The sequence below is a fragment of the Ceratosolen solmsi genome, unplaced genomic scaffold, assembly GCF_000503995.2.
Source record: "Ceratosolen solmsi marchali unplaced genomic scaffold, CerSol_1.0 scaffold27, whole genome shotgun sequence".
Classification (NCBI taxonomy): Eukaryota; Metazoa; Arthropoda; class Insecta; order Hymenoptera; family Agaonidae; genus Ceratosolen; species Ceratosolen solmsi.
The window spans coordinates 865720-1001312 of record NW_011948426.1 but is presented as its reverse complement, the minus strand read 5'-3'; the positions used below and the strand labels follow the sequence as shown (position 1 = coordinate 1001312).

At 23.3% G+C, this 135593-nt stretch overlaps 1 protein-coding gene across 6 annotated transcripts; it reads left to right on the top strand.

Moving 5' to 3' along the window:
- Window positions 1-46177: 46177 nt before the first annotated feature.
- Window positions 46178-125007, top strand: Syt7 (Synaptotagmin 7). Of its 6 annotated transcripts, XM_011500656.1 has the most exons (13): window positions 46178-46459; window positions 47616-48123; window positions 48225-48604; window positions 62999-63028; window positions 67195-67227; window positions 106935-106946; window positions 109629-109818; window positions 113165-113305; window positions 115040-115187; window positions 117589-117698; window positions 119501-119669; window positions 120503-120715; window positions 124618-125007. In XM_011500656.1, exons 3-13 carry the CDS (start codon window positions 48516-48518, stop codon window positions 124716-124718), a joined length of 1236 nt encoding a protein of 411 aa, XP_011498958.1. In that variant the 5' UTR covers window positions 46178-46459; window positions 47616-48123; window positions 48225-48515; the 3' UTR covers window positions 124719-125007. The 6 variants fall into 6 exon arrangements, with proteins under 6 accessions (XP_011498958.1, XP_011498957.1, XP_011498956.1 ...); XM_011500655.1 differs by having other exon boundaries at window positions 46178-46287; window positions 47616-48604; XM_011500654.1 differs by having other exon boundaries at window positions 47616-48604.
- Window positions 125008-135593: the final 10586 nt, after the last annotated feature.

Here is a 135593-nt window from a genome sequence, read left to right as displayed (position 1 = left end):
CAGTTAATTTTATAGTTACTTCCTTTTATTAAACTCCTTGCTCTTTGTTTTTTAATTTTCACTTATATTGTTCAATGGGAATTTTATTGGAGTTATTGAATCTTATTAAGCTACTATAATTTGAGACTGACTGGTCTAGTATGATTTAGAAAGTAAAAAAATTTTCTTTTTTATGCGAGAATAAATATACATTGCATATTATAACGAATTTATTTTCAGTTACAAATCAAAGGTACAATATTTTATATAATGTTTAGGATTTTATTATTTGTATTTTCTAAGAAATAATAAAATATTTCTTTAATAGTTTTTAATATAACGAATAATTCTTACAAAAATATTCTTGATATTATAGAATAATTTAACAATTTTTATAGAAAAGTCTTTTATTCTTTTCTTTATTTAAAAATATCACAGGATAATTAAAAATTTTTTTAATTAAAATATACAGTTACTTTATGTAATATATTAATAACATATACGGTCTATAAATATATAATATTATATAATATGTAATTATCTAATTGTATATAATGTATAATTTTTATGAACAAATTTGATATCTATTGACAACTTTTATATTGTATATTTAAAATTAATAAATATTAATGAAATGAATATTTTTTATTGAAAATAATAGTCCTGAATTATGTTATTTTTAGAATATTGAATTGATTTTAGAATATTATTAGTAAATTATGTAAAATATATTCCGTAAAAGTCCATGTAAATTTAAAATTGTTTTAAAATAACATGTTATTATAAAACTAATATAGTCGAAAAAAAATTATTATGTTAACAAAAGTGAATTTTAGAAAAGGTATGTACGAAACGATGGTATAAAAAAATTGTCGTTTCCCAGCCACTGTTTTAGTAATTATTGTGTCGACTGACGTAGACAAAAGTAAAAGAATGTAATTCAATTTATTTTTATATCTCAAAACATTTCTATTTTCATTAAAATTTTGTAATATAACCTTTTTATGATGCTCATAAAATTTTTTTATTATTTATATTTTGAATATAAAGTATATTAGTAAACATGTTAGGTGCAATTGCATTATGACGATGTAAAAAAATTCAATTTGAAAGTATTTCTGAAATTAAAATAAAAAAAGCAATTCGAATATAATAGAAATATTAAATGATCAAAATTTGTTTTCTATTTATGTAGTTATTATTATACGTAAGTAAATAGTAAAAAGTTTTAAAATGACGTATAGGATTAATACCGTTGCTTCGTTTTTGAAGTTTTAATAAATGGTTTAAAGAATATTTACTTAAATAATCATACAATTCTGCTGTTATTTTATTGGAATTTAGACTCAAATACATCGATAAAAAAAGTTTTTAAAAACCAAATTTATTTTTATAACGATTGAAACTATGGATGTTATCGATACTAAACCAATTACGTAGTACTGTTACATATATTTATTTAAATCAATTAATTAATCGTACAGAATGTTATTTTTTTTTCTCCAAATTTGTTTCTTTTAATATTACTTATAAAACAAAATGTAATATAAATGTTTTATTTTCATTCATTTTAATTTTATGGTTACTTTAAATGATTCCATTTATATTTCTCCAGCAATTGACTTGAATACTATATATCACTTCTTTTCAGCTTTAGAATAAAATAAAAAAAGTCCTTTCTAAGCAAAAAATATAAGCATCAGCATCGTTTGGTCCTTTCGTGTCCCTTCGGTGATTTAAGTCCAACATTTCCTGTACCTCTGTTGACGGATACTCGAAGGGAATACTCGAACAAAAGCCAGATTTATTTATATATTAAGTGTCTAGGAAATGAGAAGTATAGACGTTTACGTAGAGAAATTATCTGCTTTTGTAAGCAGTCAATAATTGTTGAAGAGAGTTGTTGCCGCAAGGTATACATAAATTGTTTTAATTCAAATTTTTGAATCCTTAATTTTGCATTAGTGGCATTAACATGAAGTTATTTCTTATTGTTCTTAGAATGTATAATTTTTTTTACATTCGAAAGTTCACTACCCTTTATATTTATTACAGCTTTATGAAAGTTAAATATATGGTTGGTAAAATTGATATATTTTAAATTACCAAATACTTTATTTTATAATAACATGCAATTAAATATTAATTGCGTATAAGATTACAAAATTCTGTAAATTATTATATAATTTTTTAATCGTATACTCGATCTATTAGTTATGTGGTAGATGCGTGTTTATTCATTATTCACATATTTAATTATTTAAAACGTCTTGGTATTTATCCGCATACTAGATATAATTTGTTACTATAAATCAAATAATAGTAATATTGAATACATTTTAAGAAGATTACTTTTAACCAAATCTACAATTATATTCGTGTTAACAATAAAATATGGGATGGATTATGAGTTTGTTGTATAAAGAAAAATGAATACAAATTTAATTGAAATTATTTTTTAGAATTTTTAGTTTGACATACTTGGTATATTTACTCCTATTTTTAGCCTTAGTTTTAAGCTATATAATTCATTGTTTTTTTTTTTTACTAGTTTTTCATGTATGCAACAATACACAAGAAGACGATGGACGACTGAATGGCCAAATTATATAGGCTAAGCTGTATATGTACTTGTTTCCTCTCATTTCTCAACTTTTTCAGCTTCACTCTCTTGCTAATTCATGTATTGTTCTCTCTCTCTCTCTCTCTCTCTCTCTCTCTCTCTCTCTCTATCTCTCTATTTCTCTCCCTACTTCCTCTATTTCTCGTTACGATTTTTATCCTTTTATATGACGTCGATTTAACATGTAATTGCCTCAGCTAGTTCTACTAACTACTTTCTCTTCATTGTTACGACTGCTTTTTTCAATTAAGTATTTAATTTTCATCTTTTCATTTTGATTGGCTAATTAATAATTACGATTCTTTATGTATCAGACATTGAAAAACGTAAGCACTCATAAAATGTAAAATGACAAAATTTTAATGAAATATAAGTAGATCAAATCTATTATATGTCAGACGCGTGGGAAACAAAGAGCTGATAAAGTTGAAGAAAACAGGGTAAAATGATTCATGTATACGTAGAGTTTATTAAAACTTGTTGTTTTTCTTTCGGATTGCTGATTATCTCAAAAACCTCAGTTAATATTTGAATTTTTGTTCGTTTATCCCGAAAGTAACGGTTAGTTTTTAGCGAAAGCGAAAGAGCCTGAAGAAAGTTCAAGAAACTATATTTTGAGAAATAGCCATGTAAGGATGTAACTTGTCTTCAGAATGAGGAAGGAAGGTACATACTAGTTGCTAGTGGCAGCAATCATAATGGGTTTGTGAGACGATGCTCTTGCCAAGTCGACGTAGAAGGTCATTGTTCTAGAGTTTTACCAATATATAATCAACAAACCCTTTATATATCAGCAGTTTCGTCAAGTAATTGCCAAGAACTCTTCCGTCTTATCGGTAATTTTACAGAATTCAGATAAGAGCCGTCATTTTTGGTCCTGTTATATTTTTCAATTTGTTTCATTTATAAAAACAAAGTTTCTTTTCTCGCCTTTTGGCTCGGGTTTTTTAATTTATACATATTTTTTTCAGCATTTCTATTTTCTGAGTATTGATAAAATGATGTAAAATTTCAAAATAAATTAAAAATGAAACGGATATCACGGAAAAAAGTCTTAGTATCTTTTATATTTAATCTTAAATTAATTTTAAGATAATTTTATATTTATTTCATATATATATATATAATTATTTTTTTAGATTTTCTGACTTTCAATTAAAGTTTATATTTATTTGAAGGTATAACGTTCATGTTAATTTAAACTTACATATCTATATTTTTATAAATTTACTTAAGAAACAATATATTTTGCTAGAATTAATAATTATATATCTTACATAAATAAATATTATTTTCAGTAAATATAGATGGTTCAGTAATAGTGCACGCAATTCTTAATTCAATATTATTTTAGCAATCTAGTATTAGATTATTTTTTAACGAAGTGAAGTTTATTGTTTTATTTCGTAAGCTTAATCCCTTAATAAAATAACATTAAATTTGTATCGTAATAATTTTTAATATTTATATAAAAATTCGAACTAAAGTTTGTAATGATTTTAAGTTTAAGAAGCTATAATTAGGTTATTAAAATTTTTCTAAGTTAACTTTATGTATTTATATATAATATCAAATTAGACATATAAGAACAACACCAATTTTCGTATTAAAATTTAAAATATCTACACTAGATTAAAAAAAAAAAATGAAAATCTTATTATCGATTTATCAGAGCGGCATGAAAATTCATCCTCATCATTTCTTAGTATTTAAAGTATTACAAGTGATTTTCGAGCAGAAGGCTAATTTGTTCTAATACAATGTAAATAATAGCAAGTGCAGATTAATTTTCCTCTCTGTTCCGATGATCTAGTAGCCACTCTTTATAAGAAGACGTATCGCAACTTATATAAGTACAAGATAAGTCGGAGTATAACCTTTCAGCTTAAGATGAGACTTGGCATTATAATGGAAATAGCATTTATTCCGTTTCACTACAATGAATTAACAAATTTGATTTTATTTTTAAAGTAATAACAAATTTTAAAATAGTTTCGAAAAATTAAATAGAAAAAGTATAAAAATATATCGAATTTATTACGTAATTTTTGTACGTAAAAAAATTAATGATAATATTGGTAGTAATATTATAGATAAGTATTACAGTATAGTTACTACTACTTTTCCTAGAATGTTTTAGATTAGATGAAAGCATTTTTAATTCACTTGGTGAACATAATTGATGATATAATTAATGTACTGTTATGCAATAGAAAATGTATAAAATTAAAGACAAAAATTAGAATATATTATTTTTAAATCCAATTTTGCTAACACCTATGGGTTTAAATTAACAAAGATATATTTATTTTGATTGTCAGAAAAATTTGGAAATAATATTGTTCGGAGTCTGATTAATAATTTTTTAATTCTAATTGATACGAGGAGAAGAATGAAGTAACAATAGTGTTAGTATTATAAATATGTGAATATAGAAGGTTCCGAACCATTATCGAAGCTGTTACATATTTCTTTTACTCTAAATTAATAAAATAGCTAATCTGCTTGTTATTTTCCAGCATGATGAGAGTCAATATCCTAATTTTGACTAATAATTGCAATATATTGAGCTCGTACTCGAATAATTTCCCAAGGAAAGTAATTATAAGTTAATCAGTCAATTCAATATGCAATATGGTACGTGTTTCCTCTTTTAACCCTCAGCCATTTACCACCCACTATGCGATAGCAGCGAGGCTAATACAAGCGAGAAAGTTATATGTATATATATATATATATATATGCATACATAAGGGACGATCAAGGCACAGGCTCTCGATAATTGCGAGGAGGTCATTTCGTAGAAACGCGTTATTACTGCTAATATTGAAGTAATTAACTACCTGCTGTTTTATTTTCCCATTTTTCTTCCCTTTAAGTTTCTATATTTGCTTGTCATTTATCGTTAGACCTCCTTATTTGTTTGCACTTAACCGTGGCTATTTCTTTGTCATAGATTGATTTCGTGTTATTAAGATATACATAAGATATATACATATAGACTGTTATAACCAAATTAATGAAGTTATAAAATAAATTAGAATAGTCTAATTATTTTTTAAATAAAGTTTTATCTCAAATAATTTTTCAAGGTATCTATAACAGTTGTATTATATCGAATGATTGAAATATCAGTAAACATGCCGAGTGGAATTATATTTAATAAAATAATTTTATAAGAGTGATTATTATAATATCAGTGATGATTTAATTTTATATTAATTGCATTAAATTGAATTAAAAAAACACTACAGTTTTCTGAAGATGTTAAAAATAAGAATTGTTTATAGTTTATATTTCAGAATAATATTAAATCTATAACAAAATTCAATTTTTGTCACAATTAATTATTCATAATTAAAAATAAATATCTTTAATATCAATTGAATTCAACTTGTTTTAAAAAATCCTACAGTTAATTAAAATGAATTCTAAAGAAGTATTAATTATTTAATAATTATATAAAGAAATTTATAATATATTATAATGGAATAAAACGTAAGAGAATTATTAAATAAGAGTTTGTAAATAAAATTAAATTTATATGCAATAACTTATATGTAACTATATTTATGTACGGCTAATTAGTGGATAATCACTAATTCTCAAATTTAAACACATATTCATTAATCAAAGGTGAAAAATCTAAAATTGCACGCAAGAAAATTGAGAAACAAGTGAAATAAAGATTTTCATTTTTTTTCTTATTTTGAAATCCTTATGAGGTCTCTCGCTTCATTTCTTTTTGTCTCGAATTTACTTTGTTTCTCAGGAAACTATTCACTATAAATGCTAGTGTACTATAAGTGTTTCGGGCACTTTTCCGCTCATAAAACTTTTTCAGAAACAGAGAAATGTTTGGACGTAGCACAGTTGCACCAATGCCCACTCCTGTCAATGTAATTGTGAAAATATCTGTGAGGTATACGCGAGCATAGGCTACAGGCGGCCTGTAGATTGACGTGTAACTTTTGTCTGCTCGACTTCCACAAAGTGCAATTTTCTTTGTTGTTGTGCTTTGGCTGTAGCTATTGTACTCCTCGGGTCAATGGGCTAGTGGAAAATCACTTGCCGAAACGCAGACGTCAGGTCGCACATATCACAGTTATTGCGACTTTGGAATTTCAGTGCTTGAGGGTGAATATGTAAATTTTAGTTGTTACACTGATGGACTTTTTCATTTAATGCAAAATCAATTCTTTCATTATAATATAAAGTAGAGTGGAAGATAGTTTTACAATTGTAAAATTTATGTATTTTATTAGTTTGTGATTGGATCTAGCATGATAGCTATTTTATATTTAAACATAAATTATCATAATGTAATGGTAAAATAGCGCTAAAAATTTATTTAATTTAGAATGAATAAGTAATGATTTTTCTTGAAATATTTGATTAATAATGATTGATTTTGAATCTTTTTGTCTAATCTATTATATATTTATTCATTACAAATAAATAAATAAATAAGTATATATATATATATATATATATATATATATATATATACATATAATATCTGAATATAATTATATTTAAATTTTTTTTTTTACTAATATTTTTCATAAAAAATTGTATATTTGAATTAATAATCAATATTATAAAGTCAAGTTGTATCATATTCTATTAATCTACTCCATTTCGGTTGAAGTAAAATAATATTTTCTTCCTTTTCTTTTAGAAATCATTATAGTACCTCATGGCAATATTTTTATGTACGATTCTGTGAATTAATCTTAATTTTCTACCTGAAATATCTTATATATATTATATTTAACATTTCATGTGAAATTTTTACACGAAAGTAGATGAAATTAAAATTTTATTAAACAAAGGTTTAGAAATCTAGTCTATTCGCTGAATTTTTCTTCGAAATTGTACATAATAGAAAAGCTGGTAAATTCCTTTTATTAATATTTCGAATTCCAAATCAGTTTCATTATAGTATTGTATTTTTTATTATGTATTGTATGAAATATTATTTTAAAAAGAAATAGAACAACGTAGGATAAATATGGCTCGCAGTGAAGAGGATATAGCAAGGAAAATAAAGTAAGCGATTCCAGACTTTGTGTATATGCAACACAATAATAACTTACAAAGTCGAACTCGTTAATCGCTTGGTCTATTGTATCAAATGATAACAAAGGTTTTAACATTCTTTTTACGTCAAATAAAAATTTAAAAGACGTTTTAAATGCTCATAATTGTATTTAGATCTTATGATTATGATTTCATTATTTTACTTAAATCTTAATATTATGATTCTATTAGTTCGTTTCAATCACAAGAGTTCGTGATTCTATGATTTTATACCAATATTTTTTCAATTATTTGATATAGTTTATTATTAATATGATATAATAATGAAAATTAATTTCCTATGGAAAATTAAAATGTTATTTTTAATAGAACAGTGTATTTTTTTATATTTTTAAATATTAATAATAGATTGTATGGTACAAAGTTTTCTTTGAAGAAAAAGAAGTTAGAATTTTCTAGCAATATCTTGAATAAATTTCAAATGTACAATAAATTTTGTAATCAATATCCCTTTCGAAACATAGACTTTAGATTAAAATCGAGTGGAATTGTTGAATTTCTCAATTTTCAAAATTTACATTTTGAATTTCAAAAATTCTTATTAAAACTGTTTTCCATGAAAGGTAATGTTTCACATTTGAATCGGGTTTCATTTTGAATTTTGAATTTTGAATTTTGAATTTTGAATTTTGAATTTTGAATTTTGAATTTTGAATTTCAATTGTTTGAACGTTAATTATGCCTTAAGAAAACTGAATTTTTTTATATTGAATGTGAAAATATGAATTGAAATTTCAATAAAATTCCGTTTCAAAATCAAATCAATTTATCTACGCAATTTAACGTATCACTTAGTATTTCAAGTATGCATTCCAAGTTTTATATACAAAGAAACTATAAAAATATAGTTTCTCGTAAATAAAAATTATAATTTCATGTTTCATTACTTTTTAAAATAATTATTATTTTATTAAAAAAGTAAATACAACTATAATATTTATCATTTATTTAATCATTCGAATTTTTAAAATAATTTCTTTTTTTGCATTAACTTTTAAAGCTACAAATATTTACATTAATTATTTTATAAAACAGTTTCTTTCAATTGAACTAATTGGCAAAAATGTTTTTTTCAATTTTAATGTTTCATTAAAAAAGTTTTATATTTTGTGGAATATTATATCCATATTTATTTATTAATTTATTTTGAATTAATTTATTTTAATTTTATAATTTATCAGCAAAATACAACAATATAGTTTCTTAGATTAAACTAAGTTTTTTTTATAATGTTTATGTATTAATCTCTTTGATTCAATTTGTTAATTTATGCAATAATTGGTCTCATAATAATAATAGTTATGAGCTAAAAATATTACCATAAATGAAATTCATCCTATATGCGTGTACATATATAGTTTAATATTTTCTATACTCAATCCAGGAAATAGATGGATAGTATTTAAAAATCTAAGAAACTCTTATTCCTTGGCCTTTCCTTTTAAATAAGTCGTGCAAGGTCAGAAAACTATTCTTTCAAAAATGCTTGCTTCATAGATTTTATAAGCTCCGATAAACTCCTTATTATCTCTCTACTTTCACATAATTCATTTAATAAGTTTATTTCGTTTGAAAAATATAATTTAATATACAATAAATTTCGATTTCCATGATTTCTATGTATTAAGGCGATTTAATGACAAGATGGAATACTACGTTAGTTTATATTACTTTGGGTTCAGAAGATACTTTCATAAAGATTTTTCTGTATCATCAAATTGGATGAAGATTCCTTACTCCCATGGTATTTTTTTTTTGTTTGCAAACGTATTATGAACTAAAACTTGACAATGCTGTGAATAATATTGTTTCAGTAACTAATAAATAATGAACTTGAATTATTTTTAATCCTACTTATTATTATGAAAGAATTTTTAATGATAAAACTTTATAAAATAAGATTTACGAACAATAATAATTCATTTTCTATTTCAACATCAGATATTACAGTCTTAATTAATTAATTATACTCAAATTTTAAATAAAACGATGAATATTAACTATTTATAATTCATATATTATACATATTAACAATGATGGAGATAAAAATTCCAAAATGTATGATTATTCAAATTAATAATTTATTTATTTATAAAATAAATATTCAATCCAATCTTGTTTGTATAAAGGAGAATAAGATATTAAAAAAAAGTTTTAATGTATTTTAATACCCGTTCCACAGAAGGCAATAATTCTAAATAAATTAATTTTAATGATGATTTCTATAATTTGAAAGATACGACTTCTTTTTATTATAAATTACAAAACAAATACAATTTTATATTATAAATATATTTAGCGATTATTATACGTACATCATTGCATAAATCATTGAATCTAGCATTTCAATTCGATTCAGTCAACTAAATCCAAGTTCATTTAAAGTTTAGTAATTTATTGCTTGCATATTGTAAATGAAAGGTCAACTATAACACAATATTTTTCAATCAATAATACGTATATATAAGCAATGTCTTAACATCTCAAATTAAAATTTATATATTAATGGCTTTTAAATTATAAAGGATTACATTTGAAGTGATTTTATAATAATCCTGGAATACTAATAAACATAAAAAAGTTAAAATAAATTAAATTAAAATAAAATAAATAAATTTAAATTAAAGATTGTAACTGAACATTTCTAAATAATTGATTTATGAATTGATTATGAATAGAATTTTTTAATTTTAATGTTATAAAAATGCAAATAATGTATATATTTAAACATAAGTAATATGTAAATAATAAGTAATAAGTAATAAGTAATATATAAAAATTTTATTCAGTATATATAATGTATTAATAAAGTAGTTGTAACGATTATAAGAAATTTACTAGAATATAGTACATACTTTTTATTATCTTAAAATCGATATTCGGTTTAAGTTATTTTTACTATCTAAAGTTCGGATCTGAATTTACAGATTATTTTTATCTAAATCTGGATAAAATTGTAGAAACTTCTTTACAAAGTTATAATTTCAGATCAACCTTCTTGAAATTTTCAGTAAAATCTAATCAAGGGGGATTAGCAAAGAATAATTTGAATTTGTGATATTTCATGTTATTTTTCAATTTATAATTTTATATTTTGAAATAAAGCTGTCAAGAACATATATATTATCGTTAAATCATTATTTTTTATATTTTACAATAGAAAATTATTACCTTTTCAATATTTTTATCTATCACGTTAACTCATCATCATATTTTAATTTAAAAATTCATCAAATAAAATGAGTAACTGATTAATCGATCCCTCTTTCTCTCTTAATTTGGTTCTACTACATACTTCACATTTTGCTTTCTCGTCTACTTTCCCTCATCATCGGGTCTCCTTCAACTTCCATTCTTTGCCCTCAGCGCAGTTGAACTTCACATTTTAGAGTATCCACTTTGGGTGAGTGAGCAAGCTCTAACTCTTGTAGGAACTTCGTGGACACCACGAAGTGTACATTCATCCAAAAGACAATTTTATACTTAACTTCTTTTTTCTTCTACAGTACCAGCGATATCATCAATCTCCATAACTTAACGATGATTTTTTCTCATTTTGGTTTATTAAATTTCAAGGTCTATTTCTCATATGAGTCTAGGAGTGAATGCGAATAATTTTGGATGTTATATTACATAAAAATTAATAGGCATTGGTCGAAATAATATGATTTCTTATTTTTTTTTTTACATTCTTCGGGAAGTGATTAGATTTTACATTTTTTATTCAGATATTACAATATAGATGGAATTTTGTATATTTGTACGTATGAATATGTAATATTAATATTTTATTTTATGATATAAGTTTTTAAAAGATTTAATTGGATATATATATGTTATGATAATATTTTAATTGAATATATAGGTTGATACATTTTTTATTATGTGCCATTTATCTGCTTTATACAATTATATATGAATAATTGCATAGTTATATACCATTTACTGACTATTTCCAAAAGTCAAGTTAAAATTTTCTATTTTTATCGAAATATGAAGTTTCAAATAAAGATAAAAATGCTGCGAATCTTATGAATGGAGATTTAAGCCAAGTAAGCTACATTTTCCACATATGTGTAAGTCTTATATTTAACTTGGAATTGAGTAATGTAAATGACATTTCTAAGATGCTTTTGCGTTAACCGTCAAAATGAAGTACTTGCTTTGTATGCATGAGCACACGAGACGTTGAAAATAATATGCAGGTTACTTTTTCAGTAGTCATAATTATATTTCGTTGCAGATTTTTAATGTTACCTAAAGAAAAAAAAAAAAAAAAAATACACTAGAGAGCAGTTTAATTTATTCTAGTCACAATGTTAATTTAAAAATTTTCAATTGACTTTTCCTCACTATGAAATATTTAGACTTTAAATATTAATGATAATTGAGGAAATTGCATTATACATTCAGATATTTTGCGATAATTAAACATAAAGTGAAGCTTTTGAATATCAAGAAATTTGGGAAATAAATTTTTTACAATTAAAATATATAAATAAATTTTTCGTGTTAATTTCAATTTGAAGTAATATTGAGTATTGTTGTAAGGATTTATTCTATATATGTGGGTTTATATATATATATTTAATATTTTTAAATAAAACATTTATATACATAATTCAGACGTAGTTTAGTATAATTATAATATGTCTAAATGCATGAGGGTAATATAGATCAACAAGAGTATTTTTATGTTAACTTTTTTTTCATGTCTATCTTTTTCTAATATTTTTTTCAACTTAATTTTTTGTTATTTTAAATATTATCTTGAATGTTATACGACATATGTTTGTGTTAACCATTTATATTTATATCTACTTTTCATTGGATGGTACATGCTATTCATTTTAAAATAAATAATTAATTAATCTATGTATAAGTATAAATTTTTGACCTATTAAATTTTATTCAAATATATATTTTTCTAAGCGTTTGATTTTTTCATAGAATTATAAGTACTGTATTTTTTATTGCAGTAATATAGAAAAATAAAAAACGAATTAAATAATTAAATAACGCCACAACATTTTTATGATGATAAATGACGATTATGTCAGTATCATATAATTAATGAGACATTTCTCGAATATAGTTGAGTTTTTATTTTAAATTTCGTTATATAAATAAGAAACCCGAAAAATCAGTTTATCACATTATAATTTTGTAATAATATAATAATGGATATAGGAGAGATAAAGGCGATGCACAAAAAACTGATAAACAATACTTAGGTCCTCGGGCACTTTAACAACTGATGCTGAAAATTTATTTAAGCGGCAATATTGAATATATGTATTGTTATCTACATTAGCTTTTATTGCATTCATACATGCAGCCAATAATATCTCGAGATAAGAGTAATAAAAATATAACTCTGCAGAGAGCTGAGTATACAAATGTGCATATAATACTGATAGCCAAGTAACATACGAGTAATTCGAGAGAACTTGGATGATTTTCAAAACTTATTATTATTTCCAATTTTTCATGAATTAATATTGGAAGAATTGCTCATTGAATTATTAATATGCATTTTTTGTAATTGAATTGGAATATACGAGTCAAACGCATTAAATTAATAGAATTTTATCATTACATTTGAAATTTCAATATATAAATGAGATAATATTCGATGATTTAGAAAAAGCATTTCACTACTTGAACTGAATTTATGATTTAGAATATTGTTTCATTTCATTAAGTGAATGATATTTTCGATGATGATTCACAGATGTAGCATTATATTTAAAAAGCGGAAAAGTAATTTTTAACTTCTTACATCCGAATTAGATACATGACAATCATTTGAATTGCAATTATTGTCCATATTTCTCTTTCAAAGATTTAATAATCTTTAGTTACTTTTCAGCCTTTATAAGAGCTACTTGAATATTTGATATTATTGAGCTACATTTTCATTATTAAATTTAAAGAAATTTTAAATTCATTCTAAAAAATTTTTTATTTTGGTTAAGTACTTTGTTTAGGTTATAATCTTATGCATTTCAATTATAATTACTAAGATTATTTGCTTTATAATGTTTGAGTAAGTTATTGGAGGCTTACCATCGAATATTATTCTCTCTTTTTATTCTATACAAATTATTTATTTTAATCATAGGAAGAATCATATAATAATAATAATAATAATAATAATAATTTCAACAATATAACCAACAGTCAGTTGTAATGCACACGACTATTACATATTGTTTAGTATGTTAAGAGCTTTTAAATAATTTCTAAAAAGTAATGATCTAACGGATGCAATATTTTACTTGAAATGAGGAATATTTTTTTGCAGATAATAGAATACTTAATTTTATTTATCAAAGTATTCAAATTTTAGAATTTTTATTAGATTTTCGAGTTTTCTAAAATTTAATGAAGATTGAATAAATATACATTGTTTGTATTTTCATTGTAATTTATTTATCATTAATGATAAGCAATTTGATTTAAATGTTTTAAATGCAAAGTAACCAACACTGAATCTCTAGAATTCATAAATTTGTGCTTTATTTGAACTTATTAGAGGATGATCAAATTAATGGTAAATTTAATTTCCCAACTGTAATAATTTTATATGTGTAATAATGTAAAAAATTTCAAATATTTGTGGAGCATTAATACAAAAGTCCAATGGACTAATAATTTCTTAACAACTATTTAGAGTTTCATATTATTATTAGGATATTATGTGCTTACAACACGTATTATTACTTATTAGTACTGACAGACCATTTGACAATATTTAAAATCTCACTGGTCTATATTTTAAAAAGATGTTTTATATAACTACAGTTCAAAATGAGGTTAGACATATAAATAACGAAGTTTAGACTTATAACGTGATTATTCGATGTTGACATGGAATGATTGAAAACAAATTTTGACATTCCTGAATCTCATGGTGTTGATATATCAATCATTTTATATCTTTATAAAATCGTTTGAAAATTCTGCTATGGAAGTTGGTAATTATATTATGTAAGATATAGTGAAGAAGAAAAATGCCGTGTCTATCGGGAAAAAAAAAACAAAAAAAAAAAAAAAAAAAAAATTAATGATAGAATTTTTATTTTGTCGGAAAATAGTAAGTGAAGTTTGAATATGAAAGTCTAGAATACAATATCTTAGAGTTGGTAAAGCAGCGATATTGATGAGACTATACTGAACTTATGAATATCATTATTGAATTTAAATATTAAAATTATTATGCAAAGACGAAGGATGGGTTGCGAGTGAAGCAAACGAAGCGTTCGGTCATAAATGCTGCAAAAGTGTCACGCTCGATCTCTAGATCATCTTAAAAAGAACAAGAGATTGATGATAACATCACAAAAATATATCAATATAGTTTCAAGGTGCTGGAGTAATGGTAGAAAATTTTAGTAAATTTAAAAATTTTACTTTCTCATATAAGAAAATCTTTTCTCCAAATCATCATAAACTCTAAAAAAATATTTCTGTATTTATTAATACATTATGATCTTATAATAATTAATGAGATTCGCTATTGGATTATTTCAAATGTAATTTTCAATATTATTCAATATAATTTTCAAATGCAAATTATATTTTCTATTTTTATATTTTATATTTTATATTTTATATTTTATATTTTATATTTTCTATATTTTAAATTTTGTAATTTCATTTTAATTTAATATATGCTGTATATATTATATAGTAAAATAAAATTCTTTGTTGTCTTATAGAAACAATTTATGTAATTTTGAAGAGATTAATTTACATTATTAAGTTTATTATTGTAATTTATAGGATAAAAGCAATTAAATTTTCATTATATAATATTCATGAGTAGACATTAATAATACTTTGGAAGTTCAAAATATTTCCAACTTAAATAATTTGGTTTAACATCATTTTGTAAATATCATTTTTTGTAAAGCTAATACAGTATAAACATCAAAGTAAGGCATGTAGTTCGATTTGACAGCATATAGGAATAAAATGTAGCGCCGTGGAAAATGAATTTACCGCTAGTATGTTTAGTTTCATTGTCATATATTCTTTCATACAATAATTTGATGACATTATCGAAAATTATGTAGAATAGTTGATTTAATGATCTTGCGTTCTTTATAAACGTAACAAGTGTCATCTGTTGCGTTTGTCGATCGAAGTATGTATTCTTTATCTTTAGCCTGGCTTAATGCCAATTGGCAGTTCGTCAGATTTAACAGGATTCATCGTTCCCGCTCGATTTTCATATTTCTTTTGATATTAATGATTTCATTTCTTCTCCGTATATATAAAAAAAAGGTTATACAATAGTCAAATTATCTGTTTCCTATTGAGAGAAATTAATCGCATACACAAATTGAACTTGGTTCGTTCATTTCAGTTTTAATCTTGAGATCGCCTAATTTAAAGTTTAATTATATCAAATAATAAGTGTATAGAAAGAGTTTACTTTAAAGGAAAGTGGAATTAAATTTAATAGAAGTTCTGAGCTATAAGAAATGAGGTATGAAACATTTAATATTTAAATATACGCGACAATTCGTACATTATCACAATAATAAAAATAGTTATAAATTTTTGACAATATTAATACAATATATTATATATTATTATATTTATTGTAACGACGAAATAATTATATCAGGTAATAATATACAGGTAAAACATTGAAATAGCATAACATGAAATTTTTTAAACTAGGTTTTACAACTTGGATAACGAAATTCACGGCTCGTAAAGTTGCGTCGATTGTCGTATTTTATATCTGACATTCAAAGCGGTCACAATCATAATTCACATCGCCAAATCATTAAATAAATCCAATGATCTAAACTATTTTTAATAAAAAGCTTCAAAAGTAACGTCGTGAATTTTATATTTTTGTTATTGTACGTTTATTAAGCGATGAACAAGTAAGTGCGACTTGATTTTTTCCCGAAGTGTATCATATTTATCTGTTTCTTATCGGAGTTTCATTAATTTTATATTAAAAAAGAATCAGCTCATTAGATTTTCTATCGTTCAGTTTCTTATAGCATTATTACGACATTGAAATTTTTTTTTTTACTGTAAATAAATATTGTAAATAGTTAAATAATTAGAAGTTAGGTAATATAATACTAAACTAATATAAATATATTATATTTAGCTTCTTTTGTTGTATTATTGACCTTTTAGTTCATAATAGATTTCATAGTATCAGTGATTTTTCCTTTATATATTTTTGGTTCTCTTGGTACTTCCATCGAATTTGATCTATCAAATTCACGTTATTATTTCTGTAGGCTTTTATTTTATGTTTTTATACGATAAACTAGTTTCAATGAATTGCCTTAAAATTCTTACAACCTTATACTTTATTTACCACTGATTTTATTTTCCTCCATAACTATTGATTTTAGTTGATTTATAAACTTGGGTTTAAATAGTTAGTTTAGTGTTTTAGTAGTTAATTATGGTTCAGCATTCGTTTCTTCTCCCTTTTGCTCCTGCGTTAGTTGCTGATATTCCACTAAAGCAAAATTTAACATTTCAAATTTGAAGATGAGTTATAAAACGTGACGTATGCATAATAATGTATTGGTATGTGTCTCGCAATTATTTTATATTTAATCAGTTCATTTCATGTAGTGTCTAATAATTTACATATTGATAATAATTTTTTAAATTCTACAGATTTTGGTATATCCATATGACAAATAAAAATAAAATCTGACAAATTTTAACTAAAGCATTTATTTCAGAATATTGAAAAATAAATGTGTATAATATAATTAGTATACAATAATTGAAGTTTCAATATTTGTATATTCTGGAGTGTTAAATAAGTATTTATTTTTGTGTATTGAATGCAAATTTTTTTACCAGCTTAAAAATTATTTTATTGTAAAAATAACGTTGTAACTAATAATAATAATTGAATGCACTACTAATACAATAGAAGTTTTTTCTATTACTAAAACATATTTAACCAAATCATTTAATTTTTTTTATGTATAAATTGGGAAATGTATGCAATAATATAATAGAAGTAATAGAAAGTGATAGACTCGAAACAGATAAACAGGAAGTTTAAAAGTTGCAACTAAAAGACGAAACGACTCTTGCATGAAATCGAATAGTTAAACGCTTGTTCGGATAATATCGGATGACAAATTTTCTTTAGAAATAGATTTATACCTATATAGTTATATATAGATATATCTGTATATCTGTATATGTATTTGTATGGAGACCGAATGAGTGAGTGAGCGAGAGAGAGAGAGAGAGAGAGAGAGAGAGAGAGAGAGAGAAGTAAATAGGAATCAATATAAGTGAGCGAGTAGTAGAGAAAAAATTTTTCAGTAATTTTTTGGTTGAGAAAAGTTTACTTTTAGTTCTACAATTTAGTTTTGTATATGAATTTATTTTATATATATAAATATACCTTATAATGAATTTGAAAAATTTTATATTTTAATATATATTATTTAAACACATTTAATATTTTAATTATATATAAACAAAATTTAGATTTTAATTTTAAAGTTCCATAAAAATTTTATGGATGCTCGGGTATACAATGATTTATTTATGTAATAAACTTTACATTTATTAATTTTAATGAAAAATTGCTAAGTAATATAATAAAAGTTATTATATAAAACTGTTGTGCTAATTCATTTACAGAGGAATATAATTTTATTATTGTTTATTAATCCAGTGCAGTTATGTGCTATTATTATTATTATATATATATATATATATATATATATATATATATATATATATATATATATATATTATATATTATATATATCAAGAACAATAGATTAAAAAAAATATACATGGTTAAGCTGGAGGAGAAAGAAGCAACTTTTTGAATTTATTCTAATTTATTGCTACAAGTATGAATACATGCAGTTTAAAATAGGTTACTTGAGCATAATTTTATTTTATTTAATATGTCATATAAATTATTCTGAATAGAATTATTACAATTTATATATTTTAGCGAGCTTGTGAGTTTCTTGAATATAGTACGTTTATTTTAATAAATATTAGTATATTGGTTACTGTTATATACAAATTAATTTCAAAGAATTTAACCATTACTTTTCTATTTTTAAATTTAAAAGTACTAATATACGAGTGACAATTATAATACATAAATCAAATATTAAATGTTCAAGAGACTTAAAGAAAATTAGTTATATACTTTTATAATTCATAAAAGTATTATTATTTATATATGCATCTGTATTTTGACAATTATTAATATACCTGTATTAAATAATGAGAAATAATAAATCATTGATTATATGTATTTAATGTTTGATTTGATACTTAGGTGAAAATGATAAAGAAAACGATATTTATTAGCAAGAGGAAATCAATTTTGAATACTGTAGATTAGAATTGACTTCCTATATCGAGTTACAGGCTTAATAATTCGGTTCACTACATGCTAATGACACTTTAGGTAGATTATTAATTTAAAACCAGACATCTTGCAGCAAGACCATATAATTTTCTCCTCCAAAACCTTCTAGAATAATGATTTTAAAATATTAAATTCCATATAATGAAAATTGATATGTTTGTAATTATAAGAATTTTAGAAATATTTCTTTTAAAGTATAAATTCCGGTAAAAGTTTCATTAAAAAGAGTAACATAAAACAAATATTAAGAATATTACATCAGAAAATGAAATTTAAAATATTGAAAATTTTAAATTACTGCCATTTAATAATAAGGTTTTTAAAGAATTTTCCATTAAATTTAATATAACTCAAAATTTATCTCCTCATGTTTAGTACAATTAACAAAAAATATTAAATAAAAAAGAGGCAATTTTTTAGTGATTAAATTTAGAAATTATTACTTGTTTATAATATTGATATGTATTTGAAAAACCCATTTCATTAATAATGGCATAATTCTGTAAATTTTAAACAAATTTTTATATTTACATATATTGTCCTAATTATAATTCAATAAACCGTATGGCCGATACATTATGTCAGTGTATCTTTAACACACACTTTCTGCATTCGATTAATAATCAGATTTAAACATGCGGTACGTCCATTAGTTTGAGTATTTGATCTTTTGAAAGTTTCGTGAACAATGCATCGCTATTGGAAGCAAATAATTTAATTAATACGCTACTTGGACATTTATAAAAGACATCTGCATATATCGAATAATATAAGTAAATACATTTAAGTAAATTCATTTATTAATTATAGACCGTTTTCATTGTAGATTCGCAAGAATTGTTTAAATGTAATAGAGTTAAAGATGCATTTATTACTTCGGATTAATAAATTGTTTTCAAAAAATTAAATCTTTAATTTAATTGTTATTCTTTTTAAATTCAATATTCTATATAATTTGAATCTATTTTAAACAAAATTTATTAACACTAAAAACTTAAATATACGATTTTAATTTTATTTTTTGTATTTGTCTATATGTTAACAATGTAATTTTTTTATATTTTTGTATTTTATAATTAAAATTTATTCCATACAATGTTTATTCTCGGATTATTATATTTTATATCATAGCGGTACAAAGAAATATTTTTAGTACACTGAATTGGAGAATAGTGCATTTAAACAATAGATAATGAAATCTTTTTGTCGCTTATTTTAATAGTAATAGTCAAATTGATTGAAAAAATTCAAAAGTTTGTTCATTTACTCGGTAGATGAATTTGTCCATTTCAAAGCTACGAAAAGTAAGTCATGTAATATTTCACGTATTTGACGCCATGTACGGTAAATTTAATTTCACAGAAACTTTTATGCATCTGTATCGCTTTGCAATTATATTTTCGTCATGGATAGATAGACATTTTTTATTTTTTCATTACGAACAATATTGCATGCAATGTATGATTAAATACGAATATAAATAATAATACGTAATTACATTGCTTCATTACAAAGTATTTTGTATTTATCTCTTACAATTTGTCTGTTACATATTTTGTACGTTGATATTCTTGATCATACTAATGTAGTACTTTAATAATTTGAAGATTTTATCTTTATGCCGTAGAGTAAATTATAGAATGAAACTCGTTTATTTATATATCATTAAAATAATAAAACTTAAATTTATATTAAAATCAACAGATAGTCGTTTCTTAGAAAGTAAATATAACTTGCTGCTTTGTTAATAATTTGAAAGTAGACAAAATCTCAGCATAAGAAAGGATTCTTTTAAGAAATAAGTGGATCAAATTCTATCTCATTAAAGCAAGGAAACTATTTTAAAATAATGATACGAGAATTTCTATAAGAATTTGTGCATGTAGATATAATTTCAATATAAATAAACAGTGTGCACTACAATACTTAATATATTTTTTAAGAATTATGGAAAATTATACCGAAGATAAAAATTAAAAAAAAAAAAAAAAAAAAAAAAAAAAATAAAATTTACGATATAATACGTAGTAAAAGTTCTTTTTTGTTAAATAGTTATATTAAGTATCTTTTCTTTACATGCTTATTTCATCAATTTTTATATCTTTTGTTTTTTATATCTTTTGAAGTAAATGTAGTTTCATATATTTTTTAAATTTTTCTATCAATTTTTAAAATATTACTCTATAAATTGGTATATTATAATGCAGTTTTATCAATCTTTAATATTCAATATTAAATTTACATATATAACAGAACAATAGTTTTACATGGAAGATCACAAGTGATCCCATGTTCTATTATTCTGAAGCATTCGTGCGAATATACCTTTCACGAGGTATAAGTATACTCTTAATTTGTATAATATTAGTAATCTTATTATGAATGAAATGTTTAACTCTACATAGAACAAGTTCCAATTAACAAATTAAAATTGTTGAAAAATGAAATCATTTATTCCTATTTATATACTCAATTTATATGAACTTTTCCTAAGTGCTGTAATATTCAAATATGTGATTCAAATTTATATTATTATTTGCCGTTTTAAAAACTCGATATATCAATGATATTAAAATAAATATTGACATTGTCGTAAAAAGTTTGCATATTTAAATTTTCGAGTTTTCGCAAATAAATTCATTGAAAATCGTTTAAAATGTTTATCGTAACAGTATATAACATTGGTACTTAAAGACATTATTATTTTTTTAATGGTCTGTAGTAACACAGTATAGTAGTATATGTGCATAAATTTATATATCTTGATTTTCAAACTATAAATTTTTGGTATAATATATAAATTATAAATATACTAGTTAATAAAATGATAGTAAACGAACATTATTATGGAATTGATTCATTTAGATTTTATTGTTTTTAAATATTTATAATATTCGGATATTGTAGAATTATCTACTGCTTCTTTAGTTTAAAGATTATAAAAAAAATTTATTTTAAGGAATCATAAAATTTTTCAAGAATTTGTAATAAAAAGTTACACTGCTCCTGATTACGTATATCATTTCTATTCGGTATTTCTCGAAGGAAGTAGAAAACTAGGGCGCGATTTTACAGGATCGGAATGACAAGAAAAGTATACCAGAGAAACTTATATCTTCTTTTCTGAAGCCTACGGCAATGGATCTCGAATAACAATGAACTTTTATATACATATATATCGAACACATGATATACTTGCAAAAATATTTATCATGTATATATATATATATATATATAACTTTTTTCCTATCAATTATCAATTATTATGATCTGTCCTTCTGAAGAAATTATCGTCTGAAAAATTTTAAGATGGAAATAAAAATAACTATAGTAGCAGTGATACGAGTTAACAATTTTTTAATTCTTTTCACTTTAACAACAACTGTTATATAAAATGTGTAATGTAATGTTGTGAGTATTTTTTATAACATATGATAAATTCGATGGTTATGTATAAATTTGTATTATTAATAAGAATAAAATTTTTATAAATTAAAATGAATAAATTTATTTTCCAAATATCATGTAAATATACATAATTATACATAATTATACATATATGTAAACAGAAAGAATGAATATAATGATTAGACTATTTGTATTGTCAAAATATTTGTCTTTTTAACAATATATTTATTCACAATACAGCAGATAGTTAAAAATAATTAATAACTAATTGAATATTTCATAGAAATCCTGTGTTTTTCTTGTTCTTTTTAAATTTCCAAAATTATAATTGAACAGTCGAATGATATGCTCGTGTTGATACGTTGCGATTTACCCTCACATGCGATGTCTTCCAATTATCCCATTTTAGCGTTTACCATTTATAACTGTTATAATTGATAATTTATTTAAAACTTTATTTGCATTTTCACCCTGTGTAAATTACGTACTACTCTCGTGCTGTTCGACCTACATAAAATGACCAACTTTTGGTTTTCGTAATCGTTTTTCAACACCTACCGATGCTCCAGGCTTTAACAATCGAACTCATCAAGACTTACTGAACGCGCCCGGGCGTATTCGCCATTTCACATATTTCTCCAATTATCTAAAATATTAAAGTAAATCACTCAGATCTATAACGAGTTAAATGCAATTTAAGTTATAAAGAATTTATAAAATTAGAAACTAAATATAATTATCATTAGATTTGTAAAAATGTTTCGAGTTCAAGTATCCTTACGTAAAAAATCTAAAATATTTTATAGATTAACGAAACACATTTAATAAATGTATGTAACATTTATGTTGGACATTTATGAACGGCAGTTTTCTAATTATGAAGCAAAATTTTTTTCAAGCACCAATAAGTTAGATAAGATAAGCATAGTAGATAAAACGATTTATCGATCAGAGAAAATTCTTTTCATAAAGTCAAGTTTATAAATCTATCTATTAATAATAGATATTAACATATATTAATAATAATAATATATAATGATAAAATTCGATTTAAAGTCAAGTTTATAAATCTATCTATTAATAATAGATATTAACATATATTAATAATAATAATATATAATGATAAAATTCGAACGAATGATTGAAAATTGCAAATCATTTTATTGATATATGGATATTCAATTTTCATGTTTTTTCTAATATTAATTGATCGCAAAATACATACATGAATATAAGTATACTAGTCTGTATTTTAAAAAGCTGCAATAGAAAAATTTTTTTTATGTATCAAAAAGAATTTATAAATGTAGCTTTTAAAGGTTTTTCTCAAATTACTTATTTAATAAATGAATAAATTCTGAAGTAAATATGATATTGTAGTTTTTTTTTTCCATTATAAAGTAGGCATAATAAATATTTTATTCGGTGTATTTTTCTAAGTATCATTTAAAAATATGATTCACAAAATAAATAATTCTTATACAAAAGTATTTTAACATTATGTAATATTAAACAATTGTATGTTATATGAAATTCGGTTCCAGATTTTGTGATTTACTTATACATTTATGAATAGATAAATTAAATGTTTTAAAAAATAAAATATTTTTTTCATAGCATTTGAAATCACATTTTACATTTTATATATATTTTCAGTTAAATTTTTTATATAGTTTTCATAGTTCACTTTCATTAAACACTAAAATAAGAAATTATATTTTCAATATTTTATCTATTATATATTTTCAAAAATTAAAAAATTAATTATGAAAATAATGAATAACATTATTCAACATTTAATTCAATATTTAATGTTATTTAATGTGTGGATATTGTAACAACTATATAAAAAAAAATAGTTTACATTAAAAACATCAATTCAATTGTTAGTAATAGATGTATTATTATTAGTGCCTTAAAAAAATCTTATTATTTAATAATCGATGGATAAAATACTAATTAAAGTTACAATAAATATTTTGCAAGTCTAATTATTTGGTTATAGTTTAATCAAGATATTTTTTTGTAATACAAGAAGCGGTGAACTCATCATTCGGCAACGTTTAACCAATATTATATATATTAATTTTTTAAATTTATTTATAGAAAAGAATATTTAGGTATGGATTTATTAACATATGTGGAAGAAAGAACTCCTTTTCACCGACAATATGAAAACAGTTGCTGGAAAATGAGGCAGGTTTATGAGAATACGAATCTTTTATTTTATTTTCTTTTTATCTTCTAACCTTTTTTTATCTCCACTCGTTTATATTTTATAACACAAAGATTCATGTACAAAGTACTGATGCTAACTGACGGAAGGTAAATGAGAATAAAATTTGGTATTTGCACTGAAGAACATATATTTACACTGTGAGATGAGTATTTTTTTAGAATTAGATGCAGTCATTTACATAATTATTATCAAAATAGTTGATATTTATGAAATAAGTATAAAAATTAAGAAATTAAATCTGTAAATACTTAAAATAAGCAGACCAATAGATAAAATTTTATAAATATATTTTTCGACGTTAATCAACACGAATATTATTATATTCTTCCTTTAATTTTGTTATATTATATTGAAATATAATCTATAAAATATTAAAATTTAAGTGCCATTTTTTATTTTATTTTATTTTATTTTACTGAAACTCATCCCATTCCATAATTAATATATTTTACTGCTTCATAACTTCACACACACACACACACACACACACACACACACACACACACACACACACACACACACACACACACACACACATATTTTTTATAAACAAGTAGTTTTTGTTTATTTAATTAAACAAAAACAAATCAAATTTTTATAGTTAATAAATATACTTTCATACATTTTCAATATGAATTTTCAAATTTATTATAAATTTAAAAAATTTTGTTTCTACAATATATTACTGAAACAAATATTTAATAAATTTAAAATACAATATTTTAAATATTCATTTTTATAAATAAAAATATCATATAATAAAGTATATAATTAAATTTCAGTGAGAATATCGTCTAACTAACAAAAATTAATTTAACTGTAAGAGATACTAGAAATTATTTCAAATTATTAAATATCTTAACTAAATTTAAATATTAAATCACTAACCAAATTATTAATGCATAGTCACACATACACACATGCATACGTATAAATGCACGCGCGCACACGCGCACGCGCTATCATACACGTGAATGTAGACAGTATCGAATGCAAAAAACGTAGTTTAAGTTGATTTCCAACTCGGCAATACTTTCTTTACAAGTAATTTTTTTTTTAAACTTTACAATGTTAGCGTGGACGAGAAAAAAGTTTGTGTACTGGAAAATTCTAATAAGAACTAGTTCAAGTTTTTAATTAAACAAGATAGTGAGAGAGTGAGAGAGAGAGAGAGAGAGAGAGACAGGGCAAAAGAGAAGAAGGAACGATGATGAGGAATACGACTAGCTGAGATTAGATATAATCATAGTAAAATGATAAATAATTGATAATAGAAGGAATAAAGGTTGTTTAATATATGATTATGCACATTATAATATTCAATAATTTAAAAAATATTTAGTTCTACATTTAAATTTATTATATATTTGAGGTTTATTTTAGTTTGTAATTATGTTATCAATTGCTATTGTTAATTTTTTTTACATAAATGTTTTGCCAATCTCTTTTTTTCACTTTCGCATATGTTGAAAATTTCAAGTTGTATACAATTTCTTGTATATATATAATTTTAGAAAAACTACAAGATTTTATTGTATTTAAGTATATCTATTTCTATAGATATGTTTTTCATCGAACATAGTACTTGAAATTTTAATGCATATAAAAATCGTTTAATTACAATATATATATATATATATATATATATATATATATATATATATATGTCTATAAATAATATAAAAATATGTGGAGTGAAAAATATATGTAATAAGATATATTAAAAAAAAAAATCTGTTACTTATGTAATAGAGAAAAAAATCCTCAACAATACTTCTTTTAGAACGAGAAAAATCCGATCAGCATTTTCCGTGAAATCATTATCTAGAGAGATTAAAATGGCTGAATTATTCACATCTACGAACATCTTAAAAATTATTTAATACAAGAGTTCAGAAATTTTTTCGTATATTTTTCTTAGGTAGCAAACATTGATCGAACAATATATATTGCGTAACAGCATAAAATACATAGAAGGTGAAAGGTGAAATTGAACATTAAGTACAAAAAAGCAATATGTTTCAGTATAATCCAGGAAGACATAGAAATAACATACCGAAATTCTGGCAATCACAAAAGGAATTTCTGTATTTATTATTTATCTTCATTTTTCGTTACGCAGGAAAATGAAAATAGTATGCACACGTGCGTAGAATATAAATAACATTGTATCGCTAACAATATTTCACTATTTGTTCATTAATAATGAACAAATTAGATTTAAAAGCAGTGTAAAATTTTCTTTGTGCAATATATTGTTGAATCGTGTTAGCATTATTAGAATGATTACGTTTACGTTTATAAAATTACTTTCTAGCTCATTCGAGTTAGAAATATATAAATTTCTGAATTAAATACATTTTGGCTTATGATGTGTAAGAATCGTCGCCTATTCATATATGTTGGAATTGTAGTATATTCATTTTTATTTCAAGGGAATATGATAAAATTGTCTAGGGGAAAGAATGAAAATTTAAAAATATTTTAATATGTGCTTTGGTATTTTTTGGTACTTTTTTTGAAAAGCATTTTTATAAAATTCTAAAATAAATATAATTTTGATTTATGAATAAGCGAGTAATAATAAATAATAATTTTACTTTATTTTGATAAAAATAATTATAATTTTATACGATATAAAATATATCGTAATGTAAGAGATTCACTTTAAACGGTGGATTATTCGTTATAATTTTAATTAATTCTGTTTAAAAGTTTTGTAAAGAATATATCAATATACAATTCAGTATAATTTTCCTTTTATTTATACAAGAGCAAGCTTTTAATTAAATGGAGATTTATCCAGGCATTAAAATTATTTTATAATAACTATATTCGTATCGAAAAAATATTTAGTTTTTTTGAATAATGAATCAACATCTTAAAATAATTATGTAACAGTAATTACCTTATAAAGAATATACTTATTTAATTAATAGTTGATAGAGAAGTGAAGAGGAGAAATACTTGAAACGAGAAATATATCGAACTATAAGCAATAGAATATAAAGAAATGAATAAGTAAGAGAAAAATCCATTAAATAAGTGAATGCAGTAAATAATATCTATAAGAAAGTTAGGCGGTTGAGATGTTTCTTCTTACATTTTAAACAGTTGCCTCAATCACAAGTAAGCACTTTTCGTTGATTCACGCTTTCAAAATCCAATGTCAACTCGGATTTCTCTCTCTCTCTCTCTTTTTTTCCCCATTTTTTCCCGCCTTTTGCTTCTAATTCCAATCGAGAATCCGCTCTCCCTTGACCCACAAACTCATTGACTCGAACGGGAAAGGCGACGACACAAAAAAAAAAAAAAAAAAAAAAAAATTGGAGAAAAAAAGAAATAAAAGGGAAAAAATAAGCGGCATTAGGACAAACAGTTGGGTAGATCTATATAAAGTAAACGATAAGTGAAAGAGGTATTGTGATGACAATAGAGAGGAAGCGTCTTGTCTAATGCAAAGATCATATCTCTATATCTCCGGATAAATGGCTTGATTACGTTGTGTGCCATTGCTCGGATTATATTGCTAATGGATGATACTGTTTGGAGTATCATCGCCTGTCTTAAATATTTGTCTTTAGTATTGTGGATATTAGTGAAAGTAAGAAATGGAGCAATAAATTATTCGAGCTACGACACGGATTAATTATTTATTCTTACTTGTATTTTCATAAATATAAATATGAATATGCATGCAAAATAATGTTATCGTAAAGTAGTATTTGTCGTTGATACGATTTAAAAATTTATATCAATTCTGTGAAGATAAATTATTAATGTATTTATTGAAAGAAGTAAATTATATTTTAAACTATTAAGTATTGAATTTCATTGTAAATCAATATACAAATTTTTTTTATAAATTCAGTTTAAAAAAATTATCTTCCAGACAATATCGATAATTTCAATTAGACATTGCATAAAAATAATGAAGATTAATATTATAACATAAGAAACTTTTAAAATGTACATTATTAGATTATTAGATTATTTTGTTTTGCGTCACTTATTTAATTAAAATTTTGTTATAACTCTTGGTTTTTATATTTTAATATAAACAAAAAAAAAGTAGTATACTATATTCGATTTTATATTTAATTTTTCATTAGAAAATATTTATTAATATGGAATTGTTACATTATTTTATTAATTATTCGTGTATTTTATAAATTTTATATGGGGATGATAAGATAGTATTTGTAAATGTAAGATTTTTGGAAGGAGTTACCGTTTAAAAGCAAATTTCTTTGATTCTCTTTGGATACAGTGAAATAAGACATTAGTTTGTAGCCAAAATTTATTCTGAATATTAAGAATTTTTCTTTCGGAATACACTTAAATAGATAAGAGAACAAAATTTCTGAATATAAATAAATTATCATGCAATTTATTTTCGCGAGATTGAATTTCTTTATTTTAAAATTTTTTTATTGTCTTTCCCAACTGTGCAAATTATGTTTTATTGGCTTTTCAAATTTTGTTTGTCTTATTCACGAAGTATATGTTTAAATATTACGGTGCTGGATAAAAAGTATCTACTGCTGAATTTTTTTTCCCTTGTTCGTTGCAGGTACTTGTACATAATTGCCTCTATTATGAGAAAGAAATGAAAAAGTCTACTGCAGAAATTGCCTATGTGATTCTATTTTTAGACTTTCTTAATCAGCTTGTATTATTTTGTATTTTAGAAGATTACATTGTTCATGAATAAAATAAAACTATTTGTTGATTTTTATTTCTATACTGATGTTCCAGATAATATTTCCATATCAAATTCGAAGATTTTATAGTATTCTTTTTATTATTTCTATAATCTCATCAGAATATTTTCATACTTTAATACTGATTGTAAATATAAAAATCTAGTCTAGACTATGCACATACGTGTGTAGACTTTTTTATTTTAGCTACGTAGCTCATACATTTTCTCTGTATAGATATTTATATAATATACATTTGTATTTGTTGGATTTTTATAAAAAGAATTAAAATATTGTTACTTTAATTGATAATTATTGATTAAGTCTGATTAGTTTTACATAGATTTAGTATTACAATATATATAACATTTTTATTCAATAATTCAAAACTTATTAATAGCAGGATAAGTAAACGTATGGAAAATATGTCAATATTTTGAATTATATATTTTAAAATTTTGTATTATTCTTTTTAATTTTTAAAAACAAAACTATTTATAAGGATTATATGTATTATAGATATATAAGGATATATCTATTCGGATTACTTATTTTATAAGCTACGTTTCCTGTAATTTTTTTATGCCAAGAATTTAGTATTTCACTTATAACTATTAGCATTAACTATTGCTTTACAATAAATATTTAACGCGAATATTCGATAATATTAATAGCACAGACTTAATTATAGTTTATTATTTTATTTACACGGAGGGTAATTTTAAGCTTTAAATTTTAATTTGATATCTAATAAAATATTTAAAAACTTATTATGAAGTTATTTTCTACTGTTTTATTTTATTTTGTATATACTTAAATAATTTCTTCACGAATAATGAATATTGATAAATGAATATTTGCAATAATTTATGCGTAGATTATTTTTATTTGGCTGTTTATTCTGTTATAGTTTATATTCTATATATTAAATTTTAAATGGCTGAAAAATAATATTTCAAATTATGTTTATAAAATTTTTTTTTAAATATAACGTTAGTAGTTTTAATGGAGAAATTTATTTAGCGAATGTTTTATATGTAACATACATCATTTAATCACAGTACTCTATAATTTTTTTCACTTTTATATAATAAAAATGTATAATAAATGATTACAATAAAAGTATTAAACTACCAAAATGAAAAATAACGGAAAAATTTTAATATTATAAAACTATCGTTTGTATACTATTATTTTATCATCTTTTGATGATCAATTGATTGATAACAAAAACATAAATGTGAATATAAAATATTAAGATTTAAGAAAAAATATTATTAATATTAAACGTTCAATATTATCAAACTGTATATTTAATAATAATTGCAATAAGAATAGTAATAATAATAAGAATATAATAATGACAATGAGAATAAAAATGACGATCACAATAATAATTTATCTCCTGTGATATTTTTGTGCATTAAAAGCCACACCCCCGATACACGGAGGTATTTGAACTACCCAGGGAATGTCATGAGACATTATTTCAAGCGGATGTCAGTAAATTCTGTCTATGGGGATTGTTCGTCTAGTCTACGATATTATTAAGCCTAATATCAACCAGCTTTCTCCCGAGCTTCTTCGTCAGATGTCCCATCTTCACAATTGCATGAATGTGCGAAAGGGTCTTTCGAGGGACTGTCACAGAGTCAGCGTAACCTGTCTCAGCTATTTTTCACATTTTATGAAAGTAGGCGCGGAACAGAATACCCTACGATACGAGCATTTTAGCTGAATGAGGTAATAATTAAGCCTACCCATCTACCACTAAATCCCAATGGCTCTCCGCATCGCGCGGGCGTCACTGCATTCCAATGACGCTGCCAAACATTAATCGTATCGATCCTGATGGCATCGCAACCGGCGACTGCCTTTCCCGGAGCAGATTTCTCATAAATGACCTGTCGCCTTGCTTCGGTAGATTAATTAATGCGCGTTATCCCATCGACCACCAATAGCGCGAGCTTTGAAACTGTACTGACCATATGGAATATGCGATCAATTGCTGCGCGGTTACGCGCTTATGGTACATTTCACCGTGACACATCGCATTGGACCAAGCTTCCGCTCCATACGGAATAATGGACTCGCCGTTGTTGTCACATGAGAAGTCGTTTCTTACTGTGTAAGTGCTCCGCTTGTATTCGCCCTGACTTTATTTAATAACATCTTGCCTCCTCATTGCCCGTCTCCCGATACTCGTTTGTTTCCCAAGGGTCAGCTTGTTCTCGAGCGGATGAACTTTCATCTGAGATGCTGATTCGATTCTATTTGCTTAAGATAGAAGCTATCGATACGCTCGATTATTAAACCGGGCACATAGCCTGCCTAAGTCGTATTACATCATTTTTCTCATCTTACAAATTTAAATAGCTTTTAGCTGTTTGCTATAATTTATATAGATCTACATCAAATAGCTGTTGTCAAAACGAATACGAAAACAATATATCAACTTGTGCAATATTGAATTAAAACGTTTATGTTATTTCAATAGAATTAAACAATATTATATTATATTTAATGAGACATTTACATTACAATATGTATTGTAAATTATGTTTTTAAGAAGATTGTATTAAGTTAAAAAAAAGTGCTGTTTATTAATATGTAAATGCATACATATTTTTGGATGTAAATTATGGGCAAACGATCTAGTGAATGACTAGTTCAAGTTCACTGGCTTTCAATTTATTTACGTATCTTGTTTTAAGATACTTTTTATTTATATAAGCACTAATTATTCAGAAAAATTATTACTTCATATTCAATTATCCATAATTTTGATCATTAAATATATTATGATTGGAAATTACGGCAGAATTTTTACATTAAATATATTCAAAATAATAAAACAAAACGGCATTACTTTAAGTAATTTAATTGAAAAAAAAAATCGAATCAAGCCAGATTATATTTTTAAAAAGTTAAAAGAAATTTTATTTTCATAATAAATCGTTTCCCACGATATTTTAAAAATTTATTTCTCAAATCTGATTGTGATTTAAAATAACAGTTTTAAATTCCATTAAATTTACGATAATACAATGTAGTTAATGTCATATTTTGTTTATCATTACGTATATTTGCATAATATCGCAGTTTTTGTGTTAATATAAGTACGGTACAATAATATTGTAACGTTTATATTATTTATTTATAAATATATTTAGTGCCACTTAATTATGTTAGTAAAAATTCCTTATTTATTCTAAATTTTATATTTCGATCTTGATTCTACAACATAATTTTCAGACAAAATTTTCTTTGTGAATTAACTAAATTGAAAAATTACCTAAATTAATATAAAATCGTAATAAATAATTTTCTATAAATTTATTATTGAGAGTGGAGTTTTAAGTTTGGTAAGTAAAAGTGTACAATATCAAAATAATTTTTTTTATATCACAAATGTATATTTGTTAAACGCAAGAGTTTTATGTTTCATGTACATAGATGAAAAATTAATCTTTATATATGATGTTATCGTATATTAATTTGGATAATATTTTAAATCTTATTCGTGTATACTTTTAAAATGATCGTTAATTTTAACTTGTAATTAAAGTAGATCATTAAAATTATATTACATTCATTTAATGTACTTAATATTAACTTTTAATGATGAAAAATCCAATAATACACACACACACACACACACACACACACACACACACACACACACATATATATATATATATATATATATACGCGCGCGCGCGCGCGTGTGTGTGTGTGTATCTAAGTGCCGTTAAAATCAGTTCTAAACTGAAGCCCTTTGACAAAAAACTAAATTAAGATGTTCTAATTTAGAAAAAAAGATTATATATATTTATACTATATCATAATTCCAAGTAATCAATAGTAATTATTAATTTTTATTCTCTTTTAAATACAAGAGTTCCTATATATATTTATAAAACGAACATCCAATAACGTAACGATATATCATATTTCACTTAATCACTAAAAATACGCGCTCGAGGCGTATTTAACGACCGTGAAAAAATGCAATAAGACGACATGTGTAATCATGCGATGATTTCTATCGAGGCATCTGACAAGTAAAATAAGATCATATATTAAATGAAATTTTAATGTAGGTAGAAACTGTCCAAAATAGAAACTAAAAAGCTTATGTGTAAATGGGGGGTGCAAGTACTGCTTATACTGAGAAAAAATTTGTCATTTCATAATAATAAAAATGAAGAGTCGTTGTTCAAACAATGAGATATTCGAATTATTGTACACTTGGTTGCACTATCGACAACCTAGATAAACATTATTTATAGTTTTTCTAATTTATTTGGTTTCTAATTTAACTTTTTAAATGATTTTTCAAAATACAACAATAAAATTTACAACATTTAAGATTAAATAAAATACTTTATTCAATACTTTCTAGACCAGATGACATTATTTTATAATGTATCATGTTCATAACAGCGAAATAAAATTATAAAACAATTTTAAAAATTTTAAAATTGAAAAGACATGGTAGAGAAACATAAAATAGATGAATTTTCAATATTAAAATATCTAAGAAAAGATCGAAGCAACTTGAGAGTACAAATATAAAAATTGAAAAAATCCAAGTGAAAATCAAATCTTTTATTATATGTACTTTAAAAATTGTATTGATTTACTTATTATTTATGTGTTATTTATATATTGATAAATTCTATATTGTATATATTCGTTATTTTCCATCATCGTGTATATTTTGTAAATATTTTTTTATTATATTCATTATAAAATTTCTTATGTGTATATAGAGTGATTTATGTTTTTACATAATATAATGTAAATATAATTTAACGATATTTATTATAGTTTTTTCAAAATATTATTCCATAATACTAAATATTTGAAATACTATTGTATATGTTAGCCAATTATTCGATTGCCTATGAAATTGTGAAAAGGAACAATTATTAATTATGCTTGCATTCAGTGGAATTTATGCAGCTTTCGTTGCGTCGTAGAGTTCTTATTATTAATTTCCACTTCGAATAAGAACAATAAAATGTCATTTATTATTCGAGAACAACACAAATACCATTGTATAGAATCAATACTATATTTTTCTCTTAATTAGGTACAATGCTAGATTTAATTAATAATTAACGAACTCAATTTATAATGATGATTATTCAAGCAAAAGATAAATGTGTTGATATCAAAGGCATAAACCTTTATATTAATCAATAATTATGTAGAAAAAATTGAATATTATAGAAATTATATATCTGTTAGATTTATGTGGCAATTTTTAGTAATAGTCGAATGAAATAATAAATACTAATGATTCAAAAATACCGAAAGTAATAATTATTCTGAAAAAATTATTAATTTGAACTTTTTAACATATTTTCATTTTATTTTGACATACATTTATTGTTAAAAATAATGATAATAATAACAATAAGCCACATTCATAAAATGAATTATGATTATGTATTTTATTTTTATTTATGATAAATATATTATCGATATCCATTTTTATAACAAATTTATGAAACAGAGACTTACATAAAAACAGTTATATTAAATGACAATTATCTAAATCCAGTTTTGTTAATACTATTTTCATTATAATATTCACTGTATGAAATGCATAATTCATTAGTATTATTGCAAATATTAATCTAACTAATATTAATCATTTTTATTGCTACATTATTGTTTTCTAATCTATTTATAAACTATTGTCCTTATGATAAATTATTTATTTAAAAAAAAATAATGAAAATAATATAGAAAAAGAGCTGGCTAATTGAATTTTTGTACTGCATTTTAATATATAAATAAATTTTATAGAGTTTGATATGAAATCTTATGGTTTAAGAAGAGTGAGTTTTGTATAACTGAAATTTTAAAAGAAACTTGAAATATAATAAATAAGACGGTAATGTAAACTAATATTATCTATTGCGTTTCAAATTTATTTTAAAGTAGAGAAGCAATACATAGGATTTCATTTTTTTCATGAAAATGGAACGAAATTCTTCCTTAGGCTATAAAAAGAGAAAACAAAAGAAAAAATTTGAATCGAAGATTTGTATCTTTTTCAAATTTTCGTTTCTCTGTCAACATAATACCTAAGGCATCTCAATATCATTGATTTATTTCATTCATGAAAACTGTTTTAAATAATTTTTTTTTAAAGGATCATACTCTTTTATAGAAACATTTTATATATTGTAAATATATATATATATGTAGATACATCTTTACATGTCAAATTTTCAATAATTGATGCAAATTATAATTATTTTAATTCAACGGTAATTTTTTTTAATTATTATTTATTTTCTCTAGTAGTATATTTATATATAGTATTATATAATATACAAAAATATATAAATTTTTATATTATGGTTAAAATTAAAGTTATATATTGTATTTAGAAATTTTTATTGGATTTAAGTGTTGATTAGTTTAAATGTATTTTTACAGTCAACTAAAAGTTCAATAAAATATATATGCATTAAAAAATTACGAATTATTTTTATTTTTTCATTTCAATGCAAAATTAATGTAAATTCGAATAATATTTTAAAATAAATAATTTCTTTTATCTATTTCATTTATAATAAGCGAAAATAGAGAAAAAAAATTTAACTACATTTAGTATAACAAATTTGTGAATATAAAATATATAAATAATATTAAGCTTTAAAGATTTAATAAAAACTATATAGAATCGAAAAAAGGACTTTAGAATCTACTATTTTACATTAGTTGTTACTATAGAATCATCAAAACTGTCATTTAAGTTTGTAATAAAGTGATTACTGTAATAAAGTGATTATTAAACTTAAAATACTTAATATAAAGTTTATTAAATTATCAATAACATTGTGTCATATTTTAAAATGTTAACGAAATATTCTTCATATTAGTATTGATATAATAATTAGTATCACCATGATTATATACTAAAACACTGAAATTTGCCTTGGAGATTTCTTTTTAATACTTTCCTCCTTATCCTTTAAAATAGAGAGGTAACCTCACATTATTTTCCTTTAACAGACTTTATATCTTTATATTTTTCTCTATTCCTTCATTCGCCTATTCCCTTGTCCTTATGAAACTGTACCTTTTTCGATCGATAACTAGTGCTACGAATTTTCAACAAAAATTGCAATATATTCAATAGAAAAATATATAACATAAGATAAAATTTTGAAAGTATATTTTGTATATATTAATCCACCTAGTAAATCTTGTTATATTCGTACTCGGTATTTGTAAAAACAGAGGCTTAGGAACAAATTTTCTCTATTATATTTCGAGATATATTTATATCAAGTTAAATTGGATAAATATAATTTATTATTTTTTTCATATAAAAGATTATTTTTACTTGCTAAAGTTTTATGAGGAATATTTTTTTTCATAAAAAATAAATATTTTGAGAATTAGCTTCTGAATTAATTAAAAAAAAGTATTGATGTTAATTGGTTAATTGCTATTATGTTTTTTCAATTTTATAGCGAATGAATGTAAGTAAAAAAAAAAAAACGAATTATTATAGTTATGACATAATTGAAGTTATAATATTGATAAATTATTTAAATTAGATGTTACTTAAATGAGGCGCGTATTGTTATACCGAAATTAAAATTGTATTATAATTTTCTAATAATACAGTTTCTATATTGATTAAATAACTTGTATAATAAATTAAAATGGTATTTAATCTTTTATAAATGATATTGTATACTTCATAATTTCATAAATATTATAAATTTTATACTAGATTATTTTTAATGGATAGTGTGAAATTTAGTTTTTTAAGCACATCAGGAAGTTGTCAAAAACTTCAATAGTTTTTTAAGCATAAGAGCAACTTGTGCAACTGAAATTTTATAGAACAGTATATTGGAAACATGCCAACCACAATATATGAATGTAGTATTAGACGGAAACTGAAAATATTTTTAAATTTAGAGAATTGTTATATATATATATATATATATATATATATACATACTTATTTATGTGAATAAAAATTCACATAGGAATTATTAAAATCGTATAATTTGGAAGCAGTATCAAATATAATATTATTTACTAATTATAAAAAATTAACAACCACAATATTTGTAATAGTAAATTCAATATGAGACAGCTAATCCATTTGAAATAAACAATTTACAGAGATGATGTTACAGTTGTAAGAAAACTAAAGTTACCCAGAAATAAATAAAGAGATTAAGAATAATTAAGTAATAGTTAATAATTTTACTAATTTAATTTATTATTTTATTTTTCTAATTCATATAATTCTAATTATTATAATGAAAATGAAGAATAACTGATAAAAATATCAAGAATAATAAGCTCAATTTAATGTAGAAATATGCTGAATTTATGATTTTAATTTTTTTGAGTTTCAATTATTAATTTGAAGACATTTTAATTATTAAAATAACTTTTTAATAATTTTGTTGCATTTGAATTTATTTGATGCTTTTATAAAAAACTCCATAGTTTCAAATTAAAAAAACACTTATATTACGGCAATTTTAGTTTTTTCATTTTCCGAGCAATGTTAAGCAATTATGTAATTTCATATTGAAAAATAATCATTAAAATTTACAATACTTTATAAAAATTATTTCTATTTTTTAAATACGTTTTTGTAATTATTATTTAAATGATTTGATACGATACTATTAAGGAAATTGAATTTTTAATGAATTTGATATAACACAGTATTCTAATTTATTTCGAAACCTTTATTGTCTTGATAATTAGACGGTAAATGCACAACAAGGAAAAATTTTTAATCATAGTTGTAAATTTTGGCATAAAAATAATTTTGAAATTAAAATGTTCTGCATATGACGGTGACAAGTTTTTTGTTACTACTGTTTAATAACTGAAATTACAATAATTACTTTAACGTACTTTATTATAAAAGACTATTATAAAGAAAATAACGTGTTAGATTTTTTTTAAAATAATTTTTTAGCATTATACCGCCAGTAATACATTATGTAACTTGACAAAAATCTTTTTTATTTTGAATTTGGAAATTTTGAAATTTTGTTTTAATTCCCTAGCAAATGATTGTATTTACAAATATATTTTGCTATTTCTATAGTAATTAATATTATTATTCTATCCATGATTTCTTTTAGATTAAAAATTATTTTCTGACATAGATTACTAATCACTTAACTTAAATTAGTTTTTATAGATATAATACTATAATGCTAATTAAGCACTTTGACATTAGCGTAATTACTTTTATTACATTGATTGATTTATGCTTCACTGATATTTAATATTTTCCCATTAAATTTAAAATTTTAGTTTTTTATTTTATATTGTATTAGATAATTAAAGATTTGATTTTTATTTTAAATTTATTATAATTTTTACCTTTTCAACGAATTATTATTTTTTTAGTATCGATGTAAAGTATTACTAGAAGTATTAAAAATTTATAAGTTGAAATATAATTAATTTATTTGAACTTATAAGCTATTATGCATTAACTATCGCTAATGTTTAAATATTAAAAATAGATAAAGCATATTTCAATCAATACCTACATGTTTTTATTTCAATAAATATTTAAATATTACAGTATCATTTTATTAATATGCATGTTTGAGCAAAAAATATTTTCAAATATATGATATTTATTTTAATTAAAAATTGTAATATAATTTCAGAGGTATACAAATAAGTTTAATTTTTATATTAAGGAGTTTGCGTATTAATTGAGATTTTTATTCGCTAAATATATATATGTGATGAATATATATGAAAATGGATATTGACGAAAATTTACATTCAATGTATAAATACAATGTTCTTTACCTTCAGTATGTTCGTTAATTTTTATATTATCTTATGGAACAATAGTAACATTACATTAAATATGAAAATTATAGGTGTTTAGCCTGTGCGAGATCATAATTGGAATTAGAATATTAAAATTCTTTATTAACGACATTGTTCTCAGAAAATCAATACCCTCTCCCTTGAGACACATGCATATGTACATAAACATACATAACCATACGCACGTACATAGCCACAAGTACGATTAGGGAAATTATATATACTTAATTATTTTCTGATTAATACTAGCCTGTAAAAGGTACAAGTATTAAAGAACAATATTAGAATATTTATATACACATGGAAAATGTAATATTATTTTTTTTTAATGATTTACATTTATAATGTACTAATTTATGTATATAAATTTACATAAAAAAATACACGTGTATGGTTGTTTCTCACATGCATGCACTTTCATTTTATGTAAATTTACGATTAAGCTTATAAGTGTCAGTCGATATTGTATTAATAATCCTATTATAAGCTGTGTACTATTTTTACAAATATATGGAAATGTGAAATTCCGACAATTTCCATTTTCAAAAAACTCCAGTTATAGACTAAGGTCCAGAAATTCATTGGATTCTGGCAATGAGACTCATAATTTCTACAATTGTTTGAAGTGTTAATGGATTTGTAAATTATTGATTATTACTTTCGCGCGATCGCTTTAATGAGTTGTTTAGTTGTTGATTCGATATAAAATTTTTGATTAATTAATTGAAAAATTTATGTGCAAAAACTAATGTGTAAATCCTAATGGGCGAACATGAGATACCGTGAAGAAAATTTTAAATTATCGGGGAAAGTAATGATTTTATTGGCTTTATTCCGTTTCTGACAATAACTTGGATTAACAATTATTGATTTAGTATGATAATAAAATAAAGAAATTAATTGAATATAAAACTATTTAAGAAAATGGAAAAATAAAGTAAAATAAATGGAATTGATTTCCGAATGTATATATATAAAATAAAAATGATAATTCATTATATGAACTAAGACTTTAGAGTTTCAAACGAGAAATTGTTTATTTATCTAAAAATAAATATATAACTTCTACTGCTTTATACAAATCGTAACATTATTTGATTAATTGTATGAATTAATATTGCCTTTTAAAAGGATAGTAGTGATAATATTTATTCTAAAAATTCTATTAGTTATTCGTTAAACGTATTTGAAAAATAGTTTGCTATTGCATTATGATATTATAGGTAAAATAGTTGCTAATATACAAAAAGTATATTATCGCGATTATGTAGATGTATGAGATTTGACATTGAAGAATTACTCTGAAGTCATTAATAATAATTCGATATCCGTAGATTATTTCCATCGAATACAAGCCTCTAAAGGATTTTAAGTAAATCTCCGAGATTTAACCAGCCGATAATAAGTCTAGATATTTTCGATGTTTTTTTCGATATTGTTTTAGACGGAGGACAGCTTTTATTTTTCGTTCTTTTTTCAATTTCGATGCTGACGAAAATCCTCGTACTGCTTTATACCGTCTAAATTCACATTATTTAATTTTTAAAGATGTCATGGTATTGTAGCAAATTTTACGAATTACATTTAAACAATATTTCGTAACATTCGATTCTTAATGTTAATTTGGTTTAATGTACTGATATATTATTCCAAAATTATTGTTAATAATATTTTCGAAATTAATTGTCGTTTATACTTTTCAAGTAAAAGTGAATTTTCAATTTTCAAATGTTCTTCTTAACGTTACATCTTCGTAATTTACAAATATATTACATTTTTTTGCAGAAGGCAAAATTTCAAAAATATTTTGCATTTTATACTAATTTACTGTTTTCATTCAACTTACGTTCTGTTTATTTGTAAACATAAATATATCCCATTGAAAGTTAAGCATTTAGAAATAATTTTATGTGTAGTTTTGAACTTGATGTTAAAGTTGGTGAATTTAATATGACAAACATTTCGGTTGACTAAAGAAAATATTGAAAATTGAAGCAAATTAAATCTTATTCGACAATATTTACTTTTATGCTAGAAAAAATAATCATTGCGAAATGTAGTTATTAATATATATTTTCTCTATTATTATTTTCTGTTATTACTTTAACAGTTTAAACTGTTTTAAATGATATAATAATAATAAATATTGGACGGAAATCTAAAATAATGTATTCATTAATTCATTTACAGCAATAAGTAATCATCTGATGCCGTTTCAGTATTTCAATTTTATCTGATTTTTCCAGACAATAATACATGTGCAGGAGTCGTAGATTCGCAGAAGTTGTTTTGGCCGACTACGGATAACTTTTTTTTTTGTCTTTCCGTCTCACTTTCATTTCGTTAAATCAAGGATTTTAGAGAAGTTTGAGTTGCCACGGCTTGTTTTCTACTTTTCGTCTATCTTTCACCGCAACGAATTCCAAGTGTAGGTGGACGAGGCCAGTTCGAATGGACGAGCACTCGACGAGCCGAGAATTCAGGAATAGAAAAGTCTCTCATATTCAAATGTAGATATCGTGTACACTTTAGGAATTCTACCCAATAAATTCTTTCGCATTATGTTGTGTTATCGTTAATTTATATGTTTACAGCTCTCATAATATTTTCTTCTAATTACAAAACAGTCTCCATTCATTATTCGATTTATTCAATTGATAGTAAGAGGCATATTCAAATTAATGAATGTTGACACATTAATCAATTATATGTGTGATGCAGTAAAAGCAATTTAAAATGAATTTCATTTTTTTTTTTAATTTTATTGAACGTACAGCGCATTAATTGCGTAGACATTTATGATAATGATGTTTATCAAATATCAACATTCAAATAAGCTTTTCATGTTTATATTAAATATTCATGTTATGATTAACTGTTATAAATTTGATGAAATTTATCTAAGATTTGCAGTTGAATATTTTTATTTCATTTTACACATTTTTAAATATATTAAACGGCAGTAAATAAAACGATATTTTAATGATTAAAAAAATTTAAAAATATTAAATTTTTTTATTTATTGCTCAATTTATTTTATTTTATTCACATACATGTATTATAAACAGAGAGTATAAAGTAAGTAGTGGAAGCTGCATTCAACATATACAGACTAAAATTAATAAAGCGCGCGAGAGAGAGTAAACGATTAAGTAAGAAATAGTATTGAAGTTAATGAAGGTCAAGCAAATCATAGTCTCGAAGATCACAGAACATGAGCAAATTTCTATGCCTTGGATCATGAAAATTAATGTATTAGTTAGAAATTGTTTATTTACATTTTAATTTAATATTCAATAATGGTTGGATGTAACTGAATAATAAAGTGATTAATAATATGGAGAACAAAATATCATCCTGGATAATGAATGCAGATAAGGTAAAATACGCTTAATAAAATTGATCAATTATTTATTGAACATAAAGTTCTTTTAGCAATTATTGTCAATCGATTATATAAACTTTACAAATTATATAAATTATTTCTTTATGAATTTGCTGATGGTTTGGGAAACAATTTTATTATCAACATTGTAAGAATAATTGAAATTCATAAAAAAAAAATATTAATTTAGTTTAATTTCTAAAAATTAACGAACTGAAAAATGAGGTATTAATGTAAATAAAATTTATAAAAAGTTTTTTTTTTTAAAATGTGAAAAATCTGATTAACGTATTTCATACATTAATATAGGCATCTATAATTTTCGTACATTCAATAAAGTTATATATTATATTTTTAAATTATATAAAATAATTTGTTTATATAGAATATATTATTAGAAATTACATTAAAATTCATGAATGTCTTGTTGAAATAAATAACTAAATTATTAAACTATAAATTGTAAATTCAAGAACTAAATATAACGTCTAAGCACCGTATAATACAGATTATATATAAAATAAATTGATAATTATTAAATTTAGATAAGATAAAGTTAAACAATAAGTTTGATTCATAAAATATTTTACAGAATGAAAATATAACTGATAAAAAGTTTTTTAACGGCCATCTTATTAATTTCGTACATGTGTGACAAGTGTATGAACATTTATAATCCATAAAATTTCTTTTATAAAAATTATTTTTAAATATATTTTCATATTGCATAGTTGAATTGAACAAAATTTTTATATATATCGTTTTTCTCTGTACACGTAATTTTAGTTATAAGCTTATATAAGCCATTAAAAACTGTAATTTATACACGCATAGTATTCATAGAAATTTATATATTAATCAAAATTGTATTTAATATATATATATATATATATTAAATATAATGATTAATGAAATAAAGATATTGTAATTGTATTTATGTTAGATCAGAATATATATTACGTAAATCAGGAAATTAAAAAGCTGTTAATATATATAAGGATATAATTCGAATATTTATTAATATATATAATATAAAATGTAGTCATAAAAACTTTGTTTTATGAATTGAAAATAAATTTTATTTTTGACAAAAGATAAGTTATAATGCTTACTTTTACAATGAATAAATTAAACTTATTATTCTATGCAAATTGTTTGAATATTTTGATAAAAAGGGTTCAAATATTTAAAAATATTTGATTTATTGATTGCGTACTTTATGCTATGTAGAACAACTTTCTCAATTTTTTTTCAATATACAATGAATAATGTTTTTATTAAGACGAACAATTTGTCTTTATAAATATTAGCGCTTGTTTAGTATAGATTTGATACAAATTATGACATTTTTTATTATGAAAATGTTTTTCCTATGTCGATAAATAATCTAAAATGAATTTAGTTTCAACTCCCTATTAAAATATAAAAATATTACGAAATAAAAAAACTATTTTTTTTCATTCGATTTTCCGGTTCGTTTAATGTTTCTTTACTACATAGCTTAAGAGAAAATTATATACTTTTATATCAAATGATACGAATTCTATATTCTGTTTTCATGATTATATTCTTTTTCACCTTTCACAGCGCTTATGAAAGAAACTATAGGTAAATGAAAGAATATTTTATTATATTCGTTCATTTCTTTCGCCTTTTCTTTATCTTCTATTTTTATCTCTTTTCAACATACGTCGAAAAATATAACAATAGAAAGATCGGTGGTGAAACAGTCACTGAATAGAAAGAGGGAGAGAGCACGTATACATATCTAGCATTCTTGTTCTTTCATTATAGTTCTCAAAGCATGCTCCATCTCTCCTACTCATTATTTTTGACTCTCTTTCTCTCTTTCTCTCCCCTCCCTGCCTCTCACAAACACACTTGCTCTCTTACTCTCTCATTCTCTCTCCCTTAGTCTCGCACGCGCGCACGTTTTTTTTTCTTCCTTTAGTCTAGAGAATTTCAGCGTAGAGGTGGGTACGTAAGAGAAGTGGAAACGGCTGGAGGGAGAGAGGTCGAAACTAGCTTTGGGTGGGGTAGCAAAATGAAGGTAGGATGGCGCGGGTAGGAAGAGAGATAAAGAGACACTGTATACACTAACTTGGGGATTCGTTCGTTTATAGCAGCTGAGAAGAGCCGCGCGCGCACTATTGGGGTAGGTCATACTGATTACGGAAGTTTGTGCATGAGAGAGAGAGAGAGAGAGAGAGAGAGAGAGAGAGAGAGAGAGAGAGGGAGAGACATCGCCATGAAGAGTTCGAGCATCCAGTACTCACGAATCATCTCCATTTCTTTTGATTTTTAACAATTTTCTCTCTTTTCAGTGGGCGTGAAATTACCACGTCCACTATATGCCATGTAACGGTATAATGCACAAGAGATAGGATATGCATAAAGTGAAACGAATAGATAGTAATTTTAGAGACGGAAGAGGAGCGATAAATCTAAATTAAATGGAAAGTAAAGTGGAGAGAAAAGTTTTTGAAGAGTCAGGCGTTTGGAATTGCTAAACTCCAAGTCTCGTAAATGTGACTGATAGCTAATAACGCGCAGGAGCTTCGAGCTCGGTACCATCTAACCCTACTGTCGATGTCCTATTCCGCTCTCGGCGAGGAAACGTGGACTCGCCTGGTGAGCGCGTATTCCTACGAGGTTGCCTACACACGGATACGCGCCGGATAAATAGACTTGACAGGGTGGTAGCGGTGTTAGCGACTGGTGGTGGTAGTCGTGATAGCGGCGGCGGTGGTGGTGGTGGCAGGGGTTGTAGTTGTACCAACTAGAAAGTCAAGTGGAAAGAAGCGAATGCGCGAACACGGCGACACGTCGGCCAGTTCCTTTTGTCGAATGCTTTTCCTAGGTCGCGGAGGGTAATAGAGCCAACGGCAGCTAAGACATCTCCACATCGTGGCGCGGATAATCGTTTGCTATCGATTGTCGCTCACCACCTGGTCGCTGCTGGGTGGTGAACGTCATTGTGTCGTGCAAGAGCTGCAGCGCCAGTCGAAATCGGCGCAGTAGTAGCGGGCAGTCGTGGTCGGACCGTCAAGCGCCGGACGACCGTTACTACTGACGCTGCACGATCGTACATACCCGAAGAAAGCGGCGGTGTCATCGATGTAGTAGGCGCAGTGATCGCGAATTGCGGTGCGCGTACATTCACCAACGCGCGCCCACACAAGCATGTGAATCCGTGGAAAGTCTCGAGTGAGCGCGCATGTCTGCGTGCGCGTTCTTGTGTGTCTGGCACGCTCTTTCTCTCTTGCTCTCTCGCGCTCTTTATTTCTCTTTTACCAGTGCCTCACCGACCGTCGGAGGACTAGCACGCGCGCTTTGCTCCTCGACGATTACAACAAAGACACAGTGATAGATGTGCGCCTCTCATTCGAACATCGCATAACGTACAATTATAGGTGCTGGTAGTGATATAAAGCGAGTTATCCGCAGCCTTTAATTTATTTTTCAACGTTCTCTTTCTTTGTATCGGCCGTACAGAAGATCACGTTGCTTTAAGGCTGAGTAATAATATAACACAAGATTCGGAAAGAGATGCCGGAACTAAAGGTACAACGTTCATCGAAGACGAACAAGACCAAAACGAGAACAACGACGTGCCTGGGGCTCTTCATGCCATCATTCTTACCGTTATTATTATTGCCGTCATTGTCGTAGCCCGTATCATCCATAGGAAGAAAATCGAATTAAAAAATCATCAAATTTAATATTAATTTATTATGTACGCTAGCAATTCCGTATAGCTAAAAACACAAAATACATCGTTATAATAATTATTATTGTTAGAGCTGTTGTTATTAATATTATTATTATTATTATTATTATTATTACAATTATTATTCACATCTTTAATTCATTGATAATTAAAGCGAGAATAATTTTTCATGTACATTTTCCATACATAGACACATATATGCATTTGTAAATGTAGATTTATATATAAACCCGCATTATTTATTGAAAAAGTTGTTGTATTTAGTATCGTCGAGAAGCAAGTTCTATAAATATACATAAACTTGCACGCGTACACAAGCACACACATACATACATTCGCATACCAGTGTATGTATATATATAAATATATATATATATATATATATATATATATATGCTGTATAGTGTATACTGTAACTAAATACAAAAACAAAGTTTCCAAGGCCTATACGGTGATAAATACGGTGGTAAATATAAGTCAGAAATTTATAACGTCAATGACAACTTAACCAAATAGTGAAAAAATAAATCCAATATCATTTCATCAAGCATTTAACGAAGAAATAAGTTTACACACTCGCGCGTTCACGTATACACACATACACATACACACACACACACACACACGCACACACACAGACAGACAGACATATAATCGTATAAGTAGAAAGTAAAAAATTGTTCAGTTATAAAGTTGAGAAAAGGCAGAGAAGACAAATATTTTTTATCTACACATGAAATATCATAATGAAGAATGAAGAAAAGTAAACTAAGAATGAAAATAACTGAAATAAGTGAAAGAGAATAGTCACGTGTTCTTATTAGAAAACTATCAAAAAGTATTTTACGCGTATATGTGGAAATTAAAATCTTAAGAAATTATATTAGTAAGAAGTGCAGTTAACCATCATATGAAATAACTTTAATTATATTTACACATACGTATATACATACATACATAAATACATATATATATATATATGTGTGTATATATATATGTATATATATATGTGTATATATATATATATATATATATATATATATATATATATATATATATACACGTATACGTATATATATAAGTGAATTAAATGTGTGTGTGCATTGCATTTTGGCTATTCTTACTTTCAGATGTTTGTAATTGATTATTTTTTATTTCATAGATCTTTGATACCTACGTATTGTCACAGATAAAAATATATTCCTGTTTTGAACAAATTTTTTGCAAGCAGATTGCCCGTTAGTTAGTGTTGAAGTGTTTTCGCAAGTTGTTAATATCCATCGCCTTTACCGCATTAGATAAAAGCTTAGTAAAAAATAAAAACAAAAAACAAAAAAAAACGTTGAAGAAGACGATAATTTTAGATGCTCGTGTACGTTGTTATAATATTATTCCAGTTAAATAAAAAAGTAAAAAAATAAAAATAAAGTCTGCGTTATATTCTTTCTACATTATACAAAAAATAAATAAACAAGAAGACTGCATCTCCGAAGGTGAAGTTTCAAAAGAGTCAAACAAAGTGTATTTTAAAATAATATAATAATTAGATGCATTACTCTATCCAATAACGAAAGAGGAATTAATAATCGCAAAATTTACATAAGCAACGATTAACCATCGATAAGAGTTTCGACTTTTCGGCTGCTACGTACTGTACATCGAAATATTTGGTAATTAAAAATCGTCGATTTAGGATAATAAGTTTTAGATTCCGAAAAAATAAAGTATAGAGAGATAGAGAAAAGCATTAATATTAGAAAATCAAACGCAGAAGTAAGAAGCATCGATGGATTGATTGACAGACAATGAGTTTGACCTCGATAGCCTTGCCGAGGACGGCAGGAACTTATTGTACTTATCTTTTGGTTAAGTGGATGAAGAGAGACCAATAATAGCATCGGTAGGAAGATCAGCCCAGAGAAAAAGGGAGATCGTTCATTCTTCTTCTTCTTCATCATCATCATCCATTATTTTCTTCTTACTTTCATCATCAAGGGCAAAAGCCTTAACCTTACTGCACGCTCAATATTTATAATTCTGTGATAGCAAGAGATTAAGAAATATGGATGTCGCAGCTTCGGCGATGTTGGATGGTCTGAAGAACAATCGCATCAGCAAGTTGGCGCTCTCGCGTTTCCTATCTCAAAGCCTGTAAGTAAATAAACTGAAATTTAGTTTATGGCGTTTTTATTCATGTTCGACTTGATTTATCTCTTGATTGGTATATTATGTTTGACGCGCTGAAACTTGTCATGTTAAAGTCACGAGTCTAATCTTTATTTTATTATTATTTAATTAAAAGTACATTATTAAAAGGCTGGCTAGCAAAATACATAAGCGTAGTAAATTGTTTAGAAATTCTAAATAATTATCTACTGCTAAGCTGGCTATGGTTTTGTTAAATAGTTAATCTATAGGTACACATGAGTGAAACTATATAAGTAGTTATTGCTTATTCATTAAAATTTACTATGTACACGGAATTACATATAATTATTAATTAAATATAAAAAATAGTGAAAATATGGTGTCCTGTAAAAGTTGTATGCAAAAATACTTCTATATACATTGCTATATTTATTAAAGATAAATGATTTAGATTTTTAATTTGCCTATGTAATGCCCTCCTACAATAAATCATTTTTCGTTTAAAGTAAAAGGTAAACTTTTATTAAATTGTTTCAAATTTCTGTATAAGATATAATATCAGAGAAAAGTAGTTATTAAAAATATTTCCTATAATATATGGTATACAAAATTATCAAATTAAAAAAACATATAAAAAAACTATTATTTTTTAAAAATGTATCAAACATTTAACATTCAACTGATTTTTTTGGCGTGACATTTTTCCACTTAACAAAAATTACATTGACATTACTTTTTTTTTATATCAATATAGCTTAAAATTAATTTATTTTATTGATACGTATATGCATGTATATTTATATATATATATATATATATATATATATATATATATATGTATATATACACGTAGCTATTTGAAATACTTTTGTAATTACATAAATCTTTAATTACGAATTCAGGATTTCTAAAAAAGTTTGATTGATTCTGAAAGTATACAAGAAATTACAACCTTTCTGGCATTCTGTATTATAATAAATGAATTTATTTATTTATCTACTTTATAATAATTAGTTTTTAATTGAATTGAAAGCCTATGTGTTAGGAACTGGAAATGTGTTACATTAAAGCGTCTAATATTTGATATAGGAATTAAAATTTCTTTAATTTATTTATTTAGAATGGATATGCATTTGAATGGGAATGCTATAAATTAAAAGAAAAAAGAAACAGGAATATTAATTTATTATTAGTCATTTAAATAGCAAAAACATTAATTACATAGACAATGTTTATTATTTCATTAATATTATCTCATTATTCTACAATAGAAATGACTATTATTTTTATCATGAATATAAAACATTATTACTTCACTGCATTTAAAGATTGTTTTAATATATATAAGAAGTTCTAATGTCCAAATAATGACAAAAAAAAAAAAAAAAAAAACGCAAAATCAAATAAAAACAAACTCAATTTAACTTTATTTAATACAATCCTAATTTATTAAGAAAATATATTTAGTAGTATTATGTATGATGAAGAGGTCCTTGTCACACTCAATGGATCTCAATATAACCTTCCAATGTATGTCCAACGAGTGCAAGATGCACAAGCTGAAGAGATTGATAAGGGACGTTATGTAAGGACTAAGGTGACAGTAGCAAGGACTCTTCAGATATTACACGTCGGCAATGACGACTAATGCTTAAAATAAATTTCCTCCTAATATTGGAATCGTGAGATATTTACTTGATTTAATCAATTGCGTCATTATTTTCGGGACTTTAATTATATTCCGACTAAATTTTGAATTTTACGCGAAGAAGAGACGCAGCCCAACTGATGTAAAAGTCTGAATTATCATATTCTAGTTACATTTTATATTTAATAATCATATGCTAGTTTACATTTTAAAATAAGTTGATGCAATGTCTCAGATACAAACGTGTATTTATAATAGAAGAATATTAATTGAACATATTTAATATTATTTGCATTGCTAATTTAAACATTGATTATAAATATGCTCAGTTACAGTGACATACTCCAAATAATCTTTAATGTAATATATCATAAAGGTTGTGCGTGCTGCATGCTCCATCTATTTTGATATTGAAAAATAATTTAAAACGTATGTTTTTTGAAATGTTCATTAATAAAATGAAATTATAGTTATATAGATGTGTTTATTATTCCTCATTGTCGCTAGAAATTGAGATGATAAAAAGAATAATATATTTATTGGCAATGAAATTCTTGTTATCTACTATGAAGAGTCATACGAATATTCTGATAAAAGTTTATAAAATAATCTTTATTCGCAATAGATAGAACTTATTAGTTTTTAATGATCTTTATTTATAAATTTTATATGATCTATGGAAATCGCGTAAGCTTTTGAATACAATTACATTGAGAATTATTCTAGCTTTTGGTTATATGTCGTAGTGAATATCATAAATGTCTCGCGGGAAATTGATACCAAATGGCATGTGTAAACCTATAGCCTCATTTTACTAATATTTTTGACGTTGAATAATTCCCAATAGAATTATTTTATATCGTATATATATATATATATATTTGTGCAAGGCTTTGAGTAGATAAAAGTATTTAAATACGTTTATAAAGAAGGAGATTTTACAAGTATTTTTTGACCTGCGTATAAACAATATACATAACTGAGAAAATGTTTCAATTTAATTCAAATCATTATCTATTGATTTATTCAAAATTTATTAATGTCTAATTTAGAATAAAGTTATAACAAAATCATTATGAATATATAACGAATATTAATATTGGATAGAAGATTGGCCATACATTGTATAGTCAGACTCAAAGAAATATTGTTTAGTAAACTCAACGAAATTTTTTTACTGTATATATTTAAAAAATATTTATTTAATTTAATGGTAAATTAAGAATTTCCTATATAAAATAAGTTGTAGCTTTCAAATGAGCGACAAATTAATTAGCTTCAATTTTAGTTAAAAATTATAACTTCAAAAAGGTATTTTTATTTAATATAATAAATGAATTATTTCCACTTAGTATAAACATTCATTAATTACACATTTTATTATAAAATTTTAACGAATCATTAATTTTCAGTATAATTGTCAATCTTTCGTCTGTAAAGTTACTAAACTATTATATATATATTTTTTGTTTTAATTTGAGCTAATATATAAATTCAATCCCCTTAAAATAAATAATAAATTTCAATACTCAAATTTATAAAAGCGTACAATTTAATTATTGTTATTTTACGTATAAGTTATATTAAAAATGATAAAATTCAGAGTATTGAATATCAATCAATATCTATTTCTATTTAAATTAAGTATTATTAATTATGTTTTATTTTTCTTAAATTGATTTTGATTTTATCATTACAATAATCCATTTAGATTAAAACGTTGTTTTCATATATAAAAATTTCATATATATTTTAATAGCTTAAATATCTATATTTAACGTCCAAGTATCATTAAATATGTGGTATAGCTAATATATTATGCTGAGAGTAAAATAAAAAAATAATTTCTGACTTTTGATTTTGTAAAGAATTTATCATTTTATCGATTATATTTGCCTGTAAAAACCAATTTACATATTAATTTTGTTAATTTTCTATATTAGTTTGTTTAATAGCAGCGTATATCTTTCATTAAAATAATATAATATATATATATATATTGTTTCTATACTCATTTATAATATTATAGTATTAAAAATTTTGTATTTTTAATTATAATTGCGCTATTTTACTCTACTAAATTTAAAATCGTCCCTATAATAAAATACTTCAGCTTTCTTATTTATAATATTGTTTTCCATTTCCTAGTATAAATCCAATGATATATTTTAAAAGGAAATTTAATTAAAGAATTAACAGTGCTTGGTATTTCATTATATAAGGATTTCAAATAATTTGAATAAATAACTTTTATTTTACATCATGACTAACATTAATATGTATTTTTATTAATTTATTATTTTGCTTTTATCTTTCTATTTGATATAACTGAATTATTAATAGTAATATTTCACCAATTTATCTTTCTTGTCAATGATAGATGGGTTGTAAAAATTTAATTTTTTTCAAATACTATATTTTAAAATCGAGTATAATAGTGTGACTCTTTTTGAAAAAAAACTGAATATGTTACAATCTAACACAACGATAAATTTATATTATTTTATTTTGTAACTGTTAAATTTATTTATCATTAGCATTCTTTTTTTTTCTTTTTTACATTTTTCTTGTTACTTCAGTTATTTATTATTATGTTTTTATTCCAAGATATATTATTTTTCATTAAAAAATAGTACCAGATAGTCCTGTCCCTGTAGGGTCGTATTTTTTTTATGTCTCAATCAATTTATTAGCATTATTATATATAAGTTACGAATGTTTATATTAACTAAATTAATTAATGTAAGGGCTAAGTTTTTTTTATATTTTTTACATCTTGATGTTTGATTATTTATATCTGCAAGTATATTATTTATGGTATGCATATACAAATTCAATGCAATTGAGTTAAATTAATTGTTGATGTTATTATTGCATTGACTAATTTTTATTTTATTTAATTTAAATGTTTAAATAAATATTATACTATTGTTCTATTATATATTATTTACTAAATCTATAAAGAATTTTTTAACTCATATTATACTATGATTATTGGTTAAATTGTAACGTACCTCTTTATATCTATTAATAATCGTTATAACAATGATTCTATCACTCGTATTTCTAATTATTTTTCAAGCATTATTATTTAAAGACTATTTCTTGTCTTATACAATATTAAATTACCACATTATAATGAAATTAATTTTTCAATGAAATTTTTATTGAACCAAGTATAAAAATCAATAGATAATTATCATAATTTGATTCATTCTACAAAAATCAATGTTATAAAATGTAGAAATACGTTTTATTAAAGTTTTTTATACTTCTTATTCTATAACCTTACAATTAACTAAGTATTGAACATATTTTCATGTCGTTTCGTTATAATGAAAAAAATAAATTGTGCTATAAATTTATACTGACCTACAAGACAATTTATAATGATACGAAAATTTAAGTACGAAATTTGTAATTAATTATAATTATAATAATATTAATGTCAAATAATGAATCATGAGTTATTTAAATATTATATAGAAAATTTTACAAGAACAGAATAGAAAATAGAACGAACAGCAATATAAAAATTGTATATTTTCGTAGTATTTATGTTGATATAAGCCGAATTATTGGATTTTTGTAATAGTAGCTAATAAAGTTAATTGAAAAGTTCCTATGAAAATATAATAATAGCCAATAATAAAATTCAAATATCCATAAATTGACTCCTTAATACTAATTTTAATAAAATAATCACGATATTACATTTGCATAATTATGATATAATAGACTACGTAAAACTAAGTCAATGTTGTTTCCTCTTCAATTTGCTATTAGTTACATTAGTATTAATATTTTATGAACAGTAGTTTACCAAATATTCCAGATGATCAATTATACAGTTCATATTATTGTACCAATAAATCAATGAAATATTTATGAATTTATATAGACATGTAGATACTAGATACTTTGATTAAATAAATATTGCAATAATACATTCTGGATAAAAGTTTCCCTCCCACTCTATACTTTTATTTATCTCAGCTATCTCTTCTCTTTCTATCTAAATCGATTAATTACTTATATTGTTCAATCCAATTTGTGGCATTCTATGCTTACACGGCCTCGGTATCGCAGCTGCGCATATGTGTAGATATGTAACTGCTTCTATTTCTCTCTCTTCCTCTCTTCTTCCTCCTCTTTACCTGATCGCTCGTGCATTTAGTTTGCGGTTAAGGTAGGATAGCGAATGCTGCGACATAAACCCAACACTTTGGTCACCGACTGACTGATTCATCTTCACTATTTTCCATATATATTTTTTTAAATCTATGCGAGTATCTCTTTGCTTGTATAGGGCAATTAGAAATTTTCACATTTAAAATTAAAACAGAAATTATAATTGAATTTTAGATAAACTTATTGTATAGTGTTGTATATTATATCAAAATTCTTTGCAATTTACATTTCATATGAATTTTATGAAAAATATTCTTTTAACAATAAAAATTCCATCGATTTACGCTTGTTATTAACAAAGATTTTAGACCAATACTGCCGAAATTTATCGAAGACTTATAGAATAAACAAATATTAATCTAAACTATCTAATTTCATCATAAAGATAGACAATTTCTACTTTAATACTTTCATATTAGTGCTTTATTCGGACAATAATATAAACTTAATTCATGTCTCAATTAAATTATGGTGGATTTTTTTTTGTAATTTGATAACATCTATTCTGTACAATTTTGTTCTTTGATTACATTTTTTATTTTTATGTAAATTAATTTTTGCTCATACTTTTTAATTTTTCACCCTAATGAATTTTTTCTTTATATTATCATTTATTATTAGCACTAACTGGTGCTGTTATTTTCTAATTTTCTTCTTGTAAATTTTTTATTATATATTAATGCTCTCGTTTATTTTTTCATTATGTACAACATCAACCTTTTTATTTTCTATGTATACTCTCTATTTTCTAGTTATTGCAATTTTTTCTATCACTATTTCTTCAAACATTTCTACATATATGGCTTAATATTCATGGTTTTATTCAATTTTTTTGTTTTAATAAATTTTGATTATATCAGTTATATTTTAATCTACAAATTTAAAAATCTGATTCTCAATAGATTTTCTTCTCTGCCTTTAGATATCTTTCATGAATATTCATATAATATTTATCCAATTAGTTATTGTATTTCTATTTAAATATTGCACTTAAAAGAAAAAGGAATTCAATCTCTTTTGAATTATTGTACATAATTTGTAAAATTGTATCGTGCATTAGATCTCTTTCAGATTAAAATAAGTTTATGTTTTAGTTTACTGTTTTTACTCATTTGTATTGTTATAATGCGATCAATATATTTTCTTCTCTTTATTTCATTATTACCATTAATTTTCTATAATCCATGCATTACTTATAACATGAAATTTATTCTTTGAATAGACTTTTGATGTCTTTTCCTTCTTCTTTTCTTTTTCGTATTTTTAATATTTTTTCCATCATAAATTTTTTGTTCATACATTTTATATCTTCTTCATATTCTTCATTATCCTCAAACTTCTTACATTCTTTATTCTATTTATGATCGTATTATTTATGATCCGATTTAGTTGAAAATTCTGATCAATGAAATTTATTCTTTGATATATAAAATGGAACATTATTTTTCTTCAAATAATTCATATTCTTATTTGTTTTACTCGTAAATTTTTTTGAACAAATAAAGCCTATAGATATTTTAAAACTGTATTTAGTTACAAACAGTTGTGTATACAAAAGAATCGAATTTCATACTTTTATAAATAGGAATAAAAAATTATTAACTTCTACTTGCATATTATGAGCATTACAGCTTCCAGTATGCAATTTTTATTTTATTATAATCAACAAAAACAAATAAGTAATATATTGATTCGGACGGAAGCAATTAAAGACTATTAAAATATTAAAATATCGTAAAAACGAATCGGAGTTTCGAGAAAAGAAATAGTTAATTAAAACACGTAATATAGGTTAAAAAAAAAAAAGTAGCATAAAAATATAATGCCTTATATGTATATTATAATCTATAATAATGTGGTAAAGAAATAATTGAATAATGAGTTCTGACTGAGTCAAAAATATTTAATGGTAAAAGCTTCAGCGACATTTGCATTTTATTTGAATTCGTTTATTAAACCAATATTATGCAATTGTATATTTTATTCAGGATAAATATAACCAACCAATCGATTCTGTACTGTTTTAAGAATGGTTCCTTTTTATCAAGATTTATTTTAAGAAAGGTGTGGTCTGTTTCTTTATCTGTTTTATCCTGTCTTACATATCGTCCGACTGCTCTTGTACTTTTTATTTCTTTATTAATATAAATTATTAAATATTTTTACATAAATAAAAATCTGCAATTGTATAATTATTCAAAATTCAACGCAATAGAACGTTTTCATTTATTTTGTTTAATATTTTCAGATTTCTCAAATTATAAATATAGAAAATTTATAAAATCAAAATACTTTTATGCTATAATAACAGAATGAAATATTATATTCATAGAAATAATCGATGTTTTAAATACAGTGCGTAAGTAAAGAAATCTTAAGTTTTTTCAAAAATTGTTTCGCTACCTTCTTATACTACATAGTTTTAAGGTTACAATGGCAAATAAGATTTTTGCTTTTAAAATGTCAGAAAGCCTATATTTATCATTTTAACACAAAGTATAATCTGTATAGTAATAAGTAAATGTATTCGTTTCTATTCAGGTTATATTAAATTTATATTTTTATATATACTTAAATATATTTATAGGATTTAAATATATTTTAAACTATAAAGTCATATATTTACCATTAAGAATATTTTTCATTCTGATTGTTGGTAATATATCAACATGATGCAGCTATATTTTGAAATGTGATTGTCGTATGACATTTCAAACAATGATGTAAATAATTTTGCAAATTATCTCCGTAAGGAAAGTATAACGTATTATTTTCAAATTATAATAAAATAAAAATATTTTAAATAATGTACTTAATTGAGAAATTAAAACATTTCTAGCATAAAACTTTAGACGCTTTAAAAGTGACACATTGACAACGCTATAACTATTTTAAAAGTTTAAAGAGTATTATGAACAGAATGTCTAAGAAAACTTCATAACAGTGGCATTTATAATGATACACATAATATATTCATATTACTTGATAAAAAATTAAGATTATTGTTTTTGCCCATAAAGGTAATTCATCATTAATGTATAATAATAGCATATCTAACGATGCTACTACGGATTGTGCTTTAACATAAATTTTTTATATACTATGAGTGAAGTTTTAACATAATTTTTATTCTATATATAATTTTCGACAACTTATCTACGCATGATTTTTTTTTTTTTTTTTTCAATACATACGATTGTATATGTATATATATGTATGTGTAAACAGAAATATGTAATATTTATGTATGCCAATAAGTATTAAGGGCATAAAGTTGTATGAAACTTAAATCATTTATAATATACGATATTAAATTTCATTTTATGTTGTAATGTAAATATCCTATAATTTTATTTATTCCAAATATACGTTTGAAAAATTTTTAAAATTAGTAAATAAAGTTGTAAGGAATAAAACATTTGAATTATATTTGGAAATTTTTATTACTTTGGAACTTGTTTTATCAAAACTACCGAATGTGCTGACATTATGAAAACTTAACATAATAAAATACCTGATTAAACAAAGACTCAAATATCTTCAGTTGTATTTGTCTACAAAATATTATTTTTTAAATTCTTATATATTTAATGTCATAAATATATATATATATATATATATATATATATATATATATATATTACTTTATCAACCATTAATAAAATAGGTTAAACAAACAATGGTACTATAATATGTGCGCTTAGTAGTTGTACTCAAAGCAGTAATTAATCGAGGGGAGAAGAATGTTACAATTATGTGAAATGCTGAAAGCTAAGCCATTATCGAGGTATTCGTTCTCAACGTCGTGGTATTTGTCGCGTACATTGTTATTCGCCGTCGTCTTATGTACAAGAATACTGTTTGTATCACTGTGATCGATATAGGTAAATTATTTCTAACGGATAATTTTAGAGCACCGATTAATTTATAAGCTGCGGCTATCACATCCGGGAAGAGAATAGTAAGTAGGTGCGCACGCGCGAATATTGACAATGCAATAAGCGTGTGAGATAGCGCGAGACGTTAATGTCGGCAATACACTTGTATTATTTTCAAATGTAGAACATTATCCAATATTGTTAAAATGATGTAAATTCTCGGCACTATTAAGAAATAGTTTAATATCCACATTCTTTATGACATTAGATTTTTAATTATAATTTTCGAAGTACTTGTGTTTCTTAAAGCATTTTCGGTATGCAACTTGTCGTTTATAACTTGAAATAAAGATCATTTAAATATAATCTGAGTTACGCAATACATTGTATTATAAAACAATAAATTATGACAAATTGATTTTTAACAAAGAAACTAATTCTTCTAATATAATGACTTTGTAATGATAAAATTGGACATGAAAAAAATTTAGGTTTTTAAATTAAAATTTATAGCAAGAAATTTTCTTTATTTAACATTAAAGATTACGAATGAAACTTACAAATCTTTCAAATGTTTTTTTATAAATGTGCAAATTCATAATATGTAAAAATTGTTCATAAAGCTTTTCCAAATTCTTTCAAATCTATATATACCGAATTATTTGATTTTGACACTCTTCATTATATCCTAAATGACTTTTATATTTACATTTTAATTCAATTTTTACATTCTTCAACATGTATTAATATTTAAAAAACAATTTTTTATGCATTCAACATATCAATTCCGTATCTTTCAATTTCTGATTTTATATTATAATATAACTAGACATTAGTTCAGCTATTCACGGTCTTCGTGCGTATGTAATAATGCCTCGCTTAACGTGGTGAATCATAAGATATAATAGTAAAAATATATTATTTAGAAGGTCTCTAGCAACGATCTATTCGAACCTTCATAAATAAATTTTGACGATTTTTGAAGAGATTTAACATCATATTGCCAAAAATATATTCCTATTCAAAATTTCATTGAATCACTTGGAGCGTAGTAAGATTCGTAGCTTTAACTTTAATGAAAATAATGGTGTGCATTATACTAAAGCATTAATTTTGGTAGCAGACATAAATATTTCCAATACTTTAAAAATATTACAAGGAAATTATACGGTATCCGCGTTACAAAAAATCCTACTAAATTATATGAAAACAATATTAAAGGATATTAGAATATAACGTTTGTTATGATATTAACATATGGACTTAATAAAAGCGAATGATTGCACATGGAATGCCTCATATGCATGTACATAAATTCACGAAACAGACTGAATACCAAATAGTGCAGTATATTTCTATGAACGAAAACATATAGTCATATGCGGTGTGATACATTACGTGAACGCGTGGGATAGATGTTTCCGTACAGGATGAGTCGAATTTTTCGGTGAATTTATAGAAAAGTGATTCAAAGTCGATTTTAGCATAAAAATGGCATTTAAATCTGATTTAATATCGACGTTTAAATTAATAATTTTTTTCGACTTTATATACTTAGGAAGCCAAGTGTCTTAATTTTAATACATAATTCAATTACTTATTATAACACAAATGTAATATTCTCACGTTCATATAATATAAATAACAATGAGTATATCTTGTAAATATTCATTTCGATATTTAATCAGTATTTTATTATGGTATTTTTTTTTTTACTAAATGAGTTTATTAAAAATACGCTGCCCTTCGGTCAACTAAATTTTTTAATTTTAAAAAATTTTATGCAACAATTGGGATGCTTATAAAAGAAGCAAACACAAATTATTTCTTTTAGTTTTAAAATCCAGTATACGTGTTAAAAAGAGTGAATTTTATCAAAATCCACAACTTTGTATATATAAATTTAAAGACTTAAAAAGTAAATAATTAAATAAATAATTTTTGGTTTTTCATTTTATATTGTTATTACGAATTAGTATGGAATATAGTTTTAATTTTCGATATTACTTTAGATAAAAATTACAGTCATTTTCCCTTATTTTTAATTATAATATATTTATAAATAGCGAATTAAAAATTAGCTTATATAGTTAAATATTGTTAAAATATTTTATAGTTTGGTAAATCATATGATGGTACTATTTACGGTAAATACAACATCGATTACATAAAACATTCGCATTCAAATCCAAATTAAGAGCTAATTTCGAATTATTCAGATTTATAAATTAATAACAAATACGTCTTAAAAATTATATATTTTAAATTATATATTGAAGAAATTGTTTAAATTTAGAATAAATGGACAATAAACATTTTAAATGCTAATTATAATTATAATTAATTATAACGAAATAAATATTTCTGAATGTACTAATGGTTCTATAATTACTGAATGTACTAATGATTTTATATATCATATATAGTTTCACAAATACAAAATACAAAATATAATGTTATATATTTGTTAGTTAATTTATCATTTGTATCTTACTTAAACGTCATATGTATTATTCTTCAGAATTTATTTATTTAAAATATTTTTTATCACTAACTTTTACGCCAGTAAAAAAATTTTGATGCACATGCAATAGTATAAATATTAATGAATATAACATACGAATTGTAATAATTATTTATATGAGCTGGATTTGAATTTATTGCAAATAAATTTCTTACGCATAATTATAATGAATAAATATTAATTATTCTCAATTTTTTGAATGAGTGATATAATATAATATAATTCATTGTATTCCTATTACTATTTCCAAAAGATAATTATTTCCTTGATCATAAATGATTTTATAATCTCTATATCGTTCGATCAAATACAGAAACAAAGTAAAGTTTTATAGCCGTGATATATAGTTAAGATTACATTTTAATTATAATTGACTTTATTTCTTTGACATACTTATGCAAGCTAGTTTAAAGTTTATAAAAAAATCCAGTATAGAATATCGCATTTACATTAACAATCTCAAAAAGTTTTATATTTATATAGGAAACCTAATATACAGTATTTCATTTCATTTCTATTATCATCAAAGAAATAAATTTTTTACGATAATGAAAAATACTATCATTTTATTCGCATATGATCTACTGCATCTATTTGTTGCTTAATCCACATTGTAAATAATTATAAATTTAAACGATAAGTAATTCTGTAAACTGGTAGTTACAAAAATTTACATTCTCGAACAGTAAAGAAGTATCTTTACAAATCTACAACAAAACAATGCACAAACATAAATGAATATTTTAACTATGTAAGTGAAATATAAAAATTCTATGGTCAATATTAGATACGTAGGATATTTTATTTTTAATTATAAAGAATTGCGAGAAAAATATTCATTAAATACTAATTTTCCTGCAAATTCGAAGAATTATCTCTTATCAATATTATATAATCCAAAGGAAATTCTACAATACTTACTAAAAAATTCATAAATATTATCCAAAGATTCATGACTTTCATGTTAATCCATTTAATAAAATTATAAAATTTGCTTATAATAAAAAGACATTCAGAAATATTAATAAATGTACAATAAATTCTAAGGTAACAATTACAATACAATTTCTGCAATAAAAATAAGAGAAAAATTTTTTTTTTAATACTTAAATATTTGAATGAATTCAGGAGTATATTCTAGAAAAGTAACTCATTCAATATTATAAAAAGTACGCTAAAAATTAAATATAAAAATAAAAAAAAAATTAAAATATGTTTCTACTAATAGATTTTCATAATTACATGAAAATGAATTTTCTTTATATAGTAATTGATTTTCGTAAAAATATAATTTGAACAATAGTTTAAAACAATTACTAAAAACAGAATAATTATTTCATATTGATATGATATAAATGTAATACAATATATGAGATGAAATCTTTATATTAAAATGATTCCTATACTGAAATCATTTACTATAAAAAAAAAAAATTGATTATTAGACATATGAATTCCGACAAAAGCGATAATCATATCAAATAGTATAAGATTGAAGTTTTATTATCTTACATAACAACTTTGTTCATCCAATACACTGTATGAAAATTATATATTTAATAAAAAATATTACTTGAATTCTTTATTGATTATTAAAAATTTTAATAATTTAAAGAGATTTACATTTTAATTTATTCGACAAACCAATTATAACTTCAATTTATTTAGAAACAATTTAACTAATAATTTGTTATTGACTTTTATATAATAATCACATGATTTTTTCTTAAAGAAGCTATTAAATATCTAAGAAAGTCTAGTCTAACAAGAAAAGAATGTATGGGCATACATAGATATTCGATATTTAATCAACATTATACGTTGAGAATTTGTAAATAATTGTGCTTGAGCATCGTAAATGAAAATCATAATAAATGAAATCATTAATGTATAGTTTCGTGTCAACAAAGAAAAAGATACAATAAGAACGTAGATGAATCAATACATATATATATGCAGGAATTTGAAGCAAAATTCGTAGTGTATGAATTATAATGGATGTCAATTATATCGTACAAAGTACAAATTTTTTTCAATTAGAATAGGTTTCATTGAATTCGGTGATTTTTTTTCAATTATCATCAATAAGTTCAGCAAATTGAGCGCTATGCCAACTAAAAATTTTTGTTACATGATGACTTTTTTATGGGTTTCAGACCAGTTACACCAGCTATCGAAGAGAAAAGGTATATTCTAAGTATTTCTCTTCTATCATTAGAAGCAATTAAATTTCACATGCACGATATTCTTATATTCTCTTACACGCTCGACATTTCTATGTTTCTAATGGACATAGTGCTCGTGCGTTATTATAGCTTATCTAATCCCAGTCCTAAGCTCTCACTTTTTCTTTTAAAGCATCCACTTATTCTCTTTAATATATATATATATATATATATATATATATATATACGCACATGCACACTTCTATATATAATAAAATATAATATAATATAGTGTAAAATTTCAGAAATAAGTAAAAGGAGTAAACGATTTTTTTTTTATCTAGTGAAATTACTAGGAGCAATCAATTTTGTGCTTATTAAACATTATTCAAGTATGTGAAAATATTGATTAGTTAAATTACTAATAACGATTACATTTCCATAAAAAGTAATGTGTAAAGAAAAGTATTTATATGATAAAAATTAATCTAGGCAAATTATATCGTTAAAATATGTATTAAGAAAATATATTCAAATGACAATACGCCATGAAGATTTATTTTGTTTATATTTATATACTCAGATTAAAGCTGACTATTGATTCATGTTATGTACTATAAATTGCATATATGTTGCTCCAATCTGTTTCCAAAATGAAATTTCGTGTTAGAAAGGCCAATTTGTGATATAATAATGTATATAATTATTATTTATTTTATATGATTTATTTTATATAATAAATTTGTATAAACATGATAAATGAAGACAAAATGTAAAATTTATCTTTTCTACTAATTAAGAGATGATATTTTTGTTATGATAAAAGTTTTTTATCATGTAAAAAAACACATAAATAAAGCTTTCTTTTTGTAGAAACGTTTAACATAAAATTGACGCCTTTTATCATAGTATAATTCGGTCCATATGCATTTAATATTTTATTTTGTGCAAATTACAAACATTCAACTTAATTCATTTTTTAATTTTTTGTTTTTTTTTTTAAGTAAACATTATTGTATAATATTATGTTGTATATATTGTTATATATTGTACATATGCATATATTTTCTAAAAATTAAAATTCATTTAAATATACCGAACGATATTTTATAATAAAAGGCCTTGAATGGTGAAAGTAATAATAATATCATTGAACGAAGTTAATTTTATCAATGTTAAAGAATAATCATTTATAATAAGCTAATAATAAACGTAAAATTTCAAAATGTTTTTATCAACATAAGTCTAATATTTATAAAGAAGACTATTTTTTAATCATTAATTATTCTTGCAAAAATTATTTAGATTATTTATTATCATTTTAAATGTAAGATTTAATATAAATTTATAATTAATGAATAATAACTGATGTATAAAATATTGCTAAGTGTGCATGAGCTTGTCTTGGAAAATCATGAGCTATACATGCATGTCTCATTGGTATGATACAAGTCACTTAATATTTAAAAATCACTTAATATCCTCAAAATCAACAGATCTGCATTCGTACTATTATGTCTTTAATAAATAAGATATTAGTCTCTTCATTACAATACATTAGAATTATAAACAATTTATGAGCAATCGATAATATATTCATTCGATTACATTGTGCATTTTTTTTTTTATATTATTCATTTTTAACGTAACTGAAGTGACAACAAAATATATGAACTATACCAATAAATTTACAAATTTAAGTAAAAAGGACAAATAACATTGAGTGGCTCAATTTTACTTGTTAAGAGCTTAGTATTTAAGCTTTATTTATTCGTTGACTTTTAGCCATAACTTTGTTCAATATTTAGACTTTTGAAAATATAAAGCACCCTGTCTGCATTATTAATTATCTGTTAAATATTTATTACATTAATAGAAATTGTAATATGTACATTACTTATATAATAGTAATTATCATTATAGTTGGGAAAGTATTCATAGTAAGATTAATGCGAAGAATGAAAATTAAACAATTAGTTTATTTTTAATAATTATCAAATATCATTTTATAAGTTTTATATGATTTATTAAATATTAAATCACTAATTAAGCTACTGTCAAATTAAATTAAATTCAGAAACATTCGAATGTATAATAAATCACTAATAGATAAATAATCAGCAACACAGTATTGTTTTTAAAATAATTTGATAAAATATCACAGTGGAATGAAGTAGATACGATGAGATTGATTTAATATAAAAAAACTTAGACGAGATTTTCATAAAATTGCTTAGTATAAAAAATACTTTTAATGCTTTTAAAATATTTATATAAAAAAAAAATATATATATATATATATATTTTTATATTCATATTTTATATTTCATATTTTATATTACATCTATCAATTGAAAATGTACATAAAGTATGAACTGAAATTATTTTTTATTTCTAACAATAATTTTAATCTGCATCAACCTATTAATTATTTGTTGTTAAACCACTTTTATTTATTTTTCTGCTAATGTCTACTTAATATGAATTTTCAATATACATCAAATCATAATTTTTACATTACATAAAAACCTATAATATTATAACACATAACTTTTGAATAACAGAAGACACGAAATGAAAAGAATATTATTGATGTCTTATATGTAATATGAAAGTATTCCTATATGTTCTTAAATAAAATTTATATTTTTTAGCCTACAATATATCACATTTTATTTTTACTACTCTATTTTATATTAATCACTGAAAAATTACTTACTAAAATATCTAAAATTTAATTATATTTAGAAATACTTTTACCTATTTACTCTGATATTTACGTAATATTATTATTTTTATGTTATGTAAATTTTCTCAGCATAATTAATAAACTATACTACCTAATTCCTAAAATATCATAAATAATGCTAGAAATGCAATAATAAGCAGAGACTATTAATATTTTCATAATAATATCTTATTTCTATATTGTAATTGGTATTTTAGAAAGGAAACGATATTATTTCAGTAGCTTAGCGATAATAATGAAAAATTCTATTATTCCACTCAAAGAAATACTTAAATTATTAACAATTATTAATAAAGTTAATTGAAAATTTACTAGTTTCTCATAAAACGAAAGCTTCACTAAAATGAATCATTAGATATAAAAAAGAAATAATTAGATTAGAACATTGATAATGATTAGAAGCATTATTGTATCAGATTTTCCCTTGATTTTTCAAATAATAGATGGAAGCATAAAAGGCTTTATCGAAACAACTCGTGTTCGTTCGATTGTAATAATTCCGTCGAATGTTAAAAAATGTCGTAACTCACGTACTTTCACCTTCTCATTATATTTTCGCGTTATATAAATAAGCGCACATACATAAATTCGTACCTTAACATACGCTCTCATTAAACGAATAAACGAATGCAAAACACATTCATGTCCTTTGCCGACATGCAGCCGCCTATTAGACAGTTCTATTACAAAAAGCTCTGCATGTGATGGATGCCTTGCGAGGCCTCATTAATGCACTCCAATGACGCATGTGACGTTCGGACAAACGAAAAAAAAAAAAAAAAAAAAAAAAAAAAATAATGAGAACAGCATCATTCAAACTTTACATTGCTAGTGCAATTTTAAAAGATTTTTTTTTTTTTTTTAGACTTTTCGCAGCAAGCGCCATTAGCAGCTGCACTATTAACTGTTTCGTCATTACAGTCGTATCGTCAATGATGAAAAAAAGATGGAATATAAGTAGATGATCGATTAAATAGAATATTCGATAGATAATTTTACGTATGTCATTAACTTGAATGCTGATTGTTATGATTAAAATGGAATTAACGAATAATCCTTCCTCACGACTTACCAATGACTTTAAAGATTTTTAATTTAATTTTACAGCAATATCAATAATGTTTCTTATATTTTAATATCTAAGTAATTTTTAATATTATAGATAAATTTTCTAACGATCATTCAAATTTACCATTTAAATTTAGTTACAGTTTATCTTGAAAGTCATTGACGATTTTTTATTTCCTTTTTAAATCACTATAAATCGAAGCTTGGCTACATAATTTCTATATAGAATATTTATCGAGATTGCATTAATTTACTTTAATAAAGTATATAAATAGGAGTTTGCTAGAGTCTCGCTGCTTAAATTATGTATTTTTACTTCATACAAATCTCGAATTATAATTTATACGAACTAAAATTATTGATATTACAGAAACCACTCACGTCCAAATGCTGGCGAAAATGAGTTAAGTACAGATTTAATATTTTTACCGTAGTCAACTTTATTACATTTCTAGAATAATCATTACTTACAATAGAATATTACAGTATATAACCAAATACAATCGCAAGTTTATAAAATTATTTTAAGAAATTTATTTTAAAAATTCAAACAAATTTTCTGCGATCATTTTCTTGATTTTCCGATTAACAGATCCCGACCAGAGTAATAAACATTTTTTTCTCTATGCAAACTATAATCTTACATTATTGCAATTCTTTATCAATAAAATATTACCATGAAAATTTGAATACCAAAGGTAGCAGGTTTTTTCAATAAAAATAGTAAAAATCTGTGGATCCATCTAGTAAAGTATAATGTTAATAGTTTAGTGCCTATTCCATTTACGTACAATTTTTCAACTATTTGTAATATTATTCTCGACATAGTACTTTAAAGTTAAAGGTATCCATGCTTTTGCAGCTACAATTTATTGATATAATTGTTAAACTGACCTATTAAATTAAAATTATATATATCATTACTCCAACGCTATTTGAAGCTGCACGATTTATCTTACATATAAAATTGTAAGAGCATTATTAATGAATAGAAATTTATAAGGAAGAAATGTGCTTTTATTTAAAAATTAAAGATTAAAAATATTACAAAAGCTTTAGCAAAACTTTTTCTTTTAAATTTTAATTATTATCATATACATTTTATATAGATTATTTTATTAATTGCTTTTGTAAATACATTATAGCTTATTTATCAAGTTTGCCGTGAAAAGATTTTGGAAAACGTTTCGAAATAACATGATGAATTTTTATCTTTTTAAATATTTTTTTCTTACAGATTAATATAATCTGCGAATAACTAAGAAAACTATGTATCACTTAGTGGGTAAGGTAGAACTTACCAAGTGCCGATAATTGTTAGGTACGCCGATAATAAAGAAATTTTCATAACTTTAGGTTATAATGTCAAGATTTCTGGTTATATCGTAAGATTATTCTAATTTTTAAAATTATTTTATATAACTAATGAAATTTATTGTCATTTAAGAACAGCTGTTATAAATATATAAATACTGCATAATATCTTTTAATTCATAATGACTTTTAATTGCATCTGTATTATCAACGATAGGTTAGCTGAAATTCTGCTTTGCCTACAATGATATAAGCTCATAAAATTTTCAAAGATATTTTAAGTTAAATTTTTCTTGCAGCCTAATGTATCGTAATCGTGTTAAAGAAAAAATTATTTTTATACAATTATTTTTAATTTTTAATATAAATATTATTATACATTTACATTGCTTATTTCAATTAATTACGTTCTTATTTTTCATCTTTTTTTATCTTATAATGTTTATGTTCAAACTAATTTTTGTTCATACAATGTTGCAAATGTTTCTATATTAAATAGGTACTTCTATAAGACGTTGTAATATTTATATTTAATGGTTTGCTTAATCATTTCATTAATTACTTGTAATATTTATATCCTTATTTATAATGATAATAATAAAATTTATAGGATAGGTATCCTCTTTTTTTTTTTAAAATTTCAGATTATTGTATAATAGATGTCAAAGTTGTTAAACTCTTGCACTAACATTAATTAGTTCAACCGAATTTATACTAGTTTTATACATTTTTTCAAGAACGTTTTCTATATTCTTAATATTTTAAATTTTACAAATTATAATATTTTATTTATCATGACAAATAAATAGATAAATAATAAACTTTTTCTAATAAGTTAGAAAGATTATGTAATGTAAATTGTTTTATTTTGATTAATGAATAATAATAGGCTTTGAATTTTTATTATTGTCTAAGTCGAAATTCAATTTAATAAGAATTATACAGATTATTTGAAATATATATGTATAATGATAATATCGTTACACCAAATCAGCAGTAGAATTTAAGGTTAAAGTTATTTCAGTAAATTTGTTTAAATAATAAGTGTTATTATTCTTTAATGAAGAAAGTACATTCTTACAAGTATATTCGTATTTATAATATATAATATTAATGTATTTATTTATTTGATTAACTATACTTTTTCAACAAAATTGCAACTCGTACATTAATTTCAATTCTTTCTAATTCTAATGCTTTTTCTCTATGTGAAAATTGTGCAAAAAAGTAGTGTCAAAATATAAGTTTTTTCTTTGTCTGAAAAGTTAAATTTTGATGATAGAAAAAGTTTTCAACCATTTTTTTTGTCATAGGAATACAGATTTTATCCGTTTGAAAAATCTATGAAAGCATTGAAATTTTGATAAATAATATCTTTTAAGTATATATTTAGTTAGTTTTATAAATCCCTGAAATCGTTGAGTAAAAGTTTATATTTCAAACGCATTTATCTTAAATCCACTTTTTTCAATTATCACAACATTCGCGAAAAACTTTTAGCTCAACCTTTTCGTAGTTTCTTTTAATTGCGTATGACTGTCTATCATAGGGTCTATAATTAACTTTTTACATTATTGTTTTTGTATTTTTAAATTGAAAAGATGAAAAGCTGCAAAATTCAATACTTTTACTTTGAACGTTGGCTACTTTCTAATTTCTTTATGAAATTAAATAATTCTAGATTTTGTGATAGCCACACTAATATTGATTAATATTATTATTATTGTTTATTATTATTATCATTTTATACTATTCATATATTCTTATACTATTCTATATTCAATACTACTAGGCCACCTTTAAAAAGAGAAAGGATTAAATGGTATATTCTCATCACCTATAAGTTTTAGTACGTATTCTTTCACAAGCTTTTCCATTTTATACAAATGTTAAATAAATTTCCTATACCTTTCAGCACATAAAGATATATTTAGTAGTTTCTTTTAATTAGTATTATTATATTTACAAAGTTAAGCTAAACTAATATTTAAATTATGGAGCTTCTAATTTGACGAATATTTAAACGTTGGTTCACGTTACATATTCAAATAATAAGAGTATCTTTTATAAATGAATAAGTGTCGATGATTACTTTTTCAAGAGAATTTCATAAGGATTTGATTCCTCAAATGAATAAGGAAAGGAAGGAAATGAAAAGAAATTCGAAATTCGAATAAAGGAATCGTATAAATGTATCTGCTCATGTACGATAAAGTTTCCAATGATACAATGATAAAAGCGATAGTGTTTTCTTCGAACAATAATAGACTTTGGAAAATCAAAAACTAAAATCTTTGATAGCCTAATTTATTATCTATGGTTGGGGTAAGTTTCTATAAAAGAAAATATATCAGTGTTAATGGAAGATTTACAAGTGTAAAAGAAGCAGAATCGTTCATCAAATGGAATAGAAATGCAGTAAAGTAATGAAATTGCTAGTATAGCACTTAGAAAGCCAACGTGTGGATGTTGAAATAACACATCTACTTAGGAGTGGAAAGAGATACTAAGAAAACATTCATACAATATGTAGTTTCCCTGGAGAGAAAAATCAAAAAGCTGTTTAATACTAAAGAGGCATTGAAAGATATGTAAAGATTGTAAAAGTAGTATAAGTATAAGAAATACAAGTATACTGTTTAAATATTAAAAATAAAGAAGTACATTTATTTGATAAAGGAATTTGTTTTAGCTATTTTTATTTTATATTTGATATCGTGAAATATTTTTGCAATGTAATATTAATACTTGCACGAATTATTTTAAATAATCGACAAAAAACATGGAAAAAGATTCAAAAGCCTGTATATAGGGGGAATCACGCAAGTCTATAAATGTTATTTAAATAAATAATATATTCATTAAAAAATCTAATATATATATTAGAGATAAAGAGAAAGTATTAAGTTATTAATAATTTTTTGGTTAACACTAACAGACTTTCAGAATTTCCAAAAAATTGATATTGCATCTATTGTTCATACTATTTCAGAAGTTTACAATAATTTATTATAAAACAACACGATTGCTTATATATTACAAAGATCATCAATTTCACTTTATCTCCTCTTAAATGGAGCACATTTTCCATTTTCCTATTTTAGTACACATTGTTCCTAAATATTGTAGATTTCATAAGTGTAGAATATGAGAGTGTTTTTGCAATTTTGGATTACGAAAATCATCAAGAAAATGAAATGATGAAAACGAAAATTAACTTTTTTACGTGTATATTTTAATAACTAATGGGAAACTATATATATATATATATATAGTTATATATATATGTATATATATATAAAATATATATATACATATATATATTTAATAATTAATACATATATATTTAATAGGTTTTATAGTTCAGGCAGATGTATTAAATAATAACAAAAAATTATTTTTCATAAATACGTTAATGCAAATAAATATACTGAATTTAATTTTTTTTTTTTTTTTTTTTTTTTTTTTTTTTTTTTTATTAATTATTCATGACATCTAATTTTTTATCCTTATTTAATGAATTATGCACAAAGAATTTATGCATAAACAACTTTTACATAATATTCGTGAATTGTATTAAAACGAGATTGTTGAAGTATTTTTATGAAACAGTAAATACTTGAATTTACGTAGACAAAGTCTGTGATTAATAAAATTTATCAATTTTTATATGGAAATAAATTATTACACTATTAAGGAAAAATTATTAAAAATTTAATTACAAATATTCACTTAAATTTTTATACAACTAAATAAAAAATTTAATATTGTTGTATTATTTTTATCATGTAATATTCATACTATAAAAATATTAAAAATTTTATATCTGTTTAAAAGTATCAAAAGTTTTGTTGAAATCTTATAATAGTTTTTACATTTCAATTATAATAAATTATATATCATTAATTTTCAAATTATCATCATTGATATTTTATTTCTAATTAAATATTTTATTTTCATATTCAACAATTCTTTAATTACTTTTTCCTTTTAATTTTTTTATATATTTACAAAACTGCCTAAATGATTATTGACAACTGAAAGTCTTACTTGTTAACTTGTATAAACGTTTTAAAATAAGAAAATCTATTTTTTGATTTAACAAAAAATAATTTTGAACACATTTTGATATTTTTTGTAACTTATCGATGCGTAGAATATTATGAAAAGCATAAACGACTGTCGACGTGCTTGAAATTAAATTTTGTTTGTCTTTATGAAATAGTAATAGCAATTTAGCTTAATACTATATTAATAATTTTATTCACCATAATATAAAATACAAAGTTTCCAATCACTCGTAGGATTACTATTATTTTGAATTCGCTGGAAAATTTTGGTCATTATATTTCAAACTCTTGTGTTTTTTTGATCAAAGAAATAGGATATCACACGTTAGCTTATTAAAATATTTTATGTGAAAAATTGGTTAATAACTATGAAATTTGAGAGGTTCACAGCTGTATCCTAAGATATTTGCGTCACAAATTGTTTTCAAGTGAATATTTTCGTGTAGTACCTTCTTATTAATAGAATATTTGTTATATGATATGAATAAAAATATTTTTAATTTGTTTCTAATCAATTATTATTTCTTTGTATTGTTAAATAATAATATTTAATTGACGATTTTTTTTTTATTAATTCATCGTTTCTCTAATATTATATTATTTTTTTTTTTTTAATTTTTCACATTTCTATATATTTTTATATCTGGTCGACGCATTGTATTTTGCATGCTAATTTTAGCATTGATTCTGGAATTCAATATATTTCGTAATGTTCATATTTATTAAAATATTTTATTGGCATCATCGCCTATATAGTTTATATATACATATTTTGTCAATTTTTCGAACATTGAAAATGCGTACTATGGTTTTGAACATTTATCCTATAAACTGTTCGATATTAGTTTTCCGTTTTGCTTGAAGTGATTCCAGTCATAGTTTATTCTACAATATTTATTTGTTCTGACATTTATATGATTTGTAGGATTTTCATTTGACTTCATCGTCGCCAATTTTTCACGCAACAAACTGATAAGTGTTAGAGCGTTAGATATTGAAAAAAATCCATGCTTTTTCCTAGATTTAACATTTAAAACGATGATGAGATTGAAAGTTGTTCTTTCATATTTTTTTTGTTTTTACTTTATATATTAATTTATTTTATGCTGTAATGATTTATCTCCACCATAAATATACAGAACATTTCTGATAATATCGTTATAAGCTCTTTTGCAAAACTAACATTACACACACACACACACACACACACACACACACACATATATGTAAATTTGATTTTATATCGTCCAAGTTCATTATGAATAGTTGTATCAAAATTTTGACATTATTTTCATGATTAGCAAATTCTGTGCGAAGCACATAAACTTCATTCTACACATTTACTTTAAAAATGATACGTATAATAGAAATAAAAAAACTAGATAAAATAGGTATAATAATAGATGAAACAAAATATAATAAAAAACCAACGTAACTTATGTCCGTATATTATTTATGCTGACATTATGTTTAATTTGAAATAATTTTAATTATTATAATAATAATAGAAAAGGTAGTTTTTAGAATCCGACATTCTTGCATTGAAAATGACATTTTTATCTTCTATTGGATGTCACTTTTCATATTGATATTAAAATGAAATTGTATAATAATTGTTAGTTTTAATTTTTCAAATTTGATTTGATTTTATGAAAGAAATTTTGATATTCCGAAAAATTCACAATGGCATATGTTCTTAACGATATAATTATTGTCTAATATCAGTACAATGTGAATTTCAAAATAAGTTTCAATATGAATAAAGCAATAATTAATAGAAAATAATTATTATAAGAAATGGTTTTTGTTATATAATGCTTAGGTTACTGATACATCAGTCTTGATAACTATTAGATGGTTATCTGGAGAATATTGCCCGCAGGGTATTTTTTTTTTTTTTCAAAATATAATTTGAAAAATAGCCTTAATAAAAGTAAATAACTCTACCTATAAAACTTGATCATAATAAGTTTTGCACATTGATCGAATAAGACTTTACAAAATATTGTAGTAATACCCTAAGGTATATTTTTTAATTTGAGTAAAATATGTAAGCTATGTAAAAATAAGTTGCAAAATAATTGTCATTTATAAGTAAAAACAAGCCTTTATTAATTTATTTTAAACATCGATTTTCTAAATTTTAAACTGTATGCGAGTATAAAATTATACAGTATTGTTATTAGATGATTTAGATGATATAATCTCTTTTATAATTTATATTAAGTTTTAAAATAATATGAATATGGATATGTGAGATGTAGGTTACGGATTAAAAAATTTTTGATATACAACAATTATATATTGATTTCTTCTTCAACGTGTTCATAAAATTATAGTTGAAAAATAACAATAAAAATGAAAAGTATAAAAGGATAAATGAAAAATGAGAACGATATTTAACTTATTACGTTGTAAAAGTTACGTAACGTTGTAAATACTTGATACAAATTTAATAATTTTGTTTAAACCTATCGCGAAATACAAAATTAAACCTTGAATTTTTTCAGTTACGTCGAGAAGCAATAATGAACCGATGATTAGAAATTTTCACATTTGAATACATATATATATATATATATATATATATTTTTTTTTTTTTTTTTTGGCGAATAGTAACACTATCGTAACTCACAAATGAATGAAATTTATTAGTTTATATGACCACTGGACTGGTATATTGATGCAATGAGTATTAATAATTTTAAGTTTAATTTGTACGTATATCCTTAGCGTGAGTATGTTATCGAATTGGATATCGAGAGATTTTATTTGGTATTTTATATTATTTATATTAGATATTATTTTTATTATTTTTTATTTTGTTATTGACAATGTATTGATTATTGTTTGTTATTAGGTTACAATTATATTTGTACAATTATAATAGCTTTTCATACATCTCTGTTATATTTATGCACATATTATTATTTATACACATAACGTGTTCTTACACAATTTGAATAATTTGTGCATATTATCTTAAAAAAAATTCTATTATTAAAACCTATCAATCTCTTAAGCTTATATGATAAAAATGGATATAACTATATGTAAAGAAATAAATCAAGTCAGAATAATGATAATATCAAGCGAAACGGTTTAGCAGAAAATGTTTCAAACAAATAAATTTTTGGAATTTAAGGCTTGAAATTTAAGGAATATTAATATTTTTGAATATCTTATTGGGAAATTTCGTTTTCAAAATATACGTAATTTACCAATTTACATGTAGAAACTCAAATACTTATAACTACGGCACAAATGAAAACAGAATATTTTCATTCTTTGTTCGTGTAAATGAAATTTCATTGTATTGATTTCTTATAATACTTTCGAAATGTCATCATATAAATCTATATTGTTTGAAAAGTAATTTATATTTTTGGTTTTTAATTGTGATAATAAATGCAGCTTACAAAAGAAAGAGATTGAGTATTCTAAGGAATTAAATTAAATTTAATCTCCATGCTTTGTTTTAATAATCAATAAATACATTATTTATTATATAAAAGTTTTTAAACATTATTAGAGAATCTTATAGTAATTTATAATAGATTTTAACATTTTATCATTATTAATTAAATAATTCTTGTATGAATTATTAATTATCCGATGAAAAGAAGCAAACTTTTTATTGACTTTATTTTAGTATTCCAAATCAGTTAAATACATAATTTTTCGACTAATGTATTTCCAATTATATTATTTTAATATATTTGAAATTTTATTTAATGTTTTTGTTGATTTTTCGTGATATAAATCTATCTCTATCAATAAATACTATACTAATTTCAAATTTAAATTCTTGAATAGTTGTAATGGCACGTGATAATTAATAATTTATTTCTAAAGAAATTTATTCATAAGGAATTTACGTATTTATACATTACGAATATATTTGTAATATTTTTTAAAATGAGCTCACTAAAAAAAGAGTAGAACGACAATTTGATTTTAAAAGGATCTAAAATTCATAGTATTTTATACGAAAGTAGAATATATGTAAATTAGAAAATTATCTATCCATTCGTAATTTTATTCATTAATTTACTTTGTTCATTCAATTAATCAAAGTTTCCTCATATTATGAAGTATTTAATATTACGATACAATGATAGCCTAAGATATTAGTAATTTTGAAAAAATCTTGTATTAAGTTTAATATATTCAGTAATAACATTTTATTACGACGAAAGTAAAATGTTTATTAATTTGTTTATTTTTTTTTTTTTAATTTTTATTATTTTTTTTTTTTTTTTATGAACAAAGACTAATAATCAGCGACAGCACAACCTCGAAGATAAAAATTATAGTTTATACTATTAAAAAATTCGATAATCATATTTTATAGGTATTTTATAACATGAAATAACTGCACACATTTTTACATTACAACGACTATCGAATATTGGCATATATCAATACGAGCCACAAATACCAATTTTCTCTTATAGCACTACAGGACAAAAAAGAGAAATGAGTAAAACAAAGTGTAAGGGATAGACAGAGAGAGAGAGAGAGAGAGAGAGAGAGAGTGGCAAGGCAACAAGAGTGGGGAGCGCATTGTTGTGAGACTCCACCTTGCTTCGATACTTCAGGCTATTATTTTCCCAAGATGGCGCATCTACATTCAATCTACACACACTTGTAGCGTAAACGACTATTTACGTATTACTTGAATTATATCATACTTGAATTATATGCACAAATCGACTTATAGAAAGATGCAATAGTTGCTCTACGAATTAAATAAATAGGAGTATATTCGGAGCGATGTAAAGAAATAAATAGAGGAGCAGGTTAAAAATAGAAATTCAAAGTATCCGACTTACAAGCATTGGTCTAAATAAATAAAAAGCTGAATGGCTCAAGTAGAATTTACTTCGATGGAAATTAAGTATTTCCATGTTTTCGTTATCCACTGCCATGTGCTTGCTCTTTCTCTCTCCGCTACTCTTCTTCCCGCCTCTCGTCCTCTTTGTCTTCATTCGTCGTACATCGGCGCTGGCTATAAGTATACTTTACCGGCAGGCGTCGTGCTGCTACCGCGCACACCGTCATAGTCCTGTCTTTTTCTCTGCACTCTCAGTCAGTAGTGCGACTCCGCTCAGGTCAGACCTGCCTATACTCGTTGGCTGCTGGTGTCTCCCGTTACGTTCGCGTCGCGGCGCAACAGGAGTTTCCATCCTCTCTCCAACTCGTCCGTTTTCATTCTCCCACTCATATATTAAGAAATACATGAATGAATACAGTAAGCATAGAGAAAATGTCGATATTATTGCGGACAACGGGTTGATCGAGAGGGCAAAGTGAGTGAGGGGCATAGAATAATGCGATGGACAAAGCAGGGGGTTCACGGCCGGGTATAAGCGTGGATAATTTTAGGCCTAGCGGGACGTTAGACATACGGACCGCTGTCCTTTTTCAACGGATAGAGGGTCGATTATACGAGATGCATTCAGATTGTGTGACGGGATTCCGTGAGGCTGCGACGTGCAGCTATTGAGCGAAAAGTGGAAAAAAAAGGAGAGATTCGGTGGACTTTGCGCGCTGTTCATCGCGGATGTACCAATGCATAAATGGGTTCGACCGCGAATGAGGTTTGAGCGACTTAAGCCTTTGTATTTTCATCTGTCCTTTCACGTGCGAAATAGCTTGGATAGGTATTTTGTCTTCTAAGAGAGCAAATTGACGAGTGCAAATTTGACAATACCATATTTCATTGGAGTATTGGAAGATTACGAAATGACGGAATTATTAAATGTAAATTTTGGAAAATTATCAAATGTAACATGTAGAGTAATCTGTGATTGCTTAATACAAATAACGACATTAAAACATATGATGCTTATAAATAAGAATTAAATAATATCTATTGTTTCTTCTGTTTGAGTAAAATATTAGTTATTATTTTAGTTGCTGATATTGTTTGTACTTTATGTCGAAATATTTCATAAATTTTCTGTACTGATAGCTTGAAATATATTACAATCAAGATTAAACTAAATACGATTGATAAATGTATATATTGGAATTGTTAGATTATAGAAATTAAAAAATTACGGATTATATATATATTAAATAACAAAATTTGACTTGAATTTGAAAAAAAAAAATGAATGAAAGTTTTTCTAGAACAATAGATCATAAGACTTCTAAAATTCACACTTTTTATCAGTAGTTATCAATTATATCAGAATATCATTGTATAGCCATAGATTTTTTAAACATTTTCTTAAATGACTTAATGTAATTAATCAATTGCACTTTATTATAAATTTAATTAAGCATAAGTGATTGCTATTTATTACAAAGGACTATTAATTTATGTACGATATATACGGATTTTATTGTTGTTATTATAATGTTTATCTAAAATAATATAAATATTATAAAATTTCGTATCAGCCATCGATATTTTTAACATAATAATAATTTATATAACAATTAAATTTTAATGAAATTGCTAATGTATTACACGATAAATACCAAAATATACATAGAATTAGCATTTTACATTTTAGAATAAATCAATTTATATAATTATAATGCAAATAAACATTTGTGGTATTCTAATAAATATCTCCATTTAATTTAAATAAATTACAATATAGTAATTAAACGCACAAGCAATATTAATTACTGATATTAATTAATATTTATTACTGAATTAGATATAATATAATATAATTTATTTATGTGAATAAAATAATAACAATTCAGATTATATTTCAGGTTCAAATAGTAAAATAGTTCTTATTTGTATGAAATCATAATATATTTATTGTTTCGATAAAATTTACAAATGTTTCTATTTAATTCGAAGCATTTTTTCCACAATATTTGAAAAAAATTCTATTAGTATACAAACTTTTTCATTATGACGTATTTAAACTGGGTAAAAGGTTTTCCTGTTTTGAATTTGGTTATCTACAGAAATTTAGTGAAGAAAATTTTGATTTCAGAATACATTAAATAATAATGATTTTACATTTTTTAATAATACATATGAATAAAAAATATCATTATGAAACAATTTAACATTATATGACGAATTTTAATTGCTTGGTGAAATTGATAACACTTAAATCAAAATAGTTAAAAATAATAGATTTCTTTCGCGAAAATATTGAAGCAGATATTAGTAAAAATGTACACAGAGTCTATTATTGAATGATGATAATCGTTTTTACTGTTAAAAATTTCTATAAATAAACTCCTCATTATCTATAGTGAATCAAAAACAAAATATTATAAATTGAAATTTCATCTTTTTCTAATAAATTTTGACAAATAAATTATTTATTCTTCGTTTAAAAGATTTTATTTATTTTCAATTAATCTACATTACTCTGATAAACACGATATTCAATTAAACATGGATAAATAAAACAGAAACGAGTTGTGCAAGATATTTGATTTTAGTTTAGTTTTCTGTAATTTTTAAGTTGTCCTCATTAACAAGATAAATAGCCGAAATGTCAATATTAATTGAAATTTTACATAAAATAAAAGCCAAAATTTACGTCATATTTATAGATATATTTTTTAACTAATATATTTTGCTAATTAATTTAAATAATAATAGTTGCATTTAATACAAAATTTTTTATTTTTTTATAATTTTTATAATATACACAAGGAAAAATGTTAGAACGTATATACGATATTTAAATAAGTATTAATTTATAAATTTTTTATCTTCTTAAATTCGTAATTAAACAAAAATTCTACATTTATTTTACAATAGATTGGTATTCAAAAAAGCTTTTGGTGATTTATTTTAATCTATCGATGAAAATAATGTGGCTTTTGTTACGTTAATGAAAGAAATACGAACAAATGTACTGGCATTTTATTGGTTTATGGAAAGACGAAAATCCATTTTTTTTTAATGTCCAACTCCTGCTAGCTTATATTTTATGCTTATGTAAGCATAATAAGCTGTTTTTGTCACCGTAAACCCAGCCTCCGCTCATTTATCTCAATTGCCGTTAGTGCTTGTAAACATGTGACTCGAGGTGTGAAGAAGTCATAGATTATATTGATAAATATAATATATTTAAGAGAGAACAAGGCCATTCTATTGAATATGGAAGTTTTTTCATGTTTCTCATATTCGCGGCTCTTTGTTAACTCTTTATCTTTTATTATTTGCAATCTTCATTTGTGGAGTATACATTTTTATACACATTTTATATATTATATATCTATATAATAATAATTATTATTATTAATTCCTATTTAAATTCCCTACATTTAAAGAATTCGATGATTAACGGTTATTCAGTAATAAACAATTATAAGGTAAAAATTTCTTTTAAAAGAAGTAATATACCAACATTTGATATGATAATGATAGTAAAATATTTTATTTGTTATTCATGTACCTTTATTTCTATTAGGATCCATATTTTAATAACATTATTTAATACTCTTTGATTTTCTTAATAATATATAAATAATTGTTGTAATAATTTTATAATACAAATAATAATGTATAATAATTACCATTGTTAAATAATTATAAATATAAATTTAAACCTAGTTTTTCAGTATGTTATTATCATCGTTTTATTTTCGAAGAATATTTATATTTTGTAGTAATTGTTCCTAAATCATGTATATGTTCTTATTTTTGAGGCTTGCAAATTACTTTAATTTACATAATTTAATTAAGTCCATAATATACCGTATGAAACTTCACTCTGATATATAATTTCTTATATTAAGATCAACTTTTTTGTTAATCGATGTTATCTATTTAAATTTAAAATTAAGAAAAATATTATCATTATAAACGTTACAAAGGTTCACATCCTCCGTTAAAAGAATATTATTTATTTTCAATCTGAAAATAATTTTTTATTTAATGCTAGTAAATTTCATATTTACAATACATCTTTATAGATTCATAAATAAAACATATTTATAATTAAAGAATTATAATATTCTAACAAGCTGAAAATCTTTTAATAATTAGCACATTTTATCATATTTAATATTATGTTATCAATATTATTAAGAATACTTTGTTATTTTACTAGTGTTATTTTGAGTACTCGCATATAAAAAATAATACTTATAAAACTGCAATTGATAAATTATTATAAATTATTATAAATGCAAATTTATTTTTGCAGTTTCCAAACAATATATAAAAATTTTTTCGTATAGTAATAATAAATGAAAATTTATAGCATTTAGTTAAATATTTTTATATAAAAATAAATAATTGTACAAGTATTGGTTTAAGATTTTAAGATATTTCTTTGGTATGCTTATAATTGTTTCAAGCTTATAATAATCAAATAATTATTGAAAGTAGAATATATATAAAAATCAATATATCTTTCCTCTTATAGTCTAACTATTAAATTAACGAGCTCTTTTACGTAATTCTTTTCTTCAAATTGAAGTTCTGAATCGTCACATTAGTTATGAGTTTTAATTCACTTGCAGTAATTTTATTCTGAAGATATGCTCAGTACGCAAATAAAATGTTTGCATCTTAAAAAGTAGAATAGTAATTAAATAATAATTACATTTATATTACTCTATCATTTTGTTATTATGGCTTCTATGTCTAACTTTATTATTATTATTGATACTATAAATCCATGAATATACGTAATAATAAAAAGTGAGTTACGATATTCCAATTTTAATTCTTATAATTTCAGTAATAATAATTCAATATAATTAATAAATATAATTATTATTGCTATATAAAAAATATAAATAGAATATATAATTATAAAGAAATTGTCTAATTGAAAAATTATTGCATTCTTATACAACAAAGTAATAAGTATAGCCCAATCTAATCCATTTGTTCGATTTTTCTTACCAGCGGCAATTTACTTTCGCCCTCTAATGTCGCTCTTAACCCCTATATCGGCGAATTTTCACACGCATTTCGTCGCGCACGACCTACTTTTATTTCATTGAAATATTGCTCGTGTACTCTCTCGCTCTCCTTCCCTTTCCCCAATCTCTTACTCTCTTTCTTTAACTAATGTTCATTCTGCGTAGTTTTCATCGTAACCTATTGATCCACACTTTCTTACATTATCCATTTCACATTCAATCTCATATATACGAGTCTTCTATCTCATTCTTAATCTCACTCTCTCTCTCTCTCTCTATTGCACTTATTGCCCTATAAACTATTATCATGATGAAAATCATTGTTTGATATAGAGTGCTAAAGAGGAATAAGAGTCTGTAAGACCGACGAATAGAAGAATATGTTGCAATTCATGAGCAGACTCTAAAACGATAAAAGTACTCTAAAAATTTAACATATTAGAATCAGTATCTGCATGAACGCTTTTCAGAAAGTTTATGAGCAATATAAGTTGCTTTTCAATTTACTAGTATCGCTATTAGCAGTAAAGCAAATTCGCCACACCGATTTTTCATCCCTTCTTGTAATCCTGTTTTAGCTCTTTTCCCAACCCATAGACTTCCTTTGACAGTGAACGATTTATCGTAGTGCACAGTAAAGCTGTCAAGTCGTTATCTATAAGACTGTAGCTATTGTTTTGAACAATATTTTATTTTGTTAGACATTTTGAAGCTGTGATCTTATAAAAACTGCAAATATTAATATTGTTTTACATTTATTTTGAAAATCTTTAATTTTGATAGTAAAATCATTTTCAGAAAAACTCCGAAAATAACATTCAATGATTTAGAATTTTTTTATATAAATAAAATTATATTACTATTGTTTTCTTTCATACAATAAATTTCTTTAATAATTTAATGAAAAAAAAAAAAAAGTTTTAATTATTACGATATATTCGGATCATGTTTTACGAAATAAATCATTTATTTATTTTTAGTTTATTTGAAATTTCAGAAACTTAATATTGTAATTGAATCTATTGAAAAATCGATTCGATAGAGCTATGCGTATAAATTTTGAACTTACATATTCAAAATTTTGATATATTTAATTTAATTTATTAACACTTCATTAGGAAAATTATTTTTTTTTTAATTGCAAAATTAAATTTTACACTGCATTAGGCATAATTAATTTATCATATTTTAAATAAATAATATAGCAAAATAATTATATAAAGTTAAATACTGTAGATTTATCCATATTTATCATTCTGTTGAACACTACGATAACTATGACTGATTTGTTTCGTCTTTTGTGTACATGTAACTTATGAGAAATTAAAAATTTCTTTTAGTGGTTTTGATTAAAATTTTAATTATACAACGAAAATACTAGATAATAGCAACAATACTTGCTTTATTCAATATTAGCTAGTAATATTTTGCTTAAATTTTATGTATATTATTAACATCATAATTAATAACTTTATATAATTACGGTAAAAAAACTATTTACTTTCAGTTAAAACATGTATATATATATATATATATATAGTTAATATGCAAAATATTTTAAATATTATTTTATTATCTAAAATAGTAGCGAGACTTTTAATTATTTCACCAAAAGATTACATTTTTTTTTTAAATTTTATACTATGAAGTTTAATTAAATTTAGTGGTTTCAAAATAAATCAAGTAAAATCAATACTAGTTAGTTCCTTCAAAATAAGCGAAAGCTATTATTTTTTCGAATGTAAACATATTAAAAAAATATTTTTCCCAAATGTTTTGTCGCGGACAATAAATCGTATACAGTATAAATGATATTACGACGCATGAAAAACATTTATGTTGAGTGACTGATGAATATTGAAAGAGACAGGCACATGAATGACATTGTGAGCTTGATGTTTGATAAATTAACGTGATACATGAATCATATCCTTTATTGGTATTGATGAATATCGATAATAAATTTATTTTTAAATGTAAATGAATTTAATTAATATAATAAAAGAATTTACATGGAAATAATAAGCAATTGAATGAGTAGATACATAATAATTTTATATATTCAAAAGGTTGTGGTGTATACTTACTTATTGTTATTAATTTCCTTTTTTAATAATATTCTTTGTAGAGCTTTGAATTTTTTACCCATTGCCCTCTGTATTTATAAATTCAAACTACAAATTTACTTTGCACCAATTTATCTGACTTATAATTTTGAATAATTTTATTTGCATAATAAAAATATATAAAATATTAAGTTACTATATAAGTAAATATACGAACGGTATAGAATTTTCATTTTATCTGTAAATCGATAAGATATAATAAAATTTTTATCATACGTTTTAAATATATTATAGCATGATTTTTATAGTATTATTTTATTTAGTAATAAATGTATTATTTTACAATCACATATAATAGAAGTTGCTTTTATAGTTTAAAGAGACGATCGCTTGTCGAATACATAATTTAATTCAATCTGGTAATATAATAATAATACACGAATAAGTTTAAATTCATAAATAAATATTAAAAACAATATACATTTTTTATTATTATATTTATTGTTTAGTGACGTGGTGAATATTGGCTAAATATAAAAGAAAATAGTATAAATTGCCTACAGTGGTTATGACGTTTTTAGTTTCAAGTACACATTTTTTATTTAAGAATAATATTTATAAGAATTATAATTCACTCGATGGATTTTATTAGAGAGCGGAAGAGTTTAAAAAGATATTTTTATTATTTTATTGATTTTATGTATAGGTGTAGCATATGTCAGTCATTGCGCCGAATGTTGAAGATTAATATTGTCAATAGAAAATGTGTATATCCTAACTATTACCATTAATTTATAATTAAATATGATAAATAGCTGTACAATAACAAAATAAAATATTTTCAAATCATTATTCCGTTAAAAAGAATATATTATTACTGTAATATCTAAACTTAGTAATAGTTTGAATAAATAAAAAGATGTTAAATTACTACAGAATTGTGAACAGAAGTTAATTTTATTACATGTAAGAAAATAACATTTTTCCATTTTTTATTTTGAAATATTACATTACCTATGCTATTATGAAGATTTTTACTGATTCATTAAATTGAAAAAAATCAGTATCACATATCTCATATAATTTATCCATTAATAAAACAAAAACAAAAAAAAAAAAGGAAAAAAGAAATAATAATATGGTATAATCAATTCGTTGATCTCTGTTGAATTTTATATAAAAATAATGCAATGTAATTCTAAATTCAATTATATTTTTGGAGCTTAAGATTGCATTTTCTTTTTATTAGTGATTATTTTTAAATTTATTACTTTAGTAATAGAGAGGAAAAGGACTTCATGTTCAGATACATAAAGCGAATGAAGTACCTGTTGCTCTTTTCAACCGAAATGTATAGTTGTTGCAATTTGTGATCTTTGGTTTACGACTTCTTACTGTATACCCTCGTGAAGCTATAATAACAAACGAAAATCTGTATTTATCCTAAGTCTAATTACTTCGTAAAGCAAATGTTATTTAGCTTCGTTTTTCGTTTAATAGAAGCATTAGTTTTACCTTTATTGTATGTATTATATTTGTTATGTTATTCGAAGATATCTATCTTTGCGAAAGAGAAACTGCTTTAAAAATCTAATAATTCAAGTAATTCAATTATTGCTTTAAGAGACTTTAAAAAATTAAATATAACGAGTGTTCTTCCTTGCATTAAGAAGCGCAAATTACTAACGTATAATTTACTCTCGGCATATATTCAATAAATAGTTCATTCTTGTATCTAATTTTCTGAAATTTAGACTAACTTTTGGCTCTTATTTCCGTTTCTATGAATATAGCCAATATATTTTTAACAGTTGTTTGAAATTTTTCCTTTGTTTATATCCATTTTATTTTATTCATGGTCGTAAAAACCCTTAGGAGAGGTTATACAGTTATACAGTTGTAAGGATATAGAGTTCCAGACAAAATTGCGAAATTAAACTGCACCCAGATTGAATATACCGTGTCTTAATCAATATTTTTTAACGAAATTTGATCCTTCAAACAAAACAGGTAATACGAAGTAAAGAGAATTGGATAAAAAATATATTTTATAAATATATATATATATATATATATATATATATATTTCTTACATTTTATATTTATAATGGAATCTATAATGGAAGTATTTTAATATAATTCATAAAATTTAAATTAAATATTAATTTCTCAAGGTGTAACATCATTTAAGTTATACAATATTAAAAATTGCTTAAATATCATATGTTATTAATAGATCTCTAGGTCAATGATTATGAATTATGAGTATTTTATATTTCAATCACTGAAATCTGATATCACACTGATTATTTTATTTCAATTTTTATGATTTTTGTACTTCAATAAAATAGTAATTATTTTACAAACTTAATGATTAATCTGCTTGTGAGAATTTTTGAAGATTTATATGAATGTAGAAATGTACATTCTTAAATTCAGCTATTTAAATATATATAGACAGGGGGCTACATCAAGCATATTTTTGGTAAATATTCTTTATTTTTTCACCAATTTTATTTTTACTCTCAATAAACTGTATTTTATATGGAAAACCTGTGTGCAAATGAAATCTTTTTGGGCTCTAATCGAATGTTTCTCCATGTTATAGATTTTGTATTATTTCTCATTAATTTTATGAATAAATCCGTATTTAACACTTGTATAAAAATTAGATTTATACGAATATTTTTAAATGTCATGAAATTGTCAAAGTTTAAAATTTAAAAAAGGCATTCTTTTTCATAATTATGATCCTTCTTCAAATAAAAAAATATATATATTATTTTTATGCCTATTTAAGATTGTTAATTAATAATCATTATGATTGATATATTATATAAAACGAGAAAATTATAGATTAGCAAGAAACTTACATCTTCTATCATAAATATCATTTGATCTAAGTGGTATTAGTTTTGTGTACCTAATCTATCTTAAGAGCTTAATAAGTTTCAAATAAAATAGAGTAATTGGAAAAGGACTAAAGTCTTGAAAAAAATCCATGTATAATATAATCTGGTTAAGATTATTACCAAAATAAATGCATTCTTAATTTGATTTATCACATTATTTTTCTCTGTAATTTATATTTATTTAATCATTGTAAAGCATAAAATTAAATGTTTATTATTTAAATTTCGAGTACATAGAAATATATAATATATTTTCATAACAATATAAATTGAAAAAATTTTTTTCATTTTAATATTGAATATCGGATAATTGATATTTTAGAAATGGCGTCATCGATGTGCAAATAGTAATCAAAAATCAAAGTTTTTTCTCTTTCAATCAACATTTATTTTTTCTTTTTATTTTCTTACCGTACTTTTTTTTTTAGATGAACATTTTTTATTTTTTCGTACACCGGTAAGTTATTTTTAGTATTTATAGTAGTAAGATAGTATTAGAGAGATATGCCAATATATACATAAACGAATAAATCAGTAATAATAACTGAAAAAGTTCACAAAATAATTGGATATCTTTTTCTCTTTATTTATATCGGAAAAAGATACAATTATAAGCTTTGCATCAAATATATAATCATAAAAAACAATAGTACTTGTGTTTTGAATTATTTTCAGCCAGTGAATTATATTTCCGTTTCCTTTCATTTCGTACACATTATCGGCAAGAAGTTTTTATTTCGATTGAGTTTCCAGAGATCAAGGGCAGAATTCTCACACTTTCTCTCTCTCTCTCTCTCTATCTCTCTCTCTATCTCTCTCTCTATCTATCTATCTATCTATGTATCGTGCTAACATTATTTGTTGATGCATTATTTTATTCCAGATTGCAAATAGATAGACATAAGTTTCTCATATATCTCGTTAGCATCTTAATGGTATCTTGAATTTCTTCTACTTTATGCCTTTGTTCACATATTTCATCATTACTACATTTGTAATTTTTGTACATTATTTTATTTTAGTATATTATTTATTACATTTACAATTGTATAAATAATGTTTGTAATAAGCTTTATATAATTTTTATTCTTAATTTTGTTATAGAATATATTACTGCTTCTCTTTGATTATTGATTTCATTTTGTTTTTTGTTTTTGAAATATATATGTACTATGAAAACGTATAAAAAGTAAGTTCAATCTATATATTCTATAAGTTAAATCATATTTATTTTCAATATGTAACTTTTGCTCAATTTTTTATTAATATTTTCGTTTTTATTACTTTTTATTGTTTTCTATTGCCTTTATTTATTTTATTTATCCTCATGTGTTTATTTGTATTTATTATCTAATGTGAATTTTTTATTTAATTTTTATTAATTTTTCAATATATCTTTCATAAACTAACAATATTCCTTTACAGAAAAAAATATTTATTCCATTAGTTTGCTAAATATTATATGAATATTACTATTTATAAATAGTATTATATATTATCATGTTATTATATTAATATTACCATATTAATATTATTATATTATTATATATTATTATATATGTTATTATGTTATAGAAAATTCGTCAGAATATATTATAAATATTATACTTTACAATAAATTATTTTATGTATAGTTTCTTATCCTTTTCAGATATCTCTTTTTTTAGTCGTTTTTCCTTCTGTTTCATCTTTTTCTTTTTGTTTCCATCTACATTGTAAGTGCATCAGAGTTCCAGTCCATTCGTATATTGTCCTTCTCTCTCTCTCTCTCTCTCTCTCTGTCTCTCTCTCTCTCTCCCTACTATGTTACTATGTTGTATATGTCTTTATATGTATCTCGTTTTCTCTTTCATTATCTATATGCGTCTCCCTCTCCTTCGTTCATTCTTCTCTCTCGCAGGATAATTTCGTTAAGAGAAGGGACACTCGCATACAGCTTGCGCATTCCGTAATAATAAGACCACGAACGCCTACAGAAAATTGCTGCTACTGTAGCAAGTGAAAATAAAAGTTGTCACAAGTGTTTGAAGAGTGTATAGGAGATTTTCCAAAAAGAGGCTTTAATTTTTACTGTGAAAATTCAGATTTCGTTACTTTTTTCATTCTGAATAGGGCTTTGTTTGTTTCTCTACAGAGACAGATCGTGTATTTATACATTCAATTTTTTCTATTTTCGCTAAAATTGTGAAGAAATAGAAAAGCATTTTTGTATGGATCTTACAAGAAGTATTATTTTTTGTACAAATTTTTTAATGTAAGTACTTGTATTATTAGCGTGATCAACGTTTAGACATAGAAATCATGTTTTTAAATTAATTTACATTCTATTGGAAATTTCATTATGCACATATAAAATTTTATTCTTAATTTGTCAATCAATTATCTTTGCCTTGATTATTTTATTTTATATTATTTTTAGAAATTAATTCTTTTTACGTGAATATAATATGTAAGTTTGAGTAAAGACTGTATAGGAACATTTAGTAGTAATAAGCTTTTAAATATTTTTTGCAAATGTGCATAAGCATTCAATACTTTTATAATATAAAATATAATCAATTATTATGTTTCATCTTTGTAAATACAACTTTTTTAAATCATTAACTTTATTATTACATCACATAATACATACTGGAAAATTCATTTTAAAATCATTAATTTTAACTTGATTAAGTAATCTGCTCTCTGTTTAACCACCTATTTCATGGAATATAATCCTTTAATTAAAAGTTACTTTTTTATTTTTATTAAAATTCTTTATTACAAGTTTAGGTTTTTATTATATCATTTATATTTAGTGATAAATATGTTAATACATATGTCAAAAAGATACTTTTATGGAAAAACTGTGCAAAACAGTATAAATACATATGCATATGATCGTATAAGACTTCCATGGATTTCTTAAGAACAATTGCTTCAACTATGAAAAAGACAGATCATGAAGAACAATTTGTATACTATAAATTAATTTTAATGGTGGAATGATTTTATCCATGAGAGAAACGAAGGTGATCAGTATCAATTGTTATAATGACCATCTGATCATTTATTGTATTATAAATGTATAAGATGTACGATAAAAGTTATGCATAAGAGGTATTTCTTTTTAAAAATTACTATACCATTATTATTTATGTTTATCAATTGTATTTATATACTTTTATATTTGTTGAAAATCTGGGAAAAACATGAAAGAAAATCTTTTAGTTTTATCTTTCTCTTATCAGTATTGAAGATCGAGAAAACTTTAAGGAAATCTAAAATATTTTATTGCTTTTATAAATAATTACTTTATGTTATATTATAAAGTATAAAAATTCACTTTATGTTATATTATACGAAATTGAGATCAGGTAATAGCAAATTGTTTGAAATCATTCAGGGTACCTTATAAATTTAAGAATTTTTTATTATTATATATATTATGTATATTATAAAGGGTATTTTAGGTTTAGATACTTTAGCTATGTAATTAAATATTACAACAAAATTTTTTTAATTTATTTAAATAGATTATTTTATTATTATTATTATTATATATTGAATATTATTAGCAGTATAAACAGAAACACTTATTTATGAATCAGGTTTCTTAAATATGTTTGAAATACAATTAAATAATAAATTAGGCACAAAACACTATTTACATAAAAGTCGCTATAAAAATGAACAAAATTATTACAATTCCGTATAAAAGTAAATGAAAATATACATGAAAATGATAATTTTTAAATATTATTAATAAAACTAACGATATATTATATCTTTAAGATTATAATATGTTGATTTATATATTTACTATCCGTTATATTTAACAAAGTTATATATATATATATATATATATATATATACAAAATTATAAAATCTATCAAATGGAGCAAAATAATATTAAAATTTTTAAAGAATTTAATTTGAATGATGTATATAATTTTAATTTTGTAAATATTAGCATATGTATTGTACATATTAATAAATATAATAAAGTTTTCAAATATTTAAGAGAATTGTATATCGCATTCATTAATAAATAAAGGAAACCAAATCAAGCATAGATAAAGTATTTTAGAAAATTTTAAATAATAGATAATTCAACAATTCAATAAATTAAATTGCGACAAATGTAATATATATCGATTTTGTAAACAACAAAACTATACGTACGTGAAGAAATTAAAAATTTTAAATAGAGAAGAAAGATATTTGTTAATTTCATATAATATCTGATATATTATTAAATATGTTCTTAGACAATAAAAGAATTTTTAGAATTTCTAATTGCAATTTTCTAACAAAAGTAATTACGTAATAACCGAAAGGTTCATATATTGAGAATTATCGAAAATCTGAATTACTGTACGACTCCCTTTGAAAGTATTATTGATTAAATACAATTGTAAATATACTTACTGTTGAACATGCATAGTCATGGTCAGTCATTATTTCAAGACTAACAATAAATCTTTCTAGTTGTGCATCTTGTTCTTTTCCTTGTATATGAGTTAACATTTTCTGAAATATACGAATACAATTAATATGCCTCTTTACCAAATAATATTTTCCCTTATTCATGAATTAGCAATCGCAAATAATTTATAAATATAGATAAATATATATTGTGGCATTACAAAATAAATAAATATTATTATTATTACGATATATTGAAATTAGTTTTGCCCGATGAATTTTATAATAAAATAATCAATAGAATTGACATATTTAGAAAGAATATATGTCATAAATGAAATAGTTTTCATAATATTTGTACAAAATTAATTTAATTGAAATGAAAATGATGAACTTAGAATATTTATCATATGATATAATAAATTGTAAGGGAATATTTTAGTTAATGAATTCTTTATAATCTCATAAATTATAAGTATAAATAATAATTTTATAAAGATATTTGAAATTTTATAAAGATACATGAAAAAATACGGAAAATAAGAGATAATTAATTGATATATACTGTCATAATTATAAAAGTAACATAAGTTTTTTATAAAAAGTAATGCCTTATATTTTATAAAAAAAAAATATTATATAAAAGCGAATAAATGATTTAGATTAAATATAAATTATATCAATTTATTATTAAATTAAAAAGAAAATTTTTTTAAATACAATTTCAATACATAACTACTTCTACCATATATTGGGCAAAATATTAAGTATCTCTGTTATGTCAATTTTTAATTATGTTTTTAGATGCGAAAGAAATTTAACAAAATGACACAAGATCGAAAAATTAAATATATATCTTTGAATGAATCGTTATTATATTGAAATGTTTCTTCTACTTCACTCGACAAATATACAAATTAATCGCTTAGTTTAGCTATATAATATCGCCATTTAGTAAACAGATTATAACTTCATTCAAACTCAAAACGGCTGCGCTATTTTTATAGAAGCTAAATCGTTATTATATTACGCAGTGATCATGATATTATTATGAAATTGAGAATATATAAAACAACAAGAAAAGTTAAATGTGAAGAACTTGACGCTAACATAATATCTCTCTAGAAAATATGATATATCGTCAAGCTATTCTTTATTGATTTTTTATTTGTGTTACTCGAATGCTTTCTGTAGAACTTACAGATACTATTGACTGAATATAACAATATAATTATAAGATATATTACATAGTATATTTTATGCAATTCATTGATGATTAATATTGTAAAAATACTAAATAAGAAAATCGAAAAGTTAACTATAAAGAATTAATAGCTATATTACATTAATAGGTATTTAATTTAAACTTCACAATTCAATTTTCTCTGACTGCGGTTGCTATAAAGCATATTTCTGCCAGACAACGAATATTTTATTATATAGCGAATAGCTTATCAGAGTTTGAAAACTGAAAACTATCGACGACACTTTGATAGCTTTTTGAAAAGTGTAATATATAATAATTATTATAAATATGATATAGAAATGATGTAAAAAAAATGTTGAGTTTGCAAATTAAACTTAACTTATGAATGATATGAGTTTTAAGAATTTTTTAATCTATACGCAAATGAAATAAATATCATAAATTTAGTGGAAATAAATCGTACAAAAGTTTACGACTTAGTTTACGAAAATTAATTATTATTTTAATAGTTTCATGTTAGCAATATTTTTATCATTAACATTTTTAATAATATATATATATATATATATACATCATGCAATGGTATCAGCACTTATTCAAATATTTCAAATAATTTATTGAAATATCAAATTTAAAAGTTGAATAAATTACAGTTTAAGGGAATATCGATTAAAATTTGTTTGTAAATTTTCACGGTCTAAATATTTGAAAGTAAGTACGTCAAAAAGGCTTTAAATGATATCTGTCAATTTGAGATTTTCATTTCATAATAAATTAAAATTAAACTAGTGTGATAATACTTAGATTATCATATGCTATTAACTAGGTATCTTTATAAATTATCCAATTTATGTTTTTGAAAAATAATTCATAATCCAAAAATTTACATAGGAGGTCAAGATAAAGCAAATGATTATATCTATGAATATTTTATTGAATATCACTAAATTACTTTTACAATTATATATATATATATATAGATATATATATATATATATATATATATGAAAGTGAGATCAGACTATAGAATTATATTTGTTATGAAGTAGGAAGATCAGGAAATGAGGACTGAAATTTATGAGGAATTGAAGGTGATTGACAGATCCACTACGTAATTTATGGTTTTATTTAATAAGCTGTATATTAGCCAAGAATTGATAATTGAATCAAACTTGAAAAATTCGTCGATATATTCGGTCGTAGGTCCGAGATTAAATTTAACTAATGATAACGGAGTATCCTTTTAAACAGGATATAAATATATATAACAATGTTACATAGAATATAAAGAATATTCAAATAAATTGATTGTCACAAGCGAATGTGCTGGATGATAGTTTCATCTGACATTTATATGGCTACAATTCAAAGACAAAGCAAGAAACATTCACATTACATCGACAGTACAATTTGTGTAATTAATAATTTATGTTAACATAATTTTAATCTCATTTTATCTATAATTATGCTTATAATAAAATTGTATTTTCTTAGTAGTAAATCAGTAGCAATAATATTTTATTATGTATAAATTTCTGTCATTAATTTAATTAATGCAAGTCTATATTAATTTCATAAAATAATAGAATAAAGTATTATGCATATTGGTACCTAAATATCATAAATAAAAGAATTTACAATTTACACCGAATTGGTGTAGTTTATGGATATATAAAGACGATATGTATGGATCTTTATATTTATAGTCACCAATTTGTATGTGAGGTGTGTGTGTGTGTTTGCGTGTGTTTACGTGTGTTTGCGTGTGTTTGCGTGTGTTTACGTGTGTTTGCGTGTGTTTGCGTGTGTTTACGTGTGTTTGCGTGTGTTTGCGTGTGTTTGCGTGTGCGCACACGTGCGTACTTAAGGGTGCGCATGTGCGCAATGATAAATAAATAAATAGATAGAGCAGAGGAAATTATAGACAGAATATTTACGTAGATACGGAATATTCTTTGGACATGGATGTGCACGGGGCTGCTGTTACTCCAGCCTCTGCCATTACCGTTGCGGCTACGATCGATCCATGCTCACCCTGTCCTGCTTCTCTCTTTCTCGCTCTTACCCCTGTTAATCTCCCACTCTTCACTTTGTCTACTACGCGGGTTCTCGCGTGGCCTTCCACTATCTTCCTTTCTCTTTCATTCTACTATCCTCTGCCTCTTAGCCTCATACGAGGTGATGCTCGTTTGGCCGTCATTTCTTTCCGGTGTCACGTTTTCTCTATCGCTCGCACTACTGGTGAATCTACATTCGTATCTCTATAAAATATTACACGATAGAAGTGCTTCGGGTATTAGTCGGAATATTAGATCCGTGGAAAAAGATGGGATTGCGATTTAGTAGTCAACGATACAAATGCGCGAGAAAGCCGGCCGATGCTAACTGGGTTGCACGACGTTTATCATTAATTATTTTTGCGTCGAAGTTTTAAAGTGTCGCTCTTTTATTATTCAATGGAAACGCCTCTCGTGATATTATTTTTTTAGTCTGATCAACAGCTTGGCTTACTAATGTCGGGCTGCTAATCTTATTACAGGCTTCGAATTTTTACCCGTTTCAAGTAGCTGTTTACGTATTTATATAAGAGATACATATCATTAATTAAATTTAGCATTAAATAAAAAACCTTATTATTAATATATATTATATATATATATATATATATATTAAATTCATAATTTACTTTAGTTTAGAGATGTGTAATTAGATATTTTATCATACTTTTAGATATTATAGATATTAAATTTCTATTAGTATTCGATTAAGTTATCTTAGGACATAATTAACAATTAAAATTTTATAAATAGTCAATTAAAAAGTATTAAGGAGTATCGATTATTAATAGAACGTAGTTACATAATAATTTATACTTGAATCAATGGTTACTTTTCAACTCGACAATAAATTTCAAAATCTATTTGGAAAAGAAGTATCATCGCAATAAAATTTTATAATATATCATAATAAAGTTTTTATATTTATTAGCAACTTGTGTTGTTACATGTAAACAATTTTTATCCATTTTTACATTAAAATATTAAAATAATATAAAATAATATAATAACATAATATAAAATAAATGTAAAATAAGGTTCAATAATGTTTAAGAATGTCTTAAAAATTAAATAAATTAAAATTTATAATATTATTCAAAATTATAAATAATAAATGCTATATAATATTAAACATTGTAAGTTCATCTAGCATTTTATTTCAAATCTTATACAATGAATTCTAATACCACAATTACAAATGATATATAACAAGTTATTTTATATATTATATGGTAGATTTCTAAAGAAATATTATCAATGATAGCAAATTTATTTATATTTATACATATAACTAAAATGAACGATAGAAACTTTTCTCTTTACATGTCTTTATCAATATACTTACAATTTTTGTTCCTTTACTTTATCTATTAGATACGTAACATATTTTTACTTGAATATAATGTATATTTTAATTTCATATGAACTCAGCAAGGTACTTATCGAGAAAGTTTCTTCATTAATTTCCCTCTTCATCATTTCTCTTACTACACTTTTTCCTAACGTAACTATTAAATGCTAAATTTATAATCAATGGGAAGTTAATGTTATTAAAAATTTTATCAAACAAAGTATTGAAACTATGGTTAAAAAGTTATAGAATATAAAATGGGAATTAACCATGCAAAACTATGTAAAAATTACTAATATCATTTTCTAATATCAATCTTTTACTTTTTGTAGTTTACTTTAAAATATAAGTTTGGCTGTTGAATTTTTTGATTAAAAACAAATCTGTACACATTGATAATAAAAAGTACGGATTAATTCTCATTTATTAAGAAATATAAGAATATTCGATTTCTTAAAAATATTAAAAAAAAATTTGTTTCCTAACTTTTACAATATTCATACGTATTTAAAAAATAATTAGTTTATTTGGATTTATTAGTTAGAAATATAAAATGAGCGCTTCGTATTTATTAATTAAATGGTTCCTAATTTGAAAATATTGATTTTAAAAATATAAAAATATTGATTTTGACGGCCACTTTGTCTATTTAAGTATTATCTTATTATTGTAAAAATGTTTATTAAACTCATCACCAATACAATAATATGGTATATTTACTTTTACTTCATCGTATTTTTTATAAATTAAAATTTTATATAAATTATTTTAATCGATTTTATCGAAATTTTTATTTTTAATCGAAATTTTAAAAACTTGTTCAATAGTAATGATAATAATATAATATTAGATATAATTATAAAACGATAACTCGCATTAGATATTAAGAATTAATCATAGTAATTATAATTATAAATTGAAAACTTTGTTTCGATAGTATTTTGTCGGGAAACATTATTTTTGGGATGCTGAGACTCTTTCTTGATTTACCACATATGGACATTCAATTTTTTATAAACTAACGTTATTATAATTAATCCTGTTTTAAATTGGTTCATAGTAAAACGATATTGTTTTTTTAGATTTTTGAATTCAGAAATTTTCGACTATTTTTTTTGTGGATAGGTATTATTAATAATAATCATGAAGTGCATACTTTAAATAGTTTTTTAATTTTAATTAAATGCGAACAAACTTAAATATACGGTTTTTTTTAAATAATTTGAATCCTAGACTACACATCAATTTGAATTTTAATTTAATTAAATGAAATACCATCTTAGATAATGTTTTAAGTGAAATACACGAAGACGTAATGAAATATTCATTGGAATGAAAAATATTGCATCTTATACCTCTAGTCTGCAAGGAATAGGGCAAAGTATTGTTGTATTTTAGTTTTCTTATTTCCTTTCATTCCGATAATAAATTTATTTCCTATTTTAATAATTCATATTTAATAATTCCATTATGATTATTTATGTGAAAAAATAATATAGCATTAGTCACTACATTAATATCCTCTATATCTTTAAAATCATTCCTATTTCGAAGGATTCTTTATGTTGATTTTGTAACATGTAGGAATGCACATAGTGTATAAGTGCTGCGTCAATAAAATTTCATAGAAAAATTTCTGTAGGTTTGGCCACGTCGGACTTTTCAGTGCAAGGCCAATCGAGCGACCCTCTTCGCCCCCTCCCATTTTCCCGCCACCCCTGTTCATCCTGTTGCTCCTCATCCCAAATGCGTGCTTTATCTGCAACGCTTTCATTTACGAACCTACGATTAGGATCAAAATTATAGACTCAACTTCAAATTGTTTTCATTTCCTCATTTATTTTTTTTTTTTTTTTTTTTGCTCGAGCTCGAAATTCAGAATAAGACAATTCAGTAAAGAATAATAACATAATAAAATAATTTATTAATAACATTAAAATAAATTTATAGGTAGCTACGTTTCAAGTCACTTGTATCATAGTGAAAAAGGCAATAAGTTAAAAATTAAATAAAATTAAAATTTTAACATCGTATTATTACGATTAAAATTAATGTAAATAACCATAAATAAAACTTATAAATATAATTAATAAAATTTATATTTTAAGTACACTTTATAAGAAGAGGTTTTAAAAAAATTGGTTCTGTACATTTGACGTTTACAAAAGAAACTCTGTGATATTATATAACACTTTTTAGGCAAAAGTACCTTCTTTATTATTTAATACTTAATATTATTATTTCTTCTATGATATTTTCATTTATAAAAATAATTTTTATATCTATTCTGTACAATATGTATAATATTATAATATATATAATACATATAATGATATATGTATCAAAATGAGACTGGAGTTTATTTCATTCGCAAAATAAAACTTTATTGATACGCATGAACAAATTTCAAACTCTTGAAATAGAAATTATTGAAAAATAAATTTGAAAAAGGAAGTATTATACTTTTCTTTTTTTTAATTTCTATTAAATTATATTCTATTCAATTTATAAATGTATACATTAAAATTGAGTTTTAACTGAACTTATTTAAAATTAAGGTTACTTATTTTTATTTTAATCTAAATATTTTTGTAATTTGACCTTCAAAGAAATATAATTCATATTCATTTTAATATATATACAGTAAATAAAACAAATAGTATATTTCTAGCTTATCAATAATAGTTAATCATTGAATAAACCAGAGTATAGCATTAGTATATTTCACAATAGAACTTTTGTCATTCAATCATTTTGGATCCAGGGAGAAACAATTATATATATATATATATCTAACATCCAATTGCTTATTTTGGCTCTGTGTTCACTTGTAGTTAATCGGCCTCGATTGATCGGTCAGTCATCATAATTCGATTGCAATTTGGTGACAGACATTATCCTGTGATAATTTCATTGATTAGAAGTAACACAATATAGCTGAAAGAGTATATTGGAAGATTATATTTGAAATTGTCTTTAACTGAACATTTAATAATAATTATATATATATATGTATATATGTATAAATATATTTTTTTGTAATAATAAAGAACAACAGTAATATTAGAAACAGATAGATAAGTAAAATTCTAATAAAATTTTTTAAGATTACAATAAAATTTTCGTACAGAATTGACAATTTTTTTTTATTTCATTTACTTTGCTTTGAAAATTGAGTCTTATATGTGATTCCTTTTTGGTAATTTTGATGAGGTAACTAATTAATTAAATTTAATAATAATTATTCAATTTGTATGAAATATAACATATTTTCTGTACACAATGATTCAAATAATTTAAATTAATTAATACATATATATATATATATATATATAAATAATTTTTTTAATATCTTTTGCAATTATATTATTGGCATTTGATTAAATTAATGTTCACATAAAAGTCATTGTAAGAGTCATAAATAAAAAAGTAATAATTTATTTTATTTTATAGAAGATGGATTGTATAATACATCATAAGTAAATATTTTCTATTATAATAATATTAGTACTATTAAATTATATTGTAATAGTACTGCTATGTTTAAATATAGTATACTATATGCATATAAATAAATTACTATATTATAAAAGAACTTGTGTAATAATAAAAAATGATGAAGTTTTTGTTGTTTTCTGTATTATGTTAATACTTATTATTTTATGTACAATATTTCTATGACTGATTATCTAACAGAAATCCATAATTTGTCATACATTTTCATAAAAATTCATATGATCGAAATTAACAACACTGAAGTATAATGATTTGCACTCGTCCGATATAACTTATGAATATATTTGCTCTCATTATTAGTAAGACGTATAATATTTAATAGAAATACTCTGTTCATAGTGAAGTTAGAGAAAAGTATGAAAACTTATAGCGCACACAGAGAATAAAGTTCCACCAACTTGTTGAGCATTTTATCGGTTGATTCGATATGAAAACACTTGGCGAAACGAACGATATCACGTGTAGGAGGGGAGATATTTGCTCTACAAGTAAAGCGAATACGCGCGCGCGTATTTATTTTCTTGACAATACGCACGTGTATGTATATATATATATATATATATATATATATATATATATATATATATATATGTGTGTGTGTGTGTGTGTGTGTGTGTGTGTGTGTGTGTCCATGGTTGGGTTGTTGCGTGCTTGCGTGCGTAAGTCTTATTTGCCAATGTGATGCGTATGTGTGTAGGAACTGAGTCGCGAGAACGGGCGAAATATGTGGGCCACAGTCACTCGCTCTCTGGAAATTCTAGTTGCTTTCTTCGAGTATTACACGGCCAGGTATGTAGATTGGAAGCTCCTCTTTATATTTTTACCTGAATGAGAAATAAAATTAGTAATGAATAAGTACTATTGCAAATATTTGCTAAGAAGACATTTTACTGCTGCTCCGTAAGTTCCACCAACAAGAATTTCTTTATATTATTTTTAAATTCAAAAAACTCTTTTTTTACATTTTTATTTTTGAAATGCTATTTCACATTTGTAATTAAATATTAATTTTTATTCGTAATTTTTTGGAAACATTTTTTCATAAGTATGTATAATTTAATAATGATTAATTATAAAATATATAAAGTTAATTTCAGTTAACATAAAATAATTGTAATGAATGTTTGAAATATAATATGTTTAATTAATATCAATAACATGATGGATATTTCAAATTTAAGGCTTATTATATAATATTGAAATGTACACAATTATTTGTTTTATATAAACCACTATAGCTTCAGCAATGTATTAATAATTTAATTATTTAATAATGTTTTAATGTTTTTAATAATTCATTCTTATACAACGTCATTATTTTACATAATTTAACATAGTTGTATGATTATGTATGTATATAATATAAAGATGAAGGTTAATTAATATTTACCGAATTTTTCATAGAAAAATAAATATTTATATCGAACATTATTTTAGAATCAAAATTAATATTAATAATTATACACAATTTTTTTAATTTATAAATTTCTATTGTAATTATTAAACATTCAAAATATTTATCAAAACATTAATGCTTATTTTATGTTTTAAGACCATTAAATCTTTTTATATATTTACTATGTGCACTATAAATTACACTTTCATTTAAAAAAATGTATTTGTAAGACACATGAATTTTAAATAATTTTAATTAGTGTAAAGTTGATATTTACATTTATCGTTATTCTCATATTTACATAAAAAAATAAGAAAATTTTAATAATGATATAAATAACATTTGAAATTTGTAAAAGTACCGCGCAAATATTGGATTTATTTGTATTACAATGGTAAAATCAAACTCAAGCAGATTCAAAATTTATAATAATTAATTTCGAATTTCATTTTTTGTGTTTTTCGTAATTTCATTTTCGGTTTGCGGAAAATTTTTTCTTCTTTTTTTAAATATACTTTAACGTAAACAAGTTAAACAATAAGAAATATATATATTTGTATATAATTGAAAACATTTATATATTTACGTGCATTTACACGTACATTATATTTATATTTAACACGATTGTTAAGAAACGAATATATAAATAGAGACCCGTATTTATTATCGTAGTTATAATAATTTATAAATTAAAAATATTAATGAGTAGCACATTAAAGTATTATAAATGTACAATTGAGTTTAAAATTTTAATATTGAGAAATTCATAATATAACTAATTTGCAATTTATATTAACGTTTATCATATATTTTACTTAAAATTCAAGTCCATAGGTAATTACAAAATAAAAGAAATAAATATTTTTCAATCTAATACTGAAAATTATAACAGTATAAAAAATTTTTTTTTACATAACCATCCCATCATATAAGTTAAGAAATTATTCAAATAATTTATTCAAATAATTATGAAATTGAATTATGTTTAAATCCTCGAAATTTGCATAGATATTCTTATTACAAGAGTTTAAATACGAATTAAAATTATTTCATAATTCAACGCTTTGTTTACTTAAGAAAAGGATAAAAAATGTAGGTTATCACGAATATATATGTACACATAAATGATAAAATATATTTATAATGTCTCATCGTTGAGTATCATATTTCAATGGGCATTGATTTCTTTTTTAACGGTTAGTATCAATGATAGATAATGCATCTTTGATGTAATTTTGTAATTTTCTATTTTTACTCACAGACGAGTGAAAGCGATCGGTCGATATCCGGTGCTCGTTACTACCTCTACGAGTATCCAGCACAATATAATCTAACGACTACTCTTCATTCTCTCTCAGCACTCCTTTCTATTCTACGTATTCTCTTTATCACCATTATTCTCTCACTTTCCTCTATTGTCTTTCTTCTACTTCATTTCCGACTGTTTCTCTCCTGCAATTTAACTTTCCAGATGATGCAATTGTTAGAATGATCGTTGGTCTTTCATGTATTTACACATTCTATTCAATAATCCATGACTCAAATTTTTAGGACATGAAGTACTGTAATTTTCACTTTATTCAGTTTACATTGCTATTTACTGCATTATTGTTTATTTACATTTTATGAATATTACATGACATCTTACGAAAGTGAAAAATATTACTTGAAAAAGTTCATTTTTAAAAATATCAAATTAAATCTCACTTTTCTGCTTCTTTAACGATAATTTAAAGAATACAAAGTTTTAAATGTGGATTATTTATAAGGAATTTTAAAGTACTAAAATATAGTAAACAAAACATATTTTGCTTTTTATTTTTCAATAATTTTTTTAAAGCCAATACCATATCTACTTTAGATCCATATTACTAAAACAGCATTATTAAAAAAATAAAAGAATTTATTTCAATCATATATTATCTATTACTTTATTTTTTCCAAAACGCAAACTATGTACTGATGTAAAATTATTTAACGTACTGTTAAAATTATGAATGTTTAAAAATACAATATTGAAAAAATTCATATTTTTATTCGCACATCAGATATAAATGATAAATAATATTTTTGTTTATTTTTCATACAGTATATATACATAATATTAATTTAATATTAATTATACGTATAAATACATACATAAATACTTTCTGTATTATTTAAAGATAAATTACGATTGTTGTTGCTGGCTTGCTTAAATATGGCAATTTCTTCCTTTTATAAGAAATAAAACTATAATAATTTATTGAAGAAATTTAAATGCACATAAAAATATATATACAATTCTATAAATACTTCTTTTATTTGCTATTGTTATAGCCTCATAAAATTAATTATAAAATTCTCTTAAACATGCATGACGTATTTAAAAACGATTCAATTTAAAGATCATAACTATTAAATGAGCAGCAGTTTTACGATATCGACAAATTTTAGTGAGCGATAAGAGTGTACAAAGACACGAACTCTATTTATTTCACACTTGCATGATGAATAATAGGTAGTTGTAGTGAAATAGTGCAAGCAAAAACCTGTATATAGTAACGCACACCTGTTAGATTTCTCGTTAAATATACAAGTAAACAGATTAACTTGATGAATTTAAGCTAATTTATATTTCATACGCTTAAGCACAATATCAATTTTTCCAAATATTAATACTAATCCAAAAATTGTAACTTTACCCTTTTAAGTTACAACAATGATTAGTGAAACCTTTATTAAATTAAGAAGTCTTATCTAGAAATTGTTTTGGAATTAAGAATTTCTTAATATAACTTAATACTTTAATGTTTGTCTAAAGTAATTCATAAGTAAATATAATTGCTTTTGAAACAGCATTAAACATTTATTACAATTTTTGTTAAAATTATTATCTAGTATATGATAAAAATTTTATAAATTAAGAAATGTATAAAAGAAAGGATAAATAAACTCAAGTTTTAAGCTTGCAAGTAGTTTAGAATTTTTTAAAAACTAGATAATTAATTAATTCTATCGCTGTAAACAGTTATATCTCAAATAAAACAACACGCAATAATTAAGAATAAAAATAGTTATTTAATCATTTAGGTAAAAAAGGGATAATCATCATTATAATCATTTTAAATACTTAACGAATAGTTTTAATTTATTTTAATTTAATATTTAATTCTATCTTTATTGGACATTAAATAGAATTGAAATACATTATTATGTTACACGTACATAAGCACACGCACGCACACTCACGCATATATATATATAATATATTATATATTATATATATATATATAATATATAAATTATTATAATTTAAATATAATACTATACTTGATTTTAAGAGAGAAAGAGTTATATATATATATATATATATATATATATACTGTTGCATACAATTAAAAAAACATTAATTTAACATTAACATATCAAGCCATATTGTATTAGGAATTTTAATATGGATAATTAATTAATGATGTTCATAAAATATTTATTTATATAATTCCTAAAACTATTTAAAACTCTAAATTACAACAATTGACATAAAGATTTTTTGAAATTAGAAGAGTTTCATAGCATGAACATGTATAATAAAATTCTACCCCACTACTTCTGTATGAAAAAAACATTTAGAGAAATCATTTAAGGAAGAAATAATATATTTTTATTATATGGTAATTATATTATGTAATAAAATAATGAAGATGCTCTCATGATATTTCATGAAGCATTTATTATGTCAATAAATAGTTGCTACAAAACGATATAAGAAATAAAATTTGTTTAAACATTACAAGTAATTTTAATGTAATATTTTCTTCCTTATAAATAACAGAAGTAAACATTTTCCTATTCTTATAAACTTTAATATTATTATGATAATAATATTGTCAAATTTCTCATATGTATGAAAAAGCTTCGTATTTATTATTTTATTTTTTATACAAAGAGATGTATGAATATTATCAAAGAACATTATATATACCTATTTGTTAGTATAACTCTTGAAAGTAAATGCATACTTGGAGAAGGTCTTAAACTTATAAATAAACATTTTCTCACTGTTATTTAAAGTATGCTTTCCATTATTATTCCGTCCTCTTCTTATTACTTCAATCATTATGATTCGCTTGCACGAGCGCCGCGCAATTGCCTTAGCAGAACACGCACGGCACACTTTATAAATTACACGCAATCAATATATACATAAGCAGCACATTTATACGCACGCAAATTTTTTCTCTATTGTTTCACCGATCAAGTATGAAATAACTAGCATTAATATACCTTATTCAACATAAATGCACATTAAGATAAGTATTTTTTTCAAATGTCAACGTAACTACACTTAAAGGGGTGCATTTCATAAATGGTTATATTGTATAATGTTCTGACTTATAATTAACGATTAAGATTAGAGTCTTTTTATTTTAATGTAGAATGTCATTATTATGCTATAATATAGTTTTCAGACTTTTGTGCCTAAGAATTTTATTTTTGTAATTATTTACTCTTAATGTAGGAACATATTGTTTGCCGTTGGATAAATCATAAGTTTTATCGATACTTGTTTAAAATTCTTGAATTGTAATGTAAATAATAAATGAACAATTTTAATTTTTACTCTATATTATTTTTATAATAAGCTGTATTTAATGTTTTTTTTTTTTAATTTTTTTGTTAATTATGCATTAAATCATTAAATTTTTTATAAGATAAGTTTTAATACTATTATGTAAAAATGAAAAAAAACTCTACTACAGAGATAGATATTTTGTTAAAATTTACGAAGACTATTACTGGAATAGTAAGAATAATAATATCATATTATACGCATCCATTTAAAAATTGAGTTTTTTCGTTAAACAAGCGAACAATTAAACCGGACATTTCTTTTGATTACTTTGGTTGAAAAAAGTAGAACGAAGAGAAAGTATAAAAATAACTTAAAACTTAAATACAAAGAGAGCGTATAGAGTAAGCTACAAACTATATATATATATATATATATATATATATATATATATATCATCTATGTACTCTATTGCTAGGATTAAGTAAAATGTTTCATCATGTACTTTTATATGGATAGCTGTAATACATTAAAATAAATGAGTATGCACAATATGTAGATTGAAGTGGTAAACTCGGTCAATCAGCCCAGTTTTTCTTTGTCAAATTGAAATGCATCCTGGCCAAATTCATGCAACAAATAATGAAAATTAACACAAAGTCTTACCACTGGATGTCCATAAATATAAATTTATTTTTTAATTTGTTAATTTATAACAGCAGTTTGTAGTTAAGAGTGATATATCAATAGGGAATAAGAGAATATGAAAAAAAAAAAATATATATATATATATATATATATATTATAACGCGTACCCACCCATATACATGCTGATGAGACTCTATTATCATATTGACAATTGAAAATACATTAATTATTAATTATACGGATCAATCAATTGTTATTCAAAGATCTATTATAAATATTTGTCTATTATATTAAAAAAAAAAATACTAGTCGAAATGCATTCTAAGCGTACTGGAGTACGGAGATTAGAATCGCTAATTAGTTTGCACCGCATATCTTGTGAAATTTTTCTGAAAACGTAAACAAAGCCTTTAAGACAAAGAGATATCGGTGATCAGAACATGAATTTTCATTACTCACCGATCTATATGACGTTAAACGACTTTTCGACTTTCCGACATTGTGGGTCAGTGAACAAAGTACACTTAAAGAAAATTTAATACAAAAAGCCCAGGAGAAAAATGATGCTTCGTCTGTGCTGCACGCAGCATAAAATAGAAAATTAATGATAAAAGCGACACCGTAATAGCAGCAGCAATAGCAGCAAGATGAGATAGAGCTAATCGGCTTCCTCCTCTTTTATGTTCCATGTCCCGCTCGCCTCGCTTTGGTCTTATGCGCGAACTCGACTGTGTAACGCAGAGCGCAGCTAGAGTGAGTATATGTAATATTTGAAGTGCGCTTCTTAATTTTTGTTCTTGAATGTTCGTCCGTTACGGCTCTTTTTAAAGCTCATTCGTGTTTTAATGATATACGTGCGCAAATGAAATGACGAAGAGTTGATTATTAATTGTGCCAATTGTCTCCTATTTTTGTGCTATTCGTTATTTAGCGTCTACCTTATTGTATTGTAGAAATTAAATTATTAAAAGAGTATTTAATTAATATTATTTTGTATGCATAATTAATATCTCTATTTTTCTTCCTAATGTATGGATTATTTCAATGTTTCACATGGTTTCGGGAAGTTTTACAGAAACATTTTTTAGTTATTGCGTAAAACTTTTTGCTTTTATTTCAATCTATTTTCGTTGACATTATTTAACTCAGTTTCTCATACCTTCAACTACATGGAATTTATTCACATCGAGGTTTTAATAATATTTACAATGTAGTAAAATTAATTATATGCTAATTTTATAAATAATATAGGTTAGAATGTAAAACATAACTTAATTTTTAGCCCGAATTTAGCTTCAATAATATATATTTAGTGATTTAATTTTTAAATCTATGATATATTTTACGTTTATCATCGTACTCTATTAAGTTATTCCATAAGAATATTATAAAGATAAAATATATTATATAAAGACCATTTCAAATAACATTTATTTTGCGTTGAAAAACTAAAGAAACAAGATTCATAATAATATTATTACACGGAATAAGTAATTGGAGAATATTTTATGCGGAAATAATGTTTGATATTCGCTAGTAGTAAGATTAAAAATTCTTACACCAAAAGACAGCATTAAGTAATCAAGAAAGTAAAATGTTGCATTTGTATTTTATTATTTGTAAGTTGTTGTTATTTCATATAATTTAAAATTCAAGGTTCTGTACATAACAATGAAAGAGTTGGCAGTCGAGGCGCAAATCAGGCTAATTTTTATTTTACAACTTCCTCATTTAATTAAGTTTTTCTATTTTGTAATAATCATCTTACGCATGGGAAAATTTTTTTGATGTATATTCTACAGTAGCCATGATCTCTTGTAACGAATTTTTTCATTGCAACAAAAGACTGATTTTCATTGTTTTTCTTGTATAAGCGTCATACTTTACTTTTCTCCTTTTAATACGCGACCTTGATCCTCTTCTAGCAAAAATTAAAAAATTTCACCCAGATTTATCGGTTAATTTTTATCTTTGTCTTGCCTTTTGACTCATTCGTATGCATAACATGTATTTTGTTATCCTTCTAGATTATGTTATTTATATAATTAGAGAATGTTGAAACCCTGTCTAAATGTAAATATTAATCAATTTATTATTTACCAGTTATCTTAGGTCGTCAGAAATAATTAAATTAATATTTATGTATTGTATTTCTAATATATTTTATTTTCAATATATTTTAAAGAATGTCTCCAATTTCAATTATGTATAAAATTTACCAATATTTGGATTTGATATTCGATAGTACTTTATAAAAAAAATACTATTCCTATAATAAACTTATGTATTACATATAATATTGCAAAAAATTTATATGATATATTTTGGCAAATGTAACTTTTATAATTTAAAATAGAAAGTAAAACCGATTTCTTCAAAAATTAGATTTTATACTAGATTTAACAGTTTTTTGTTTTATTTTATTCAAATAAATTTAAAGAATAATTATATATATTTATTTTCTTCTCATACTAGTGTATATTGTATGTGCAATTATAAGTTTTTAGTATTGATTTTTATTAGCATCGATATTTAAAGCTTTTATTTTTAAATTATAACAAAAAAAGTTAAATCGAATTTTGAGCATGAATATTGAAAAACTGTATAAAAAATAAATAAATAAGCTTTAGAGTATGTATGGTATTAAATTTTTAATAATGAAATAAATTTTTAATGTTAAAAATATAGTTGTTTGAATTTTAGGGAATTAGTGACTCTATTAGATTTATTATAAATAATTTACAATTTTAGAATTTGAAAAATATTCTTTTCGAATAAAATAAGTAAATTATATTCCTAAAAAGGCCATTTCAATATATATTTCTCCATTATAGATTTTCGAATATAAACATTTCATTTAAACATGAACTAAAAATTTACTTATTAGTAGATATATATTATATATTAAATAATCTATATCTTCTCGTACTGGACGTGGATAAATGGATTTGTACCACATGTACACATATAGGTATAAAAACTTTTTAATTTTTTTTATTCACAGAAATAAAAATAATTCCTCTGAATTCTCCACAAAACTCTTCTCACATACTAAATTTTTATCGACCCTATAAGCGATTGGCAATTATCTTCATGCAAAATTCGTTCTTTTGCAACTTTTTGTTTTTATATTATTCTCACACTATCGAATCAATTGCGTTCTTAATGAGACTTAATGAAAATGATATATCCACTAATATTATGATACTCTAATTAGTATAATTCAGCAAGCGATAGAATGGAAGATTTAGATATATGAAAGGAATCGACGTAGTAACAGACGATGATACCGTTGAAATAGTTCAAAAGGATAATATAATATCAGGAATTTTGCTCGAGGGGACGTCTATCGGGAGTCAAGAACAAATGCTCGTGTAGCTTTCATGGATCTCATATAATATTTTTCATATTTTTCCCTGTTTCTGCAACGTGCAGAACGACAGGCAGTCCTGGGAGTAAGTCTCCGGCGGGGATAAGCGGCGGTCCAGCATCGGCGACTGGGAGCAGCAGTACATCCGCCGGAAATGCCAGTGGTACGGCCTTGGGTCCAGGGGGCGAGCCGCGGCCGCCCACCACAGGACCTCAGAACAAGCAGCTGCAGAATGTCAAAGGCGAGCATCCGTCGGTAAGTCTGGGATTATATATTATTAAATGGCAGTTTTGTTTTTTTTTTTGACCGAATGCGCTAATCGTGTTTTTGAATCATATTTTATATTAAAAAATGTTTTGGATGTTGCAGGACGATTCTTTTATTTTTATTGTTTCAATTATGTATGAACGGGAAGTCAGATCATGGATTTCGTATATCACGTATGTCCTATAAAATAAAAACAACAACTACACGTTTTATTATTATTAGTATCTTTCTTATTCATATACAATACAATATAACTATTACTTATTTTTTATATAAAAATAATGTCAAAATTTATAATAGAATCAAATCTCTTTAATTGCGAAACAAAAATAAAGATTCAGAGTTTTCTTCTTAATGGTCTTATATAAAAAAAAGTAGAAACATTCAATCAATGTAACATCGGTTCTGTAAAATTCAATTTTCAATATACAATTTGGATACTCTCGAAGAGTCCATTATTGTTGGTAATCTTAGATTTCATGTAGCAAATAATGAAAGTCTGATTTATAAAAATTGTATTAATTATTCATATTAACTATATAATGAAATTATAATATATATTTAGTTAAAATTGAATATTAAATTTTATAATTTAATAATTATATATATTTAGTGTATGAAAATTATATTAAAAAGAATGACATCATGATACATTGTAAAAGCAAATATAGGTTTCTTTATCGATCGAATTACTTTATATAAATGTTATCATTGAATATTATGAAAATAAGGCAATTTTTGTGAATATTAAATTAACGACAAAAATAATTGAATGTAGAACTTCAGTAATAAAATAAAGGTTAATGATATTTAATTCAAGAAGTTTAAATACGAATGAATTTCTTTAAAAAACTGAATACATCAATTTTGAAATATTACACATTGTGAAATTTGTAATTTCATTATAAATTTCAATAATTATAACACAAGCAAGAAAGTTAAAAAATCAATTAATGAATTATGTACATTAATATATATATAATGATTTAATATATATATATATATATATATATATATATATATATATATATATAAGAAATTGATTATGTGTACATAGATTTCATATTAGATATATCATAAGAATTATAATTTATCTCATTAATTTGAATAAATTTGGACTATAAAAGAAATAACACTTTAGAATAAAAAGAGATAGAATATAAGTAGTCGAATTGAATTCAATTCAATTTCTTTTATTTAACTGTGTTAAAATTTTACATTCTCACATTTAATTGTCAGAGTTCATTTTATTTATTGTTACTTTATTGTCTTTTAGAATAGGTTAATAGTTCTAGATATATTCTTTAGACATTTAGATATTCATTTTAACTGCTACTTAATATGACTGAACAGTTTATTTTAATAATATTTCAAACTAATAAAAAATTTTCACTTACAAACAATCTTAAATAACTTTTATCAGATTAATTAAATGATTATATTATTTTTTTCGTCATTATCTATACAAAAAATTTAAGTTACATTTAACTATTATAAATGTACTCTAAAATAATTAAAAATGCTTACTGTTAATCTAAGATAAATCTTCCAAACTTAAAACTTGCATTATTTTCAATATAATATTTTTAATAACGCTCTCCAAAGTTTTTAGTGCATATTTTCATAAATTCATTATATTTTATTATACTATAAAATTAACAGTTTCATAGTTCAAAGCTAATATTTTATAATGAATTTATAACGAACATTTACTTATACTATCAATATTTAATAGAATTCTATGTTCGAATATTCATCTCATAAGTTTTTAATTTAGATACCTAGTTATCCTTGTTTTAAAAAGAGAATAAGTTTGTATATTTTTTATCAGAATTTAGATTTACATTTCCCAATTTAAATTTCATGTTAGAAATACACAAAATTTCTAATAATGAATAAATTATAACAGAATATATTATAAACGATTGATATCTTTGAATAATGTATAATTATTAACAAGGCTAACAATGCGTAATTGCAAAACTAAATAAAAGTTATTATATCAACTCTTAATTTCATATTTTTGGAAAAATATGTAATAACATGAATCAAATTCATTAAATTAATTTTGGTTAAAAAAGATATGTGTTTATTTATAATCACCATAATTTATTTTAAAAAATTGAAAACTATAAGATAAATATATTAAGAATGAAATTAAATGTATTTGGAATAAATTTTTAAAAATAATATTTTGTCATTTATAATACACTATATTCTATTAAAATTTTTATGCAATTTGGCAAAAAATTCGTATACAAAACTCGACTTCTTTATATTTAAATTACAAAGATTTGTTTAATAACCATTTTAAAACCTTAGCTAAATACTTAAAACTGTATTAGAAATATTTTCCGTTTGTGTCGTCATTACTTTTTCTTCCGATATATAAAATTTTTAATTAACTACTGAAGCTATTAAGGCAATCAGCGTATACTTTTAGAATATTGATAAATTTAATATAAAAGAAAATCCTGATAAAATGTAGAAGCTTTTTTTTAAGAAGAAGAGTTCAGAATGTAGGAAATGAATTTTTATAACAAAATTGTGATAAATATATGTTGAAGAAAATAGATATAAGTAAAATAATAAATTAATGGTATAAATGTTTTTTTTTACTTATTTTAATTTAACAATAAAATGAAGATTTAAATCACTAATTTTAATGAAATAGTATCTTATGCATTTTTAAATAAAATTTTAATGAATTTATATTAAATATAATTTAATATTCTCGACAATCTTTACAAGTGACATATAAATTAAATAACGTCCTTAATTATCATTATAATGTCAATTATTTAGTTATATCAAAAAAAAAAGTTGATTAATATCTGCTTAAAAGAGTTCCCTATCATTAAATTCCAAATATTATTAAATATCAAAAATATTAGTTTACAATAAAAAAATTCTTTATGAATTTAATGATTGAAACACAATTTATAAGAAAATTTTGTCCTCTTCACATTGAATTTTATGTTTACCGAAGTGTACTTTATAATTTCCATTTCTTACTTGAGTTATTTAATTATTACAATATCTTTAGTTTTGTATTCAGAACAATATCCTTATAAATGTTTATAAATTAACTCCTTATAAAATTTTGCATTCAGCAAATTACAAGTAATATTGCATTAGTGGAATACATAAATTTCAGCATAGAAAGTTATAAAATTTAAGATATTCTAGAACATTTGCAGAAAAGTATATTATTTTACAGAATTATCTAGATAATGAAAGGAAAAAATAACTGTAACAACAATGAAGCTAATATTGATATTCGTATGTAAATTTATTCTAAAGTTTATTCTTTTTATTCTCCTTTTAATTTTAGAAAGCCTTTCTGCAAAGCAGATCCATATCATTGGTGGATATGTATATTGACAACGCAGAGCCTACCGAAAATGTAGGACAAATTCACTTCAGTTTGGAGTACGACTTTCAGAGTACCACTTTGATTTTACGTATAATACAAGTAAGATTAAAAATATAGTATATTACTATTATTATACATATAATAATTATACAATTACAATAATACAAACTCATAGAGATTTTCGTTACAAGGTCTTAATGTAGATAATTAATTGAGTTATACGAGATTTTAAAAGTAATAACATAAATCATTTTATATTTATCACTCACGATATCAACTTATTAATGTTAAAGATTATAAAAGTACTTTTTTATTAAATTTCTCATGTTATTGTTTTAAGTTTTATATGATGTTTCAATAATTTTTGTTGCTTGATAATGTCATTTTAATGCTTATTTTTTATCAGTCTTCTTTTGACAAAATTTTAAGTAAAATTTATAAAAGTATATGTGAATCGCAATAAAATTACTTTATAATCAATAATAATAATAATAATAATAATAATAATAATAATAAAAATAATAATAATAATAATAATAATAATAATAATGATAATAATGATAATGACCAATTTTATACATAGATTTAATTAAAATATGTAAGGATCTCCGTAGTATAAACCATTAGCTCCAAAATCAGGATCTTTGTCATAAATCCGAGTAAAGTTAGAATATTGCTTTTTGTGACACAATATGAAGGCTTTTGGTTCTTAGCTTCTTCAAACACATCAGATAAAATTTTACGACAAATATGAGTCAGGAACATTATTAGAACTATTAGCTCGGTCATAATTTTCTTGTGCTTATATTTGTTATTTTTGGTGATTATTATACTCTAAATATTTAATTTCAGGAAAAAATGAAAATCAAATCAAAAGAAAATATAAGCAAAATAATATTTTATATATAAAAATTTATTAACTTGTATAAGAAGATACAATTTTTATATATATAAGATGACATATAAAATACAACAAATAATGATAAATAAAAGTTATAATATATTTATTTAATATATTATTATTTATTTCAATATTTTATTACCTGTACTAGTTATTGTTGACATTTTCTAAGGAAGCTTAAAATTATTTCCATCCTTTATTAACATTTTTATTTAAATATTTATTATTAATTTAGTTACATAGGATAATTATAAATGTTTTAATAGATAAGTAATGTTTTCCGTTTCATAGAATCTTAATTAATATAAACTATTTAATTTTAGTAAATATTGGTTAGTTATAAGTCAAAGTCAGCAAGTACTAATACATCATTTTCTGCTCGTGTTCATATCTTAAATTAGAATAGTTTATTAAAATAGTTTTCGATTCATTAACAATAGTTAATTGACATCTGTTATGTAAATGAACCCTTTCTTTTGCACTAATTTGGATATATTTATATATAAAAGAGTATTTTTAAATGAACAAAATGTAAATACGAAAGTTTTTATTATTATTTATATCTCTATTTGACTGCATTGAGTTTATTTTTCTAATGTGTTCATTTCTTTTACATATCTAATCAATCTTGTTTAATTCCATATAAAATATTATAATTATTCTAAAATATTATTAATAACAGTTTTTCTCCCTTTGTTATCCTATTGCCATGTATTCTAAATAAATTTATCCGTAAAATATAAGATTTACTTGAACTTCTCTTTATGGACGTTTTAAAAATTAAAATACTATGACCTTCATCGAAAACTTCTGTATCATATAAATACCTTGAAACTATAATCTACACTTCTAAAACTGACAGTCAGTCATTGCAACTAGCGTTCATTTTATGGTAAAAATTGTCAATCCGTTTTTTATTTATTCATCTGTAGGGTAAAGATTTACCAGCAAAGGATCTGTCCGGAACGTCTGATCCTTACGTAAGAGTCACTTTGTTGCCCGATAAAAAACATCGTCTCGAGACAAAAATCAAGAGGAGAACTCTGAATCCAAGATGGAACGAGACCTTTTATTTTGAAGGTGATGTTTTTCAATTATAGACAAAATTATGAATGTATACAGTTAATTTAATTAAAGAATCATGCAAGGAAATTTTACAAAAATTTATAGATATATTGTACATTTTGTTTTTTATTAGTTCCTTCCACTACTGTTCATAAGTAAAATCACATAATATTTAAAACTCTGTGTAAAATTTTTCTATATTATTTAAATAATCATTCGCGATTAATGTTTGCCACTATCCTTAACCTTTTAGTATTTTGAAAATATATCCAGTTGTATGTTAAAATCTTTTAAATTTTTTTCTAAATAACATTAATGACTGTTTTTATAAAAAAAAGTTTTTATATTAAAAAATAAATTTATCAATATAGTATAATATTTTAGAAAACCTCTGAAAATTTAGTGTATTACACTCTTATGCAGGTGAGTTTTATCTTATTTTACAAAATTTCGGTGGAAAGATATACTATGGATAAGATATGGGATAATTCGATGATAGCATAAAACATGTCTAAAATGTCCACTTTTCTTCCCTTTAAAATATTGTTTTCTGTAACCAATGATGATATATTCACTGGCTATTCGATAAATTTTCCAAAGAAAACTGGAGAATTTTTATAGTTGATAAGAAAATTTTTTGAAATGCTATTAAAACATTGTCCTGATCATTCGAATTATTTGAAAATATTGTAACGGTCTTTTTTTTTTTAAGCTACATATTCAAATTATTTACGATGAAGGTTAGAAAATGAAATATTACAATTCTGATAGAATGAGAAATTATACTTAAGTATTTAAAATTTCTAATTTTGTCAATGATAATTAATTGCTCACAAAATATTTATTATTTAAATTTAATGAAATATTTATATTATTTAAAATATCTCAGTGCTTTCTTGATCACATATGTTTATGAATTATATAAAATTATTAAAAAGTAAACAAATATTAAAAAAAATATTACTTTTTAACATTAATAAAAATAATAATTTACTTATACAAATGATATATATATATATATATATATATATATATATATATATATATATATATATAAATATAAATTGCATATTAAAAGTGATATAAATTTATAATATAAACGATGCAAAATCATACTACTTATACGTATTAAAATACAAAAATTTTAATTCATTAATATTACCAATAAATTTTGGAGCTGATTAAAGAAATATAAATTACTTCTAAAATAATTAACAATTAATAAAATGTTATTATTGAAATTCTGTATATAATATTTTTTTATAAATTAAACAAAAAATGACATATTAAATCCACATCTTCTAAAAGTATTACAATTTAATTAGTGTTTAAATAAATATTGTAAATTAGATAATAAATATTTATCAAAATTAGTTATTTATTGAAAATATATCAAAAATCGTATGACTGAGACTTAGAATTCTTAAAATGAGAACAAAAGAAAAAATTGTTTCCTTTTTTCCGTCGATCTATATTCTCCTATTATTCTTTTAATAATATACGAAAGCGCATATTCATCTTTGTATATATCAATGTACTTATATTTAGTATAAAAATTAACATTTATTATTATTTAACATCGTAACGAATTTTTAATAATTTCTTAGTATACATGTGCACCTGTCTCCTTTGGCTACTCATGCATATATATTAACTACTTATGTTCTCTAGTTACTCATTCATCAATCCATTCTGTATGAAATTAACAAATTATCAAATAATAGTTGCTTAATTATATATAAAGTTAAAATTTTTTTTATAACTATTAATGTACATGATAAGTTCAATAACATAATTGATTAGATTTCTATTTTTGTATATAATTTGAATACCATTAGATAATCTCATATTATCTAAATTTTTCTGTAATTGTGTAAAATTTTAAAATTATTCAATTATTTAAATCATAGTAGTTATAAATTGTAAACATAATTGTTAAATACCAAGGTACAATTTTGTAATATTAAAATAATAGGTACCATGTGTGTATAAATATATTATAGATTAAAATAAAACATCAAATTATTTTCTTTCTAACATATAACTTATACTTATAATAATATATAAAATAATATATTAAATAATGTTAATAATTTGTTTTTTAATTTCTTTCGTAATACATCTGGCAGAAATTATCTTAAGTTTTATACTTATAAATTATAAATACTTAAATTTTGCAAAAATTTCAAAGCTCGAAAATTTAGTGTTTAATAATTATATTATATTTATGTTTATAATAGAATAAATTATGTGAACAATTTAAAAGGTTAATGTAAAAGAAATTATTATTTTTCTTATGCACTTCTACGAAATTTACTTAAGAACTAAACGTGAATTAAAACTTGAGCATGAAGAATCGTCGGATAAAATTCCATAGATTCGTCTAATATTGTTTTCATTGTCTTTGTTCATCTAGGCTTTCCTATTCAGAAATTACAGAGCCGCGTCCTTCATCTGCACGTCTTTGATTATGATCGATTCTCGAGGGATGATTCCATAGGGGAGATGTTCTTACCTCTCTGCCAGGTAAGCCACTTAAATGTTGAAGAGTCTCAGTCGCCTCCGATTATACTTTAATTAATCCTGAAGAAATAATGCTTTCTTTATTTTTTTTTACATTAAAACTTCGTAAGTACAATGTTTGTGCAAATTATTATGACAAAAGTTCTGTATGCGATAGTTAAATTTACTAGTATTAATAAACATCTAAAGTGCGTGTCGAGATGAAAATTTTAATATTTGGTAATTCATTAATTTCTAATAATACGAAAAGGTAATTATATTGATGAATACTGTGCATTCATCTGTAAAGTATTGAATAATTTAATAAATATGAAATATATGTAGTAGAAATAATACTTAAATTATACATAAAATTCATAATGATTATGTTCAAGCACTTTGAATAAATCTGACATATTTTAATATATCGCTCAACATAAGTTAAATTCCAATTTACCTATATATATATATATATATATTTATTTATTTATTAAATTCATATTTATAAAATATAAGATAATTACAAATATAATAATAACAGTAATATTTACAATTGTTTGAATTTTATTTGATTTGTTTGAAATTTAATTGAATTGCAGTAATCGTAACCTTTTCAATGCTTTCATTTTTATGTAAGAGATTTTTATAATATTTACAGAATCATTCATAAATATTTATAAAGTAATGCTTAGTAATATACATCATGATTGTTATTTAATATAATGAATTAGAAATAACACTATTAAAGCAATTTATTAATGTTAATCTATAAACTACATTGCAATAAACACTGCTTTAGAGAAATGTTAATAAATATAAATTGTACTACTTTCTAAGACACTATACTTGAATTAGGCAACTAGAATTATTTTAAATGTATAATATATGTCCGGTTTCCAAAGTGGATAACATTATTCTGAAAATATTTTTTATTTATTGTGTATTATAAAATTTGTACAAGTGATATACAAAAATATTTTATAATTTTCTATAATTTTAATACATAAATTTATAAAAAAAAAGATTTTAATTTTAATAAAATAAAATAATATCTATTTCTGGTAACTTTCAAGAATAAAAAGTCTTAAAAATTTCTTTTAAAAGTAATCGAAGCATACATAAATTATTATTAATTTAATTATAATTAAGGTAGAATATATTAATTATTATATATGTTAGAAATCTTATTCAGTTTGATTGTTCATGAAAATTATGAGTATATACTGCTATGAAAAGTTTCTTGTTTTATATCATATAAATTTAAGTATTTATTTCTATTTCTTTTCCTCAATACTGAAAGATGTATGACATTTATTAATACTCTTTTAATCAGTTTAATTTAATCAGTATTTAATCAGTTGATATGATATTGCACAATACCTTTATTTTAAAAATTACTTCATAAGGATTTGATTCCTACGAACATATATATATATATATATATATATACGCCTTATGTTTAATAATAAAGAGTACTATATATAATAATATATTTATATAATGAAATGTTATTTTAGTGTATTTATTATATGAATATGAATATTATGTTTTTAGGGTAAATTGTTTTAATATATTAATATTTCAAATACTTTGCTAACCTAATACACGACATTCATAAAAATAAGTGCACATACTAATCGACACACACACACGCACACAAACACAAACACACTATTTACATATAATGCAAATACTCGAATGAATCGTGATGCGTAAAAAGATGGTTTTAACATCAAAGTAAATACCAATGAAATACACAAGAAAGAAAAAAGAACAGTATTGAAAAGATGTGAAATATCTAATTCGGCCTTTCTTGGTTTACCTAGGTTGATCTTTCGGAGAAACCATCATTTTGGAAAGCCTTGAAACCACCGGCAAAGGATAAGTGTGGTGAGCTACTTTGCTCACTTTGTTATCATCCAAGTAATTCCGTATTGACAATAACATTGCTAAAGGCACGAAATCTTAAGGCCAAGGACATCAACGGAAAGTCAGGTGAGCATTTTTGGCAGTGAAAATACATTGGAAAATACTTTGGAAAAAAAGAAAGCTAGGTGGAGGTAAATATTTGGGTATGGCTTACATGAAAGCAATAATAATTATTAAGAAATTATGTTCAACTACGTTGATAAGTTAAAAATGTAGAAGATAATATTTTTAAACATTCTATGATTTTAAAAATAAATTGACTGACAATTAGATAAGAAAAATTTTAATTAAATAGGAAAATAATTTTGTTAATGAAGGTAATTATGTGGCTGTTATTCTAACTATAAATAAATAATATTTCTTTCATATAAAACGATTTCCTTTAATATATTTTGATCTATTCCAACTTCATCGAAGTTTTAACTAATTGAAATATTCAATATTTAAAAGATTATAATTGAATTGTAATATAAAATATTATAGAAACAATTTGTTTAATTTAAAAAGAATTTATTATTTTTATAAATTTTTTTAAAGTTATAAAACAAATTATTGTAAGGTATAAAAGAATATTAAATTATAAAAGTATTTACTATTTATTTATTATTTACTTTATTAATATGACTAATAATATCCAGATACATGTACTAATCATAATAATTAAATAATCTATGTTATATTGAAATTACTAATAACAATTAATTATTATAAAGAAAATAAAAATATTCAATTATTTCATTCAACATTTATCATTAGTAATCTTTATACTTTAAAGTAATTTTCGAAAAGTTTATATAATCTAGAAATAAAGCTTGAAAGTATTTGTGCATTATTTACAAGCGAAAAGGAAAATAAGGATCAAGGTATCGACAAATTTTAAATTTACATATTATTTTCAGATCCTTATGTGAAAGTCTGGCTACAGTTCGGTGACAAGAGGATCGAGAAGTGTAAAACACCTATCTTTAAGTGTACCTTGAATCCAATATTCAACGAGGTATTTTCTTTTAATGTCCCTTGGGAAAAGATTCGCGAATGTTCATTGGATGTCATGGTTATGGATTTCGATAATATTGGTCGCAACGAGCTGATCGGTCGTATACTTTTAGCAGGTAATAATTTTTGTCAGTACAGCAATATACATTGATATAAATTAGACTTTTTAAAAAATTCTAAAACCATGAGAATACTTCAACTCCTAAAGTTCAATATCTTCTAACCCTAATTAGTAAATAAATAATTTTTAAATTAGTAATCAAATAAAAAGGAAATATCAAACAAAATATGCTAATTAACAAATAAGTATAATTTTTCATTTAATATTGCTTATCAACTGCATTTAAATAAAATTTTATTAATTATAATATATATTATACTACATTATATATTTTAATACAAATTTACTATTTCATAACCATTAGAAATTAGAAAGTGATGGAAAATAGTTTATTAAAGACCTGATAATTTTTTAAAATGAAATTAAAATTAATTACATATATTATTATCGTAAAATATATAGATTAAATGTTGTAATTTTTTTTTTTTTTATTATGAATTTAAATTACTTTGAAATTGAAATTAATTTTTTGTAATTTAACCACATTTTTCTACCATTTTGTAATGAAGGACTTTGTTACTAATCAAATAATTAAAAAATTACATGTCCACAATAAGAAAATTGAAATTTCAAAAAAAAAAAAAAAAAAAAAAAAAAAAAATAAAAATAAAAAAAAAAAAAAAAAAAAAAAAATAACAATTCCTAAAATATCTTTAACGTAGTTCTTTCTATGTAATTCGTTCAACTAATCAAGTAAACTAAAAAAATAAAAGAATTCCCATATAATTGTAAAATTGAATTCATTATTATTTATAAAATTAAAAAAAAAAAATTATTTTATAATATTTGTTGTATTACTCTATTTATAAAATAGATGTATTTATTTATCACAAAGGCTACATGTAAAGCTTAAATTTTATATTTTTATATATTTTTAAAAAGGGTTATCATTTGAAAATGCATGTTTCTCCTTCTAGAAATAATCATAGCTGTTGTATAAATTTCCGTCTTTAGTTTAATCTAAATATTAAATGATTAAATCAGTTAATTAAAATTAAATAATTATATAAATGTCAAATAGCTATGAATTGCAATATTGATTAAATGTAATTAAAAATTATGGGGATCATATTAATTTCCAAATATTACTATAAATATTTATCTTTCATTTTTATTCAATATTAATTATAATATTTTTCTTGGATATAATTTTTAAAAACTAACATGTAAAAGCAATAAAACGTACTATCCAACAAAATTCATACTATATATAAATATATCAATGTTAAATATCAATATTAAATATATTTATCTTAAAAACTATAATATTCACATTACAGAGAATACAGAAGATTATAAAAAATAGAATTTTTATTCGAACAATAGTTATCCGAGATTTATCTGTATTAGATTGGGTTTATGAAAGTTAATTTGAAATTATAAATTTATTCTAACACGAAAATATGATGTATATTATGACTCTCAAAAAAATATTGTCTCCTATATTACACTGATAATATCTAATAATTTCCATTGTTCATTTCAAGATGAAATTTATAGGGAATTTTTTTTCAAATAGTTCATATAAAATAAACCCCATAACTTTTCATGTATTTTCTCTTACACTTTTATTACATATGGATCGAACTTTTAATTTTTATATCGATATTATAGATGAAATTCTTGTTGTTTTTCTATATCCGTATACGATCTTACAATAAAATCTAAATTATTATATTATTTTAGCTTTACGTAATGAGGTGATATTAGTTTTTTAGATTAAAATTTAATAAAATATTTGTCTAAAATTAAAAAATATAATATTTGATATAATATTAATTATAATATTATAAAAATATAATATAAAAATATTAATTAATATAATAATGATGTAAATGTTTTTTTATTTTTTTTTTTTACGATAATAAAATCAAAAGGTTGTTGATCATTAATTTTTATCATTTTAATATAATGTAATTTCACAAATCTAAAATTAAAAAGGAGTATTATTTGGGACATTATTTGTGTAGAAAAAAATAATAATGTATGAAATATTTTACTCTAATATTTAGTATAAAAAACACATAAAATGCCTAGGAAGTGGTTCGTAATATTTCTTAATAATATAAACTCAGAACTATCATAATAGAAATTAAGTATAAAATATAAAATATTATTTTCATTGGTTAATAAACCTTTCTAGAATTTAAGCAATAGATATAATGTTGAAATAATAATAATTATAAATTGTTTGCATTTATTTCCCCCATAAAAAGTGCAAAATATCAAATTATATTGGAAGTATTTTCATCATAGCAAGATGATATACAATTATATATTATTAGATTTATTATATCGTTTATTCGATAAACTGTATTCAAAAAGAGGATGTAATATAAGTGAGGATATAATAGCAATGTGACATAACACATAAAACACTATTGACAAAAATATGCGTATATATTTAAGTAGAAGCATTAATATTCTAAATTGGAGAAGTACGTGAACAAAGAGAAAAGCAAGAAACACTTTTAAAAAGTATCGTAATTATGATAGAGTATATGCAAGAGAAATTAGTAACAAAAGAAATAATAAGTATAAAAGGATGTTAAATAATCTAAAACAATACATCTAGCTGAAGAATAAATCTGTGTCTGATATGAAATAGAAATTTTAGGTGTAAAATTGTAGTAAAAGGAACATTGTTCAGTGATTCGGTTAAAACTAGATTACAATGATTGATTCATCTATGTGTTCCAGTTATATCAGTATATGAAGTATATAAAAAGCGATATCAGTAGGAAGAAAAAAGTAATAACATTCCAAGTCCTTTTACATTTCTACTCTAAAATTATTTTCAGGCGATTGGGTTTTCAGCTTCGGTTCTTTTCTGATTAACGTTTACGAACATCGACTATGACGATAATATTATATGAAGATTAATGAGGGTGAAATATAAAGGTTTACAATCATTTATATATTATATAAACTGAATTTTTATCATTTTTAGCCCATTAGATATTACATTTGATTTTTTTTTTTTTTTTTTTTTTTTTTAATATCTGATACACGAATGGAAATGTTAAATTGGCTTAATGAGACTTGTTTTTTGTTTCGATTTCATATTCTTCTAACTGTGTCAGACATTTTCTGCTCCAGTTTTATCTAACTAGATTTTTATTTACATTTTTCTCCAAACAAATTTTCGTCCCAAATGTATTTATATTCTAGTATTTGAATATTACTATATTTTTTAAAGCTATAAAGGGTTTAGATGCTTTAATTAAAAAATATTGTCTAATATAAATAAATATAAAAAGGTTTTAATTGAAAATGATTCTAGATTCATATTTAAAAAAAAAAATTTACTGCAATTCGAATTATTAATGGATACCTTTATATATTAAAGAGTATACTGTGGGAAATATCAGCTTTTATTCTAACGTATATTTTAAGTGAAAATTCATTAAAACCACTTTTCATTCAATTTTATTTCTATGTTAGTATGAAAAGAGCAGAATTAACTAATCTTGGTAGTAAATAAATAATGAATATTTACGTTTTTATTAGGCATCCAATTATAGAGTTTAATGAATAGGGATTATTAAAATAACTAAAAAGACTAATTAAAAAAGTTAAGGCCAAATTTATCAATACGATAGTCATAAAACTTAGATTCGTAATTTTAAGCAAATATAATATAAATGTTAATATTATATAAAAGAAGAGTTGTATCGATATTCAGAGATATAATTGCTTCGCAAACTAAAGGAGTCCGAATTATTAAGTATTCTTATTATTAAATATTCATAAGAATAGTTAGTTACATAAATAAATATTTCGAATAGACTGTGAAAATACTGGTAATTTATTTAAACGTGTATTATCATTATTTAAGCTATATTATATTCCTGGCTTTATCTTTATTTACCTTTATTTATATTTATTATTTCGTAGGTAAAAATGGTAGCGGGGCGAGCGAAACAAAACATTGGCAAGACATGATAACGAAACCAAGGCAGACGATCGTACAATGGCATCGTCTCAAGCCCGAATAAAGAGACAAATCGTAATAGTATTGGTATCGTCGTAACTGCATGAGTACACGCTGAGGACAAATTGTGTTTACCAATGAATGGCGACTTACTGGGGGCCCTAGTTTATTTGCCGTTCTTGGAAGTTGCCGAGAGAGGAAGTGCCGAAACTCTCTCGCAAATGGACTCTGAGTGGATTTCAGATTATTTGAAGGGGTAGAGTGATATTGTTGAATGATAATTGAGAAAAAAAGAAGTACATACTATGTGTCAGAAAGCGTAGAGAAAAAAATAAGGAAGTTAGATATATATATATATATATATATATATATATATATATATATAGAGAGAGAGAGAGAGAGAGAGAGAGGGAGAGAGATGGAAAATGACAGTGAGCGAGAGAGTTGAAAAATTCGGCTTGTATTATTATTATCATTATTTTTATTATTATTGCTTTAATTTCATTTTTATTTTAATAGTATTTTTTTTTATTACTTTGCAATTTTATTTAAACTGAAAAAAAAACGATATCGCAGAATCGGTGAGGAAGTCATATAACATAAGCTCTATATGCAAAAGAGACTCATTTCATAAAAAAATCTCGTCATACTTTTTGTGATTGAAGATAATATTGCTTTTGTTTAGAATTTAATAATTTTGATATTTAATTTTTATCCCTTCGTCATAATAAACCACTAGAATTTTTGTTCATTCTATTTGTGGGTAGGACGATCCGTCAATGTTTGCAAGATCTATTGTTTGGGTTCGACTAATGTTAATTGTACTGCATTGATTAAAAGCTAATATTTGAGTTTATTTATTCTTACAGAATAAGACCAAAGAATTTAGAATATTTAAGGTGAATTCAATATAACTTCAATATTGATGGAAAAGAAAAAATTTTTTTAATATTTATTTATTCTAAAAAGAAAAATAACGTTTAATCTTTTCTTGTTTTTACTAAGTAAAGAAACAATGAAACCTTAGTTTCAATATATCAATAATTGACTGTTCGTACAATAAAATTCATAAAAAGCAAAAATATACAGACAAAAATTAACGAGTTTCATAAATTTTTAGTATCGATCTATCCTGGATAGGTACATTTTTCTGTGGTAAATAATCAAATTAATCATAATTGCATAAAGAATAGTATTTGTTGACATTAGATTGAAGTTTCATGAAATTATCTTATTTAGAACTGTCAAGTTGTTCAATTATTAAAATAAATAAATATTCAGTTAAAACAAGAAAACCAATCGAAAACCAATTAAGTTATTTTTTTTTAGCTAGCAAGTGGTTGTCTTAGTAATTGGTAATTATTTAAACTAATAATATAAAGAACATTATTAACGATTGATTACATCATAAATATAGTATTAAAATCTCACTTTAGTATATAAAATATTAAGTAGAGTGAACACTAGGCATTTGTAAAATTCATATTCGGTGTACGAATTCGGTGTATTACAGTAACAAGCAATGAGAAAGCTAAAGTTATAGTAATTACCAATTACTTTTTCTATCACGAATTGTAGTAATTATACTTTTGTAAGTTATCGACTAGTATATAAAAGCAAATTATGTATTAAAAAGAAAGAGATGAAGAAAAATAATTAATAAAAAATAGCGTATAATTATCGTAATTAATGATTATCTAATTATTTAATAATTAGAGCATGTGTTGTGATATACCATAAACATGAATTCATTTTAGCAGCACGGTTTTCGCAACTATGTGTAGTATTATCTGTATTAGATTTATTTCAAGTTCAAGCGATAAGAATAATAATTCAGGCTTGATATGAAAATTACGTATAAAAGGCGCATTAGAAATCAATGTTTTTTTTTCTTTCTTTTTTTTTTTTTTAACAAACTGCGCAATATGACGCACAAATCATCGTCAATTTATCCCTGCATTTTTGTTATTGTAAGTGTTTTCGAAGTATCAACAATAATGTAAATGTACTTCTAAACTTTAGCATAATTTAAGATATTAAGAAAAATGTTTATTTACTTTTATAGCAATATTATGAAATACTAAATTAAAATAATTAATATGATGGTACATAAAGTGCAAATAAAAATTACATTATTTAAAATTTACTTAAATTTACTTAAAAGTAGTGTAATACTTGGGATAATAATAAATAATTGTAATAGCATAAAAGTTTCAATTCAATATTTTTGGAATTAAGATTTATTATAAATAAATTGATAGAAACTTTTTATCGATTGAAATATATGAGAATGTAATTTAAGTTATAAAGTTAACAATTATTTATTGACGTTAAGATTTCTTATTATCTCTCATTATGTGAGAAGTTTCGAAGGCACCGTTTTGCGCTTCCATGCCATGATCTTTGATCATGTTCTAACATTTATTTATGTTAGAATTATAATTTAATTCTTTATACATTCAAAAACCGTTGATTTAAATGCTGCCGGTATATTTGGTATTTTGAAACGTCAGATATTTTACCAAATACATGTATAATTTATATATATTCATATGCATATATATATGTATGTATGTATATATAATTGAGGCCAATCACATGAAAGGTGAAATACACGTGTGTACACGACAGGAAAAGGATGTATCGCCGCTGGGAGGCGAAGAATTTTTTTTGTTTTTTTTTTTGTTTTTTTTTTCTGTTGGATGAATTATGCATCTCTATAATATTCTACAACTAAAAAAATTGGAAATATATGAAAAGTAATAGTTTAAGAATTTTTGATGCTTGTAAATACATATAAATTTCACTTAGAAATGAGCGTATCATTAAAATGAAAGATGCCGAAGCATCTTTAATTATATTAAATCAATTAAGGCGTAGCTTGCTCACACGCAGGGGAACGGTTAATTCGACATTATTTTATATAAGAAACTTATTAAAAGATATAATTATAAGATTTAAAAGAAATTGTAGAAGAAATTTAGAGGTATTGAAATAGACATGAGGAGTTAAGTTTTTAACGTGACAATGCTTCGTGTTTTTATGCGTGTTTTAGCATTTTACAAAAAAATAAAAATTTTAAAGAATTTAAATAATTAAACTATCTTCTAATATGCGATTGTGATCGATGTACCTTAAATAAACTTATACTTGAATTTTAATAAAGGATGAAAAAGTAGCCAATCAGTAGTTTGCTGTTGTTAAAAACAAAATATAAAAGTGACACAAAAAAATGTTCAAGTACCAGCTGCTTATCATCAAAACAGTAAATTTCTACATGTGTATTTAATTAAAGAAAACATATAGAAAAAAATTTTAATTATCATGATTATCGCACATATATATTTCTAGGCATTTAAAAATCCATTTAATTTAAGCATGCGAATACCTTTTAAAATATATAAATTCTATAATCACGTATATTAAGATGCAGTGAAATAAGTAACTTAAATAAATTTCATAACAATTTTATATATGGTTTTTAGAATGAATAGTTTTACGGTTAAGGAAAAATAATTAATTATTCCCTCTTAAAATAAATGTAATTCGAATATAGCATTGTATGCGCCTGTATTATAGCGATTACAAAGCATTGATATACATGTTTTGAAGAGCTTCAAAATTATTTCGTAAAATTTCCGATTGAGAAAGAGAATCGACGATGTCAAATTTCATCACTTTTCGTCTGATATCAACTTTCCGATACTCAATCATTCTTTTTCTGTCTTTATATGGATGGTATAAATAGCTTAGAACCGAATTGTGCTTACTGCTTATTCTTTACCATTGAATATATAAACATTCATGGAGTATAATAGCTTTTAGTAGATCAATATCTACTAAAAGTAAAAAAATTGCTAAAAAGAAAATAATAATAATAATAATAATAATAATAATAATAATAATAACTAGACAAAATTATAATTTAGTATAACAATACTAAATTATACACATGTTATTATGAACTATTATTATTATTATTAATATTCCTAGTATAGTCATGTATGCTTTTTTCAATTTCAAGGATGTGAAATATAAAAAGTTTTGATTAAAATATTTTATAATAGTTATCAAGTAGAAAAGTTAAATGTGTCGTTATAAAATTACTTTACTAATATTTTAATGTAATTAAATATCATAAATAAATTAACTCTATTATACACGCAAAAGCTAACTGCACATATTTTTGAGAAGATAATATCAAATTAATTTACATCTGAACTTTAAATATATTTTATAATAATTGTACAACACAAAACATTACAGAGTATTTTTTAAAATCTTTATATTAGAATAGAAATCGATTAGTTTAATGGTATTGAGCATTTATTGAATTAACGAGAATAATACAAAAGAAAAAGAATAATATAATTTAGTCTATAAATTTTTAAAGTAACATTTGCAAGAATACTAATAATTATTCATAAAACACATTCGATGATTGTGTCATCGTAAAATAATACAAATAGAAATTTTTATTCAAAATTATATTTTTCTACAACATATTAATCAATATTTATATAAAATAAATTTATTTAAGCGTGACAAAGTGTTATTTAATTTTTGTTATTAAAAGTAACAATTGTATTTTAGATTAAAAGTTACCTCAACCATTCATGAACAAACTCTATTTACTATAAAATATTCCATTATAAAATAAAATAAATAATACATTAGATAATAATTAAATCTTTTATCGAATGAAATATAATTTATGTATTTTATAACTTCGATTCTATTCTAGAATAAATCTGATTTTATTATTTATACTTTTGATTCATATGGTAACAAATTATGAGCGATATAAAAATGCAATTATTTGGTATTTCACTTATTCTTTAAATATTAAATTTAAGAAACATAATTTTAATTGGGCGTTTCAATCAAACTAGATAACAATTTAGAATAAATCTTCAGAGTTCAATAAGTATTCGATTGAAAGCATTTAATACTTTATTAAACATGATTAATTAATTTTAAATTATTTATAAAGTATTAATTGTACCTTAATGTAATTATTATATTATTTATAATCTGAGAAAGAAGAAATATAGTAGCTGCAAATAAACTTGTTTTACGTAGTAGAAACTTTTATTATACAAATATGAAATAAAAATAAAAACAATAAATACTTACTACTAACAATACATATTGTTTACAATTGAGTGAATTAAATAGTTGTTTGTGTTGAATATATTAGTAAATAAATGTAATTAATAAACAATTAAATACATTAAGTTTCAATTAAAAATGGAATATGTGCCAATTATTTTATTCTGAAATGTTTATTTTATAACAAAAATGCTCATATTATATAATATCTTAAATGACAATATTTTTATAATTGGCTATGACAAATAATTAGAAATTTAATATTTTCAATATTTTACTCATTTAATATCGATAGTTTTTACAAATACATTACTGACATTATCTAAACATATTATTGTTATAAAATTTTTCGAAATAATACTGATCGTCACATATCAAAATTATATTAAAACTATTCTTTTCTAAAAAAAAGTTTAATGATAATACATATAATTCTGATATTTTTATCGAGCTAAATGAAGTTGTATTTGTCTTTAATACAAAAATTGTGAAATTTTTTGTATGAAACGTATATAATTGAATTAAATTTGAATGCATACACATTCAAATAATAGGAATGAATAACGCTTAATGTTACACATTATTACGCTTTATCTATCATATGGCATAATTATTTGATAAAAAAAAATATTGTACTTATATTTTGTATAAAAATTATTAATTCTACTTGAAAATTCGCGTTATATAAAATAAGCATATTTATGATAAATCGAGAATACAATTACAGACTTAATGGGTATTAAAAAAGATGAATTTTATTGGTTCAATATATATATATATATAAATTAAATTTTTATTAGTATGAAAATACTTGTAGGATAATAAAATAATTTTTGAATCATAATAAATCTATAAATGTTATGTTAAAAGTACAATAAAAAAACTACGTATTTTATTATAACGTCGTGCTATTAATTTATTGCATATAAAATAGTAATTATAAACGATACATATCTATAACTGTATGGATACAACAGTAAGTTACAAAAGTAACTTTTTTTGTCACATTAAATGTTGAGTTTTATATAAATAAAAATAAAAATAAAAATGACATCGATTCAATCACGTCTTTTTAAAAAGTGCATACAATAGAAATGTTTTAAAAGTATTTTTATATATCTTTAATTCAATGCTAATAAAATATTAGGAGCTATTCATCCATGCTCTATATAATGGTTAAACAAATACATTATTTGTATTCTACGAAAATCAGGTGCATATTCGTATACTCGTATATTTATATACATATTGCTCAGAATTGCATTGAAGATGAAATGACAGCTTTCATTTCAATTAGAAAGAAGAGTGGTAGCTTATTTTGTTCCCTTGTCAAACCTTTAATTTCAAATAAATCAGATAAACATTTGATATTAAAAAAATAACCAATTTTACTTTACAAATCACAAGGTATTTTTATATTTAAGTAGTTAGATTATAAAAGGCTTAATCATCATGTAATAATATCATAAAATATTTAAATTATTTGCATAAAAAATAGATTGCAAATAAATAGAGAAATTTATATAGATTTCCATTATTCAATTTATGCGTATGAATTATTCTTGAAAAATTTGAATCAGAAATTGGACCACATTGAAATTTTTTCATTTTATAAGCCTCATATTTCAATTTTTAGTATAGTGGAAGAATTAATTATAATTATTAATGTCATTTATGTATATTTATTGTCAAATTTGTTATATTTATTGACAAATAACAAAAAAAAAATACTATCTTTATAATCACAAAATAATATTAATTTTTTTATTAACTAATAATTCTATAATACTAGTTTTAAATTTTCTTTAATATTTCGCTATTTATAATTAGTACATATCTTTTTAATTTATCTTTCAATATATTTAGTTTTAAGAATTCAGTAGTGTATTTCTCATTTTATCATTATAGATTATTTATAATTTTTGCATTTAACAATTTATTATAATTTAATCTTCTGGTTTTTATATAAAATCTAATTTATTAGGAATTCTACGTAATTATATAGAATCAATGTACGTAATTATAAAATATTGGATTTTATAAACTTTGCTTATTATTATACACACGATTTTACGGATATTGATAATTTAGCGTGAAAGAAGATTTTCTCATTAATTATTAGAATTTGTGAACAAATTTGGTATAAACGAAATTGCAAGTCATGGTATTACACAACATAAACATAAAACCGAATATCTAGAAAATGATTACCGAAGGAATGGGATTATGTGAAAATTATAACAAATTATTATATTTATTAAAAATAAAAAATATTTATTGGTATACATGAATTAAATAAGTAAAGATAATTGAATGGATATATTATAGTTTTCTATAAATTTATTATACTATATTATATTCCATTTCGCTCAATTTCGTTACATTTCAATATGTTATACCTTACATTACATTATATACATTATTTTTCATTAAAGTATTTTAATGTATTATATTATACTATATGTTATTATGTTTTATCTATTTAAAGAAAGATGAACTGTAGAGAAATACGCGTAGAAAGTTAGCATGCGAGATTAGAAAATATAATCTTAGAAAATAATTTTAAAAATTAATGGATAAATATATATTTTTAAATGTTTGGTTTTAAGGGGAAAGAAAAGCTTGATACAATATTGCAATTAATATGTAAATTATAATTAAAAGAAAAACTTATATACTCATGTATAACTGAATACGATTTAATGAATATTCTATTATACTGCTATAATAACAGAAATTATAATTGTTCATTTATATTCTAGTTTCCTACCATAACCATAATTTTTAAATTATATATATGAAATTATAATCTTTTCAATAGATTATATAACGAAGAAATGAAGTTAATATGAAAATAAGTTATTGATTTATTATTATTTTTGTTAATAATCGTAATTATTTGTCTAAATAAAAATAGATTAAATAATTTTATTATATTTTGTTTTATGCCAATTTTAAGCAATTCATAGTTGATTTAAATATATTTCCAAATTTAAGAATATTTCATTTTTGTAAGACACACATACATATATATTTTAGAGATTTTACTACAGTATATAATTGTATATAATTGAAATGACGTCTAATAACTACTGTTTCATCGTTCATATAATATTTAGAGTGTGAGCTCGAATATAAGTACGTTAAAAATATTACTATTTATCGTGTAATTGTGATAATATAAGCTACTCAATATTAAAATGAAAGTCAACTGATATTTAAATCACAAAAAATTTCATCACGTTACAATTATATAAGTGCATACTTAAAAAAAAAAAGAGTAACCTGCAAAATTGTATTTGTCACCACACTATAAATCGATAAAACGCAAAATTTAACTCATTGGAAATAATGCCCTCCTCTGTAAATATTTAATAAAAATACTTCTAGAAATATACAAAGTAATACAAAAGGTTAAAAATTAGACGTTTTTTTTATGTGACGAATGTAACCTGCCCCCTTCGGAGCAATGCATCGACGAGCTACGCATTATTAAACGTTGTTAAAATTATTTCAATATTTTGATTACGAACTTATATATATATATATATATATATATATAAAGCGAACATGTGAGCTCGCGACGTAAGCTTAATCGTTATGAAAGAGAGACAAAGAAATAAAAACAATATAATAATTCCTACTATCTGTATTAGCAATGATTATTATTAATATTAATTTGATATTAAATTGTAGCACAATTTTTATTTGCTCTATTTCGCTCGGGGGAATGAGCGAATTTTTCTTATTAAATGTATTGATTCTTCGTCTCTCAAGTGCATGAAGGTAAATAAATTATTATGAAGTTTTTATCTCTTAATATTACCTTACAGTAAATAAGTGCTAAACAGTTTATTGAAGAAAGAGTTATACAGTGTAAAATTTAGCAGAGAAAGTGAATTATAATATACGAAATGTGTGCCAGTGTATAATTAATATAAGGCTCGCGTAGTTTAAAGTCGTTGTCTATTGTCTAAATATGAAATTTATGCCACGACAAAAACGTGCAAAGGTAGATCGTCTAGTTACTTTTCTTTTTTCTTTTAGATTTATTAGATAGTCTTTTGGTCAGAGACAAAGAAGTAAAGCAAAATCATCATGTGTTGTAAGTTTTGAAGTGAATGGCTGATGAAATGAAAATGATATCGAGTTCTAATATAGTGACGTCAAAAGAAAAAAAAAAAAAAAAAAAAAAAAAAAAAAAAATAAACAAGAAAAGAAGGAAAAGAGAAAAAAATATCTTGCCCATTTTTTCTCTCCCATAATTATTCAATTCACGTTCTAAACAGCTTTCCGTAAACGTTTAAACAATTTTTTTTATCTCAAAAATTAAACATTAAAAAATGATTTCAGAAATGTTATTAAAAAGCGTCAGATATGTTATATGATTTTTAATACATAAGAATAAGCTCGTAAAAATTTTGTACAAATAAACTTTCTGGCAGTAATTCGCAAAGTCATTGCAAAAAGATGAAATGTAGGACTGAAAGCCTGGATTTATAAATAACAGCTGTATTATTAAATTTCAAGCTTCTTACAAACAAAGTATAGCTAAGCGCATTTTATGAAAAAAATTAAAATTTCAATCGAACTTGTTTGCTCAAAGCAATTTGAGCGTGTAATACAACAATTAGAAGAACTTGCCAATCCCTCAAAATATGTACATTAGCGTATCATATTTCGCTGATGCTCATTGTTTAATACGCATATCGAGTTAATCGCATATACTCTTCTTTATGTCTAAGTAATAAATAAAAGAAGAGATACAAGGAATTAAAAAACTTTTATTCATTGGTAATGAAATGGAAAAAAAATTTTAATTACGTATAGTTTTTCAGTCGTTGTAACGACGTGTTGAGTTACAAACTAATAAAATTAAAATAAAAAATAAATTAAAGATCAAATGGAAATACAGAGCTTTGTGCTTTAGATTTTCATATAAAAGAATGGCTTAAAAAAAAAAAACAAAAAAACAAAAAAAAACCAGGAAACTACAAAATTCTTTTAAAAAGTCTGATGAAATATGCAACTTCGAAAAGAGAAAATATAATAATTTCTAGACGACACTGTATCTTCATCATGCTTTTTGTAGAATTTTAAATATATTATTTATTGTTTTCCAAAGAACATATCTTATTGCATAAACTAATAAATGATATATGGCAAAAGATCTTTGGCAAGAATACGCAATTTTTAGTTAGATGAATTTTAAATAAGAAACGAAAAAATGTCTTTGTTAATAAAATATGACCAATTTTACTTTTCACTGAAATGTCATATTAACGAGTAAATAATATAAAAATGTTTAAAACGTGAAAGAGAAATATTTTAAAAGCTTACAGAGTTTTGAGATTCAATTTTAGTGCCTGAAAAGCATTTCTTATTTATATGTAGTTACATAAATTGCCTGCATGTGAATATAAGTACAATTCAATTGGAGATCGATAAGTATATGAAGTAAAGGGGATTCGAAAAATTATGAAGTAAAGATATAAATAATAAAACGTGATAGGCATGCATTATATATAGATAATATTAATGTTTGTGAATGTCGCGTTACAATTACATTCCATTAATGCAATTTTCTGATTGAACAAACAAGTGAATAAGAAAAGGAAAGCGTGAGTTCGGCCACCCGTCATTTATTCATGTGCTTTCAACTAGTAAATAATTCAATGTAGTTAAATTTATCATAAATAAAAATTTAACTGTCTATCCGTTATTATTATGTATTTTTATAATTAACTGTAATTTATAGTCACTTAGTAATCTAATTATTATCTTGACACTGAATTGAACTCAGTATTCTTAGAGTATTATAGTTATT

Coding starts and splice junctions, on each gene's coding strand:
- Syt7 (XM_011500655.1), top strand. CDS start 48,516: ATGGATGTCGCAGCTTCGGCGATGTTGGATGGTCTGAAGAACAATCGC. Junction 48,605..62,998: donor CGTTTCCTATCTCAAAGCCT/GTAAGTAAATAA, acceptor TATGGGTTTCAG/ACCAGTTACACCAGCTATCG. Junction 63,029..67,194: donor CCAGCTATCGAAGAGAAAAG/GTATATTCTAAG, acceptor TTGATATTACAG/AAACCACTCACGTCCAAATG.